This window comes from Danio rerio, chromosome 24 (genome assembly GCF_052040795.2).
Source record: "Danio rerio strain M-AB ecotype USA chromosome 24, GRCz13ab, whole genome shotgun sequence".
NCBI classification, from domain to species: domain Eukaryota; kingdom Metazoa; phylum Chordata; class Actinopteri; order Cypriniformes; family Danionidae; genus Danio; species Danio rerio.
The window spans coordinates 29,947,040-30,075,000 of NC_141044.1; the positions used below are offsets into that span (position 1 = coordinate 29,947,040).

Genomic DNA, 127,961 nt, shown 5'->3' on the forward strand with positions numbered 1-127,961 from the left:
TATATATTACGGTCTATAGTGATGTGCATATGTTTAACAGCAAATCAACACTGATGGAGTCTAGGACACTGAGGTAAAGTTGGTTTTATATTCACACATTCATAAAATGACAATATGTGACATGCCCTCTATATCGTTTACCACGGTACTGTGAAAACTCGTTCTGAAATCACATGTAAACATGACTTCATAACAACATTAGCACTATTTATTTGACTACGAACAATGTTGTCCTTTTGATAGTCATTGGCTGCTAATATGATTTCAATGTTTAGAATTTGCAAAGAATACCTTTCAGAAATTATATTATTAAGGAGAAAGTCTGAATGCGTGAATATAAAACCAATTTTACCTCAGTCTATAGGGCTGTATGCAGGCAGGACAGTTGTGTTTCTTTACAAAGTGACATTGCTAACTCCTGGCCAGTCATGTATACCAGAACCTTAGTAATTGCACAAATCCATGTGAATGGGAGCAATTCAGTTTAGTTTTTGCTTGTAATCTGTATGCGAAACTTTAAACCTGTACTTTATTTCACCTCATAGACATTTTTCACATATACCACTGCCAAATGACGTACAAGTTCAATAACTAAAAACAATTCGCACAACTGTCAGTTTCAAGTGATGGTTAACAAGTTCCCTACTTAGATTTCACTCATTTTTTAAGTCAGTCAGTCATTTAAATTCGCAAAAATATAAATTTTTTTCTATCACTTTTTAATCTATCTATCTATCCATCTATCTATCCATCTATCTATCCATCCATCCATCCATCTATCCATCCATCCATCTATCTATCTATCTATCTATCTATCTATCTATCTATCTATCTATCTATCTATCTATCTATCTATCTATCTATAATTTACATATATGTTAACATATTTATCACATTTAACATTTTTATAATTATATTCATATATTTTGTTTTATTTAAATATTAGTAACTATCTATCCATCTATCTGTCTATCTGTCTGTATGTCACTAAATTTACATATTATATTCACATATTAGTTGATATTCTTGTTTATTTTATTTACATATGAGTAATTATATCTATTTATCACTTAATTTACATATTTATCACTTTATTTACATATTCATAATTTATTATTTGTTTCATTTACATATGTAACTATCTATCTATCTATCGATCATCTGTCTGTCTATCTATCTATCGCTTAACTTACAAATTATATTTACATATTTATCACTTTATTAACAAATTTAGATTGTTTTATTTACATATGCTATCTATCTATCTATCTATCTATCTATCACTTGATTTACATTTTATATTCGCATATTTATAACTTTATTTACATATAAGATTATATTTTTGTTTATTTAATTTACATATAAGTAATTCTATCCATCTATATATCCATCTATCACTTAATTGGCATACTATTATATCACATATTTATCACTATTTACATATCATTTATATTTTGTTTCATTTACATGATTAACTATCCATCCATTTATCCATCTATTAGTTATTTTACATATTAAAGTAACATATTTCCATATTTCATTTACATGAGTTATTCCACCTAACTAACTATCTATCTATCTATCTATCTATCACTTAATTTACATATTATATGAACATATTTATCACTTTATTTACACATTCATGATTTATATTTAGTTGCATTTACACTTGCAATATACAGGCTGATAGGTGGGACATTTTATACACTAATATGGTCATTAACAATAGTCACTAAAACTGCATCTATCTATCCTTCCATCATTTAATTAACATATTATATTCACATATTTACATATTAGTTCATATTTCATTTCCATAGGAGAAATTCTATCCACCTATCTATCTATCCATCAGCCAGTCATATGAATTGCAGAAATATCAAGATCTTGAAAAGTAACTTTGGTGTGAGCCATGTTTCCCACACTACCTCACTACACTACTGAAAAATGTAGACATTTTTACATAATAATGTTTTACATTGTGTCAAATTAAGAAAACTGACCTTTGTGTCGTACCTCACACTTGTACACAAGCTTTCTAGTTTGATTCCAGCAGGTTTTAAGCACCAGTGATTTTTCCGCTTGATGGAAAATGGGAACTAAAATATCCATCAATGGGAGCAACCCAAAAACAAGAAATTCAGCATCCAGATCAGTTAAAGCGCCTATCCAGAGCAGCACACACACACACAAACCCCTCAGTCCAGCCAGCTAGAGAATGTATGTCACAGAGAAATGATCTCAAACAGAGCGAACAAAAGACAGACACACAAGCAGCAAACTCAACACAATATCTGCACATGTGTGCCACTCAAGCATCTTGATATATTACATTCATTATCATATAATGGCGGGGAAGAGAAGTGAACTTGTCTGCAATGCACACAGGCCTCATCCAGCATAGGGCATTTCAGTCGGATGAATAGCAGACACATTCAGTGTAAAACATTCAGCTATTATTCACACACAATGCGGAAAAAGCTGCTTATGCTACACGGTTTGAGATTTGACAAAATTAGCTAAATCAATACAACCGTGCTGGTCACACACAAATAAAAATTAACGACTAATAATGATTAATGTTTACCGACTAGTCAGTTTTATTGGCTAGCCTATTATTATTCACACATCCATGCCGCATAACCAGGAAATCCACACGAATTGTGCATTATTATTTAATAACAGCAGCTTTTCTTTCTCTAGTAGATCATCAAATGCTTAAATGAACCCATAAGTGCAGCTTTCGGTCACATTATTTCACACAATTGTGTTTGTAATAGTAAAACACGTATACTAGTTTCTAAAATAAACACATATCACTCAAAAAAGTGGCATTATTACTAATAATACCACCGTTCGTGCTTGAACGAGGTGTTTTTTTCTCGGTCAGGTGCATGAATATCAGCTCCCATATTTCCCCTCCATCATTAATGGCGAGATGCTGAACATATTTCACCCATTGTAAGTCACTACACTGTTTCTCTCCACTCACCCGCAGAGCAGACAGGTCGATCTCATCCAGACTCCTCGCGGGAGAGTCGCTCGCCATGATTATCGCTGATATTCAACAATAAAATGTCCGAAATCTCATGAATCCAGACGCTGATTCGAGCGATACAGCGAGCGGGCTTGGGCAGACTTCAATCGCGCCAGATGAAGCTCCCGGATGGTGCGAAGTCGCCTTTCTTCGCGATTCCCGGGCTGTAAAACCGAATTCGCCGCTATATGGACGCGTGTGAGGGAGACATCTCGTGCTGGTACCGATGATCTGCTGGCCGACCGTGCACGAGTCCGAAGCACCAGCGCGCAAGTGAACGAACGTGTGTGAATCAGGGCTCGGCGCGGTGAAGGCGTGTCAATCACCGGGGTTTCTAGGGCGTGGTCAGGGTGACGGGGGTGGGGCCAATCCTCACTAGATTACAGACACTTTCAATGTATACAGTCTAACAGGGACATTTTATACGTTTTTTACACTAATGTAGTCATCAATAGTAGGCACTCATAAAAGTTCATCTATATATCTATCTGTCTGTCTGTCTATATATCTATCTATCGTTAATTTACATATTAGATTGACATATTTATGACTTTATATATTTATGATTTATATTTTGTTTTATTTACATATCTATCTATCTATCTATCTATCTATCTATCTATCTATCTATCTATCTATCTATCTATCTATCTATCTATCTATCTATCTATCTATCTATCTGTCTGTCTGTCTGTCTGTCTGTCTGTCTGTCTGTCTGTCTGTCTGTCTGTCTGTCTGTCTGTCTGACTGTCTGTCTGACTGTCTGTCTATCACTTAATTTACAGCAGCTTTTTTTTCTCTATAAGATCATCAAATGCTTAAATTAACCCATAAGTGCAGCTAACATTATTTCACACAATTATATTTTAATAATAAAACACGTATACTGGTTTCTAAAATAAAAACATCACTCAAAAAAGCAGCATTATTACTAATAATACAACCGTTCGTGCTTGAAAGAGGTGTTTTTCACTTAATTTACACATTATATTCACAAATTTATCACTTTATTTACATATAAGTTTATATTTTTGTTTATTTCATTTACATATGAGTAATTCATTCCATCTATATATCTATCCATCACTTAATTGTCATATTGTTATGTCACATAGATCACTATTTACATATCATTTATATTTTGTTTCATTTGCATATTAGTAACTATCCATCCATTTGTTAATTTACATATTAAATTCACATATTTACATATTTATTTCATTGTCATGAGTTATTCCACCTATCTATCTATCTATCTATCTATCTATCTATCTATCTATCTATCTATCTATCTATCTATCTATCTATCTATCTATCTATCTATCTATCTATCTATCTATCTATCTATCTATCTATCCACCTATAAATAAGGACAACTAGGCAAATAACCCTTTTGATTATCCTATCCTGTTTCTTTTATAGTGTTTAAAAAATATTTTTTTCTAACTAACACACCCAGTTAACACCACTATGTAATTTACAGTGTCATTTAAGTAACTGCAAGTTTAATAATAAATCATAACTTGCTAATGACTAAAATAAAAACAAACTCTATCTAATACAGAAACAGATTAACCACCAAGCATCAAAATGTGAAGCCACTTAATACACCACATGTCTGGAAATGTGACTCTGACTTCTGTACTACTTTCATCACAGTTTGTTGCTATTACTGTTGTTGTTGTGACTGTGTGCATGTGCTGAGCTGCTTATTAATGTGAAAAGGCATTCAGAAACAGGAAGCCACATTTCAGACAGGAGAGCCACAAAGAGCACTCTTCCTCTCACCTTCCCTTTATGTAAGCAGAGCGAATTATAAAACACCTCCTCCACCAAAACACCTTCCTCTCGCAGTCGCCTTGGTGGAAAACATCCTCTCACCCCCATTCAGTTTCATTACCTCAGCTCTATCACATAACTACAGTTGGTTTGGAAGTGATTAAAGGGATAGTTTACCCAAAAAATTACTCCAATTTACTTACCCTTAACTGGTTAAACCTTTGTGAGTCAGAACAGAACAGAAAATAAGTTTTTTTTTTAAAAAAGCTAAAAATCTGTAACCATTGACATCAATAGGAAACAAAAGACCTATGGAAGTCACTGGTAAATCATAAAGGTTTAAAACCTATATTTTACAGTCTATGTTTGAAACAAGTAAAGGGTGAACTATCTATTTTTCATCACTGAGAGACTACATCTATCTATCTATCTATCTATCTATCTATCTATCTATCTATCTATCTATCTATCTATCTATCTATCTATCTATCTATCTATCTATCTATCTATCTATCTATCTATCTATCTATCTATCTATCTATCTATCTATCTATCTATCTATCTATCTATCTCCGTCTGTCTGTCTGTCTGTCCTAATGAATGGCATCATGTACTAGAGTGAATAGTTCGCCATCTAGTGGTGGGTGTCTGGAATCATTTAGTCATATCCAAAATGCTAAATTCATTCATTCAAGTCCTTTTCAGCTTAGCCCCTTTATTAATTCGGGGTCGCCACAAAGGAATGAACCACCAACTAATCCAGCAGCGGATGCCCTTCCAGCCACAACTCATCACTGGGAAACATCTCTACACAGTCATTCACACACATACATTACACACACTGTAGCTTCCCTAATTCACCTGTACCGCATGTCTTTGGACAGTGGGGAAAACCAAAGCACCTTGAGGAATCCCAAACGAACACAGGGAGAACAAATGCAAATTCCACACAGAAATCCCAACTGACACAGCCAAGGCTCAAACCAGCGACCTTCTTGCAGTAAGGTGATTGTGCTACCCACTGCACCACCTTGCTGCCGTATACACTATACATCCTAATAAAATAGATACAACATAGAAACACTTTCACAATTTAGACAGTTGTACACAAAACATATTTAACATACAAATATACAACATATATAAAATGCTTTGGATGTCTACCCATTCTATTGAGATTGAATAATGTTTTTTTCTGATTTTTTTCTTGATACATATATTTTGTTATATCTAGGTTGAAATACATTTAAATTTTCAACATCACATTTTATGCAAAGTTACAAAACATGTTTAGTCTATATTTAAAATGTAACCAGCATTTTTCTTAAAAACATACTGTAAAATATAAAGCTACATGATCGATAAGACAATGTTTTTCAAAGTTAATTAAGCCTTGTTTCAATCTAACGTTATTAACTCAAGCTGTTTTAAACTTAACTTAATTGAACTTAAATGACTTGAAGGCAGGCGAACTACAGGGGGGTTGAGGGAGATTGACCTCCTAAATTAAAGGTTGATCCCCCCTGAAGGACATCAAAACAACATGTATAGGGGGGTCAGCTCTTTAATGCTAAGCAATAATTTGCTTTGCTTTATATTTTAAATAATAATAGTAATAATTAAACTAAATAAAAAAAATTACTTATAATATAAATATACATTTGATCACCCCTATAATGGTACATTCCACTGTGAATACATAATCGCACCAATCAGTCTGCATGAAAAAAACTCCAACAGTCTAAAATCAGCAGATATAGAGCAGTGGTCCTCAAAGTAGGGGTCGGGACCCCCCCAGGGGATGCATGGTGATTTCCAAAAATCTGTTTATTTTTATTAAACCATAAGAATTGCCATATTTTATCCATAACCTTCTGAGAAGAAAAAATTGTGGTTTATAGTCACTTTATACTATATAGTCCCTATAGCTTATAGTTACTAGTTCTGTTGGATTGCGACCCCTCGGGTAATTATTAAAGATACAGCAATAACGTCAGATGCAGCAGATTCATTTTAAAACACCAGGTTAAACTTTCTGGCCCATCTACAGCACTGACATACATTTAAAAAATTAAACAATGCATGCAAGGTTTCTGTATCTATAACCACCTTAGAGGATATTGGGGGATGCGAGTCACTGGCATTGTCATTTTGGGGGTTGCGGGCTAAAAAATTAGGGACCCCCTGATCTAGAGCACCAATAGAAAACGTAACTGTTCACAAAACACAAGACTATATAGTACTATAAGACTACTGTACTACATACAGCTTAAAAGTAAAGTCAAATTATATGTATAGTTTGACTTAAAGTAACCTCAGAAGTAGCTAATCGGATACTATAGGTCAGAATACACAAAATATTCAACAAAATACTGAAAACGTAAATACATTTTTATACATTATTAATAAATTAGATGAAATTTAAATAAATACAGGTGGTTCATTCCACTGTGGCGACCCCAGATTATTAAAGGGACTAAGCAGAAAAGAAAATGAAAGAATGAATGAATCAATCAATCAATCAATGAAATACATACATTTGGTTCACTGATGGATGTTTTACAAAATTTAACATTACGGAAAAAGTTGACCCTTGCGGTCGTCAATGTATAATTTGTACCCTGCTTGTAGGTTAATTTGACTCAACTTAAAAATTTCAGCCAAACACTTATTTTTAACGGTGCAATGTGTCTTGTAAGAATATATAAGCATCAAAATCTCACTCCGTGGCCTTTTAAAGCTTTTCCCACAACATCTTGTTTGTAAAGATCCATGTTTCCCTAGAGTGAGTCTCTGTCAAGCGCTGAGCCGGTGTGAAGCTTCCCTTGCGTAATCATTCATCTTATCAGCACAGACTGTGCTACATTTCTCTCATTCCTCTTTGCCAGAAGACCGCTTTGTTCCTCAGTGACTTTTGCTTGTAAAAACAGGCCATCTTTGTGTACTTGAAAACCTGATTGGGTTCTTTCTGGGATTCTGCTAGCATTAGCATAGCCTGTGAAAGTGTTTTGTGCTGACAGTGCGGTGAACACTATTGCAGCAGTTAGTGCAACAGCCTGTCTTTATGATAAAATCCTTTGTATGTGTGGCTTTAGCCTGATCACATTTCATGCCTTCAGAGCAGATTTACTGCCACTATTGTTTAGATTGTCTCTGAAGATTTGAGGAAAAGGGTGATCCTTCTTTCCTCCTGTCTAATGGACAATGAGATGGCTAATAGCGTTAGCTGAAAAAAAAATCCTTCACATTAGTGCATGTCATTGAAGAGTTTACTAGAAGGACAGCATCTGACAGGCATATATCCTGAGGTGTTTATTAAGAGTGAAACACATAGTCAAAGGGATAGTTCCAATACATTTTTTTGTTCTGAGTTGTTTTAATGTTGGAAGCCTGTAACTGTTGACTTTTATATATTTCTTTTTCCTGCTATGAAAGTCAATAGTTACATCCCCCCCCCCCCAATTTCTGCAAAATAACTTTTGTGTTCAACAGAACAAAAAAACTCAAACAGTTTTGGAACGAGCCTAGTGCTTCTGGACACTGTTAACATAGGGGTTCCATTTGCCACAGTACAATTTTAAGTGGCATTGGTGTAAAGATGTAACTATGTATTGTGGTATTTGACAAAGCTTTGCCTAAGTAGTTCTGAGCCCATGTGGATATATCGCTTATAGATGAATGACAATTCATGCAGTGCCGCCTAACAATAAAAAACTGAAACAGGTTTGGAACAAGCCCAGAGAAGTTGACAGTGTTTCTGGACATTGTTAACATAGGGCTGTCATTTGGCACAGTACAGTTTTAAGTGGGATTTGTGGAGGTAACTATATATTGTGGTACTTGGCAAGGCTTTGCCAAAGTAGTCCTGAGCCCATGTGGTGATACGCTTAAGCCTAGTTCACACTACAGGATTTTAAACATCAGCAGATCGCTGTGCCGTTCACACTACATGACTTGACTTTGTGTCTTTTAATCTCTGTGGTGTTCACATTACGCAACACTCTGTGAATGATCCACAAGAGGGGGTTCACACACTACATGATCTGACAACAACTCATCCCCCATCAGCTCATTCAAGCTACCAAACCACAGCCAATGAAATTTTGAGGGAGGAGTCGTCAGAAAAAGCTGAACACTATTGGCTGCTTGTGTGCTGATTACATCACTGACAGCGTTTCAAGCTTTGGAGAAAGCATTTAAAAACATTGTCAAATCAGCTGATGCATCAGCGGATTAATCACTCATCTGCAAGGTTCGAGTGGATAGATACACAGAGAGTTTTACATTTTTGTAATTGTATAACTCACCCTGCAGTTTTCTAACTATCAGTGTATTTCTTTCTGACATTGTTATTTTTTTTATTACAAAACAGTAAAGAACTGAGCATTTCTGCCTTAAATTACCATATTGGTCAAAATGACTGCATGCATGTCTGATACTTTTCGCTGTGACTTTAAATATGTGTGCATTTTTTTGCCTAGCAACTTCCTGCTAACATAAACAAAACTTTCTGATGGCAAAAACATCAGTTTACTTCAGATATCTTTCAAAACAGCATATTCTGTGCCATGAAATAGCTCCTGTTTGAAAGTGAAAATGAAAGCCAAGACCTTTGCATGTTCTAGTATCTTAACTACATATTTATAGGCTGTATTACCAAAAAAGATTATATTTTTAGGGTAATGATGTCATTAAATATGATGCCAGACATTCAAAGCTTAATTTTAATATCTCAATAATAGCTATGAATGTAAATATGTTGTGACAATATGGCGTTTTATATGAGAACGGTCAGAATGAGCAGAATGGTAATTCTAATAGCTACAGAATTCTAGTTCCACTGTTAATATAGCCTACTCTTATGTCTGTGTTAACACAGAATGAAGCAAATGCGTTGATGCCCATTCTGACCAATCACAGATGTTTCTGCTGAGCTCCAGAGCACACAGGCATTCAGCTGGGGTTGAGTCGGCCGACTGCTCTGGAATATTTAGCATGCTAAATGTTGGATTTCTGTCTGCGAGGTGTCGGCGACGCGTCAGCGAGCCTCGTTGATGCGTTGTTCAGTAGTTCACACATAAAGAGCGGCGAGCGCCGTGCACCCGCAGATTTCTTCCCGATCACAGCCCGATCTGTTGGCGAGCTCGTTAACTTCCAAATCGGGCTCAAATCAGGCTTAAAATCCTCTAGTGTGAACTAGGCATTATAGATGAATGACAATCCTTAATGTAGTTCCGCCTCACAAAAAAAACTCAAACAGGTTTGGAACGAGCCCAGAGAAGTCAATGGTGTTTCTGGACACTGTTAACATAGGGCTGTTATTTGGCACAGTACAGTTTTAAGTGGCATTTGTGGATGTAACTATGTATTGTGGTAATTGACAAAGCTTTGCAAAAGTAGTCCTGAGCCCATGTGGTGATATCACTTGTATATGAATGATGATCCTTGATATAGTGCTGCCTCACAACAAAAAACTCAAACAGGTTTGGGACGAGCCCAGAAAAGTCGACAGTGCTTCTGAACACTGTTAACATAGGGCTTCCATTTGGCACACTAGTTTTAACTGGCATTTGTGGATGTAACTAAGTAGTGTGTTACTTCACAAAGCTTTGCCAAAGGAGTCCTGAGCCCATGTGGTGATAACGCTTATACAGAAGATGAATGATAATTTCTGATGCAGTTCCACCTCACAACAAATAAACTTAAACAGGATTGGATTAAGCCCAGAGAAGTCCATGATGCTTCAGGACCTTGTTAACGTAGGGCTTCCATTTGGCACAGTACAGATTTAAGTGGCATTTGTGGATGTAACTACGTATTGTAGAACTTCACAAAGCTTTGCCAAAGTAGCTCTGAGCCCATGTGGTTATATTGCTTATGAATAAATTGCGATTCTTGATGTAGTGCCGCCTCACAACAAAAAACTCAAACAGGTTTGGAACGAGCCCAGAAAAGTCAACAGCGCTTTTGGACACTGTGAACATAGGGCTTCCATTTGGCACAGTACAGTTTTAAGTGGCATTTGTGGATGTAACTACGTATTGTGTAACTTCACAAAGCTTTGCCAAAGTTGTCCTGACCCCATGTGGCGATATAGCTTATACAGTAGATGAATGACGATCCTTGATGCAGTGCCGCCTTACAACAAAAAGCTCAAATAGGTTTGGAACGAGCCCAGAAAAGTCGACAGCGCTTCTGGACATTGTTAACATAGGGCTTCCTTTTGACACAGTACAGTTTTAAGTGGCATTTGTGGATGTAACTACCTATTGTGGTACTTGACAAGGCTTTGCCAAAGTAGTCCTGAGCCCATGTGGTGATGTCGCTTATAGATTGTTGATTCTTGATGCAGTGCCGCCTCTGGAACAAGTAACGGATCAGTAAATGATGACATAACTTTCATTTTTGGACTGTTCCTTTATGCATCATTTTCCAGTCGCATTCTTTTGAAAAAGTAACTTTACAATATTGAGGGAATAAATTAATGTCAGATGTTTTATCAGTTAAACTATTATTATTAAACTAAAACCATTTTAAACCATTAAAAAAATAAAAACTTACTAAAAATGCTTTAAAATACTGAAATATTTTTAATTCTGATAAAATTGGATTGAATTTTTCCATAAAATTGAATTTATTTTCAACACCAACAGTAGTTGTATTTTAAACTTTGAATGACCCCAGTGAGAACCTAAATCATACTGGGAAAAATGTTGCACCTGGGAAAATATATTCTTCCAGGGGTTTACATAAGTATTAAATCACTATTTTTAAACAGAATAATCTCACTGCACAATACATCCCTCTGGCCACATTTAACCAATAACTCAATTCTAAAATAGCACTAAACATTACTTTGGTAATGAACTACAATATTCCTAATCTGTACAAAGAGACATCAAAATTCACTGGTCAGGTTTTATAGTTTTATAATTGATGAGTGTGTGTCATGTGAAGCCTCAATGGTGTGATGTTAAAGGCAAGTCAAAGGTCAGGAGATAGTATGAGCGACTGTTGCTCAGCTGTAACTCACAGACCACAGTCTGTAGGGAACATGACAGCTGTGCATATACCAAGAAAACACATGTACACACACACACACACACACACACACACACACACACACACACACACACACACACACACACTTCAGACTGGCAAGTGGTGGTTTTTCAGGCAATTCAAAAAAGCTATTTATCCGCTAAAGAATAGAAAAAAAAAAACGTTTTAGCTGCACTGTAAAAAATGTAATGACAAAAAGTCAAGACAACAAATATTTTGATGTTACTTTAACATCTTTTAATATAATAACATTTTTAAAGTTGTACCAAGTTTAACTAAATATTTGTAATCTATTATGTATATACCATTAAAGAAAAAAAATCTTATTGACCATAAACCTTAAAAAATAGGGAACATTTCATATAATAACACTGATAAAACGTTTTTTTTCACTGATAAAACTATTTATTTATGTTTTAGGTATCTGTAGTAATCAGGCTAAGATTATATTGAAATTGTTGTATTTTGTCAAATATACACATTATTTACTAATCCAATCAATCAGAACACTACATAGTGTAAACAACAACAACACTGGGTTGTACAAAACTGTGTGTCAATTATACAGGGCTGCAAAATTATGAGAAAAAAATCATTGAATATCTTGAATGGTTTAATAAAGATTATTTATTTTTTATAGCCAACATTTGTGTTTGGGGAAATGGATCATTATATTCTGGCTACAGAGGCAAAATATGTTTTTTCCATCACATTAGCTGAGAATAAACTGAGCAAAAACTGCACATTTTTCTCACTGAAGCTGCTAAATTAATCTCCTTTATTTCTGTGCCTTGTAATTTATGGCAAGAAAACTTTACTGTTTTCAGCGATAACAAATCTTAGGTACTCTGTATTTACATTATATATGTTATAAACTACAAAAGAAATCAAAATGTGTAAATAATTGTCCAGAAAATTTACTTTTTTTACAGTAAAGCTAATTTCAAATTGAAAAAAATAATTAATTAATTTCACTACCAGCCAACCTCTAAAAACAAACAAGTAAGGGTTTATTACGCTAGTAAGTGTCTAGTAAAAGCAGTAGGACATGAAAGTTTTATGAAAGACTTATTTTATGAAGAGCTTTTAAAAGCACAAAATTAATATAGACTTGTATGTTCTCCTTAAATTAAATTTAAAAATATATGATTTGGTGTTTAAGAAATATTCCTTAAGATTGCCATTTTGGAAAAAAGTGCAACGATTTTCTAAAATCATTAAGCAAAAAAACAAAATCCTACTGACCACAAACATTTACAAAATAGGGAAAATTACATAACAATAATAACAGATCTAAGGTACCCTGTGATTACATTAAATACGTTATAAACAGGGCTTGACATTAACACTCGCCAAATGCGGGTAGATTTCAGCTGTCGCGGGTTAGACAGCCACTCTCACTAGCCACTTTGGCTGTGATACATGTATTTACAGTATATGAGAATATTGTTTTTAAGTATCAACTGTGAATAAAAAGTGTATGCATATAGCTTTATTTTGTTTGCTTTACACATTTTTTAAAATGTGTTTCAAAGAAATAATTAGTTCGGTGCAGCCAGAGAAAAACTTAGCAAATCCTTAGTGTCGAGCCCTAAAAACTCATGTGAAATAAACTATTAATAAAAATAAAATAAAATGAATTACATTGCGACACTATAAAAATTACATCCCATGTACTCATGCTCATTGAGCAAGCTAGGTCATAAACAACACACAAAAATTTTAAATGAACAAGGAGGCATGTGGACACAAAGTTTAAATCAATAAAGTTAGCATGTCAAATTCAAATTTATGAATATAAAATATATTTTTCCAACATTAAAATTGTGGCTAGTGAAAATGGCGAGTGGCTAGTAATGTTGGAAAACTCCTAGCCACTGTGGCTGGTGATCAAAAAAGCTAATGTCAAACCCAGGTTATAAACTCCAAACTACAAAAGAAATCTCATCATGTGTGTAATAAATTGTCCTGAAAATTAGCTTTTTTTTTTTTTTTACAGTAAAGTTAATTTCAAATTGACAAAAATACATGTTACCAGCTAAAAACAAACAAGTAAGGATATTTTAAGAGACTAAGAGTCGAACTTAAAAAAAAACTCAAATCAAATCTTTACTTTTCTCAGTCCCACCTGCTACTCAGAAAGGCACAGATGAGGTCTTTGGCATCCTTTGACATTTCAATATCATCTGGGAAAGTTAAGCTGTTCTTGTGATCCATGATCTTTCCATATGTGCCCACCAGAGACTCGGAATAAAATGGAGTGTCGCCTGCTCAGAGTGACAGACGAATAAATAAATTTAATGATCAGAACACTGAACTAAAATGACAAGAGATGCATATGAAGCTGACACTACTCACCCACTAGAAGCTCATAAATAAAAACACCAACAGACCACCAGTCTCACTCGCGACCGTAATAACCAGTCCATCCTTGAGACATTAAAACCTCTGGAGAAATGTAATCAGGTGTCCCAACAGCAGCGTCACAGCTTACCATACCAGTCTAAACACACATGTAGACACATGGATATAAACATTACTGGATGAGTTAATGTAGCTGAAATACAAGTATGTTTAAAATTTAAATTATTTACACAATTCATTTTCATTCAATTCAAGGACTGCACTGTACAATCTAGCCACAAGATGGCAGCACTGACATCTATCATCACCGAATGGAGGACTTCTGTAACGTACGTTAATGATTGTTTAAACAAATCTGCTGCAATGTGTGAGGTGATAATTGTAAATCTCCACACTACAAAATCTAAAAGAAACTCTCTCATTCTCGGTCATGTACAGTACATGTAAACACACCAACTACTGGTGTATGATATTTATCGTTTTCAATAAAAATGTACTTGTATTGTGAGCTGGCATTGCAGAGAGCTTCATTCAATTGAGAAAAACAAACAAAATTTAAAATGTGTAGGATTTTGTGAAATAATACAAGCTAGTTAGCACAAGCAGGCTTTCCTGAACATCCATTAAAACACAATAAAGCGAGTTCTGTTCAACAGATCAACAGAAAATACCCCAAAAAGCTGAAGCAGAAAATGTGCATCTTAGAGCAAGAGTTTGTGTGTGTGCGTGTGTGTGTTGAACTTCAATATGTTTTAAATAAATCATCAACAAAGACAGTCACTAATTGGTTCGTTTCTAAATGAGTCAGCCATTTTGAATCAATTGTTTGAATAAATGTTCATTGAATCACTTATCAAAACAGAATAAATTCAAAATCCCACACTTCCCTTGTATACAGTTTATGAAAAACAGCATGTGACCTTGTACATCCGAATTAGTAGTAGAAATTAAGATGCAATGGGCAACACTGAGGCTCAGTGGTTAGCACTGTCACCTCACAGTAACAAGGTCGCTGGTCGGCTGTGCCAGTTGGAATTTTTCTGTGGAGTTTGCTTGTTCTCCCCATGTCCAAACACATGCATTACAGGTGAATTGAATAAATCAAATTGGCCATAGTGGCCATAGTCCCTGCTAAAAAATCCAGCTTAAACCAGCCTAGGCTGGTTGGCTGGTTTTAGCTGGTCAACCAGGCTGGTTTTAGAGGGGTTTTGGCCACTTCCAGGCTGGTTTCCAGCCATTTCCAGCCTGGTCTTAGCTGGTCAGGCTGAAAAATGACCAGCTAAATCCAGCTAAAACCAGCTTGACCAGCCTGGTTTAAGCTGGACATAGCTGGTTTTGGCTGGGCTCCCAGCCTGCTAGGCTGGTCAAGCTGGTTTTAGCTGGTCATCTCCAGCTGGATTTTTCAGCAGGGGTGTATGTTTGAAGGAGTGTGTAATAAGTTTTTCCCAGTAGTGGGTTGCAGTTGGAAGGGCATCCGCTGTGTAAAACATATGCTGGATAAGTTGGCAGTTCAATCCGCTGTGGCGACCCCTGACTAATAAAGGGACTAAGCCAAAGGAAAACGATTGAATGAATCAGGAGGCAAAAAGTACCAGAATTATCAATTACTGAAGTGTGGAATTAATTCATTTACTATCCTATGAGGCCTGATGACGACAGGTCAACATGACAGTGACAACAACGTCAATGCAGTAGCCTGAATTTCATTCTCACTTCCTCTATTCTATTTTAATATTGTCAAGACACAACTTAGAACTAAAATGAAGTACCGATTTAGATAGCAGCCTACTATTTTTGACAAGGAGAAAGAGACTTGCTGTCACCTACAGTAGTGGTGTCACCTAGTGGTCATATCTATCAATCCATGTCAGGCCTAAACTAGCCAAGGTATCAGCACAAAAGCACACTAAGCAAAATATTGTTCAATTAGATTATTAAAAAAAAAGGAGAGAAACATTTTCGTTAGAATCAAACCCCCTTAAAAGACACTTCAAATGCACTTATCACACACCGAGTCCATCTTCGTACATGTGCCAAAGTCTGCGAGTTTGAGGTGTCCATTGCGGTCCAGCAGCATGTTGTCTGGTTTGATGTCTCTGTGGATGAAGCCCAGAGAATGGATGGCGTCGAGTGCCAGCACCACTTCTGCCGTACAGAATTGAGCCCATTCCTCTGAAATGTCATTGCTGGTCAGAGTCACCAGTTCTCCACCTGGCATGAACTCCATCACCAAATAAAGGTACTTTTCATCTTGGAATGCACAGCACAGCTATGTGGACAGAGAGATAGAGTGGTGAACAGAGAAGTCACAATATATTTCAGTAATCAATACCAGTGAAATTTAACAATAATTAATTTTAGTTGCAGCAACCCAGCTAAATTAAATAATAAGCAATGTGATATTGAACACAGACTTTATTTAATCATTTAAATATTTATTTCATAATTTGAATACTGTTATTAAAGAACTTTTAATGCTATCAATTACAGAATGTAAATAATCAAGTTAAAATATTAAAAAAATTATAAATGGAATATTAAATGACATTTTAAGTATGAACATATACATACACAAAAACAGTTGTGTCAAGCAATTAATCAAACCCAAAATTAAAATTTGCATCTTCATAACATGTACATCATTATTTATATTTATTTATAATTTGAGGTAGAAATAAATATTTCATATAAAGATATAAATGAACATTTTCTCAAATATATACATTTCTTTGTGTACGTATATACTGTACGCTAAATGAATATATACACTCCACAAAAATATATTATGTAAATACAAACTTAATTTTTTTATGTGATTATGCATTTGACAGCACTAATAAAATACAACTAGCAACAAGTTATGGCCATTTAAATGATGTTATACTTAAAATCAAGTTTAACTTTCTTTATTTTGGTTAGTTAACATCAACATTACAGCAGCAGAAATATTAGGCTTCAAGGTCTAATGAACAGGTCTGTATTTTTTGTCATCCTTATTTACACGAGTACATAACTAACTGACTACAACATGGGCTGGTGCATCCTGTGAAATACAAGTGTTGAAAAACAGCCAGTCAAGAATATTTTCTCAGTCAGGTTTACATTTTACTATTTATACTATTTTATACTATTTACGTGAAGTACTAGTAGTTTTAGTCATTTAACATTATTAGTTTTTTATCTTTTACCGGCCCATGCCTAATCCCAAACCAGGGCTTTTTTTAAAGTACAAATTATTGTTCCAAGGCTGCGTTTAATGGGTAGTACTGTGTATATTTTGCCAAATTAAATGTGAAAAGAGAATTTCACATTAAGCTCTATTTTAGGATCACAGTGCAACCCCAAAAATAAATTAATTTTGTTCAAAAATAGGTCATAGGTTTAAAATAATCCAATTTTTCAACAGGGTGTGTCTTTACAGTAAATGACATTGACCAGAGTTTAGAGTCCTCTGCTGACCAAAATCAGACATTCTTTAAATTTATTTTCATTTACAACGTTAATACTGTCACCATCCTCCAAACTTGATTTGATCACTTATTTCACATTTAATGACCTAAACTAGCATTTTATAATACTATAGCTTATACAATACCCATAATGAGTACAACCTGACAGATTTCTCAGAAAATACATTGCTTTAAATGATTAAGTTTCCTATAGAATGCAATATTTGTGGAAATCTGGCTTACTCCAATAACGCAGAGATCAGTACAACATGCTAATTGAAACTATTCCAACAAAATGATTTAGCTGAATTTGTTATAAATATAAACAATAAATGTTTTCTCTAATTTGAATTTAAATTATATAATTCTAATATTTTTTCTCATTTTTTATTTACATGTTTAATCTTTTTTAACTTGCTATATTGTAGAAACTGATCTAATATTTGCCCCAGGTTTCACTAACAAAGCTTTAGCCTTGTCCAAGACTAAAGTGCATGTTTAAGTTGTCTAAATTAAAACTTGCTGAGAGGTATCTTAAAATAGCCTACATCAGTTTTATATATTTCTCTCAAGATGCACAACGATAATGTTTTTTTTTTTTCTAAATAATGTCTAAAAATCTGCTTAAATAATTAAACAAGGCCTAGACCTGGGCTGCCCTTTGTGAAACCACTAATAATCATTATTCCTTTATAGACTAGTGTTCTCCTTGATCCCAAGCTCTGTGGCAGCAATTTCAGAAATGCTTCTGCCCTTCATGTGTTCAGATGTTTGACAAGTAAATTTATCATCATGAAAAATTCTCTTCAGTGCAAACGCAGCCAATGCCACAGATACGCCAAAGCAGAGTCACAGTGCCATGGATTACCAGACAATAACGCATACAAACAACCACAGAACATAGGCTACCTGAGGGCAAATTCAGCAGAGTGTTGTTTCTAAGGTTGAGGAAAACAAGCTCTTTCTGTTAAAGGAAGAGTCCAGCAGGAAGACTTTCCAGACGGTTCCCGCTCATAAACACCTGCTGAAGGTTTGGGTTACCGATGAAAACTAACGGGTCCAGGGATTTGAGTCTATTGTTTTCTAGGTAAAGGGCCTCGAGTTTTGACAGAGACACCAGAGCTCCAGGAGTCAGTTCCTCCAGCTGGTTATTTTTGAAGTCTAAACTCTGGAGATTGCCGACAAACCCAGGTGTACCGACAAATTATTGTTGATAAGCGCGACGCATAATATTATAAATAAACAAGGTTATTAAAGAATCTTTTTTCGGCTAACTATTGCCATTTACAGTTTTTCCTTAAAAAAAAAGCAATAGACACAGACAGACAGACAGACAGACAGACAGACAGACAGACAGACAGACAGACAGACAGACAGACAGACAGACAGACAGACAGACAGATAGATAGATAGATAGATAGATAGATAGATAGATAGATAGATAGATAGATAGATAGATAGATAGATAGATAGATAGATAGATAGATAGATAGATAGATAGATAGATAGATAGATAGATGCCAATTTTATTAAGTACAAAAATAAGATTGTACTTAAAATGTACTTTATTTTATTTAAGTTTATATTTTTTGCAGTCAATTATACTTTTTCCCCTTCCTTGCATTGCTGTTACATAAAGGGACAGTTCACAAAAAAAGGAAAATTAACTCACCCCTAAATGCTTTCAAATCTTTAAAAGTAAAGAAGATATTTTGAACAAAGGTGAAAACCTGTAACATTGTCTTCCATAGTAGAGAATAAAAATACTGTGGAAGTCAATTGGGTCAGGTTTCCAGCTTTCTTCAAAATATCTTCATTTGTTTTTAGAAGAAGACAAAACAGGTTAGGAACGTGATGGGTGATTAAATGACGATTCACTTTTTTGTGAACTGTCCCTTTGATTAAACATTTAGGAATGTTCAAATGGTGTGACTAGCATTTAATCAGTAAAACGTGTTTGTGTCTTATGCTAGTAGTTATCTTTTGCATGAATTAGTGTTTATTCCTTAGGTAGGCTGGTACCTTTTTAATATTTACTAGCACTTATTTGTTAGATAACTGGTTCTTTTTCTAAATAATATTAGACACTTGTTGACATTTATTTCAAGAGTGACTGTTACTAGTAAACAATTTTAAGTATTTGCCAGACTAATATGAGTTGGGTCTAAAAGATGATTTTTATATATTAATAGGCCTTGCTGATCATAATATACTATAACATCCCTTATTCTACTAAATGTGTAGTGAGTAACCATAGTTTTGTAAGACACATATTACCTGTAATTACCTGTAAGGTCAAGCACATAAAGATTAGACAGGCCCACGAGCAGATCCGCAGGTGTTGTTTGCAGTTGGTTTCTGGTCAGACTGAGATGCCTCAGATGGGAGAAAATCTTCAGGTCATCAGATGATATGGAGCTCAAATTGCTTAAACGAACACGAAGGTCTGTGGTGTTTCCTGGAAAAACTTTACTGGGTAGCTGTTAAAAGTCAACATGAAGACAAATGACTCTGACCTCATCATTTTCAAGGACTTGTCTGCATTTTCCTTGATGTAAAACGCCACTCTGTATCTGAGAAAAAAGCCTGAGCAGAACTGTAAGAGTAAGAAAATAATATCTGCTCATATCTATGAGCAAGTTGCAACAGAAGTAAAAATGTAAGGATTCTAGTTAAAACCACAATCACCTAATGCCTCAGCCTTACTGTACATTAAGCATGCGTAACTGATCCTGCTTTTATAAATCACATTGAATACATTTGTCAATATGCAAACAAGGGTTTTCCAGGTCCACATGTGCATCAAAGTTTTGTGTAACACTGGACTTTTATCAATCAATTCTTGTAAATCATTCACAACAAATCACAAGATGTTTTTTTAACCATGACAAATGAAAATAATATCAGCATACGTTACATTTTAGATTTAGAATTGCATTTTTATTGCCCCCTCTAAAAACATCACAATAAAAAAAGCTTCATTTTATTAAGTAATCACAATTATACAGAGACCTAGAAGGGACATGATGGTGGGGAAAAATGGGTGGGTAAAAAAAAAGGACAGTGATAGGAAAATATTTTTTGAAAAGTTTTTCCCTCACAAAGGTATTGTGCGTTCCCTCGCAAAACTGTTGTTCCACTAACACTTTCTGTTATTGATTAAAGTTGCCATAGTTATTAAGTAAAGAGAAAATTAATCTCTCATTTTGTTTTGTTTTATAACAGTGGTGTCACTGTAAGAATGCACAAATCTATAATGAAAGCATTCCATTACATTTAACTGTTTGAGCTCATTTCAGAGAAAATTAGTTGTGTTTACAATAAAACACGCAGGACAGACATGTTTACATATTATTAAGTGTATTTATCTGTTTAAACACACACCAAAGTCTTAAAATGTCCGGCAGTTTAGCTCCTCTTTAAATGGCGTATACAGAAGCTGAGCTGGGATCAGTTTACCATACAGAGTCCGTCAGTCAGAGCTTATACATGAACTTAATATATATATATTTTTCTATCACTCAGTTTTTTTTTCTCCCACCCATTTTTCCTCCAACACCACGTTTCTTCCTGGTCTCAATATGATTATGCTAAATGAATTCAGCCTTACTCCTCAACTTTTCACATTTCACATGCGCAGCAATAGACAGTTTTGTATGCTAGAATATTAAACATTCTTGCATTTCTATTTAAATATTTAAGGTGTGTTTGGATCATCACAGAGTCAGAAGTGTTCCATCAAATAAAGCTTTTTTTATTAACAATTTCACAAAATAATAAAATAAAGAAAATGTTTGGACCGTAGGTCTTCATGTTCCACTATGCATACAAATTTGTCACAGCATTTAATAAAATGTGCATCTTTGCATCATGATATCAGTCTTCAATAATACATAGAGCAGACGTAATGCTTATTGAAGGTGTTCTTCAAAATAACAGACAACAAAAATATAATCTGTGCCACTAAATATTTGTTTTTCTGAACAAAAATAGATATAATACTTGAGTATATAAATCCTGATGATCACGTAATTATCATTCATTTGCTCTTGGAAACACACTTAAACATCCAGTCACACTTACTAACAACCCTATAAGGAGTCTGAAAATAACCTCTGATATTTTTAAAAGCTTAGAAGACACTTTTTGACAAACTGTATAGTATAGGAAGACACAAACACTCTACTCTTAAAATGACTTAAAATTAAAACTAGATACTTTAGGTGATTTATGGCTTGTCCTGTATTTAAATATCATATACCGTCCCCTTCCCCAGTCATTTATATTGTGGTGTTTGGCACTTGGAAATCCTGCCATTAGCCCAAATGAACACTATGACATTTTCCGCTTTCATAGACCCCAGATGCATGATCACCTATCTGGCCTTCACCAAGGTTAGCTGAAATTAAGAGAGAGGAGATGGAGGTCATTCAGTACCATAAAAAATTACATAAATAAAATGCTGGCAGACATGTCAAATCCCATTCTCTATACAGCCAAACCAGCTGAACCAAACCATTCTCCCTTTTATACACACATACAAACATGCCCACTCGTATACTGTAAGTGTATCAAACCAGCTGGCAAATTCAAAACGTGTTGTATAGTCCCTCACAGTGGGAAATTTTAATATCATTCCAAAAAAAGCAAAACCGATTTTAAGCCACAGCTTAACACACACAGATGTAAATGCATCCTCAAGCCACACACTGGTTACCCCTCAAAAAAACTCAAGTCTTCAGAAGTCTAAAACATCGTCATCATTCAATTCAACTCCAAGAGCCAAACCCCAGTCCTTCAGGCCCATTTCAAGCAATCTGCAACAAAGAGGAGTCTTTTGGCCTCATGTACAAATGCCATTGACAAAGTCTAAAATAAAGGTTATGAAGTTTAGTTTAAAAGTACACTGGTATATATATATATATACAGTATATATATACAGTATATATATATATATATATATATATATATATATATATATATATATATATATATATATATATATATATATATATATACATACAGTGCTCAGCATAAATAAGTACACGGATAAGCTCCAGATTTGGCTTCAGTACTGACTAAACTAATGTATATGCACAAATATAATATTGAAAAGCATCCTATAGAAATTATTAATTTAAATGAGAGTTTTGTGAGGGGTGTACTCATGTATATATATTGAGCACTGTATATTTAAAACTACACTTAGAAGATACGTGATGAAGACAAATTACACCAATAAGCTCCAGATTTGGCTTCAGTACTGACTAAACTAATGTATATGCACAAATATAATATTGGAAAGCATCCTATAGAAAATATTAATTTAAATGAGAGATTTGTGAGGGGTGTACTCATGTATATATATTGAGCACTGTATATTTAAAACTACACTTACACAAGATACGTGATGAGGACAAATGCTATCCTTAATTTACAGATAACTTTCTTTTTTATTTGATTTTATACCAGTAGATATTTGCTAGAGAAGCCCTCATGATGATATTATTGCTTTTTCATTATTGGAACATTTCATTTTTGGAAAACTGCTGTTTATTTTTTTAAGCTCTACATGATGTGATGGAGACACCCACTGCTCTTTATTTACAAAGATTTCAATTAAAATGTCACAAAAATGACCATGGCAGAGATGCCATGAAAAAAAAAACTTGGGGAAAAAACACAAAAGATACATTTTTTTTTTTTTGGCCACAAAATAAAAAAAGATTGGTAATGTTATCACTTTTTCAGCCTTTAAAAATATATAGAGAGATATTTTGTGTTTTCTTGAACACTAAAAGATTCATACAGAGTTTAAGTTAAATTTTAGACATTAAGACCACTATGAGTAACCCATTTACTGGGTTGAAAATAGTCTAAAATAAAATAAAATATTCACAGCTTAGATAGGATTAGATGGCAATATTATGGAATTAAAAGAGAGAGCCTGCATTGTTAGTGGAGTGTTTTTTAGTACTGAGGATTCAGATGCAAACAGAGAAGAGAACAAGCAGCCAAACATGTTGAAGATGAGCAGAAAAGAGATGCAGTGCACGGTACTTACTGTCCACACATTTACACGAGTAGGGAAGGTGAAAGGTCAGTGAAGAATGATACGGCGCATTGGGCCAGGGCTACAAAAGGTTAGCGGTATCATTGTAAGCTATTGAGATCTTCACAGCCAAGTCTACATACATGACACTACACTATGTTTACCTCAATTAAAAGCAGTAGTTCACCCAAAAATGAAAATGCCAAATTGATTTGCTGACTTTCTTTATGTTTAGTGAGGTATTTGTTTTTCAAAGTGACCACAACTCCTTGCACAACATTACAGTGAGCAGTCTATACAAGTCCATTTTTGGATGAATTTTTCTTTTATTTTGAGATATGTATCTATATATGAGCAATTAGTCAGAACAACAACAATAGCAGTGCAGTGATACACTTTTTAGTTTAAAGCTGAGCAGAACAGTTCAGACAGAAGTGTATGCAGGAAAGTAAAAAAGATTTATTTTTCAGAAAGTGACTTTACATGAATTGGCATGAATTAGGCATTTAATTTTTCATGGAAGAGCTTTGTCTAATAAAATAAAAAATAAAAAAATAAAGTGTTTTAACTATTAGCACAAATGTATTATTACAGAATTAAGAAAATTAAACATGATTTTATTTACATTTGCTTGTAGTTTTTTTTTTAGCATTAACAAAAATAGAATGTTATCAATTAATGATAATTATTTTTATATTTAACAAAACTAATGCTTATTTCAGTGGTTAATCAGAAGGTTTTTTGCATCATTTTTGCAATTGGTTAAAATGCTGAGTTATGCAAATTCTAACTAATAAAGCACGATAAACATTCAAATGTTTTGAACCGTTAAATTATAATTGTTTTTCATTACTATTGTAGAACTACAAATAAACATGTTTTGGAATGAAAATGATAATATTTGGCACACAAAATGAGGTAATGGCAAAGAGCTGAATGGGAAATGATGAATAAATCAAGCTATTTCTCTTTTTTTATCCAATAAAACATCAAGTGTTAGTAATAGAAGATTTCAAACATTGCTTTAGATGAAGTCTTGTAACTATATCCTACAATTATACTATATTTCAATATAACCTAAAGGCCCTAGTATACATCAACAGAAATTGATGTTGTCATTTTGAGCAAAAGTGTGCATCCGCTGGTAAACACCTTTAAACGGTCATTGCCTGGTCCCATTTTACATAGGTGTGGCTTTAGAGCTTCGCCTTTTTTAACAGGTTAATCTTCTCCAGCGCATTTGTTCTGCTAAGTCTATTGAGGCCAATACAATCCAACACATTCAAAATAAAGGTTCTAAAAAGTTTTGCACTAAAAAGTAACCATTGTTGGTAAAGAGCTGCTTTACAGTGGAAGAGTAATTTATTAAGAAAAGATTTGATCATGTTTGATACTTAAAAAGCTTAATACTTAGTGTATTTGATTAAACTGCTATAAACATGATGAGACTCCACATGCCTGGATTGCTGAAAACTGCTGTTTTGTCACCACAGCCATTTTTGTTAACATTTATTTAGTTGTTTCTGTAAGAAAAAATTGCACAGCACATATTTACATATTCATCTAAACATCACTGAGGCGTGTTGATGATGTCAAGATGTTCACAAACACTAAACCACCACTCTGGAATTTCAAACTTGTTTTTTCTTCCTAACGAGGAACAAAACATTCTTCATATCTGGGCATTAAAGGTATAGTTTCTTCAAAAATATAAATTCAGTCAATATCAGTTTTTAATCTCCATCAGTATCTTTCTTCTAATGAACACAAAAGAAGGTATTTTGAAGAATGTACCCAAAGTATTTGTTTTTCCCTACTGTGTCTGCCAATGGCTACCAATTTACAGCATTCTTCAAAATATCTTCTTTTGTGTTGAACAGAAGAGAGACACATGTTTGGAATAAGTTGAGGGTGAGTGAAAGCGTCTCCTCCTCACCTGTTCTTGCTGGAGGGCTGCTGTCGTGTAGAGTGCACTTTGACGGCTGCTCGGTGTGAAAGTCTGGGTGAAGACTGAGCGAGTCGAGGCGAAGGCTGAGGGGAAAGGGCAGTGGGTGTTGCCTCTGAGGGCGCAGCGGATATGGCTATGCTGGACGAGTGGGCGATGGAGGGTTTACGCGGAACCCTCTTGAGCAGCCGACTGACACACTTCTTCTGCTCCTCTGTGGAGTTTGCCAGCAGCAGCATCTCTTTCGCTGTGGACATCTCGTAGTTCACTGGAGGACAAAAACCAAAAAACAGATTCTTTTCAGAGTTCAAAACTCCATGTGTTAAAATGCATTTTCAAAAGCTTCGGTTTATATCAACAATTTTATAACAAGCAATTTTTAGCAAGCAATTAAACTGGTCTAAAATGAAAGTACAGTAAATACATTAAAATGTTACAAAAATCTTAATCCAGTGAAATTCAGCTCTATTTAATGTCTTTTAAAAAGCTTCTAACAGTTTCCACTGGAATATTTAGCAGCACAACTGTTTTCAGCATTGATAATAAGATATTTCATGAACATCATAGTAGTATATTAATTTATGAAGTATAAAATGTAAATATATAATAAAGGATCGAGCAACATTGAAAAAACAAATGCTGACAATTCAGCTTTGACATCACAGGAGTAAATTAACATTAACACAAATAAAAAAAACATTCAAATATTTTAAAATATCATTGGCTGAAATATGTCACAATTTTTTTGATGTTAATACATTTTGGATCAAATACTTGCAGTCTTGTTTAACATGAACACCTTTTTTTCCATGTAGTAATAAAATATATCAATACAAATATATGATTTATTATTTTATATGCGGTTCTGATACGTTTTATATTTGAAAGCAAACTACCAATTTGTAAAAAAAGAAGCAATTCACATTATTATGTGTATAAATATAATTTGATAATATACATGCAGCCTTGCTAACGTCAAAAGAACTTAAAACAACAGTAGAATAAAAGTAGAATATTTCAGTTATGACTAATATCCATAAATACACGCTTACAGTGCTCAGCATATACGAGTACACCCCCCCCCCTCCCTCTTTCCTATGGGATGCTTTACAATATTATATTTGTGCATATACATTAGTTTAATCAGCACTGAAGCCAAATCTGGAGCTTTTCTAACAAAATAAAACAAAATTCTATGTTAGGGAAAAATATAAAAATACTAATTTTCAAAAATAGCAAACATCAAGACAAACAAAAAATATATGCAATCCTGTTGAAATGTCGTAGTTTGTAATTGTCGTAAAATGTTGTAGATTTTTTTTGCAGTATTTTGCATGAATTTAATATTATCTTTTCATTTCTAAAGATGTTCTGTGACTAAAATATTATTTTATTAAATATATCTTTCTAATAAATCTGTTTTGGTCCAATCTAACTTTTGGTCTTTCAAACCACCTGACCCCCCTTGGCTACGCGCATGATTAATTTAACTTAATAAATTGTAAGAAGAGAGGATTACTTAATAATACATTTTAATAGCAGTTAAATAATAAATAGCAATATTTAAAAAATATATATATATTTAAAAAAAAAAAAAAAAATATATATATATATATATATATATATATATATATATATATATATATATATATATATATATATATATATATATATATATATAAAACAATATTCATTCTTGGCGGGGGAGACTCGTCCCCAGTCCCCACCAATGTCAAGCGCAAACCTACGCCCTTGCCTAATGATATGTACAACGAAGGATTTAAAAAAAAAAAAGATGTTACATTTATTTAGTGTCACTTACAGCCTGCATGTCGTTGATTTCTCTCTGGTATTTGATAATGGAGTGGTTAAGCTTTTCTTTCGTGCGGAGCTGCAGCTGGAGTTGTCTGATCTCCTTCTCCTTCCTGCGGATGTCTGTGTTGTTGATTTGGTGTGGCCTGCCGTCCGTCTTCTTCATGACCTCCGCCAACTTGTTTATAGCCTACAATACAGATATCTGACTTTGGAATTCAGGCGAGACATGCAAAAAAACAGCTATTTTAAGCTATGATGTAATCAACAGTTACAAAGCTGTGATAAAAAAAATTCAAAATGCACCTGAATCTTGAGTGTTTTCTCCACCTGTATCTGCTTCTCATACGACACTGTGAGAGATTTCATCTGTTTCTCTTCTTCTTTGATCTTCTCCAGCTCTGTTTATTAAATGTTAAAGCATGGTAAATGAACATTGTACCATCACTCTATTTATATTATTATAGAAGTCAGCTCACTTTGCTGTATGTGCTTCGGTTTATTGTTGAGCTCCTCTTTCTCACCGGCAAGGTTGGCAACATCCACAGTCAGCGTACGGTTTGACTCCTACAGCTTGTGTAGAATAGAAGAATAATAATGAATTAATATTCATCTGGAGAAGATATTTTTTATGTTCTAAAAGAAATCTCTTCTAGTCTGCAGCTGTTTTCTACAGTTGAAGTAAAGGGTATTAGCCTGTGAAATTTTTACAGAGCTAATAATTTTGTCTTCAATTGTATGTGAACATTTTGTAACATTTTTTATTTATTCCTGTAGTTCAAAGCTGAATTTTCGGAAATATTACTCAAGAAATCATTCTAATAGGATAATTTGCTTTGTTTAGAACAATTATTGGTGTTAAAGAGTTCATATTTTATCGATGAAAACATGTTGATTCGCTTGGTGCTTAACATTTTTGTGCATATATCACATCACATCACATCACATCACATCACATCACATCACATCACATCACATCACATCACATCATATCATATCATATCATATCATATCATATCATATCATATATACACAAACCGTTAGGAGACATATTTTATAGATATGATTTTATAGTTTACAAAGTTAAAATTCAAAGAAATAAACAGCAATTTAATGTCCTGCTACATTTATTATTCATAATTTCATATAAACATGACGACAATTTGTTATATAATTAAAGATAATCATGCTTATATATACACTATAAATGAGGAGGATTTCTCTCCTCCTTAATCCCTGGGTCTGAACGCAAACACAGTGGATAGAGGTGCAGCAGGTCTCTTGCCCTATCCATTTCAACCATTATCCCTACTGGTAATCCGGAAGATTTTAAACATAGGTGGATATAGGCGATATGTCTGAAAGGGAACGAACTCAACTGAAAAAAGTCTGCCATTCTACAAATATCATAAAGCTCTCCCGACAAAAATGCTTGCTGCAAACTCTAGTTTGCATCTGATCCAGTTATTATGACCATTTATGTGAAGCTGCTTTGACACAATCTACATTGTAAAAGCGCTATGCAAATAAAGCTGAATTGAATTGAATAGTTGTGTAGATTTTTTTCAACATGCCTCTTTTTTAATTACAAGTTTAACATTGTTAAAAGTATATTATGAAGAAAACAACACAAAAAAATGCAAAAATATATATTGTTTGCATTTGGTCCAAATTGATTGAGTATAACTCTTATTCTAACGCGCTTCTGTTATAAACCCTTAAGTTTCATGCCTATTTATAAACTTTATGTTGTCCACTCACACTTTCTTATGTAAATAATTTGATTGTAAATGGAAGATTATGTAAAAGGATATAAAAATGATCAATTATTACAATAATACCCTATTCCTAAAAGTTTAGCATGTTTAGTATTATTTGCAGATTAAAAAAACATTCTGGCTATATTTTAGTAAATGAAGTTATTTTTTATTTCATTTTTTGATCACTCAGTGTTACCAACTCAACTATTTTTGATTCACATTTTGAATATATGTTGCCTGCGCTTTTGCACACATTTGTTCTGCCTCTTATGGCCTGATTCTGAATTATTTTCTTGATTTTCATTTGTTAAACTATATTTTCTGTTCAAAGGTAATTATTTACATTTAGTTTTGATTTTTGTTTTCCTGCGAGTTGATGTTGCACTCCTACACTAATGACTATATTTTTTATTTCTTATGGAAATGGCATGTATATTTGCAGCATGTCTTGCTGGATGGATCACATTGAAGCGGAATACTTCAAATTAATTTATTAGATATTATTTCAGTCTATATATGTCAGTTTTGTGGTTTGAGTATCACAAAAACCTCTCAGGTTTCATTTGTTGTGCTTCTTTGTCTACAGTTACAGCAATTTCTAACTGATTATCTATTTAAGACAGCTTTTGTCCCTTAGATCAATTTATATAGCTATTTTTTTCATTTATTTTATGTCATTTGCACATTTGCAGTCATTTGAGTTTAAAAGAAAACATTTCTTAGTCCTATGTCTTGTTACCATAGTGACATGTTCTGAGAATAGAACGCATTCCAAAAGTGTACTTGAAGCCCTGCATCATCAGAGAATATCTTGTGGGTTTGTTGAAGTGGAGTAGTACAGGTGTGCTTTTGGCTGTTAAGTGTTAAAAAACTTGCGTTCCGAGTGTTTTAAGACTGTCTCAGCGATTGAACATCTTCCGTTTGAGTGATTCACGGTGCAAGACCGAAATCCTCATCCTATTCCAGCTAGCAAACCCCAAGTTTTTGAGTGGTTACAGGTGAAAGACTGAAACCCTGTACCGAATTATATGATGGTTGAACAGATTTCTGATCTCCCCACAACATCAGCTGCTAAAATGGAGGAAGACGAAGTTCCCAAACCCTGCAAGATCTCCAAGAGCCAGAAAAAAGTGAAGCAGCTCAAAGAAAGGCCAAGAAATGGCACTAATAGTGAGTCATATTTACATTGTGCTATCCAATATCCAGTGTTTTCCTGACATAATAATATACTATTAAAAATAATGTTTGTACAGGATAATAGACAGCTGGTTAAACTGCTGGCTATCATTGCATTCATGTGCATCTTAACGCAACATTTTGGGTAAAATGATAATGTATTTCATTTTCAGCTTTTCTGATACAGCTTTAGTCTAAAATCCTTTAGTAAAATGAGATATGCACACAGACTTTTCATTTTCAACCGAAAGCCCCGATGGCTTCCATTACAAAATCACCACATTTAAGATCTGTTTTCTTTAAAAATATGTGATCATCACTGACAAATATATATTTGATATAAAGTGGGTTTCAGCCCGGACAAGAATCACTGCATTAAATGACATTTAAATTAAACATGAAAATTTATTTTAGCTCAGTATTTTAAATGGAGTTTCTGCGCTAGCCTGCTGGTACTGACGATGCTAGCGGTTCCATACAATAGACTATTGTCTCGTTTTATGCTTAAACAACTAAATGAATGGTTGGGTTAATTTAACTGATTGTAATTTAATTACATCACGATGTTTATGTTGTAAAAGCAACCCTATAAAATGTTAAATAATCACAGAAACCTTTCATCGGAAATTTACTGTTGGCTGAAAAACTTTAGCTGTGCAATATAACCCAGTATTCAGTTTTCTATTTTAAAAAAGTGCACTGAACATGTAGTTTTTATATCATTTGGTGCATTGATCATTTGTGTAAGCAGTTTTATATAACATGAAATTAATAAAGTATTATAGTCAATTACAATAAATAATAATAAAATACAAAAGTGTAGCAAATCCATGGTAAACTTGTGGTAACCTTGGTTTAGCTACAATAACTTTTTAAAATGGTTATATATTGGGGTTTTTGTTTTTGGTGAATGTTGAATGTCTCAAATAACTGTAGACAAGTGTGTAAAGATGTGCAATCATTTCTCTTTTAACAGATGAGAAGGAGAAAGTGAAAGAAAAGAGAAAGAAGAGAAAGAAGAGCAAGGTTGCTTCTTTCATTAGAGCTGCTCTACGATGGTTCTGCTTCTGTCCTCGTAATGAGCCGTTCACACTTTCCTCATCTGATGGTAAATTATGGTTTTTGCATCTCAATATTTTCTAGTGTATAATGTCATTAATAAATTGTATTTTTACTCCCCTTTATCTGGAGTTTAACGTCTCCTTGAAAATGACTTTGTACTATGTGCAAACTGCAATCATTTGTCTTAACAGATTCTGAACATGAGATCTATGAAAAGATGATTGTGGAAGAGGAAGAAGTGAAGGAGATAATGCAGGAGGAGGTGGTGGAGAAGAAAGAGGAGGTGATGGAAGAGGAGGAGGTGGTGGACAAAGAGAAAGATAACACAAAGCAAGAAAAGACAAATGAGGAGGAGGAGGAGAAAAGTGGGGAGGAGAAGGTGGTGGAGAAAAAGGAAGAAGGGAAGGAGATAATGCAGAATGAGATTGTGGTGGAGAAGAAGGAGCAGATGATGAAAAAGAAGAAGGTGGTGGTGATGGTGGTGGAAGTGGTGATGGTGGAGAAAAATAAACAAATAAAGAAAGATACCAGCACCCAACTAACAGAGGAGGAGAAGGTGGTGGAGAAAAAGGAAGAAGAGAAAGAGATAATGCAGATGGAAGAGGTGGAGAAGGAAGAGGAGGTGATGAAAGAGGAGAAGGTGGTGGAGAAAAAGGAAGAAGAGAAAGAGATAATGCAGAAGGAAGAGGTGGAGAAGGAGGAGGAGGCGATGAAAGAGGAGAAGGTGGTGGAGAAAAAGGAAGAAGAGAAAGAGATAATGCAGAAGGAAGAGGTGGAGAAGGAGGAGGAGGCGATGAAAGAGGAGAAGGTGGTGGTGGCGAAAAAGAAAAGAAAGAAAGATACCAGCACCCGACTGTCAGAGGAGGAGTTCTGGAGAAGGAAAATGGAGGAGGAGAAGGTGGTGGAGAAAAAGGAAGAAGAGAAAGAGATAATGCAGAAGGAAGAGGTGGTGGAGAAGGAGGAGGAGGTGATGAAAGAGGAGGAGGGGGTGATGAAAGAGGAGAAGGTGGTGGTGGAGAAAAAGAAAAGAAAAGATACCAGCACCCGAGAGAAGGAGTTCTGGAGAAGGAAAATTATCGCCAGAAGGCTATCTGCGGCAAAGTTTCTGTTTGAGCAAATAAAGGAGGAGGAGGACAAGATGAAAGCTCAGGAGGAGAACAATGAGGAGAAAATAAAATACATTGAAAAGGAGGAGGAGGAGGAGGAGGAGGAGAAGCTGAAGAAAAGGAGAAGGAGGAGGCGGCCAAGAAAAAACTGCATGTTGGAAAAAGTGGAGGAGATGGAAGGAAAGGAAAGTGAGGAAGTAGAGAATCACATTGAGGAGAAAGAGCAAATGAATGACATTGAAAAGAAGGAGGAGGAGGAGGAGGAGGTGAAGAAAAAGAGAAGGAGGAGGCGGCCAAGAAAAAACTGCAAGGTGGAAGAAGTGGAGGAGATGGAAGGAAAGGAAAGTGAGGAGGTGGAGAATCACATTGAGGAGAAAGAGCAAATGAATGACATTGAAAAGGAGGAGGAGGTGAAGAAAAAGAGAAGGAGGAGGAGGCCAAGAAAAAACTGCAAGGTGGAAGAAGTGGAGGAGATGGAAGGAAAGGAAAGTGAGGAGGTGGAGAATCACATTGAGGAGAAAGAGCAAATGAATGACATTGAAAAGGAGGAGGAGGAGGAGGAGGAGGTGGTGAAGAAAAGGAGAAGGAGGAGGAGGCCAAGAAAAAGTAACAGTATGAACGAGGAAGACAAAGAACAAAGTAGAGGAGTAGAGACATACTGTATGTGAAGGAGGAGGGTGAACAACATTGTACAACATCAATAAAAATGTGTTTTGTACAATACTGTATGTGCTGTGTGTTGTGTTCATCTGGTTAATTCTGTTTCAAAAGTATTGAATTTTGTTTGTTTAAAGAAAATGTTGATTTATATTTAGATTAAACATAAATGTAAACATATATATGCAACAAAATTGTTTTGTATAGTTTAGTTTCTATATATGTGCGTATCACATATACAAAACAAATATATATAATACACACACATATATAATGTCAGACTTATATTTTGCATGTGATTAATCTGCCCAGCACTAATACAGTAAACCTACAGATCCTGGAGTCTGACCTTTAAGATTTATATTGCTTCCATAGAAACCACTTACAAATCCATGAAAAATCTCATCACATCTTCAAACGATAAAAATCCATTAATAATCTATTCAATTAGACTTCTATCTAATTCTAACTAAATGAACTCTTAGTTTACTTTACCATCAAGACTAAAGACTTTTAGTGCAGGTCTCTAGTCGCTCCGTTTCTATTACCCTACAGTTGCACAAACTGACATTATGAATTGAAAATATGTCCATTGGAAGTGTTTAATTAGCAAAAACTGCCACTCTCACACAAACATACACACACACACACGCACGCACGCACGCACACACACACACACACACACACACACACACACACACACAGAGAGAGAGAGAGAGAGAGAGAGAAAGATATAGTAAGAGAGAGGAGAAAAACATTATCTGTCAATCTGTCTGTCTGTCCTTATAAATGGCATCCTGTAGAACTAGAGTGAATAGTTCGCCATCTAGTGGTGGGTGTCTGGAATCATTTAGTCATATCCCAAATGCTAAATTCATTCATTTTCTTTTCAGCTTAGCCCCTTTATTAATTTGGAATGAACCAACAACTTATCCAGCAGCGGATGCCCTTCCAGCAGCAACCCATCACTGGGAAAGATCCATACACACTCATTCACACACATACATTACGCACACTGTAGCTTGCCCAATTCATCTACAGTACACACCGCATGTCTTTGGACTGTGGGGAAAACCGGAGCACCCGGAGGAATCCCACGCGAACACGGGGAGAACATGCAAATTCCACACAGAAATGCCAACTGACCCAGACGAGGCTCAAACAAGCTACATTAATGCTGTTAGAGCTATATTCACCTGTGTAAAATAGTGATGAATATGTAATATATAAATGTGTAAATAATATTTGTAAATTAAGCAATAGACAGACGGGAGGGACACAGACAGACAGACAGACAGACAGACAGACAGACAGACAGACAGACAGACAGACAGACAGATAGATAGATAGATAGATAGATAGATAGATAGATAGATAGATAGATAGATAGATAGATAGATAGATAGATAGATAGATAGATAGATAGATAGAATGGTTAATGGATGGATGGAAAGATAGACACAGTAGATAGATATAGACAGACATTGTAAAAAAGTATACAGATAAACAAATAAATCCATCTACAGACCGATTCAGTAGTGTGAAAATCATGGTTTAATCATCTGTATAACATCGATTCACATATTTCACAAGCATCCCAACACAGCTCACATGTGTTTTTGACGATACATACCTTGTGCAAAAAACGCAATTAATGACGAATTGGGTACAAAGACACGAGGGCAAAGAACATCGGAGAAGAACTGTTCTGGAACTACTGTAAAAGTGCAGACACACAGTCAACAGTGCAGACGTTTGAAGGCTTGGCTCACAACTGTTTCAAAATGACTAGTTGCATATTCATAATGCCAGACACACATGCTGCAATCATGACATGTACAATCCCCAACAGTGTTTTAGCTCATTCAGCATATCTACATGGAATGTGTGATGATGGACAGGTTCTTTTCCTCAAGAAAGATTAGTAAACTTTATTAGAGCTCCAGGCATAGCGTGTTTCTACAGTATACTGTACAATATAGACAAATAATCAGAATAAATCAGAATACTATTTTGAATTCTCATATAATAAAAGGTAATTTGTTTTTAAGAGACAAATGCTTTGGTGGATTTCTGTTCATACCCAGCATTAAGTGCACAGTAAACAAATAAGGCCACCAAAACATGGCAATTTGTACCATAAGATAACAACAATTAATGGACCACGTCGTCCACCATCACAGACCCATAAATTAGCTTAAAATAATGCACACGAGAAATGTTTGTACTTCACAGAGAGGAAAGATCAATGATACGCAGACAAAATTGGCACTTAAACACAGAGAATAATACATATCCAGTGCGCAAAACCGTCCAATAATACCGAAAAAGAAATCAATGTAGAAGATCCTTTTCCTGAAGCAGCCAATCAAGGGACCAAAGAGTCACAGAAGCATCAGCATTTTCAAGGACTTATGAGGATAGTTCATAAACATAATATTAGTTGAAGTTGCATAGTGTTAGAACATACAAACAATCAAGTGTAGAACAGAGGCAAAACAAACCAGTCTGCTGTCACGAATTTTAGGTGGGTAAACAACTGATGGCTGAAGTCTCTCCCTCTTCGGTCTCAAGATGTTTGTTATAAATAAACAGTATTTCTTGGTGCATTTGCAGTTTGTTTGAAGCCTGGTGATATGGGCTGGTTCTCTCACACCCACACCTCCATGGGCACCATGGCTTCTTTCGATCCGATGGGGGGCAGGAGGTTCTGCTCGCTGAGGAACTGAAGAGGAAACTGGACCAGGAAGCCTCTGATCTTCTTGAGCTCTTCTTGAGCGCGGGCAGGGTCCTCCTTGTCCAAACCAGGCTTTGAAAGGAAGCTATCTAACTCTAGGATAGTCCGAACATCACTGGACGGCAGACAGCGGAATACCTGAAGGAAATTGAGAAATTTACATGCTAGTGAGAAAGACAACTTATTAGTCGTTCAAGTCAATGACAGACAGATCTATATATAGTATAGATCACAGGTGTCAAACTCAGTTCCTGAAGGACCAGAGCTCTGCACAGTTCAGTTCCAACCCTTATCAAACACACTTGATTAAACTAATTGAGTTCTTCAGGCTTGTTTGAAACCTGCAGGTAAGTGTGTTGAAACAGGGTTGGAACTAAACTGTGCAGGGCTGTGGCCCTCCAGGATCTGAGTTTGACACCCCTGGTATAGACTGACAGATACTGTATTTAGATGGACAGACAGTTGGACACTGTATATAGACACACAGACAGATAGATACAGTATATGGACAGACAGACAGACAGACAGACAGATTAGACAGACAGACAGACAGACAGACAGACAGACAGACAGACAGACAGACAGACAGACAGACAGACAGACAGACAGACAGACAGACAGACAGACAGATAGATAGATAGATAGATAGATAGATAGATAGATAGATAGATAGATAGATAGACAGACAGACAGACAGACAGACAGACAGACAGATAGATAGATAGATAGATAGATAGATAGACAGATAGATAGATACTACACATAGACAAACAGAAAGTGTATATAGACACACAGACAGACATATATTCTATAGACAGACAGATGTTTAGACAGACAGACATACATTGTACGTAGACAGACTGACAGATACTGTATATACAGGGTTCTTACACATTTTCCAACTACAAATTCCAGCACTTTTCAAGCACTTTCAAGGTACATTTGTATGCTTTTCCTGCAACTAATAACCACGGTTAATTATGTTGGATTTATTGGGAAAGTTTACCCAAAAATGAATAAAAAATAAATAAAAAATGCTTTTAAGTTTGGTCTCTTTCTACGTAAAGTTGATATCTCAAGAAATGAGCTTACAGTCAGATTTTGTTTGGGTGTCGTACATGATATTTCATGTGCATTGCTATTTTTTCTTTACAGTCATTGGATTGTCGTTTTAGGTTTAAAAATTGGTCTATAAAAATCTGACTTTAAAAATTTAGTTGTCTTAAATTTCAGATAATCAAGTTAAGAAATACAAATTCAAGACATTTCTAATAGGATATAATCAGTATTATTAACTTACAATTGTTAATAATTCAATTTAACACAATTCGAATTCAAATTGTTTTGGCATTTATTACCTCCATAAATGCGCGCATGCGGTGAACATTTTGCAATGAAAACTGGTCGTACGACAACAATTTATCCACTCGCACAAATGCTCGCAAATATATTTGGGATCACATATTATATATGTAGGTCACATAGACAAAATTAAAACATATATATTGAGGTCACATAGACAAAATTGTGCACATATGCAACCAAAACAGTCACAATTTCAATCCTGCTAATTCAAGCAGGTTCAAGCACTTCGTCTAAAATCCAAGCACTTTTCTAACCTTGAAAACACTAAAATAAAAATCAAGCATTTTCCAGGATTTCCAGCACCCGTAAGAACCCTGTATATAGACAGACAGTTGGACAATGTATATACACACACAGACAGATATATACAGTATATGGACAGACATATAGATGATAGATAGATAGATAGATAGATAGATAGATAGATAGATAGATAGATAGATAGATAGATAGATAGATAGATAGATAGATAGATAGATAGATAGATAGATAGATAGATAGATAGATAGATGGATAGATAGATGGATGGATGGATGGATGGATGGATGGATGGATGGATGGATGGATGGATGGATGGATAGACGGACGGACGGACGGACGGACGGACAGATTTATACTGCACATAGACAAACAGTGTATATAGACACACACACAGACAGACATATATTCTATAGAGAGACAGATATTTAGACAGACAGACATACACTGTATTTAGACAGATTGACAGATACTGTAAATAGACAGACATACAGATAATGTATATAGACAGACATTACATATAGACAAATAGTCAGACAGATAGCCAGCCAGACAGACAGACAGAGAGACATACATACAGATATTGTATTAAGACAGACAATCAGACATACAGACAGATATTTACATTTTATATATAGACAGATACTGTATATAGACAGACAGACATACAGTATAGACAGATACTGTAAATAGACAGACAGAGATATGGTCAGACAGAAACTGTATAGAGACAGACAGACAGACAGAAACTTTATATAGACAGATAGTCAGACAGACAGATACTGTACGTGGACAGACAGATATATCGAAAGAAAGACAATTCAACTAGCAGACCTACAGATGATAGCCATATATATATATATATAGACAGATGAACAGAATGACTGACCCTCTGGTAGATGGTGGCGTTGCGTGCAGCAGTGCTCATCCACACCTCCTTGTAAAACTGGTCACTGATGGGATCCGTCACATCAATGCTGGGGTCAGTGTTGGCGCCTAGAATCATCCTAATGATTTTAAAGAGGAAAATGTGTTTAAACCTAAATTGCTTGTGTCTGAAAATACTGAAGCAAAAAAACAGACTTATAGACTCATGAACCTGAAACACTCCAGCCGCAAACTCAATCCAAAAGGACCAGCCTGATACTCCTGACCATCCATGACTGACTTCACAGTGTGAATATCCTCATAAATGACGGCCACCTCGCTGTCTCTCTTACCCAGCATGCTCCGGTCATTAATATTTGCAGAACCTGATGAATAAAATAAAGATAATAACATGATAAATGTGTACATAGAATTTGTCAATTAAGTGTTAGACATAAATAGTTAAAAATAGACAAAGATATTTTCATTACTATGAAACACATTAGTTAATTAAACACCGCTGATAAAACTAATTGAGTCCTTCAGGCTTGTTTGAAACCTACAGGTGGAGCTGAGGTCATACTGCACTTTTCTCCCCATAGACTTCCATTCATATGCACGTCGCAGTTCGCTGTGATGCAAAGTTCAAGCTTGGTGAACTCTGGCCTGTGTGACTGCGTCAGACCAATCGAAGAATAAAACATGACCTCTCTGTACAGAAATTTGAAGTTTGAATCAATCGCTCACTTTTTTAAATGTCTAATTATCTTGTTTAATCCCGCCCCTTTTCGCAATGATGAACTAAAGAATTTAGCATGCTCAAACTCTAGTGTGACCGCGGCATAAGTGTACAGTAGACAAGAAGTGCTGTTCTTACAGTCCAAGTAATCAGTCTGAGCAGCTTCAGCTGTGTGAGTGTTTAATCAATGGTGACTTGGAGCAGGTAAGTGTGTGTGTTGCATGACTGGGATCTGTACTCCATAAAATGGTGGATTTGTAGTTCATGTGATTGTTTACAAGCGATCTCTGGAAGTTAGATAGCTGGGGATCGTGTCACATAGCAAACATAAGGAAACAAGCCTTAATAATAAATAATAGAGCGAGAGTGATTATTATATTTTTGGACACTTATCTTCATATAAAGCTATTATATATATATATATATATATATATATATATATATATATATATATATATATATATATATATATATATTCTTTTTTATTTATTTATAAGAGCTTTAATTTGTTGAATTATGCCCTACATTGTAACAACACAGCAGTTTATAACAATAGCTCTATGGAAAATGCATAACCATTTATTGATGATGATGACAATGCTAACTATACTCATTTTTGCCACATTTTTACCCACTAAAGGGCACCTATTTTACCTTTTACATTGTGTCTGAGTATACTGTAGCTGTTTTTGTAGCTTGGAAAAATAGCCTAAATGAAAATGAGCTGCTTTTCCCTTTCCACCTTTCCAAGTGCGTGTCTGCTTCTCACCATGCTTTAAGTCAGATAAATAGCACAGAGACAGACTCGGATGAAATGATGAGTCTCACACAAATGCCATTTGCAGTACACACATACAGTATGTGCGCGCTTACTGACACCATGCAGCCGTGATGTTTATAGCGGTTTAGAATTGCATAGCGAATTGCATTGCGTGTTTACTGTCTTTAATACAAACATGTAAAACATTTTACATTTATAAAAATATAACAGATAGTTGGAACAAATATTTTAATCCCACAGTTTATTTGCAAAAAAAATTTTCTGTGGACATGTGTATGCATGTTATCATAGAAACATGACGCCTGTCAATCAATTCGGGGGAGACTTGTGGACACACTGTACCTACTGTACACACAGTTCTGTCCTAACAGCTTACAAAAGTTGATTTTCATCATTGGTGCCCTTTAACATTTAAACTGCATTACTACAACTCAACACAAGAGGGAGCCACTTCATGTCATTTCCTCTGATACGTTTCAAAAACGTATATTATTTTACCTCATATTACCCTCAAAACACGACAGCAGCGTTTTCATGTCTGCTGCATTACTCCTATTAGCACGTGCCCAAATGATACTCAGTCCCCGTGTTTTTCTGTCTATTTTTACTCACCGATGATGACGGTGTTGTCGTCTGCAATGAGCATCTTGCTGTGCACATATATGAGTTCAGTCACCAGTCTTCCCTCCAGCTCAGCGTGGGTCCGCAGACCCCCAAACGAGATGTAATTTATCCACTGATCACCCACTGCAGACACACGGAGAGAGCAAATGAGTTTGGGGTTTTATGAATTCATCTTCCCCTTTCATTTGATGTTTACGCAGTTGAAAAGGATGAAATGTCTTATTATTCACAGAACCATGTGTCATTCCAGTCCTCTATGAGTTTTTTTTTCATTTTTACAACATGAAAAAGACGTTTTGAGAAATGTCTCTTTTTTTCTGGTCTTTTCCATATAACTAATGGCAAATGAAGTCTAAATGAACACCACTTTCATCAGAGAGAATTGAATCATATATTTCAAAGGATATTACATTGTTATATTAAATTATATCATTCATTCATTTTCCTTCGGCTTAGTGCCTTATTCAGGGCTGATAGTGGAAAAAATTCCTGAGCCTGAACTTTTTTTCCTTGCCCCTGAGGTGAGTAGGGGTGGGGGTACTATGTATGCAACGCACTTTTAACACATAACTTGTGGGCCCCTGGGCCCAAATATATTAACAGCCGATGTGTAACCCTGATCATCATTATTGTCAAGTGGCTCTTTTTAGACACATGCCAGTAATGTCAGTGACACATGCCAGTGTCAGTGATCTTGTGACATGTGCCAGTAGGTGTCAGTATAAGCACGTTATAAGCACATTAATCTTATAAGTCTCTTTGCTTTAATATTTAGAAATCATTAGGCAAATGACACCTGTTATCTTACATGCATATGTTATGAGTTTTCAACATGCATTTTATTATAACTTTTTAAAGGATATTATTTAAAATACCTTTAAATGAAAATAAGTTAAATAATAAAATAAATGAATGAATTAAAAACATAGAGAAGTCCATATTGTAGGGAACAAAGGAACTGCCAGGATGCAATAATATACAGTACAACAGATAAGTGTAACCCCTCCCATACATAAGCATGCCACAATAAATTTGACTGACATGTGCTGTCAAATGACTATATTACGTACAGTAGTATGACTACGAATACATAAAATAAATGCGTTTAAATTAAAACATCGTGGAGCAGCTCAGCAAATAAACTAACTTGCGACGCGATAAATTAGGTTAAAAGTCGCGTAATGATTAAATATGGTTTTGCTCGTGTTAATTAATGTCATAAGCTTCAGTGGAAAACCGGACGTTAGGCTTGCCATGATAGACGGTGTTGACGGTGATACCGGTGTTAAGACGCAACACCGGTGACATCACTTTTTCACCGTGACACAGTCCCCACATTTTTTTTTTTTTAAGTATTGTTTTTTTTTAAATTATTTAAATATTTATTTGAATTAAATGGGAAACATAATTCTAAATAATTTACCTAAGATGAGAGCATGCACTATAATTATCATCTGATCATAGCTACAATGCGTCATATTTCATTTATCACATCAAGAGAACAAGAGGAGTCGAATTTACAGAAAGAGAATGGCGGACGGATAAGTGTCAAAACGCAATGCAAAAGCGCCTGTTTGGCTATATTTTGCAAAAAGAGAACCTGAAGACGTAGGTAAATGAGGCAATCTGCAAACTTTGCCTGACAATGGTGGCAGCAGTTGGAGGAAACACAACTAGTTTATACACTCATTTTCAACACTTGATGTTCAACTATGTGTGGGTCCCGGGTAGATAAGATCAATAGCCATAAATGCGCAACGCATACTCTGATTTTTAAAATCACGCGACCATCATCTCACAGTTTAATAATAAATTATCTTTTTTTTGCAATTGATTATTATGCGTTTAATGTAAAAAAAAATCAATGAAGAATAGGCCGACAAAAGAGTGGGCTAACCAGTGTGTGCGCGCGTCTTTTATCACTGAGGACGCTCTCTTCAAAAACCGAAAGTTGCTTCGTCTGTCTGGCAATATTTCGGCTTTTAATAAATGAAAAGTTAATTTAGATGAGTCAATATTAAAAATTGCAATAAAGTAACTGAGACGTGCGGCCACACATCAAATCTGAGGTCTGATCTCATCTCTCTCTCTCGCTGTCATCCAGACACAGACGCCTAACGAGTCAAGTCGCAAAACTGAGGCTGGTACCAGCTGACAGGTAGAATTGCTGAACCCTTGCGAAATCTGTCAGAATACAGCAATGAAATAAACATGCATAAATGTCTTTGAGCCAGAAAGTCTATCTAGGATATCTCAAAACGCAATTGGAGCCGTGGAGGAGTTGTGTATTTCTGTCGATTTGTTTTATTTCGTTAAGTAATAATTTAAAGCTTTCTATAAATATATTTATTATGTCTGTGAGGCATATACATTTTGCTTCATTTTGTTAAGCGCTCCTGTTCAAAAACCAGACGACAGAAAGCGCATCATTTTGGTTTTCTTTATTTTATAAAAACGCTGTAACGTTTTTTGATGTATTACTCGTACTTTGTGAGCAAAAATGACGGATAACTTTAAATTGCTCCCACTGAAAAAATGCAAGTGATTGCTCTGGCGCCTCGATGTCCTGCAAGCTTTTTATAAGCAAACTATGCGCCTAATAGCACACATTCTTTAACGTTTAAGCTACCATTGTTTTATACTTTAACTGTTTTATATCTTTTATTTTAGGCAAGTCGTGATGATCTGAGAAGGCAAACTGATCAAACAGACAATGATGGTCTTCCGCTGGGCGCTGTTCGTTAAAAAAAAATATTTTTAACGAATATAAAATGCTCCAAACGTTTTTCTAAATAAGCTGAATAAAAAACGAAACTAAATATAAACACTTTGCCATTAGGCTACATACAAAACTGAACTATTTCATAGCTGAAACACTAAGTTGTTTAAGGAGAAGGGGGAAATATATTTTTGTCCCGTCTATTGCTTCACCGTTATTTCGAGAATAAACCCAGCGTAAATATGCAGATGTCATTCCCAAAACATATCAGCGTATATGTGCCGAAAACGAAAGTTTCATACAAATTCTGAATGGATTATAGCCTGGAAAGTGCAAAGCACGCTCCTCTTATTATCACTAAAAAGCGTCACTAATCTTAGTTCATAGAGATCTCACAAAGATCCGTTTTATTTATAAAGCTCTCTAAATTACACAATTAATCTTTTATTTACATGGCGTCTACACTCAAAAGATGATTCACGAGCACACAAAATGGCACTTAATAAAAACCAATCCGGCGCTTTCAGCAGTGAGTGAATTCTGTGAATCTAGAGAAATGACAGATCAATATCCGTGAACCTGATTTTTTTTTTCCCCGCAGCCACAGTACGCCGGAAATCCGGCGTGGTGCCGGAACGCTATCACCCCTGCTTATTTATGAGGGGTCACCACAGCAAAATGAACCGCCAACTATTCCAGCATGTTTCACAGCGGATCTCCTTCCAGCCGCAACTCAGTACTGGGAGCCACTATGCCACCCACATTATATTATATGTTATTATATTAATAATATATTATAGAATGCTTTAGTTCACTTAGTTAAACTTGATTTACTAAAATTATTAGAACTAAAAAACTATAAATAACATTAAATAAAAAAATACTATATAGGGCAGCCCCCACAAGTCCAAAGACATGCACTATAAGTGAATTGGGTAAGCTAAATTGTTTGGGTGTTTCCCAGTGATGAGTTGGAGCTGGAAGGCCATCCGCTGCGTAAAACATATGCTGGATAAGATGGCGGTTCATTCCGCTGTGGCGACCTCTAATTGATAAAGAAATTAAGCCGAAAAAATGAATGAATAATATAATATACACATATTTGAGAAAACGAATAAGACTTTGCCATTCTAATTCTGTTTGACTATGTACTAAAAAACAAAAATGTAATTAATAAAAACTATTAATAATCATAAAATAATTAGATAAAAGCACAATACAGAAATTTAAGGAAAAACATTTGAAAAGTGATAAAAATAAAAAAGTTTTGGAACAATTTTAAAATGAGCAACATTTATCATTTTTTAGATTAAAAGCATATGCAAAACCATTCACACTTTAACAAATCAACAGCATGAATACTAACATGTTGGTAACTCTTTTCAATAAGGTCGTATTAGTATTAATAGTTAATGCATTTAATAACAAAAACAATTAATGAATAATACACTTATTACAGTATTTGTTCATGGTAAGTTCATATTAACTTGTGGTGCATTCATCTGAACAAGCAGGAATTTGGATGTTAATATTGCATTAGTAAATGTTGAACTGTGATTAATAAATGCTGTACAGATATCGTTCACAGGCCCGTAGCCAGTGGGGGTTTGGGTGGTTCGACAGACCCACCCCCTTCTGATGAAGTCCAGAATTTGGCTCCTATATGAGCTAATTTGTCCCATTTTGGACATTATACCCTCATAAATTGTGAAGGTAACCAATAGAAGAAGAATTTAAGAAGAATAACCAATAAAATAACCAATAAAAAAGCATTTTATTATTTAAATCGACAAATTCTGACGAAGGGAAATGAGCTGGCCAGTTTGTTATTATACCTTATAGGCTACAGTTTGACACTTTTTAAACAGATTACCAATTATTTTGCTTGTTTGTTTGCTTGTTTTTATGTTTTTTTAATGATGTATGATAATAAATTAGCATTTAAAAACATATTTTTTCATATTTCTAAAATTCTAATCTCATTACATTATAAATAAAACTGTAATAACTTTTAGTTTAATTGCACATTTTTAAATAAACTTATATTTTTGTTAACAAGAAATAGAAATAGCACTTTGACAAAAATGTAGGAAGTATTTACAAGCTAATCCAGCAAAAATTAGTGCTTAAAACGTCACTAACATTATTTGAATTTTATCGTTTGAGGCATATAACTTTAAAAAGGTCCACTTTTTGAGAAAAAAATAGGCCTTTTAATAGGCTGGCAATGGGTCTGATTCATAACTAGTTAGTAAATACATTAGCTAATATTAACTAATGAAACCCTATAGTAAAGTGTGACCAAACTATTATATGAACTGAAAAATAACTGAAAAATAATTATATTGGTTAGAATAACTGCAAATAATTTCCTGCGCCTTTTAAAATGCACTTTACACTGTTTTTGAAGCAACAGTTAAAGCAATGATAAGCGTTGCAACAATGATAGCGTCAATTAACTGAATTTAGGTTCAGCTTTAACATAACTGAGCTCAATCTGAAAATCTCAACATATTTAAAGCCACATGGTGTACATTTTGACTTGAATACTACTATCTCTGAGTGACTTAGTTGTTTGCTCTGTAACAAGTGTCCATTTGCAGCAGTTCAATCCATTTGCTTTTGTCTTTCATGCTACTTTAGGAGATCAATGGAGGGAGAGGAAACGCTTCCTTCCTCTAAAACTTTATCCACTGATGTTTTTGTTGTAAAGTGTCACTTTAGAATAACAGATGACACATGCACACACACTCTAAAAAAAATCTGCAAAATGTACAGTAAAAAAACAGCAGCTGCACTGTTTATGATTTTTTGTAAAAGACACAGTATTTAACTGTAATATGAACAGTATTTGAGTTATGCGGTATGTTACTGTATTTTAAAGTTCCATTGTGAAAATTACTGTATATCTAACAGTAAAGATATACTATTAATGCATATACAGCAAGATAAATGGTGTTGTAAATGCAAATACAGTATTTTTGCTGTAATTGATTACAGTAAGCTACTGGCAAACTGCTGCTAATAAGTTAATCTACAGGAAATTAACAATGTGTGCCAGTATTTTACCATAAACAATATAAGCTACAAACCATAAAACAAAAGTACAATTTTACAGTAAACTATAATATTTCATTAATTTATGGGGCTCTATTTTGACAGTCCATGCGCAAACGCTTTCAGGGCGTGTCAGAATGCATTTTCGCTAATTTAAGGACGGGAAAATCCGCTTTGCGCCATGGCGCATGGTCTAAAAGGGTTGAGTTTATTTTCTTAATGAGTTATAAGTGTGTTTTGAGAATAAACCAATCAGAGTCTCATCTCCCATTCCCTTTAAGAGCCAGCTGCGTCGCGCCATAAGCGAATTTGCTATTTACAGGACGCAAAGTAAGTGGAAGTGGAAAAACTGAGCATTTCACAAGCAAGCAGTTAACAGTTTTTTAACAGAAAACTATTAAACAGAGCATCTACCGCGTGAGAATGAGAGATAATCGATCTACTTTCACTTTCGCTCTTGGATAGGGAAACCTTTACGCACAGACATCAATTAGCCTATAAATAATTAATTTCGTTTGTTAAGCGCAAGGATTTGTTTCAAAACTATTTCTAAATTTATTTCTAATTTCCAGCAAACGAATAAATGAACAATAATAACGAGGTGTGCTCAAAAAAGTTATATCCTAAAACACATGCTGTGCCCCATATGGTTTTAAACCTACAGGTAGGAAAATCTAAGCTTGTTTTTATTAAAACAAAAATAAATATGGATATAACAAATAATACTGATAATAATAATAACATTATACAAAAGCAAATAGTTATAAATGAACTGAAAAAGCCTCCCGAGATGAAGAAGACATAAAAGCAGTGGTTTTTCATATTTATGTAGGCTAGAAAATAATATGTTTTGTAATATTTTAATCCGTTATATTCATATCCTATATATATTCTTATTATATCCTATATATAGGTCTATCCTAAATATTTTAATTTTTTCATATGTAAAGATATTTGCATATTGGTCTACATCTTGTGTGTAGGCTATAAAGCAGTGTGTAAGCAAGGCGCAACTCTGCGCTGGAGTTTAGACTGGGTTTGTTTTGGTCAAATGAAAAATCTATAATAGTTTCTCAAAATAGCAACGCGCCAGCAGTGCGCCTCAGAACGCCTTCCTATTTAGACCAGAACGCCTATGAGCGCACATATGAGCGCAAATGCATTTGCTATTTAAAGAGTGTGGCGCAACACCTCAAAACGACTCTTGCGCCAAGCTGAAACTAGCAAACAAGTATTGCGCCGCGCCTTTAAACCACCAATAAGCTTAAACAACAACTGTCTCATAAGTTTCATTTCTAAACGTTTGAATCAAACAAAATTGGCATATTTTCAGGTAGCCCAAGCTAATGCGCATGCACACTCGAAAGAAACAAGATCTTGACACCAACCTCACCAATTTATATATTCTACTTGTTATCATCCTCTGAATAAAGCTTTGTCTGATTGCACTGGTCTTCTGAAGTAATTCACAACTTGGTCTTGATGGCGAATCTCCTCCAGAAATGAAAGTGACTCTTTGTTTACGAGTTTGCGGGCGTTTGAGTATTTTCTGTCATGTTATGTGCGTTTGACAGGAAGGAATGTACCTCACGTTAATTTCATACTGATTACAAAACCAAAAAAATAGTTTTCAAGTGATCTTGATTTATGTAAAAGTACAGATTTTAAGCTTTATGTGGATGTATTTCTGACGTCTGGGAAGCAAATATTTGCTTCTATTTCAGTGTGCATGTTGACCAACAAACTGTTGTAAAAACACACATCTGGTTCAAGTTTCTCCCCCGGAGATTTATCAGTCTATAACAATCAATGATTGGATCCTGTACTAGTAGGCGGGGCTTTATTTACATATTGACTGTTACACTTTTCCCCATTCAAATACGAGGGACACGACTTGTGTATTCTATAGTCTTTGTCATAGTGCAGATATTCTGTGCCCGTCACTGTGAGCTGCTTTCTATGACAAAAGGAACTGCAACACTAACAAGACATAGAAGTGAAATATCCTGATTTACATGAAAAATGGTGAAAATGGGCTGGTAAAGGACTTACAAAGCAGACATATGATTTCAGTTATTTCACAGCCTACAAGTCAAAAATCAAACCAAATCAAAACCGAAGAAATTGGTGAAAATATCAATAGCTGTGACTAATTTCAGAGGCTGTATCCTCCAAAGAATGCATTTGAAGGGCGCTGCGAACACTGTCTCAAAAAATATTTTTTAAAAATTAAATGCAACCTCAAAATGTGTCCTTCATTTCCAGGTAATGAAGGATCCAACCGGTGGACCCTTGCCCTCGAACATCTCGAGATTTATTGCGCGCTGATAACAGCAAGATGTTTTTAAAAGAAAACTTCAAACGTTTTGTAAGTTTTACTTGATTTGCATATCTAAACATGTTAACAGAAAGAATATGAAATGTCTTTCTAAAAAAGTTATTTTACAGACATTTTTATGTGTACATGTATGGACCAAAGGAAATATTTCCAGCTTTTTCTTTTTTGCCTTCAGATCACTTAATAAAGTTTTAAAATCACTTTGATAAAAAGTAATTACAAATTTTATTACCGCTTATTATGTGCAACTGTTATGATTGCTGCAAGACAAGATCTGTCCTCTGTAGGCTAGATCGTCTCATTTTAAAACACTTGGTTCGGTCTGTGTGGACCTCGGCAAAGACTATAGCTGTGTATTTAAATTCAAATGCAGTACCTACTGAGTAGTAAGGGATTTTGGACGCAGCCTATAGAGTACACAAGACGTGTCACTCGAATATTTTTGAATGAAAAAAAAAAATATTCATATATATGTGACCAAAAACGTCTGCGAGCACAACCCTTCTGCACAACCTAAAACAAACAAAGCTAATCAAAATCATGAGTTGGCTCACTATTGATAGATTGTATGGCTTGTTCAATATGCAAATAAGTATCTGCATCTGAAGAGGTGTGAACCAAATGGCCTACAGGTATTCAAGAGTTGTGACCCAACAAAACCATTTGGATGATCTCCGGGGGAGGTCATATCCTTTATTATAAAGTAGTGTCTCACAGACAGTACTTTGGGTTAAGTTACTTGAAGACCAACGGGTTAATATACAGATGAAGTCAGAATTATTAGCCGCCTGAATATTTTTTTTCCCCTGTTTTCTGTTTCACAGAACAGAACAGAACAGAACAGAGCAGATTTTTTTCAAAACATTTCTAAACATAATAGTTTTAATAACTCATGTCTAATAACTGATTTATTGTATCTTTGCATAATGATAGTTACTAATATTTGACTAGATATTTTTCAAGACAAGTATAGAAGTGTCTTGAAAAATATCTAGTCAAATATTATTTACTGTCATCATGGCAAAGATAAAAATAAAAGAGTTATTAATAATGAGTAATTAAATCAACTAGATTATTAACTATTTTATATTAACTAGGTTAATTAGATTAACTAGGCAGGTTAGGATAATTAGGCAAGTTGTTGTACGACAATGGTTTGTTCTGTAGACTATCAAAAAAAATAGCCTAAAAGGGCTAAAAATTTTGTCCTTAAAATGGTGCTTAAAAAATTAATAACCGCTTTTATTCTAGTCGAAATAAAACAAATAAAACTTTCTTCAGAAGAAAAAAATATTATCAGACATACTGTGAAAATTTCCTTGCTTTGTTAAACATCATTTGGTAAATATCAAAAAAAAAAGAGAGAAATTCAAAGGGGGCTAATAATTTTGACTTCAACTGAAGATGCTGAGGAACTGCACTATTCATTGCCTTCAATTAAGTCATCTAATCATAATAACATTAGTCAGATTACTTATTTTATGAACAAAAATAATTGATTTTATTTTTTACATTTTTGTATTTATAAGGGGCGAGGCAGTGGCGCAGTAGGTAGTGCTGTCGCCTCACAGCAAGAAGGTTGCTGGGTCGCTGGTTCGAACCTCAGCTCAGTTGGCATTTCTGTGTGGAGTTTGCATGTTCTCCCTGCCTTCGCGTGGGTTTTCTCCGGGTGCTCCGGTTTCCCCCACAGGCCAAAGACATGCGGTACAGGTGTATTGGGTAGGCTAAATTGTCCGTAGTGTGTGAATGTGTGTGTGGATGTTTCCCAGAGATGGGTTGTGGCTGGAAGGGCATCCGCTGCATAAAAACTTGCTGGATAAGTTGGCGGTTATACCGCTGTGGCGACCCCGGATTAATAAAGGGACTACGCTGACAAGAAAATGAATGAATGAATGAATGAATGTATTTATAAGGAAAAAGCTCCGTTATAGACGAGACAGATGTACATTTGTTACCTGTGTAACGTGGTAAATCAAATATAATTGTTTCAAAATTTTCTCATTTTTTTAAAAACTATTAGGAGTATTTTTGAAGTGTTGCTTAAACAAAAATGTTTCGCTATTTTGGTGAAAATAATTGTTTTCATGGAAAGGTTTACATTTGCATGGAATTGCTCATATTCAGTGTTTATATTAATTTCAGTAATATTACTGAATAATATGAAAAATACATGAATAAAATAATTTAATAAATTATGCAAAATACAATTTGAAAAGTAATATTTTCTGTCTTTAAGTGGGTGTATTACATGGGAGAACTGCTGTAGATGTAGTTTTTTATTTACAAAAAATCTGTGTAGAAATCAACATGATAACACTGCAATTTGTAACTTTATGATTTAATTTGTACGATGTCAGTCATATACAATTTAGTAAAATTTACTTATCCTTCACTGACATCATTGTTTAGAACGGGAGCTTGGTGCCAAGCCTCCTTTTTAAAATTGTACATGTTTGTATGACTCGTATGAACTGTTAACCACTTAACTGTTGCGACATGGTTGCTCAGTGGGTCAGTGGCATTTCTGTGAGGAGTTTGCATGTTTTCCCCATGTTCGAGTGGGTTTCCTCCAGGTGCTCTGGTTTTTCCCACAGTCCAAAGCCATGCGCTAAAGATGAATTGAATAAGCTAAATGGGCCGACTAAACTGAAGGGAAATTAATGAATTAGCCATTAAACTGACAAAAAGTAAAATAGTTACGTTTCCTCATGAGATCACACTGGCAGAAGTAAGAAAAAAAACGCCCACAGATTCTATCTGGCCCTACTCTTAACTAAATAAAGATTTAGGAGCATTAACACATCACATTTTTATTTTTGTATGCCAGATTTTTTTTTCAAAATTGGGGTAATGATATACAGCGGCAAATGAAAGTTTCAAAACTCCTTGGAGAAACAGTGAAAATGTGAATCATTTGAGCACAATAAGAGAGAGCAAAATGTGAGTACTATCCACAGTAAAATATTTTTTGTGCAAAAGATAACTGTTAGGTCCCATGTGAGACCTGTTTGTTGTTTGAGTCTTTGTGATTTGCAGAGCCTGCATGATTGCAGATTGGTCGGTGGGTCATCTCACCTGAGACCCATTGTGTGGTGCCTACAGAGTAAATAGTCCGGCATTCTTTCTGAGAGGGAGCTCGATTAGCCGGACGTCCCTGCATGGCGTTTTTGATTTATTTTAGTTTTTTTTTGGATCATGAGCTCAGTTCACTACCATACACATGCTATTCACTTCTGACTTCCATCTATACTGACTTTGATTGCTTTAAATATTTTTGTTAGTTATGTTTTTGATAATAAATCATTTCTCTTTTAAATTTACCTGGTCCGTATTGTCTCTCTAATGTTGCACTTTTGAGCCGGTTGTAACAATAACACAGCTGGAGCATCAGGGAGTGTGTGAACCTTTTTAATTGCTGTTTTTGAGTCCCTGAATTGTCCTCAGTTTAAAAAGACGGATCTTCCGATAATATAATCAAATAAGATGCTGGAAAACTGAAGAATGTATAGGAGTCATTGAGTAATTTTTTGAAGAACAGCAGTTAGCTGTTTAGAACAAACAAGAAACTCATAAACAACCAACACAAAGAACAAAAACAAATGGTTGTAAACCATCTAGGTAACCAAACACAAACTTTTCCAGCAGGTTACTTCAACAATTTCAGCTTTTGTCTTGCGATCTATATGTGAACACATTTAATGTAAAACATCTTACTCAGGATTAAATTAAAGTAAAATTATCACAAATTTGGTAAGATCTCATTTTTTTTCTTTAAAATACTCACATTTTCACAGATTCTGAAAATGATCCTCAAGCTTTCATTTGGCACTGCATATTAAATACATATTTCTGCATTGATATTTCACATCCATGTGCTTGTGTTGTTGCACAGTACATAAACTGCAGCTGCATTAATAACCTCGCCAAACCAACAACAACACACCATTATCCGAGCTTCTGCATTTCCAGTGGACAGCGATATGTATCTGTATCTGCATTCGTGACACAGCGGGATCCAGTGAAGCTGCAACTGAACACCAACAACATGCTGGATAATTCAGACACCAAGAGAAACTTCACTCTTTCCTCTGTCACAGCAGGTCAATGAGTGCAAAGTGACGGTTCTCCTTCACCACACACTCACACTGCAGCAGCGCGTCTGTCTGATGAAACGCACATCTTCACGAGGTTTTTCACAACAAACCTCTGACAAACTGGAGTTTTTTTTATGAATCAACAACCACAAGAGGGCGCTGTTGTGTTTTACTGCTCCAAAACGGGTGACGTTTCAGCTGGTTTGTGGATTTGTTACCCTTCTGCGGGTATAACTGACTGAAAATAATAATAACAATAATAATAATAATAATAATAATAATTATTATTATTATCTAAAAACTACTTCTACTATTACTACTAATAAATACCCTGCTGAAAAGTCCAGCTTAAACCAGCCTAGGCTGGTTTGCTGGTTTTAGCTGGTTGACCAGCCTGGTTTTAGAGGGGTTTTGGCCATTTCCAGGCTGGTTTCCAGCCATTTCCAGCCTGGTCTTAGCTGGTCAGGCTGGAAAATGACCAGCTAAATCCAGCTAAAACCAGCTTGACCAGCTTGGTTAAAGCTGGACATAGCTGGTTTTGGCTGGACTTCCAGCCTGGCTAGACTGGTCAAGCTGGTTTTAGCTGGTCATCTCTCAGCCTGACCAGCTAAGACCAAAATGGCCAAAAACCCTCTAAAACTAGGCTGGTCGACCAGCTAAAACCAGCCAACCATCCTTGGCTGGTTTAAGCTGGATTTTTTTGTAGGGTAATAATTATAATATTATCAATTTTTGTCCTCTTACTTCTGCTGACTGTTTTAAAGCTTCATATAAGCTCTATGCTAAAGGATCCTCTCTTTAAAGGGTCACAAAACACCAAAACACAATTCTGAGATGTTAAAAGTCATATATATGTCCCACATTGCTAAAAACACATATACTGTACTTCTCAAAAAAATTAATTGAAATTGGTTGTTTTTGTGTTGTTAAGAGCAAATTTGTTCTTCGGGTTTGAAAAGAAATTTTGAAGCTGTGATGAGATCATTGTGTAAATTCCAGCGATTGGCTGTCTGTACCGGCCGGTACAAAGTGACATCATTGAGTTTTGGCTCGATCCAATCAGCACGCTCTATAGTGAACGAGATGCAACTTCTTTAATATACATGATATAGCTTTGAAGACTCCTTATACCTGTTACAGTTTTCAGGGAGACGCTACGTTGTGTTGCCAACCGTAATTCAAACAAGTAGTAGAAGAATTGTTCGGAGACATGGGTCGTCAGTTTTAAATGTGCCGCAACAAAGGTTTTGTTTTCATTTCCCCATGATGAGATTGGGGGATTTATGGCCTTTTAACAGGTTTAGATCCATCCAGGCTCTTAAAATACTTAATTGTTTCATAATAAAAAATTGTAGCTTGGACTGGGTCATATTAAATGTTTGTATCTGTAGTTCATATTCATAATTACCACAATAAATCTGTTTAAAGGTAGATTTTTTTGCTTTGTAAAAGTTTTAGAAATCAAACTATTATAAACTACTCTTTTTCACGTGTTTACCATGGATTTACTGTAGCGTCAGTAACTGCACCATGGTTCTGTAGTAGGATTGGAGTATATACACATATCAGTTCTATTATGTTATTAATTTAAATCAGTTATGGAATATAATAACTGTAACTGATGAGAGGCTTATAGGATTTGTGCAACAAAGACTTCATAATTTCATATCATTACCTGTTGGAACATGCATGAGCTACAATGTATGCCTATGTTAAGGTTTTTAAGGGTAAAAGTCTCCCAAACGATTGTACTCAATACAACGTTCATAAATATTTATTATTATAAACACTGCACCTGTGATATGTGAAATACTCAACTGGTTGACGTGTTTGTCATATTTTATTTTTACAATAAAAGATTATTTTAATAAACAATAGTTTGATTTCTAAAACCTTAACTCAGGAGCAAAAATATGCCATTTAACTTAAAAGAAATAAAGATTTAAGATATATTCCATAATAAAAATTTATATTGACTAATAAATATATATATATTTAATTATCATATTATTACCATATCAGCCAGTCATACAAAAAGCATAACAGACAGATGTAGTGATCTATTATTTTACAGACTGAAAATCTGAAATCTATATGGGTAAAAGGTTAGCGCTTCAGGAAATACACGTTTTCTTGCTCTTGCCAGTTTGAGCCTCTCCTTTAAGACAGAAATCCGTCAAATAACTCAACAAAGCCACTTTTCTTAAACCACATGGTTTTTGATAGTAACTGCATAGTTGACCACAAAAACAACACAGAAACCTCAGAAAAGATCATTTGGTTTGTGTGTATATACCAGATCTTCAATCAGAACTACAGATGGCATATTGTCGGGATATTATCTGGATATTTAAAGGTGTCTGTACTCACTCTCTTTCTTCAGCTGTGAGATTATAGAGCAGTCTCCTCTGATCATGGTCCTGCACAAAGACGACAGTAGTAAATATGACATACAAATATAAGGGGAACAATAAAAAGAAAATTTCCTCCAAATCAGCATTTTATTTAAATGATAATAATGTAAACGTTTGTTTTGGAATAAGGAATATGCTGTTCTCTGTATTACCAATGCACCAGCCATCACCTTTGTGTTATTCTATGGTCAATTACAACAAAATACAGCAAATGTTTCCATAAACATAATAAGATTCAGTATGTAAAACATATTATGGTAACACTTTACTTTGAGGTGACGTAGTTAAACACGTGCCATGAACTTACTATAGTAATTACAATGGATTATGCATAATTACATGTAACTAACTCCAAGCCTTACCCACATTCTAACCCAAAACCACATAGCAAGGACATGTGATTAATATTATTATTTAAATTAACAATTACACTGTAACTTTGTCTCTTTAAAATAAAGAGTAACCCATATTATTATTTAACACTGATGAGAAACAGAAAGCTAACAAATTTGTAGCAAATTGAATAAATTGAATACATCCTTTGCTTGAATGTTTTATTATATTTCTTTAAACTTCTGAGGCAGTTTATGCTTCAAATATAAAAGGGGTTTTCAAGCATCAAAATAAAAATTTTATATAAGCTAAAAGTTTATATCAAGCTTTATAGTTTGTACTGTACATGAAATATTTTTAGCCTGATTTAGAGAAGACAAACATTAAACTCATGTAACAATAGTTTTTATTCATTTACAAAATTATATAATTATTGAAATATTTGCATGAGTACAGATCAGAATAAGTTGATTGGAACTTGAGGGAACCTTGAGGGAACTTGAGGGAATCAAACAACAGAGTGCATGTTAATTTTGTGACAAACTATCCCCTATTTTACATTACCTGTAATTGAAGTGCATGACAGCCTGTATGGCGCTGCCTCCTCCAGTGTTAATGTCACCCTCAAACCCAGGCAGCAGCGGCGTCACCACATACACACGGTACTTTTTACCATCCCTGCCAACCACACACACACACAGAACACAAGATTATACATTAATATGATAGACATTTGTGCAAATATGACCTTACACAATCCATCTATTCATACATTAATGTTTAGCTACTCCTATTTGTCTTTAAACAAACTCTTGTCTCTATCTCCTATTGATTTACAAATGCTAGATTAAAGAATCTGTATATCAGAGGTGTGTGGATTTTACAAAAGATAATTATTAAGAGGCAGAAAGTCACCGGTAGGCTTTTATGATCCTCTTGGCAATGGCGTCTCCAATTCTATTGTGAACGACTTTGCTGTCTGCGCAGCTTATGAAGAACTGATTCTGAAAGAGAAATCAAATATTAATCCACTGAAAGGCTGCTATACAACATATTTATAGTTACATTTACCTCCTTTCTAGGAGAAAATGTAACACAACAAAAAAATAAGTTAAATATTAAATTTTATTTGTTCAAATGAATAATAATAATAATAATAATAATAATAATAATAAATCAATGTTTAATAACGTGCAGACTGTCTTTTTTCTCTATCCCAGCATACTTTCACTTAAGATATAATGGAAAAGATTTCAAAAGAAAAATTGTCTTTTATTCACTGTTTAACAGAGTCAGTCTTTTAAAAAAAAAATTTTTACATTTCCAACGGAAAAAAAAAGAAATACTTCAATGAAAACTTGCTTAGCCAAAATCATCAGGAGAGGGTACTGCCAAAATAGGAAACAAAACAAAAGCTTCCTACATAGATAATAAGTCCTATGACAAAAAAAATAAATAAATAAACTCAAATCATTGACAATGGTCTTACCTCACTCTCTGACTAAACCCAAAACAGGAGAAAACTTAAAAGGGGGTAAACCCAAAATAAATTGGCACCTGTCTCCCTACATGGCTTACGTTAACTCTTTCACAAAGTTATTTGTCTCTAATATGCAGTTGAAGGCAAACTTCATTTCTTCGAAAAACTTCAAATTTTTATTTATTTTTCAAATATTTCCCCCAATTATGTTTAACAGAGCAAGGAATTTTCCACAGTATTTACTATAATATTTTTTCTTCTAGAGAAAGTCTTATTTGTTTTATTTCGGCTAGAATAAAAGCAGTTTTTAATATATTTTCAGTTTTATAATATTTTCAATATTATTACCTCCTTTAAGCAATATTTTTATACGTTTGTTGTTATATTATTGTTTATCGTTATATAATGGTTTGCCTAATTACACTAACTTTGACTAAATTAATTAAGCCTTTAAATTTAAGCTGAATACTAGTATCCTGAAAAATACCTAGTAAAATTGTATGTACTGACATCATGGCAAAGATGAAAGAAATCAGTTATTAGAAATGAGATATTAAAATAAATACATTTAAAATGTGTTGAAAAAAACTCTTCGTTAAACAGAAATTGGAGAAACATAATACTGGGAGCTAATCAACTGTATATACTAATAATTTTTTTATACTACAGTGCTATTGAATCCTTGATTCTGTTGTCTGATGAACATTTTAATGTGTGCAAATCTAAAAAAAAATAGCTAAAGAAGACCCAGGTTTTGAGTTGTATTTCACAGCCTGCAAATGTCAGAAACCTAATTAAAACAAAACAGTCTTTGGAGGAAATTTAAGAAACTAGTATGACACACGAGAGGGCAAAAACTTGACAAATTAGTCTTAAAATTTAACATCTGAGCAATCTTTCGGTGTGGTATTCAAGGTATAAGAAGAATAACTGACAGCTGTCCACTGAATTACTAGAAAGTATTGCATATCGGAGGAGCATCATCCCCTTTGGTGTGCATTATTTGGTGGTTATCAAGGTTATTTTAGTAAACAAAGACTAAAATATTGGTAAAAAAACATTTTGTTAACTTTTAAAAATTCACAAAATTAAAACTGAAACGAAATGAAACTAGCAACAGTCACTGAAAACTAAAATTATTAAAAAAAACTATTTTAATAGCATATATACATTCAAATATATTAAATTACAATTGTCAGTAATTCAAATTAACACAATTCAAATTCAGATTGTTTGGCATATTATTAGCTCCATAAATATATATATATATATATATATATATATATATATATATATATATATATATATATATATATATATATATATATATATATATATATATATATATATAAATGAAAGTGGAAATGTGTTCACAAAATAAAGACATTAATGAAACACACTAAAACTACTCTGAAATGTACAGCAAATATAAAGAGTATCAAAAATACAAAAACTAATTAAAAAAATTATACATATAACCTAGAAGTAATCCATAAATATATAGAAATTAAAGAAAATGTGTTCAAAAAATAGAGACTAAACTAAAAAAAAACCAAAATCCCTAATGAAACAAACTAAAACTACAGTGAAATGTAAAGCAAATGTAAAAAAAGAATAAAAAACTAATTTAAAAATGCTACATATTTAATGCTACATACATTTAATCGTAAGCAGTGGTTTGAGGTAATTTGAGAAATTCATGTAATAGAAAAACTGACATTTATGTTGAGGATGAAAACGGATATTTTCAGGAAGGATTGGGGAAATGGTTGATAGTGATTATAAAGACATCCTCATTTAAATGAATAGTAATTGGAAGAGATATAGCAATCTTATGCGTTTGGCTTTTTTCTTTTTTTTTTTTACTCTACTTTTTTTTACTAAGTTTATGTGGTGTATATATATAGGTAATTATGTATGTGCATATTGATATGTGTATGTATGTAATAATCAATGTTAGCATGTTTTTCTGTAAAATTATTGTTCTGTGTTGTAAAGAAATGAACTAAATAAAAATAAAAGTAAAAAATGGTAAATAACTAAAACCAATAAATATATAAATGAAAGTGGAAATGTATTCACAACAACAACAAAAAAAAAAACTAAACTAAAACAAACAAAAACATTAATAAAACTAAGTAAATCTACACTGAAATTCATGGCACAATTTAAAATAGTATTAAGTTAAAAACAAATTTAAAAATGCTGTATTTAACCCAAAACTACAGTGGTCAACATTTGAAGTGGATCAAAACCTTTCAACAAAGTTTTCCTAAATCTATTGAACAACATCCATTCTTCTCTTAGGACAATTATGAACTAATGTATAATAACTTTGCCGGTCATCAATTATTCCTTACATATTTTTAATTACACTGCAGATACAAAAACCTCAGTCTCTGTATTTAGTAACCAACACAACAACAGTATGTTAGTCTATTATACTGTATAACAGTCTATTAGATGAAAGCAATATACACAAACATATAAGAGGGAAAATTAGAGACCTCTATGTAGATATAGTGTTGGCTGTGTTCAATTGCATTGACGTAAGCAGTGTGAATCGACTCCTCGTGGTATTTTATACCCGCTGACCAGTCTGAGGCGGATCGCAAAACCTGAGCAAAGAGAGAACTGATATTTTGAAAGCTGAATGTGATATTTGCTTGATCCTATGAGAGTATATTGATGTTTTGATGTGTTTGTACCTGGACATTGGTCTGTGTGCAGCCAGGGACTTGATACTTGATCTCATTCGCTGTAGTGTGAGATTTAGGAAGGAGGTATGGGTACGACAGAGACCTGTATTTAGGCTTCATGATCTGAAACATGACAGAAATGTAAATATGAACATATTGTACATTTAAAGTAAGATTTATGATTTTTGTCAACAGCACAGGGGTTGACATAAAATGTTTTATTGGTTATAATTGATCTGAAACAAATTACAATTTAATTAAGTAAGTGACTCTGATTACATATTAATACTCATAACACATTTGTGATCTGGAAAATACATTAAAATGATGATTAAAAATGCACAGGTTTTAGTAAGGGAATAAAACTTGAAAATGTGTTCAAAATACAACTAGCAAACTACTGGCGGCATCAACAACTGAACTAGTACTATTTACATAGAAAAAAATAGTTTTATAAAGTCATCTCTAATTTTATCTCTTCATAAATGACACTTTCATATAGAATTCTTTCAAAATATTCCCTCAAAAAAATCTCTCAAAATATTCTCTCAAAATATTCTTAAAATATTCTCAAAATATTCTCTCAAAAAATTTTCTAAAAAAAATATTCTCTCTTTTGTGTAATTCATCCAAAATGTTCAAATAATTTCTCAATTATGTAAATACATGAAAAAAACATTATAATATTTAATACTGATGAGATTTTTTATAATAACAATCGACATCACAATAACAAATTAAAGCCAGATCTGAACACTAAAAAAAGAACTAAAGATTTTGAATATATAATGAGGATTAAAAGACTAAGTGCAATATCTGTACTTTTAAAATGGATGTCAGTGTATAAAAGTGTAAAAATAATGCACAATTTTGTTTAACATTCATAGATTAAAAATTTTTGAGAAACAAGATATTGTTCAATATTAAGTGAATACTGACCTTTGTGAAATTCCAGCGCTGAATGAAGTGGCGTGCAACATCTCTGGCTGCTTGCCCATGAACCACAGAAGCAATGTCATGCCAAGGCATTCTGGGAGTAATGTGTCGATCAATAAAATCTACAAAAAAATCATATTATAGAAAACAAAATCACTCATTGAACCAACATAAATGTAAAAATGTATTTAAATGGGCTTTTTTAAATGCTAAAAGTCTGAAATCATATTTTTTGCAAACTGCATTTATACTTTTATTAATTAATGAAAAGTAATAATTTAATAAAATTTATTTCTATCTATTATATTCTATTCATTTGTATTATATGTATATTAATAAAATATAATAAAAACAAAACATTAAATGCTTTAATAATAACAGCAAAAAGGCTTAATTTTACTTTAAATATAATGACTCACCATCAAAAGGTTTATCCAGCTGGATCCAGTCTTTATGCACAAAGTTGCAGTAGTCTTTGCCATGCCAGAACCGCGTGTTTCCCATCAGGCCAATCACATCTGCTTGCAAATCCTGTGTTGCTTCGGACTCTGTAGAGGGGGGAACACAGACAATAATGATAATAATAAAAAAAACAACAAAAGGCACAAAATCAGTACAAAAAAAAAAAAAAAAAAATCACACATCAAACCAACAAAACACAACCAAACCACGTTTCATGGAACATTTCTTTAGCAAAACGTCCATGTTTTCATGCCATTTTGTTACTGCTGAATCATTCTAAACTACAAATCACATGCCTGAGCGCTGAATATTCAATGTCTTACTCATCTTGAGGAGTCTGCAAGAATACAATACGATTGTTGAATCACAGCAAACCACATAGTGTTTTGACAGTTTGAAAGGTTGCCTCTTCAACAGGAATGATAATTGCACTCTCATAAATGTGTTAATCACAACAAAACCGTTCAGAAGCAGAACTAGGGCAACCTCTCAGAGTCCACACCTAAAACTCAGCCAGGCCTGATTTGTACTCACCACTAGGGCACAAGCAGGAGGGCATGGAGACCCTCAGCTCAATCCATTTAAGAGGGATCAAGTTTTGGTGGCTGCAAATACTGTTTGAATAACCTGAAGAAAAGGGTAATTTTTAAAACCTGGGCAACACTCTAAAAAACTTGGCAGGGATAATTATGGATATATAAAAATAATATGGATTCCGGACTAAATTACTAATGAGCAAGACGTCATTGGATAGTTAAGATGTATAGAAACAAAATAAGGACAGGGAGAATAAGAGCAACTGCAACAATTAGGAATTAAAAACATTTTACAACACCAAAATGCTTTGCTGGGATGGTCGAAAGATCAAATTAGGTAGGTTAAATAAGTTTAAAATTAAATATTATTTAATAATAATAATTATATATTTAAAATAATCAATTGATGTGCCGTTTTATTGGTGTTCTCTAAGTGGTCGAAGAAATCATTCTCATGATAATAGGCAAAAGCATACTGAATTTTTTAACAATACAACAGCGTTTTTTAAAAAATATAGCATTTTACTGCATCATTAAAAATGGGCAATAACAAAATAAGCCAACATGGGAAAAATCGGACATCAGTTGACTTTGATGCTTTGAATTCAAAGCCTGGGACACACCAAGCCGACGTCAAAAATCTAGCAGTGACGAGAACTGACTGTGTTGTGGCCTCACATCATCTGTATCGGGACCAAAAAGCTGTGCATGAACACATCAAACAGATAACGGCAGACTGAAACAAGAACATTTGTTTTGCGCCTGTGTGAGGGGATGTGTTTTTCCATACCTGGTCCACAAAAGAAAACCAGACCTAGTGTTGCAAACATATATTTTCATAGTACTTCACTTACTAAAGAGACATTCACTCATGCAAATATGTCTGATAGTCTGATAATACATAATGTTTACAAATATTTAAGAAAGGCAATGACATGACAGCAAGCTTCATTCTGTTTCTTCTTGATTCGCGTTATTTTCTTTGCTTCATCGCTACAGTTTTTGTTCCATTCTGCTTTGTAGCAAAACAGCCAATCAGAGTACGCTCTTTCACGAATGGCCAATATCAGTTCTACAAACTGAATTGGGCAAACCCAATGTGACCAAGAAGAGAGGTGCACCATACAAACTAGTCTGACAGATGCTCACCGATGGCCCAATGTTGCCTGACCAACCACTTAGTGTGTGTGTTTGGCCAATTTGATAAAATCTTGATGCAAACTCGAAAAAAACTCAAAGCAAACTTGATACAAATTCAATACAAGCTCGATACAAACTTGATTCAAACTCGAAGCAAACTCGAAACAAACTCGATGCAAACTCAAAGCAAACTCAATACAAACTCGATGCAAACTCGAAGCAAACTCGAAATAAACTCAATGCAAACTCGATACAAACTTAAAACAAACTCAATACAAGCTTGATACAAACTTGATACAAACTTGAAGGAAACTCGAAACAAACCCGATACAAACTCAAAACAAACTCAATACAAACTCAAAGCAAATTCAATACAAACTCAAAACAAACTGGAAACAAACTCGAAACAAACTCGAAACAAACTCGAAACAAACTCGAAACAAACTCGAAGAAAACCCAATACAAACTCAAAACAAACTCAAAGCAAACTCGATACAAACTCAAAACAAGCTCGAAACATAGTCGAAACAAACTCACAGCAAAGTCGTAGCAAACTCAAAAAAAACTCGAAGCAAACTCAATACAAACTCAATGCAAGCTCGATACCAACTGGATACAAATTTGAAAGAAACTCAATACAAACCTGAAGCAAATTCAATACAAAACTCAAAACAAACTCGATTCAACCTCAAAACAAACTCAATACAAACTCAAAGCAAACTCGATACAAACTCAAAACAAACTCGATACAAACAAAAGTCATTTTGGCGTATTTTGTTCGTTTTTAGTTAGAATTTTAGTTTGTTCTCTGATTCAGTTTGAAGTACACTGCGGCCTTAAGTGTTTTGAAGATAAACCCTTGCTTAGCCATTTTGCTAAAATCCACATAGAATATGTTTTTGAGTAATTCAAAAACATTCGGACTAAAGTTAAATTCCATCTTTTTAGCGGTATTATCCGTCCAAACTGTTTAAAATGTCATTAACATAAACGTAGGTGCAAATTCTGAACACTTGGTGGCGGTAGAGAGGTTAAGTTAGAAACTTAAAAAAAGCTGAGATTGCATTCTATATTTGTAGCAAGAATTTCACAACTTTCTACCATATGGTTCTCTGTAATGCCAAAAACTTGATAGCGGAAGAACAACAACAACAACACTAGCAATTACAATATGTGCCAACACACCTTTGGTATTTGGCAGCTCTCGTTTATAACAACACATCCTAAATGTCACCTCGAATCCAGTCAGAGATAAAATCACAGCCCTTCCCTAAAATCCTAATGATTCATATTTTCCAGCACTGATGTTAAACCGTAAATGATTGCATAAGACGGTCAGTCATGTGAAAGCGCTATCAGTGGGCATTATAAAAGCAGTCGTGTTGTGTGATAACAGCTGAATGTGGGAGTGTGGGTCAGTATTGGGGATGGTTCCAGAGACGGAGGCGTACAGTACTCACTTTCTTCAGAGCTCTCCACGCTGCTCACACTATCTCCAGAAGTCGGCCTGTGTTTCTGCAGGTGCCTGCGGATGCTGAAGCGGGTCTTTTTGGGCTTCCCATGTCCTTTTAATTTTGGCTGGTCTGCAGTGTCTGCCGGCACATTTTTGCCATTAGCCAGTGCCGCGCTGGGCCCATTTGATGGAGCGGCCATAGCAGGAGAGGCTTCAGACGCATTCTGTGACAGAGAAGATTAAAGAGATTACTCTGTTATTGTTTAAAGCCAAACTGTTGAGACATACTGTTTGAACATAAAATATTTTATTATGTAAATTTATATTAATTTAAAGGCTTAGCTAGGGTAATTACTGTAGGTAGAGATACAGTGATTAGGGAATTTAGAGACAACATGGGGTTCGTTTTGTAGACAAAAAATGTTCTTAAAAATGCAAATAATATTGACCCAGGCTGTTTTTACATTTTTTTAAATAACATTTTTTTTACAACCAAAATAAAAGAAATAACATTCTCCGCAGAAGAAACATTTAATAGGACATACAGAGAAAACTTTCCGTGCCCTGTTAAACATCACTTATATTGTTATATATAAAAAAAATATATATATAATATATATAATATTATATAACATATTAGCCCCTAATCAAAAAGTTACAATTTGCCGTGAGATCGCATTGTCCTCAGGCTCCAGCTTCATGTTTTATGTTGACCGTATTGAAACAAAGAAAACAATCTGAAGTTGTTGTTTTTATAAATACCATGATTTTACCAGTCCGGCCCACTTGGGAATAGATTTTCCTCCATGTGGCCCCTGAGCTAAAATGAGTTTGAAACCCCTGCTCTAAAGTGACGTATTCTTAAGCAATGGTTTCTGCTGTTCTGACCGTCAGCAACGAATGTGAATGAATGGCGGAAGTAATTTTTGAGACTCTCCGTGTTACATTTTCTTTTTTATATACATGATTATACCTTCAAACTGTTGTACAAACGCAATATCACACTAGTAATGTCATATGGCTGTATATTGTCACTGGTGGGACACTAAGGCCGTACTCACACTAGGTACAGTTGCCTCGAACCGGGCCAAAGCACATCTCCCCCGACGGCCCGCGCTCACACCACAAAGGGGCCTCGGCACGCTTACGTCATCGCTGCTGCGCTGCTCAGTGAGAAGCGCCCTCTCACTTAGCAGCACAGTGGAGATTTCTCTAGTTATATCGTTTAAGTCGTCTGATATGCAGTAACATGCAGTCAAATATTTTGCCAAGCAGTCCTTAGGGATGCGGTGACATGCAGTCAGATATTTCGCCGAACAGATCCGCCATATTTGGCGCTCATAAACAATCATAATGCTCTCGTGCTGCAGGAATGAGGAAGTCTGCTGAAGGCGCGCAGCTGTCGTGCTGTGAGGAGTTCTCGTCTTTAATAAACTACGGCAGTTTGCGTTCACTGAACAGTAAAAATGATTAATAACTCCATATGAAACAGCCCCTTAAAAGTCACGTCTCGCCTTCAGTTACGGGCTTTGGCGCGTTTTGCACTCACACACAAGCCTACCGCGCCAAAGCCCAAGTGAACTGCGCTCAGGCACACCTCTTCCAAGCGGGCCAGGGCCGGCCAAGTAAACAATGCTTGAGCCTGATTCAGCGCACTCACACTTCTCAAACGATCCGGGAAATGGGCCTGGGCACGGTACGGATGGCATAGTGTGAGTAGGCCCTAACACACGCCTCCCACCAGTGACATTATACAGCCATATTGCACTGCTATGAGTTTGATATGGCTCATATAATACTAATAATACTACATTTATTATATTTTATAAAACCTTCTTTTGTCAAATCTAGTAGCTTAAAGAATAGCAAAGTATGAAGATTTAAAATAAATCTGTAATTAGTATTTTTGTACTGCACTGTGATTTTAATGTCATTAAATTACTGACAAGATATAATCTACTTTTACACTTAGCAACATTTTATTAGGTGTCTTTTGGAAATGATAGTAAAAATGTACAACAGTTTTTATTTTGAGCTCAGAAAAAGCACACTCTTGAAGTATGAAAAACATAAATTTAAAGCTGTATTTTATTTTTCTGATGCTTAAAACCCCATTTGAATTTTTAATTCTTGTGTACAGTTTTGCTGAAAGTACAGCAATATTAATATAATAGTATCAATATGTCACATAAAACAAAGGAATAAAAGCTCTTCCAAACCTCTGCAGACACAGGAAGAGTCCTGGTGACACTTCCTATATCAGTCAACCGATGCTCTCTATCATCCCAGCGCCCGTAGGCCAAATCAATGCCTCCCACAAACGCCACCGACTGATCAATGACCACAATCTTCTCATGGTGAGCCCACAGGTACACAGAAGACGACACGTGATCTGGATGCCTCATTACCTGAGATTAAAAAGTAAAAAAAAAGAGAAAGTGTTCAAGTTTCCTTTTTTAAAGATTTAAAGATCACCAAATCAATTCTTTTGTGACAAAACTCCAATTAAACAACAATGACCGTAAATATTGTTGCCGCTAGTGACAATAACTGTATTGGTAAAGTAATGATGACCACATGATTCATAACAGTGACATTTAGGAAACGATGACTCACTCAGAGCTGAAGGTGAGTAATGTACAGTAAGTCTCACATTATGTTAAATATAATGGGAAATCCCACCATGTTGATCATTTTTGTATGATCATATGAGAATGTGTAATTAAGGACACATTTAGAATAGAGATTTGTTTTCAGAAACTATTAAATGTATTCTAAAAAAAAACACTTTAATATTATATATAAATTGGTTATAAGGGAAACTTTAAGTGAATTTGAAAACATAATCAACATATATACGTTTTACTCTTCTTCTACTCTTCATCAAACAGGTAGAAATATTCTCAAGACATTGTTTTTGTCATGTATGTTAATCATACAGCATCAAACTGGAACCAAATTATATGAAATACAACATTTTGTTTTACATTTTGCTTTGTTTTCTGAAATATGATTAATTTCAATGACTCTTCCATGCTAAGAAATTATGATTTTAAAATACAGTTTTCTTTTTTGTCCCCTTGCTACAGCTTTTCCCCCAATACATAATACATTTTAAAAACTGTGGGGCACAAGTATTTTACCCATCAGATATGCATGGATTATAAGTTATGGTGTTGTTGAGGGTCAACAATTATTTTCTGTTTGGACAAAACAGTAAAAAGTACCTTTACTTTATATTTCAAAGCATAATATTTGACTTTTTAATTCACATTTCATAAAAACATGCAATTTTTCAGTATTCTGAACTGTTCAAATTATATTAAGTGAGAGCCACTATCAAGGTAAGAGTATTAAGGTAAGAGCCAGTCTACGGTTTTCTGAATTCACTGATTCAATTGATGTGGTCAGAGAAAGACTCCAGTCAACAATTTGCTGATTCAAATGATTCAGATGCAGCAAATATTCAGTAAATGATTCATTATGATAAATTTAAGCGTCTGACTCAAACTCAGCAACAAAAGAAAATGCTATTCTTGAGGGCCTGTGGCTGATGGCAAAAAATATAACTCATGAAGGATTTTTGCATTAACTGAGTGGATCGTTTTGAATGATTTATTATATCATAGTTTATTGGGTTTTATTTTTTATGTTTACATATAATGTCTCCCTAACCTTTCTGATTCTGATTGTAATGCAATAATGTGCAAACTTTGAAACAATAAATATTTTGAAAAGCGCTATACAAATAAATATTTGAATTATTTATTGAGTCATATTTTCAGTTCTTCGTTCACCAATGGTATGGGTGTTTCCCAGTACTGGGTTGCAGCTGAAAGGGCATCCACTGCGTTAAACCGGTTGGTGGTTCAATAGTTAGCGGTTCATTCTGCTGTGGCAATCCCTGATAAATAAGGGACTAAGCTGAAGGAAGATGAATAAATGAATGTTCACCAATGTTGTTGGTATGTTCAGCATAGCCTGTTCTTGTTTTCGGTTTTCCAGCATTTATCAATAAGGTACTGATAGAACCATTAATAGCCATGGAATATTTTCATTTTGGCGGCACGGTGGTTTAGTGGTTAGCACTGCCACCTCACAGCAAGAAGGTTGCTGGTTCGAGTCCTGGCTGGGTCAGCTGTGTGGAGTTTGCATATTCTCCCCGTGTTTGCGTGGGTTTCCTCCAGGTTCTCCAGTTTCCCCCACGATCCAAGACATGCACTATAGGTGAAAGATGAATTGGATGAACTAAATTGGCCATAGGGGTGTTTCCCAGCACTGGGTTGTGGCTGTAAGGGCATCCACTGTGTAATACATATGCTGCAATAGTTGGCAGTTCATTCCGCTGTGGTGACCTCTGATAAATAAGGGACTAAGCTGAAGAAAAATGAATGAATATTTTAATTCCAGAAAACATTCTATTTAGAGGGAAAATGTACTAAAGCCTATGCAAAAAAAAAGTTCTCTGAGGAACATTTCAGTAAAAAAGGTACTTGTACTAGGGCATCAATGTGAAAAACCCTTTTTTATCTTGCTTCTTTCTGACATCTGCTTTTTTTAAAGATTTAACATAAGCCATTGGCTCCCAGTTGGCATAAGGGTTAACTGATTAGTTTTATTTCGTCCTCACCTTGATGTTGGGGTGAAGCTGAAGTAGTGTTCGCTTGCTGTATTCGCTGTTTATCCCGAGAGCCAGTTCCACCTCCTTATACAACATCACGAAGATCCGCACCCCTTTTTGCTGCAAGAACAAACAGTTCTTCATAATCCACTAGTCAATATTAATATGTTATCAAGAACACCCTCCCCCTCCGGAGTGTAAATTATCACTGGAGATCAGTGAACAGGACGGTTTTATTGTCAGTGCAGATGGATTGCTGTCTGACCACAGCTCTGGATTACTAGAACTCACCGCTTGGCGTTTGAGGATAGAGTCAAGTCTCCAGCGATTGCCTTCTACAACAGGCCTCTTGAGGAAGATTTCCGGACTCAGCCTGCAATAACACACACACACACACAGAGCGACCTCATCAGCAGGGGAAGCATTTGTAACATCAAATATACATAAACGTCTAGTCTAACATCTCAGCTGTCACCTACTTGAACTCAAAAGCATAGAGCGAAAAAGAAACACACACACACACACACACACACGTTGGTTTTGGTGGTTTATGATGACTCTCCATAGGCGCAATGTATTTTATACTTTAAAAATCTCCTTATTACATTTGGAATCAAAATTATTAGCATTCCTGTAATTTTTTTTTTCTTTTTCAAATATTTCTCAGATGTGTGTAACAGTAATTTTTCACAGTATTTCCCACAATATTTTTTCTTCTGGAGAGAGTTCATTCATTCATTCATTCATTTTCTTGTCGGCTTAGTCCCTTTAATAATCTGTGGTCGCCACAGCAGAATGAACCGCCAACTGATCCAGCACATTTTTACGCAGCGGATGCCCTTCCAGCCGCAATCCATCTCTGGGAAACATCCACACACACACATACACTGCGGACAATTTAGCCAACCCAATTCACCTGTACTGCAAGACTTTGAACTGTGGGGGAAACCGGAACACCCGGAGGAAACCCACGCAAACGCAGGGAGAACAAGCAAACTCCACACAGAAACGCCAACTGAGCCGAGGATTGAACCAGTGACCCAGCGACCTTCTTGCGACCTTACCTACTGCGTCGCCATTGGAAAAAGTATTATTTGTTTTATTTTGGCAAGAATAAAATCAGTTTTAGTTTGTTTAAGACCAATTTAAGGTCAAAATTATTAGCCCCTTTAAGCAATTCTTTTTTTATTGTCTACAGAACAAACCGTTGTTACACAATGACTTGCATAATTACCCTAACTGGCCTAATTTGTCTAGTTAAGTCTTTAAATGTCACTTTAAGCTGAATACTTGAAAAATGTATAGTAAAATATTATGTACAGTCATCATGCCAAGGATAACAGAAAATCAGTTATTGGAAATGAGTTATTAAAACTATTACGTTTAGAAATGTGTTGAAAAAAATATTTTAGTTAAACAGAAAATGGGGAAAATATTATACAGGAGGGCTACAAAATTCTGACTTTAACTGTAAATGGCCTTACTCTAACCCCACCCTTAACCCTAACCCTCACAGGAAACCTGTAGCCAATTTGAACGTATAAACACCATTAATTATGCTTTTTAAGCATTTTGAATAACAAGGACATGCGTAAAGTCCTCATAAACCACCTTCACATTGCAATACCTAGGTCATACCCATGTTATTACACAAATTTGTGCCCACGTAAACCCCCAACACCAGTACACTATATATACACACACACATACACAGAGGAATGTCACAGTCGCAGGATGACTGAGTGATGCTGTAACACTGCACCGGGACTCAGTCTGATGAAGGTAACAGATCCGTTTGGCCATCGCTCCCAGCTGGAGGTGCCCTCTGAGAGGCCGAGTACAAAGTATACAAATGTCTTTCTTTCCCTCTCTTGCTTTCTTCCACTTTCTTTGGGGGTTTCTCTTAGTTCATGGGCTAACGATGACTGAACAAATTACTGCATCTCTTGAGTTGTTGCAAATGTGAAAAGCAACAACACTTTTATAATATATATACATTTTTAAGTTTTGGTGCTGTCATACTAATTTAATTGAGTTAATTGGTATGATGAAGTTATCGCAAAGCACCGCAGATATTTTACCTGCATCGCTGATTTTAAAATCAATCACTTTTATTGGCCCTTGTTTAGTTTCGATTATGAATCTTTCACTTGGGCTAGGTTAGGTTCCAAAGTGTTTTAAATATGATATTATTCAGCCACTCTTGAAAAAAAGAGTCATCTTGATCCAGCTTCACTTAATAACTACAGGCCCATATCTAAAGTGCCTTTTTTTTCAAAGGTTTTAGAAAGGATTGTTACCATGCAGCTGAATTCTGTTTTGGAGACTCATAATATCTTTGACAAGTGAAGTTTACTTATAAACTAATTTAGAGAGGATCACATGCTTATGATTGCTTGCAGTTGGCCGTGCATTATTCAATTCATGATTTACCAATCAGACGATTCCAAAGCCACTATACCCTAAGTTCCATATAACAGCCATCTTCATTTTGAAGAATCCCCCCTTCCACCCTTCTCCTCCTCCTTTCCTAGATGGCCCAGTGGTTAGCACTGTTGCCTCACAGCAAGAACATCACAGGTTCTAGTCCTTACCAAGCCAGCCAACGTTTCTGTGCAGACTTTACACGTTCTCCCTGTGCTCACGTGGGTTTCCCGCGGGTTCTCCGCTTTCTCCCACCGTCCAAAACATGCAACTTAAGTTAATTGACTAATAAAATCGGCATCATAAACATGCTCCTAGTAAGTAGTTATCTCTTAAGACCAGTCACTATCTGTTTATTAGCTACTACAGCAGGGGAGTTCTCGAGATCTACCCGAGCTCAAACTCCCCTCTCGCCTTGCAAACGGGAGGGAGCCTCAGGCTCAAGGAACCGCGACAGCATGCCAAACAAGCTTCATATTCAATCATCAGATAAGTGTGAACTCTAGAAATTTCAGTCTGGTTACCGTAAACATCACTCTACAGAAATTGCCCACCTCAGGGTCTCAAATGACATTTTAATGGCTGCAGGTTAATGTTCTTTGCTGGTTTTGCTGGATCTTAGTGCAGGTTTTGATACTGTCGATCACTGCACTTTAATTAAGAGGCTGCATTCTCTTGTGGGTATTACTGGGTCAGCAGTGAATTGGTTAACCTCCTATCTTGCTGACAGGAGTTTCTCTGTGTCTATAGGTACTCATATATCAGACTCAGTTCCTCTGTCCTGTAGTGTGCCTCAAGGTTCTGTCCTAGGCCCTCTTCTTTTTAATTTATATAAGCTCCCTCTCAGCAAGATTATTAGTAGTTTTAAAGTTATATCTTGTCATTGTTATGTGCAGATGATGAAATGGGTTTTTTTTCTTTTAGCCCCGACAGGCTGGACAAACTGTCCTCTCTTGCAGGTTTGTTTAGTCTCCGTTAACAAATGGATGGCAGACAATTTTCTGCAATTGAACCCTGATAAAACTGAAATGTTGATTTTTGCTGCAGATATCATCACCCCAATGATCAGGCAACATTTTGGCGGTTTGTCATCTTCAAATTTGAGTGACATTAGAAATCTGGGTGTCATTTTTGATCGAGCTCTGTGTTTTAATAATGTTAAGTCTGTTGTTCATACATGCTTTTTACATGTGAGGAACATCGCAACAATCAGAAATATTGTTTTAAATGAAGAGATGGAGATGCTTGTCCATGCCTTTATCTCTTCTTTTTAGCCATCCCCAGAACTCGTCTTAGGACTAATTAGTTTTTTTTTTTTATTGATTCTTTTATTGTTCTTTTACCTGTTTTCTGGTTTTCTCTTATTGTAATGCACTTTGTGACACAATGTCTGTGAAAGGTGCTATATAAATAAGCCTTTACTTCCTTCCTTCCTTCCTTCCTTACTGTATGTGATTAGTGGGAATATAGGATTATAAATATGATAAAAGAATACAATTTTTAAAAAATCACAATAAATTAATTCAGTTCAAGTGAAGTTCTACAATGATTTTTACAAAAATGTTATTAAATAATATTATAATAACAAAAATGATATAATCAATAAATAATAGATATAATATAAAAATTAATAATAATAAATATATTGTATTTTTTAAGTAAAAAGTTCTTGATTTGTAATGTACTCAAGTATTAAATCAAAAAATCAATTAACAAATAAAAACAAATGATCATTTCTCATATTTTATATTTTCATTCAGATTTTTTTGATGTTCTAAAAAAAAACACATATACAAATATATAACAACAACACTAATACTAATGACCGAAACATACACTAAACATAATTCTAAAAATTAAATACAAAGTATAACAATACAAAAATATCATTTATCCTTATTCTTTATATTCACTAACATTTTTAGATTTTTATGGGTGCTGATAATCACCCCATAAACACTGAAATTTCACTGATGTAAAACAATAGATATGCTTGGATAAACTGCAGTTCTTGTAGTGGGATGCCAGGTTGGGACCTGTACAGTATGATCTCTGTGGTTTTTTGTTTCCAAGAAACCCTCCAGAATACAAACACACAGCATTAACCAGAACTGGAAAGTCTATTGATTATTTTAGAATTTAGAAGATGTTTTAAAGTCAAAACATTAACCAATGGAGTCATGTGATCTGTTTAATAATTCTACCCTGAATCAATAGTACCAAAAGAAGGTTTTATCAGAACATACCACCAGTCGGTGATGAAGATCTCCTCCTCTGCCTCCTCCAGCGCATTAGCCACGTCCTCCATGTACTGCTTCCCATTCACATACCTAAAACACACACATGCATTTACACACACAGCCAAACAAGCTTAATACTCAAATCTTGCACTCTAAAAGGGGTCATGACATGGATTTTATTTGTTATTTTAACCTGTTTGATCCCAATTTGTTCCTTGCTATCTGAGCACATGCATTTTATGGCTCAGACCAGTCTAAGACTCCTTTGAAATGATCTTGGTTAAATTAAGCAATATATTTTGGTCACAATAGCGAAAGGTGAGAAACAGCAAGAACTGCACTGCAATTAAAATGTGAAACGGTCAGATTTTAAGCACTGGGTCCTTTAAAGCTTGTCAACAAATGTCCAATGTTTTGATTGGCTGATGTCATTGCAAAAAAAAAACACCATCGATGCCCACTCACAACTGCACAGTGCTGTACTGATGGATTTTCACAGCATTATCTATTTAAAACCTGTCATCTACAGACAAAACATTGTGAAATCATTAACATGCATATTCATATTCAATCTTTAACAAATAAAATAATATTTGTGATCTGTCACTTACAAATACGCTTTGTTTACAAAACACTGTGCAGTCAAACACTTGCATCAAAGGACGTCATCCTTCACTAAATGCCAGTGCGTAGGGTTCAAGCTCTGGAGTTGGCATTTATGCAAATGAATGCCCGACTGTGACATCACACGTCATCTCGTTGTCATTTTTTACATCTTTATAAAATAAAATGCACTCCTTGTTGTAAACAAATCGTTTAAGACTTTAAACTTGCCAGAAGATTTAATAGAAAAAAGACCTCTTATATGTCAGAAGATTAATGCAACTTGGATTTTACATGTCATGACCCCTTTAATTACATGATTTGTATTATTCAAGGAACAACATGCACACTAATAGGGCTTAATGCTGCAACAATGAGCAGCAAATCATCCCTCAGAGCAGTAGTGAAGGCTCTGCTCTTGATTTGATCTCGCTCCTCCAGTGGGTCAAAAGAGGATTGAGTCTATGGTTACACTTTCCCTCTCATTCTCTCAGGTTACTCCTGTGAAACAGGCTTCACCTGAAGACCCGGTGGCGGACAAATTAAGCTCTTGCATGTTCATCAGCTCGGGGAAACTTCAGAGACCTGCTTCTGCTTTGGGCTGTATTGTTGATTTTTAGGGACTGTTTTGAAATCACCTAAACATTGTGTTAATTAAGAAACAAATCACAATATAAATCACTAATACAATATAATAGATAATATCATTTAACATAAGAAAAGCTTACAATTTTCCTATTAAATCTAAAATGTTTTAAAAATCATTACATGTATTATATTACAATAATTGAGTGCGTGCAACGAACAACCGTATAAGTCCACAAATAAATAAGTAAATAAGATAACTATGTGACATTAATTGTTTGTGTGAACTTTGTATACACTTTGGGAATATTTCCAGCGGGCCAGGGGCCTCATGTATCAACGCTGCGTACACACAAAAACTTTGCGTACGCCAGGTTTCACGCTCAGAATTGCTCACGTTTGGATTTACTAACAATGCACTGAACGTGGGAATGTGCGCAGCTTCACGGCAGCTTTCTGGCTGGCGTACGCACATTTTTTGTGCCTGTCTGTTTTATTTTCATTGGCGACCCCTAGAGGCAGTTGTGTTAAATCCCTCTCTACAAAGTGTCTGAGCCTTGCAATGGCAGCTGTATGAGACGGGTTCATCTAGTAGGTATGTAAGGTTTCCATACCATACAGTTGACCAGCTAAACATTAAAGCACAATTTGCAGCGGTCGCCTGTTTTCCCAATGTAATCTGAGCTATCTACAGCACGCACATTGCTATAAAGACACTATCTGAAGATGAATTTGCATGCGTGAATCAGAAACATTTCCATTCAATAAATGTGCAAATAAAATATGATGCACAAACTTATTGATGATTCCTACTTGTCTTTCTCGTGATAAATAGTTGGCAAAATCTGATATGTAGCGGGGAAAAAAAGGAGAAAGAGATCATCAGACGCTGGATTTGAGCCGAGTTTATGCTCGAACGTGTCAATACATGATCACATGCGTATTACAAGGTGCGCCACTGAGACTGCTAAGGGTACTGCAACATTTTACAGATATAAACCACACTATTTCTTTTTTTAATGCACTCAGTGCGATGTTCAGACCCAACTGTGTTAACCGCATCAGCTAAACTCTCCCACTCTATTTTTTTCTTTTGTTGTTAATTCCGGAGAGCAAACTTGCAAATAACACCGCTTTTCTCCGGTCTACCTCTGAAAGCAGCACCTCCAATTCACATTCTGTTCAAAGTTTCTCTTTTTGCTTGATTTTGCCATTGCTTTTTCGTTGGGTTTTGCCATTAGCATAGTCATTAGCATATTCATACGGGGGAGGAGGCAGGAAGGGGTTTTGTGCTCGTGCATGTTGCGCTCAGTTTCACGTTCATTCGGATGTACAAAAGAATATGCATGAGATTCGGCGTACGCAGTGTTTCATACATCTGAAATTTTTTCTGCGTACGCACATTTACAGCTTTGTGCGTACGCAATGTTTTAGTAAGATTTCCACGCAAGTCTTCGTACATGAGGCCCCAGGAGTCTGCATTTTAAACAATAAAATAGCATCACACGGAAAAAATGTTTATGTTCACAAAGAAAAATGAAGAAGGCGCTTGCTGTCATGTCCGCTTTGCACATTAAAAGGCAAATCCTCGGCACAAAAAGGAGAGCCGAGATGAACAAGTGGAAAATCAAAGAAAGGAAGGCTTTAAGGGATGCTGGGAAACCATATTGGAATCAAAGAGGAGAACAAAACCATGGGAAAAATCTACCAAAAGTAGTGAGTGGAAAAATCATATATGTGATGTGATCTCTCTTTCTAAACATGCTGAGGAGCGCTAAACACCACAAAACAGTTAATCAATCAAAATAAACCATATACTATATATAATAAAGCTGTAGCAATGCATATTTCCTGCCAGTCCTGTGTTAATAACAGCAAGCAAAGTTTATGTGTTTACATCTTTATTTATATTGTGAGATGGCAGAGCACAACAACAGTTTGAAGTAGTGTATACACAGATACACCAGCTTTTCTAAATAAACGACAATATTTAGCTGTGATGCATGTCTGCATTGTATTTATTTATTGTTTAATTTACTTATTTATTTATTGTTTATTGTTAATAATTGATTGTTATTGCCTGTACTGTAAGAAGGTCTATGTATTGTTCATACTGTATTTTCTGTTTTCAAATAATAACAATAATAATAATAATACACTTGAAAGAAATGCTTAATATTAACCTGAAGTTTCTGTTACTGTATTAAAACTAAGATAAAGGAATCACAATAACTTTTGATTTTTAATAATGACACTGAAAAATGATATTTTTCTAGAATTGAGAAGCTTTTGTTGTTTATCTTCAAGTAAAATAAAACTATATACTATAATGTTCGCAATTCAAATGAAAAAAATCTTTTTACTCCAAATTTTAGTATATGGACTTATATGGTTCATCATCTTAAGGCCTCAAATAAGCATTGATATTAATATTCTGGGCCAAAAACCTAAAATTCTGGATGCACTTGACCAAAAACAGAAACTGCTTTGTAATAATTATTTAATATTTTATTGAATAATATAACATAATTTTGTAAGACAGTTGGATTTTAACTAGGTAACAAATTTTACTGAATAAAAAAACAAACCAATAAATAAACATATATACATTAATATATGTATATTATAATATATATTTATCCATTTATGTATATGAAACTTAAGATTACAGTTTTTTTTATAATATATTATATAATTCGTTCATTCATTTTCTTTTCGGTTTAGTCCCTTTATGAATCTGGGGTCGCCACAGCGGAATGAACCGACAAACTTTTTCGTTAAGTTTTAAGCAGCGGATGCCCTTCCAGCTGCAGCCCATCACTAGGAAACATCCATACACACATTCACACACATACACTATGGACAATTTAGACTACCCAATTCACTAACACCGCATCTTTGGACTTGTGGGGGAAACCGGAGCACTCAGAGGAAACCTGCGCGAATACAGGGAGAACATGCAAACTCCACACAGAAACACCAACTGACCCAGCCGGGGCTCGAACCAGCGACCTTCTTGCTGTGAGGCGATTGTGCTGCCCATTGCTCCACCGTGCTGCCCATATTATATTATATTATATTATATTATATTATATTATTTTATATTATATTATATTATATCATATTATATTATATTATATTATATTATATTATATTATATTATATTATATTATATTATATTATATTATATTATATTATATTATATACTGTATATTTTATTTATATTATAATTATTGCTATTGTGTTCTGAAATAACAAGTGGCCACCCTTATGGTTTGATCATTTTAGTCTGGGAATGCATGTAAAAAGTGATATTTACCATTTAGACAGGATGTTCTTCTGTTCATTGGCAAAGGACCCGAAACGATGATCTTTAAGGAAGTTGCTGCCGTATTTGCGCACAAAATCATCAACGGCTTGTCCCCACCAGCGGGCATGACGGTAACTCGTAAACTTCAGCACCAGAGTCCTTTAAGAAGCATAAAGCTCTTTCACTTTACCCTACAATGAATGTGCAAGTAAACAGCATATTACATGGTATCTTAAATGACCAATGTCCACACACCTTGATAGACTGTCAATGCGAACGCCATGCTTCGTTTCAGTGTCTTTAGTGTCCATTTTAATGTCAAACTCTTTATCCACCAGCAGGACGAATGAGATGGCACCAGAATCTGGCTTCATGAGGAGCAGGCAAGAGTCCTTCGCCACCATCCACCTATAAAAAGCAACAGTAATATATTAATTAATAGAATAATAATTTCTTACATTTATATAGCGCTTTTCTGGACACTTAAAGTGCTTTACATATTTTTTGGGGGGATCACCTCATCCACCACCAGTGTGCAGCATCCACCTGGATGACACGATGCCAGACCACACACAAGCTGATTGGTCGGGAGGAGACAGAGTGATTAAGCCAATTATCATATGGGGATGGTTAGAAAGCCATGATGGACAGAGGCCAGTGGGCAATTTTGGCCAGGATTTTTAACGACCACAGACAGTTAGGACCTAGGTTTTTTAGCGTCTCATCCGAAAGATGGGCACTCACTAAGAATTACAGATTACCCATTGATATACTGGGGCATTAGGACCCACACAGACCACAGGTTGAACGCCCCTTGCTGGCCTCACTAACATAACCTCCAGCAGCAACCTAGCTTTCTCATGTGGTTTCCCATATAGGTACTGACCGGGCGCAGCCCTGCTTATCTTCAGAGGGCAACCATGTGAGAGTTGCAGAGAGCTAGCTGAATTACAAACACGTTTATTGAAAAATAAGTTGCATATATCTATAAGTCGCACTGTTCTGCTTGCTTTATCCTTCAAAGGAAGTTTGATGAACAGGCATTTTGACAATTACTGCACTGTTATTAGTTATCCACTTATAGGACGCTGTTTTTCTTTTGTTTATTGAACTTCATAACTTTCAATGATAACAAGCTGGATGCACATTATCCTTTGCGTGGACTATTAGTCACAGCAGGTTTCAGATGATAAAAAAATTTCTTCTATTTTGGAAAATATAGTACAAGGTGAGAGGTTTTGTTCATAATCAGCTCTAGTCGTTTTAACCATAGTGAGTCAAACACAATTATTTTTGTTCTTTTAGAAAATAAAACTGACCGTTTGGACCAGCGGTAGCACATTTTGCTGTGGCCACAGCAGTTCAGTCCAGGAATACGGTGACCACCGGACCTTTTGTGGACCATGCCCTCCCTGAAATGGAAACAGGAAAACATTGATTACAAAAGAAATACAAGAATATACCTATAACTACATTCAGGTCATTCTATGTAAAACCCTGATTCAAATTTTTGATTGTAAAACAAAATATTAAATATCATGGATGTATATTAACAAAGTAATCCATTATTTTGTAGAATTTTGTAAAACATAATGATGCAGCCATATTCCACAAGTCATTTTTATCCCGCTTAAATCTGAGTCAAATCTTAGATATTGCCATCTTCAGCAGTTTTTACAAAATAGTGGATTCCTCTTTAAACAGACATGCATGAATAATAATTCATATTTTAACTGAGCACAGATTTTTTTCTTGAGGAAAAAATATAAAAAAAATTGTAGCCAGATGCTTTTATTCAAAAAAAAATAAATAAATAAATTCATTAAATGCAGTCTAGACCAAGGGTGGCAGCTCATTTCACCAGAGAGAAACAGAAATTGTGAAGGTTTTGAAGAGTGATTTATCTCATTGTAAAGTAACTATTATGTCTAATGTAACTGTTTTGACAAAGTAACTGAGGTTTCTACACAGTGTTGAGATCCCGAAAGATAAGTGTTTCAAAACACTTTATCAAAGCATTATCCAAAACACCTAGGTTACGCGACTAAAGCGTTTTAAAACACTCAGGTCATGTGACTAAAGCGATTCAAAACATCAGACATTTCAGAAGCATTTCGAGACCTGTCGAATCCGCATTTGATTGACAGGGTCGGAAAGTAAAGAGTAACTGTGCTGCAAATGTCCAGAGTTCGAAACCCGACTTGTACAAATACTCAGAAATTGTAACTTGATGTATTTCAATAATGTTCATTTTTTTTAAGGTGTTTATAAGTGTTTTTCTGGATGTCAGACCAATGTTAAAACAAAACACGTTAAAAGAACAGAACTTTTAAAAACTAATATCTATAACTGCATAACCTCAAATTTAAACCCATTACCTCCGCATGCAAGTCAGGAAGTCTCACTGCTTCACTATATCACTTGAAACCTCAATTCTACGATGTGGGGTATAATTCCTCAATTTGCATAACTATTTCTTTGCTGAAGCTGTTCCAGAGCAATACATAAAAAATTACTACTAGGTGTCACTGTAGTGACGGGTTTCGAACCATTTCGAAGGTTTGACACATTTGCTTGATCTGTTTTAGTGTTTCAAGAAGCCTCGCTCTGCCCACCACTAGTTCCAAATGCAGCTTTATTAAACAAAGGGATGTCACGCAGGCAAGGGTCAACAGGAGTAAACAGTACAGCAAATGATCATCCAAGTAATACACTAAGACAGGCGATGGTCAGGGCAGGCAGCAAACAAACAAATATGCAAAAACACACAAGGCCGGAACTGGGAAAATGCTTTGAAATGCACTCTACAGAAATACAAATCAGAGCAATGGTTGAGTGTGTGAACAGAACATTTATAGTCCAGGACATCAGTGATAATGCCTTACTCCTGTGTCAGTGTAATCAGAGGGTGAACTGAAACAGGTGTGTGGGTGCAAGAGATAACGGGATTTGTAGTCCAAGATCACTTTCCAAAACATTTATTCTCTCCATGACTCTCTGGAGGGATGAGCTTTCAAACCTCTCAAATTGCTTAAAGCTTAACATTTATTCAAATGTCATTCTGACTAGAACATTTTAGCTATTAAAAAGAAAGAGCTCTTACAAGCCTTTCGGTCCCAAATCATGAATGAAGGATAGCTGGCTCACATCGATGAACTCCATCTACAGCAAAACCAAGAACAAAACCGTTAACACACAGGATACCAGAAAATTAACCTAAATATTGCACATAATTCAAATATGGACATACTGTTGCGTGGTAGTTTCTGTACATTGGCATTTTTAGCAGCTTATTCAAGTAGTCTTCAAGTTGTCTCTGCAAAAAAACATGACACAAGTCAGCATATTAATACAAAAATCATATTCAGATGAAAGCTGATGTAAACTGACTTTTCGACTGGAGACTTGCTCTTCTCTGGCCAGCTCTTCTCCTCCTCCTCGAGGTAAAGTTGGCATGTGCCGTTCGAGGTTCCTGTTTATAGTTTGCCTTCGCTCTGTGTGACTGTTGACCAGAAGATGCCAAGGACAGGATGAGATGTTAAGATTAACAAGAAGACAAACACGCATAACATCAACAGAGGCTATGATGGTTGAGATCATACACTAGCACAGCAATATCAATCCTGAAGGAGATCAGAGAATACTGAAGAAAATATATTATAGTCTCCACAAAAAAATTAACTAGCAACCGTTTTCTAAATTAATAATATGATGAAATGTTTCTTTAGAACCAAATCAGCATATCAGAACGATTAGTGGTAATTCACTATGACAGAAATATTTCTTACATGTTTTTTTGAACAGTAAAATTATAGTAATCATGGTTAAAATAACTACAATTATCATTCTGAAACTATAACTTTTATTTTTTTAAATCTAACAAATTTGTGGCTACCATGGCCAACTATGGGTAACCCTAAATTACCCATGATTTTGCAACACTAACCATAGTCTTACCATAGTATATGTCATAAAACTGTGGTTATACAAATGAAGGTCAATGTGAAAAAACAATCTAGGTTACTACAATTTTACTATAAAAAAACATGTTTAACTTATGTAAGTGTCATAATTACCAGCGATCTAGCTCCAGAGATCATTCACATGAACTACACACACCACATGAACTACCACAACCAGAATGCATTGCACCAATCAACAACTGCTCCAGCTGACCGTCATCCAGACACTCCCTCTCACACACACACACAAACACATTCACAGCTGTGGCTCATTCCCACTCATCACCAGGACTATATATTTTAGTTTGTGTGCCCCTCTCACTAGCTATGTTTCCATTCACCTATTTTTATGCGCACTTTGCATATGCACATAAAAAACAGTTGATCGAAACTGCCAAGATGCGCATACATTTTGAAAATGCACATAAAAACTTATGCGCATAACTGAGTACGTTAAACTTTTTATTCGATAAGAAAAGATGCGCATAAACTAGGATGGAAACCGCACAAATTGCAGTGTGTGCATTAAAAAAGGTCATGTGATTCTGTTATAAAAGATCATTTGATGATCAAAATGTGTGTAAATAGACCAACCAGCAGGCTGAGCACACTGTGACCCATCTGAACTGTAGTTTTGGTCATTCTAAAACGCCTTACCGTTTAAGTATTAGTGTTATTTTTATTATTATTAATGACCTCCAGAATCAAAAGAGTCATTGCTCCGCGTCTGACGCCTTCAAACGCCACCGCGCGTTTACTTCGTGTCAGGATTGCCTTCTGAGGCGCAAGTCATTTAATAGATGAAAAAAAATAGACACAGCTTCTCCGACCACAGTAAATTTCATTTTTACTGTGGATATTTGGCGTCAGTTAAACAGAGAGTGATGATTTTGTTCGCTTTGACTCGTTGGATGGAAACACTGCTTTATTTGCACGTCTTTTATGCAATAATCTAGTTTGGCGCATAAAGTTAATTTGCATTTTTGGATGGAAACATAGCTTCTGTTGTTTGCATTGCTTCCATGATGTCTGTGTGTTCCTGGTTTGTTTTGCTTTGTTTTAGTTTGTCTTGTTTTGTCATAGTTTTTTAATTAAATGTTTAAATGCTGCGTTTGGATCCACTCTTTGATTTTTCCTCCTCTAAACTTTACACCGGATGGTAACAGTAAAAAATATTATAGAAAACATTTAATTTAAATAATTATAATATTAATATTAATATTAATAATAATAATAATAATAATAATAATAATAATAAGTATAATAATAATAATAATGTTTCACCGTTTTTTTTTTCAGTAATTTATATGCAAGTATTATTTTTATAGTGTGCAATATGTAAACATTATATAAACATACAAATAATCTAATGTATCATAATCCAGTTATGCTGTAAACATATTACTATAACACATTTTTAAATACATTTGTCTAAATAGTTATAATTATTCTTCTATCAGGTCACCTGCGGGAGGGCAGTGGGATTCGGAGAAAGGTCTTGTAGGCTCTGAGTTCCCTGTGAAGCTCCATAAAATGCTTTTCCTTCCTCTTTACCATCCAGGTGAAGTTTCCATGCTTCATTTCTATCTTAAACACCGCTGGAAGCACCTGGATGCAGAGAACATAAGCAAAGAGGTGGTTTAAGCAAAAATGAAACTTCTGTAAACATATATTCATTTTTGTATTGAAAGGTTTAGAGTTAAAGATGGATTCAAAAGACTTGGAACATATCTTAGTTCATACTAAGATGTACAGCATTAATTAATTAATTTATTAATTAATTACAGAAGCAATTTACTAGAACTTCTATGTTCAGCTGCTTTGACACAATTTACATTGTAAAAGTGCTATTTAAATAAAGATTAAATGAATTGAATACTGTATTAATTATTTTAATGTTTCATTTACATATATATTTTTTATATTTACAGACAAATTGCTTAAAAATTCTGAATTTGTTTGGATTTACTGGATTTATTATGTAGTAGTTAGTAAGTACGGTTTGATTAAAATCTTAATATTTATTTCATTATATAAAAAGTCTTCAAATAACATTTGTTATAAATTTCAATTTTAAAACATTTGCAATTTAAATGTTACTATAAACTTATAATTGAGTTTTAAATTTTATGCGAAAAACAATGTAAATCATCAGGACTTTACAAAACAAAAATAAATAAATAAAAACAAAACAAAAACAAAAAACAAAACAAAAAATAATGAAAAAAAACACAACAAAAACAAAGCAACAAAAAACAAAGCATAAATGGGGAAAAAATAAAAACAAAACAAATAAATTATGAAAAAAAGAAACAATTAAAAAAACACAAAAAACACAAAAAAAACAAAAAAGAAAAAAAACGAAACAAAACAAAACGAAACAAAAAACAAAACAAAACAAAACAAAACTTTTTACTTTTTTTACTTTTTTATTTTACTTTTTACACTTTTAGACAACACCAAAATTAAAGTTTTAACATCAAAAGAATTAAATAAGCAATATTTGAAAAAAAGGTATATATATATATATATATATATATATATATATATATATATACACACACTCACACACACACACACAGTTGAAGTCAGAATTATTAGCCCCCTTATGATTTTTTTTTTAAATATTTCCCAAATGATGTTTAACAGAGCAAGGAAATTTTCACAGTGTGTCTGATAATATTTTTTCATCTGGAGAAAGTCTTATTTGTTTTATTTCAGCTAGAATAAAAGCAATTTTAAATTTTTTTAAAAACAATTTTGGGACAAAATTATTAGCCCCTTTAAGCTATTTTTTTTTCGATAGTCTACAGAACAAACCATCAATATACAATAACTTGTCTAATTACCCTAACCTACCTAGTTCACCTTATTAACCTAGTTAAGCCTTTAAATATCACTTTAAGCTGTATAGAAATGTCTTGAAAAATATCAAGTAAAATATTATGTACTGTCATCATGGCAAAGATAAAATACATCAGTTATTAGAAATAGGTTTCTAAAACTATTATGCTTAGAAATGTGCTGAAACAATCTTCCCTCCATTAAACAGAAATTGGGGAAAAAAATAAACAGGGGCGCTAATAATTCTGACTTTAACTGTATACACACACACACACACACACACACACACACACACACACACACACACACACATTTATTTATTTATTGCGACATTTATCATTTTCTTAACAAAACAAAAACTTGGAACAACATGAAAGTAAAACACACAATTTAAGTTTTCATTTCATAGATTTCATCTATAGAAATCTGCAATAAACGACACCCAAAACACAATCAGCGAATGCTCGTCAGATTCAATAACAGCGCCTTTTGTCATTATTCTTCTGAAAAACTATTTTGCATGTGCTAAATATTTTCATATATAGTGTCCAAATCTCCAGGGCAACATGTAAATTGCCTTGGCAACCTCGAAATCTCCCGGGCAACAAATAAAAGGCGTTCAGCCCACAACTCTCACTTGTTGAAGGCAGCGGCAGTGGGATTTCTCACCTTCGAGACGCTCCTCTGGGCCGTGATGTTGAAGCGGTCCTGCGCTGACGTGAATCGCTCCACCTCCAGGATTTTGGCGGTGATGGGGAGCGCGGTGAGAAACACTCGCGCACCGGGCTCTTTAAAGCCTTTGGTTTTATATACAGCTGAGAAGGGGATGCGGGAGTCTGCGGACCAAATGCTTCATGTTAGTGACTGACAAGTTCAATGTAGAGCTACGGAAAAAATCCACTAAGAGATCAGGTCTTCTAAGTTTATTGGACTTCTTAGATATAGGTTTGAGTAAAAGGTTAATATCAGTTTTATAGTATAAAGGTCCGATAACATTTCTTCCAAATTCAAATTTAAATGTAGTTTCAACAGTTCACACTTAGCTGATGATTGATAATAAAGCTAGTTTGGCGTGCTGTCCCGGGAGAGAGCCCTGAGCTTGTAAGATCCTCAAGCCCTGGCGCCCTCCCGTTGCAAGGCAAGAGGGGAGTTTGAGCTCAGGTAGATCTCCATGACTCCCCTTCCTGCTTATTGTAGCAAAGTGTCAGATATGGATGCTGAGAAGGTGTACTCAAAGCTTGCCTAAAATATTTTGGATTAATTGTTTAGGGTGCTTGTTTTGAACTGTGGGAGAAAACCAGAGGACCCGGGGAAAACCCACGTGACCACGGAGAGAACAAGTAAAACTCCAAACAGAAACGCTGCCTGGTTAGGAAAAGAATTAAACCAGGGGCATTCTTGCTGTGAGGCAACAGCGCCAATCGCTGGCCACCGTGACGCCCGTTTGAAAGGAGGGAAAGTAGGGTTGGGTGGGGGGGTTTCTTCAAGACAAAGATATCGAGATGAGAAAAGTCTGGTTATTTATAGTGAGTTACGGATCATCTGATAGGATAATCAGTCATTAGCTAAAGTTGGAACCGCTTTGAACAATCAAAAGCATGCGATCCACTCGAAATATGTTTATAAATAAACTCCACAAAATGTAATGATATTTAATTTTAATCAAATAAATATCTTAACTCTAGACTCTCACAGTGTAGTGAAGAGGTAATGCACTACAACTAACCCTAAAACAAATAATCGGAAGATACCAAAACCATTTGGTGTTACTTGAAATAAGCTAAATGTTACTCAATCAAAAACAAAAAAGGGTTAGTTCACGCAAAAATGAAAATTATCCCATGATTTACTCACCCTCATATGTAATGTAATGTATATTTATATAGCGCATTTATTGTGTATGGCCATACACCCAAAGCTCTTCACAATCATGAGGGTGAGTCTCTCCAAACCACCACCAGTGTGCAGCATCCACTTGGATGATGTGACAGCAGCCACTAGACAACAGATCCAGGGGAGAGACAGTGCAAGAGTCAATTCAGTGGATGGGGATGATTGGGAGGCCATGATGGTAAGGGCCGATGGAGGGAATTTGGCCAGGACAGTGGGGTTGCATCCCTACTCTTTACGAGTAGTGCCATGGGATTTTTGATGACCACAGAGAGTAGCCTCAGTTTAACACCTCATCCAAAGGACAGCATTCACTGACAGTATGGTGTCCCCTTCACTACACTCGGGCATTAGGACCCACACAAACCGCAGGTTGAGTGCCCCCTACTGGCCCCATTAACACCAGTTTCAACAGCAACCTAGTGTTCTCATGTGGTCTCCCATCCAGGTACCGACCAGGCTTAGCCCTGCTTAACTTCAGTGAGTAACTGGTCTTGGGCTGCAGGGTGATATGGCTGTGGCAATCTGAACATTATACATCGTTCTTGCTGTCGGCGCTCGGCAGAGGAACATTTTTCGCCATTAACTCGCTTTTCAGTTCCACTTCAGTGAGCAGGGCCGGATCCTCGTGAAATTGCACCATGCTCGATCTTCACCAAAGTGTTCTTAAAAAAAGGCTTTACATTAAAAATGAAGTGTGATTACTTCCTTGTGGGTCTTTAGAATTGAACCATAGCCTTTTGGTTGAGCCTGATTTTTATAAAAATAAAAGTGCACGACTGTTGACATGCATCAGACTGACTCGCGCCTTCCGTTTGAATATTCTCGCAGGATTTCACAACATTCAATGCAATCCATTTCAGCCAGAAAATGACTTTTTGGGACATCGAACATCAAAGCTTGGGTGTGAATAAAAAACAACGCTGCTAAAGTGTATGGTTAAACGGCTTTGTGAAGGTGGATAATAGTTGAAATAGCCTTGGAACGGGCACAGTAAAAACAAAGCTGAACACTCATTGGGTGAAGCTGCCGAGTTAGGCGTTCTCCTATTGGTCGAAATGGTATACGAGTATATATGACTTTTCTTTTTTCAGTCAAATCCAATTAGGATTTGGGGTGACCACAGCAGAATGAACCGCCAACTATTCTGCAAATGTTTTACGCAGCGGATGCCCTTACAGCCACAACCCAGTATTGGCAAAAAACCAAACATGTATATTATAAAAACTTATATCAATAAAATAAATTACCTGCTTGTTTTAACAGTGAAATAATAATAAATAAACTTGTAAAATCCACTTTTGATGAACTAAGCGTACTCTTGCTGAATCAACCCCTCACCCTCACTCCAAAAAAAAGCAAAAAAAAAAAAAAACATATATCCTATAAGTTCCTCACTAATCTCTTCTCCTTCATTAGTATACAGTAATTGCTCTGTTCTGCATTTCTTTGACCTGTGCTGTTGGGATCCTGGCCGTCAAACTCATCTTCCCCATCGCCGATGTCCAGCTCTCTCGTGTCCAGGTTCTCCATGATATCAGTCATATCATTGGCCACCAGATGCAGGGTGCTGACTGTGGGATCTTGCGGTCGCAGCATGGCTAACAATCAGCCAGCCGGCCAGAGCGCACCTAAAACACACACACACACGGCACACATACACAACACTTTATTTAACAAGTAAAAGAGGAAGTATTAAAACTGTTTGCTCTTAGTCGTAAAACCTTCAAATATCGATGGAACGGAGTGAGAAATGATAACTGAAGTATTGTACACACATTAGTGAAAATCAAACACACATGTTCAAGTTAGCTCGTGTTTGCAGGAAAAACAATGAGGATTTGGAGAAACTCATGTAAGACTGCTGACTGTATAAATCAGGGTCAGCAGACTGCAACATCTGTCCTGTTCCTCTTCCCTCCGAATGGCTTACAAATAGATTCGGGAAGCATAAAAACATCACTTACAAAACCGAAAATCCTCCCTTTTGTTCAGACACACTGCCTGTAGCTCAGTAACACAACAACAAACCTCACCTTTGGCCTCGGCACTTTTCCCTTCACCATAAAGGAAAAAAAAAACAAGACCAGCATAGCCCATACAGTCCCTGACAAAAGTCTTGTCACTTATCTATTTTGTAGAAACACCTGCTATTAACCTGCTCTTGCATGCCTCAATATGAGTAATGAGTTCATCAATATTCTTTGGTTTTGTCTTCCATGCTTCCTATTTCATCCCACCCCACATACTGTATGCTCAATGATGTTCATTTCTGGTGACTGGGCTGGCCAATCCTAGAGCATCTTGATCTTCGCCTTGAAGAACTTTGGCAAAAATATCAAATCACAATTCTTTTCAAAGAAAAATCACATATTATCACCATTCTTTAAAATGATTTGTTGTTTTATTAATATCAAAAACACAGTAATAAATTAATCCAGATAAGGGATATTATCAAAGGTAGCAAATATTGACAAAAAAAATTTGGGGGTAAATTATTCCTTAAGTATGTTCAGTCTATTATTAGTCTGCTGGCCCTTTAAGACCTACCTCACACATTCATTTCCTTTCAGTTTAGACACAGTAACCAAATGTGTTGTGTGTGTGGCTAAATCTTGTGTGGTTTTGGCGCGGTCAGACTTTTAAAATAGCTTAATCTTAATTTGGTGCTGTTTCACAGGGTAACGTCTAGATATGATACAGCTGCAGATACGCACATCAATACGGCATCATTTTTGTAACAATGTATAACAATAACTGGTATCACTTTATTTTGATAATCCATTTAACACATTTTGTTCAATTTATGTTACATTGCATCTAAATGCCAACTAATTCTCATTAAATTATAAGTAGACTGTTAGGTTAGGGTTCGTTTTTTTAAAATCAGTTAAATGTCTGTTGAAGGAGAAGTATCAGCAGATATTTAGCAGACAGAGTAATAATATTCAAATGAGAAGTAATTGGCAAAGATGCAATGCAACTTTTAGTCAACAAAAAGTGCAATTAGGACCATCAAAATAAAGTGTTACTCAATAATTAATATTTTAACAGTACGGTGACAGTTGGGGTGGGGTAGGCGTTAATAAAATACAATTTATTGGCTAATTTATTAAATAACATAAATAACACTCTTTACAATTTCTGTTTTTATTTTACTGTGACGGTTGGGTTTCGGGTTTGGGTAGGGGTAAACATATATAAAACACAATAAATGGGAATTTATTAAATATTATATATATATATATATATATATATATATATATATGTATGTGTGTGTGTGTGTGTGTGTGTGTGTGTGTGTGTGTGTGTGTATATATATATATATATATATATATATATATATATATATATATATATATATATTATCTTTAAGAAGATATATTTATCAAAACCAGATCATGAGCCATTTTAATCCTCCACAATGAAAAGTCATCATATACCACACATCTACATAGTATGCTGATCACAATAAATTATTTATGTTGTGATATGTATATATATATATATATATATATATATATATATATATATATATATATATATATATATATATATATATATATATATATACTTTCACACAAATTATTGCATTGAGTAAAAATATTAGTAGTATTAGTAAGACCATTTGATTAATATTACACAACAGCATAATTAAAGTATAGGCATAAACACGTTCAAGGGACAAAAACTTTTCATTCCTAAAGGTATTTAGATTCTCGTAATCTGATGTTAAAATAAAAATCTAAATAAACTTTAAAACATTAAAAAATGTAAGGCTTTAATGTCATTTCACTTTTATATCCGTCAAATATTGGTGACATTCATTTTACAGTATGTTAACATGTTGGGCGATATCATCAAAACCATTAATATAGAGAATTTGAAGAGCACAGGGCTTACAGTCAGCGTGCTGGAAACATCAAGCGAGCATGCATCAGTTTATTAAAAACTCTCTGGTAGTATTCTTGAGGATATGATGACTAATATTTCCCAGAGATGGGTTGCGGCTGGAAGGCCATCCGCTGTGTAAAATTGTGCTGGATATGTTGGCGGTTCATTCCGCTGTGGTGACCCCGGATTAATAAAGCTACTAAGCCGACAAGTAAAATTAATGAATGAATGAATGAATGAATGAATGAATAATTGAATGATGACTAATAACTAATGAGAATTAATTTCACCTAAAATCAACTGCTTTATTTAGTTCAAGAATGTATAAACTTTTTCCATGTGAGAAATGTGAAGTCTCGAAACAGTTTAGGAACTAAATATATCAATAAATGTTAACTTTTACACTTCACACTATACACATTTTCTTTAATATACACAACAACTTGAGCACATTTAATGCACATTAAATAATTTTTTTTTTTTTTTAAAAAGTCAAAATCAAAATATTTTATAAAAATGATTAAAAAAATCTTATGTAATAAACTTATAATTCAATTTATCACTCACATCCCTTCGGCTTATTAATACACATTTAATTATAGGAAAAAGTGATAATATATACATATGATAAAAATATACGTTTATTATATTATTATTATAATATATTATATTATAATATATTATATATATAATTAATAAATATATAATTATTATATTATTATCACAATTCCCTTTGGCTTATTAAGGCAAACTTTACAATTCCTTAATATTAAATAGATATTATAATAATATTATATTATATTAGTAAAATTTATTTAATTACTTTAATTTGCTTATAAAATCTACCCTTTTCAATTTTCACACTCTCATATACAGTTTCATTCATAAGAAATTCAACATGATACTACTGTGGTTGAGATGTCACATTTTTCTTTCTAGGAAACAGCTTTGCACAATAAATGATTGCATCAGTGTCGTATTTAAATCCTTCACTTTTCATATCAGTGACCGCAGAACCACTAAACTGGAGAATTAATGATCAGATACTCTTCTGTTTAATCTAGTCCTCAAATGTCATATAACATAATAATAGCTAGAATTAGACATTATGTACAGTGATTGTGAGAGTGGTAATAGTGTTCAAGTGATTGTTTGGCTGATTTATGATGAAAAGAGAATATCAGAGTGAAGCATAGATCTTGTTTCCATGGATGTGACCTGCAAGTCCATTATAATCAGCAGATCTTCAGTAAAACTTCAAACACTTCTCTGATGAATGAGCCGTTTACTGGCCGAGTGTGTGATTATGAATAAGATGACAAAAGCAGGATTAAAATAGATCTGATTTGACTTCTGCGAAGATGCCTGGCTCTTGCAGAGATCTCAGATTAAGGAACATCGTATTGCAAAATTGTGGTTTAAAATGAGCCAGATATAAGAGGATCAGTTTGACACACAAATAAACTCTACCTCCATGCCAACCAAACAATGCATGCCTGCCAGTTTTACCAAACCCCTGCCTGGAAGTTTCATGAGTACCTAATCAAATCCTGATTAACTTGTTCAAGTGTGTTTGATTGGAGTTGAAGCTAAAGTGAAAGTGCCAAACTGTAGTTAAAGTTGACAAATCGAAAATGAAACACCCGAAATTACATGAAACTCCGGAGGAAATGTGGAAAACGTGTTGACGCAATGATGTTAATCGAATTATGTGCTATAACATGCAAAATGTGATCATAAAAGGAACATTCAAAAAGCAACTCATGTAAACGCCTTAATCATATTATTGTCTTATTCAGATTAAGCCAAATAATTTGATTACTGATGTCCATGTAAATGTAGTCACTGTTATGTAAGTGCCCCCTAATATGATCTGAAATTATGGCTGATACAGTATACTGCACATCCACTAAAGTGCAAAGTGTGGACTAACTGTGTTTCGAGCAGGATGCGAAGAGGAAAGATCAGCGACTTATGTCTTTTTGTGAGCTCCTCTTTCAACAAATATATCTCTGAGTTGGCTCTTGTCCACTAGTTCATCATTCTGTTATGCAAAAATAAAAAAGCTCAACATGATAAATGTCAACTCATATTACTGTGATGAATGGAAACCTGCTATAAACAGGTTGCTGTGGGTAACAGAGCTGATCCGTTAAAAATGCACATTCGCCAAGGTAACAAATCCCTATAAATAATAGCAAGAGCTATAAGAGAACCGTGCTTTTTCTACAAATCCTTGTAAAAGCCAAAGACGCATGCTGATTACAGACTTTATTCAAATATTCCTCGTGTAAATGTAAATCAGACAGTCAAATAACCTGGTCCAGTTACGCACTTACATCTCTCACACGAGAAGTCAGCTGTGTGGTTTTTGCATTTCACTGTTTCGTAGTCTGCAAAACAAATTCACACTTGGTTCACCCATTGACTTTTGCTGAGAAAGTTTCAACCCTGATAAGGGTGAGATGAGGAATGCATGCATGTGTTTTCGCAGTTCTAGAAAACGTATGTATTGTGAGGGTTAGAGATGTAATGGTATGCAAATGTAAAAGGATGATTATAGTGACCAAAGTTATCACTAAGTTATCAATATTATGATAAAAATAGCAAATAGTATTTGAAAATGAGCAAACAATAAATCAAATTTACAGCTTTATGCAAATTTGTGGCGAACAACAAACATTGACCAGTGCATTTTAGATGTTTACTTATTCTTTCAATATCAAAATTGCATTAAGCTGCTTTACACTGCAAAAAATGCTTTTATTACTTAATAATGACAAAAATAAGTGAGTTTTTTCTTTAAAACAAGCTAAATAATCTGCTAAAATATAATCTTGTTTTCACGTTGAAATAAGTTTATTTTGCTTGCCCCATTGGCAGATTATTTAGCTTGTTTTAAGGAAATACTGAATTCATTTTGACATCTTGAGCCCTATCATATCCTGGCGCAATAAGGCGCAAGACGTGTTTGCCGTGATTTGCTGGTATTTTCAGACCATAACTTTCCCTAATTTTCACGTTTTGTACCACGTTGTTCAAATAGCAAATCCATTTGTGCCACTTTGTTGACTCATGGGTGTTCCAGTCTAAAAACGAAGGTGTGTTAAGGCGCATTGTTGGCGTGTTGCTATTTTGATAAACTGAAATAGACTGTGCCATTGACCAGCTAAAAGTTAGTTATGCACCTATGGTCCAAACGCTTACACATTAACTAATACAGACAAGATGTACAGCAATACACAAATATTTTTACATATGAAAAAAATAAAGAAATAAAATGAAAAAAAAAATAAAATAAATACTACATAAATATGAAAACCACGACCTCCATGCCTTCATGTAGGGGGCTTTTTTAAAGGTTATTCATGACAATTTGCATTTGTATATGTTATTATTATTAGCAGTATTATTTATTATATGTATACCGTATTTATATTTGTTTATTGACTAGTTTCACAGTTTTTTTATTAAATGAACTGTGTTGGTTTGGCCCTCTAAAACTGCCCCAGAGTCTAAGGTGCCCCCTTGAAAAATTGTATTGCCCACCACTGGTATAAAGCCTAAAAGAGATGTGCGATTTGAGGAAAATGTCTAGGGACCTTTATTTAGGAATAAGAATTTCACCTAATTGCATTAAACACCCTAACAACCACATAGAGATGCTCTAACAACCATTCAGAATCCAATAGCAACTGAATTCCTGTTAAGAAATTTTTGAGAATTGTTATGGCAACCACTTAAAGTCCTAGCAACCATTCTGAACCCAGCTGCATCCCATTCATATGTTCATATGTTTACAGTATACCACTGTGGATGCAAGTAGAGATGCTGCAGGCAAAGATGCTGTTTTTCATGATCCAGCCGATTTAAAGATTTTGTGTTGAGCCATAAATCTTCACTTTTGCAGCACTTACACAAGCCAAACTTTATAATGACAATAACAGTTTATTTATATAGCACAATAAAAATGAAAAACCCTGAATTGACTGGTGTGCTTCACAAAAACTAAAACCACAAACAACAAGAGTAAGTCATATACAAAATCAAGTTTTTTAAATATAGTTAACTATAATATAGTTTTATAATATAATTTAACTTAATATTTATATTCAGAAGGGTTTTACAGAGGAATATTATGATCATACATAATTTGCCTGATTATAAACAACATTTTATTCAACTAAAATAATGATTTTTAATACATTTTCTGAATTATGTAGCGATAAAAAGAGATTCCTCAAAACCCTTCATTAAACACATTTGACTCTAAAATGTAAAAGTTTAAAAATTTTAAAACAATTTCATCCAATGCTGAGATTTTGTTCTATAAATCCATGCAAAATTGTGAATATTTAATATAATAAATGTATTTTATTTAAACAACATAAGCATCCAAATTCTTAACGTAAATCAATAAACCGGAGAGTTTTTTAACCCTATTCACACGCAGTGTTTTGACTTATAATACGATTTAATGTTGTTGTTTGACATCCTGCCCAAAGTTGTTCAAAGAATAGGATAGTTCACCGAAATAAAAACATTTCCTTACAATTTCCTCACAACGTTCTAAATTTTCTTTTTTCTGTTGGACACAAAACTACACATTCTGAAGAATGTAGGAGGAACAACTGGACGTCAACAGCAGTATTTTTTCCCAAATGTTCTCTAGTCTATCTTCTTTTGTGTTCAACAGAAGAAAGAAACCCAAACTGGTTTGGAACAAATACAGAATAAGTGAATAATGATAGAAGTTCTACCAGTCTGGCTTTAGTCAAATAAACTGCATGCTGCACAGGTGATTCAGAAACTGGCGAGTTACTGACCCATGCACTGCTCCAATGGGACTGTCCCTGTAATTAATGCACAGCCAATAGTGTTCATTGAAAGGTATCGTTTAACTGGCAGGAGACCAAGTCTTTTCAAACACAGAAGCAGGAAAAAAGGCAGCTGTATCCTTGTGTGTGTGTGTGTGTGTGTGTGGATCAACCTGATGAAGCAAGTCCTTCATTGAACAGCACAGTCTGTCAAACCGGTATAACAACGTCAGATCCCTGCATATATCCAAACCCAAACCATAACAGAAATACAGCTCAACCCGATACAAAACAACGTCCATAAAGGTTCAAATAACATAAAGAGAGATAAAATGATGACTGTATTTGAGAAAAAAGGAATCTGCACTGTAAAAAATGATATACAAAAAGTCATGACAACAAATGTTTTTATGGTACTTTAAGTGTAAATATTTAATCAGGTTTCAACTAAATATTTTAGTTATACAATGTTTAACTTAATACTTTTAGTCATTTGGACAGATGTTGATTCAACTAAAAAAACTTTTAGGGATCAATAATGTTTTTTACAGTGTGACTTATATTATAGGTTCAGGTCAGCATAAGAAAATGTTTTAATTTAATGCTCTGTTTAAGGGGTGGGCGATTAATCAAAAAGAAATGGAAATCGCCATTCAGAACCTATAATTGATCTAATTTTTCCAGCTCAATTTTTTCAATTACTTTCCCTACCGCATGTGGAGTCATGTGAACCTGTTCAGGCTACTTTATACTTCTGCATGGGTATGGTCCAGTTCATCCTTCGTGCAATTGTATATGGCATATTTTTAGTACAAAACTTATAAGTGAACTATGTAAATAAATAAATAAAATAATTGTTCATAAATCATAGTCGAGTTAAAATCTTCAATAAATCGAGATTTAGACTTTAGACCAAATCATCCAGCCCTACACTGTTTAAAGTACTAATTAAAATATATAATTTTTTTTCTTATGGCCTATGGCTATAGTAATAAAAATGTAAAAAATCCTAAATATCTTTTTCTTGTTTTAAGTGATTTAACCTTTCAACCCTTTAACTATGTGGAATATTTTCAGTATATATGTAACCTTCTTTTGTCTAAACCTGAACTAATCTTGACAGCCAATATAAAATACTCATGTATAACCTACTGTATACTTTTTGAGTGCTAACACAAAAAATGTTAATAAATTGTAAATAAAATAATAATAAAACAATTAAAAAAAATAATAATAAATAAATAAATAAAATAAAAAATAGAAAATGTAATTAAATTTAAAAAAAGTATTAAACAAATTATTATTTTTTTTAAGTAAAAAAATACAAACAAACAATCAAATAAAATAAAAGTCAGCCTTCGATCAGGGGTGTCCAAAACCAGTCCTGGAGGGCCGGTGTCCTGTTGAGTTAAGCTCTAACTTGCTTCCACACACCTGCCAGGAAGTTTCTAGTACTGTATACTGAGACCGAGTTTGGACATCACTGCTTTAGATCAACTTTATGATGAAAAAGAAACTATTTTAAATATATACTATGTCCAAACACATGCCTTACATTAACATTTATAACACCAATCTTTTCTCCACAGAGAAAAATTCTCTCACAAGCCACATTGTTATTAGTGAGAACCAAATGCAAATACAACACAATGTTTTCTGTGTGGATGTAAAGAGCTGGTAGGAAGCACAGTATGCTAGCAAACAGAAATCAGGAAGGTGGACGGTGATCAGTCTGCTTACCACAGGGTGAATACTTGCAGAAATATGAAAGAGATTCCCAAAATCCCCTCAGTAAAGAAACATTGACTCCAATATATCAAAAAGAGCAAGATTGTCTAGTGTTCAGATTTTTTTTTGTGCTAGAAATGTTTGAAAATGAGCACAAATTTAATTAAAATGCATTGCTTGCATATTTAAACATAACATTTGATCAAACTTGTAATAAAAATGTTTGCAATGCATAATGTAATCAATCAAAAGGAGAAGTATGGGGATTAGCATTGTGCACTGTTTTACCCTGTACTCCCCTGAATTCATTCATTCATTCATTCATTTATTTTCCTTCAGCTTAGTCCCTGATTTATCAGGGGTCACCACATTGGAATGAACCGCCAACTACTCTGGAATATGTTTTACGCAGCGGATGCCCTTCCAGCTGCAACCCAGTACTGGGAAACACCCGTACACTTTTGAATTCACACACACACACAGCGAATTTAGTTCATGCAATTTGGTCTTATATCAACAATCTTAAAAAAAGTTTCCAAAATTTAATTCTTTGGTTCCACAAAGAGCTGTTTAATATTTTTACCATTATAAAAAACCTGTTGTGCAAATAATAAAAAAAAAATTAAAATAATAAAAAAATAAAAATGTAAAAAAATAAGAAACAAAGTGTCAATTAAAAAGCTTTATTTAGACATTTATTAAATCAGCAATTCTGCTTATATTCATCAATGATTAATACAAACGTCTTTTATTAAATGAAATGCCGGTGACTCACGATAACCCACATACAGCTGAAGACAAAATGATTAGCCCTCATAAATTGTAGCTATTATTCATATATTTCCTGAGTGCTGTTTAACAGAGTTTTTTCAACACATTTTAGGCATAACAGTTTTCAATAACTCATTTCTTTTGTCTTAGCCATGATGACAGACCATAATATTTTGCTAACATTCATCTTCAAGTGCAAATTAAAGACTTAAGTAGGTTTATTATCTTAAGACAAGTCATCGGAGAACACTGCTTTGTTCTTTAGCCAATTGGGGAAAATTAAGGCTAATAATATTGACCTTAAAAGTAGGCATGGGCTGGTAAAAGTTTCTGACAGTATGATAACCTTGGACAAAATATCCCAGTATTGTGATTACTGCTCTAGAATAAGATCTTTTAAAATGTCCAAGTAAAAAACAACAACTTTTTTCCCCTTGAATGCAATATATCTTATTTTATAAAACATTTATAATATTTTGAAAACAGTAAACATGTCAGGTTAAATAATAAAAATAAATCATTGACCTCTGCTAACTTCATTAGTTTCAAAAACACAACATATACCTTAGGAACGATAAAACAGAAAATTTCCAAATATAAAGCTACAAAATATTCTAATATAAAGAATATTTCCATTCTAGCCCCATGCATACTTGCAAATTTATTTACAAATAAATTAATTACAGACAAACTAAAATACTAGAAGAAAACTCTTTCTAGAAGAAAAAACATAATAGAAAATTAAAAATCACTTAGGAAACATTTAAAAAAAAGAATTAAGCAAATAATTTAGATATAACAAGCTAATAATCACACCCTCAATGCAAACACACATATTTCTCATTGCTCCGTCTGCATGCATGGAATTTTATGGTCTCACACACCAAAAAAAAAAAAGCCCCATGAATGAGCATGTTTTAGACTCATTTAAAAGACAAGCGCATCTAAAAGCATTTCAACTATTTAAAAAGAGGTTAATACATCCATGACAGAAAACTTAACTGATTCTAAAACAAAACAAAAAAAATGTTCACTAACCTGCCTGCGCACAGGCAGAGACGCCCCCATCATTTCTGTTATCCTCCCTTTCTTCTGCTTCAGAAAAGTCCAAACTAACCTCAAGCACTGTGCAACACAGTAAATACAGCCCTCGCAGATGAACAGCAGTGTATATGGGGGGCTGAAACTGAGTGGTCACATGACAAAAGGGGGCGGAGCTTAACAGAGATGCCATATGCTTTGTGTGGGATGAGCTCCTTTTTTTACAGTATGTGTCTTTACACACACACACACACTCAGAAAAGTTAATATTTGCCAGATGATTCCTCTTATATAACACTTATCTCCTTGTCTTATCTCTGAGGAGATGCACAAGCACGTACTTTATCAGAGACTTCAATTGCTTTCATGGTGTTTTGTTTTTTAATGCACATCAGAATGGCGGTTGAAGGAAAAGGCGTACTGAAGGAGAAAGCTGTTATTACGCTCAACTCCTGGCAGATGACATGACAGTCCACACACACACCCACATCAAGAGAAAAAGAGAGAGCGCTGCACGTGTTTGAAATGTAACACTTGTGGGTCTTTTAGTGCCACAATGGAAAGCGGAGATACTGCTGAAGAAAGTCATAAAAAAACGACCTCTGCCGATGGTTAAAGGTGATAAAGGAACAAACTTGTGATGATTCTTTACACAAATATAGGCAGTTACTGTTGAGCGGCTCATGTTACATCATGGAGATTTTATCATTTTTATTTTTTACATATCTATAAGTACAGTAGATGTTGTATTTGGTGTGGTGGTGTGTATAGTACACCATTATATTTTAGGATTGAACTACACTACCTGACAATAGTTGCCTTGTCAACTATCCAAGTTTTAGGAACAACAAGTAATAACTTGACTTCTAGTTGATCATTTGGTATAAAAAGTGGCTATTATGAACGGTAAAGCCCTTTAAATCAGTGATTCTCAACTGGTTTGGCCACGGGACCCACATTTTTACATGTATCAAGCCGCAACCCAAATTTTTAGGAACTATAATATAATTTTAGGAATTATAATTAATTTGTATTTATTTGTTAATATTGTAACGAGCACACACATGCCACGTCGCCCTGGTCGCTAATCCAACCCAGCTGGACCATCATCAGCACAGGATCGCTCACAGCTGGACGTCATCAAGCGGAGAGGCATATAAGCCAAGCCCACGCCAGAAGAAGACGAGCTTTATTCCTCTAATGACTCCCTGCGCTAATGCTTGTCTCTCTGTCTCTCCACAGCAGACTCCAGCTCGTGACGATCCCACACCCGACTACTCACTGTCCTTCACTTACTTCCCGGAGCACCAGAGCACCTCACCTTGTAGAAGAGCACCGTTTGCACACCATTCACTTTGTAAATAAAGCACCCTCCGGGGACTTGTCTGTAAACTTATCCAACTGTGTCGCTGTTTTCCCTCTGCCTCGCTACAATATACACAAGTAGTGACAGATAAATCACAAGAAAATCACGACTTACAAATAAACAACATTTTTATTGCTGTCATTTAACAAAATGTATTAAATTATAAAAATATTACAAAGTAAAAACGTCAAATACTGTCAACGGTGGTTAGCGTGAGGAAAAGTTTATGTACCATTAACTAAACCGAACTGTTAATAAAACATCAACAGTGATCCTGCTGAACAGAACAAACAAGCAAATTAAAGTAAAATGATTAAAACAATCATGACCATTTTTATAATAATCACCAGTTATTTGCTCTTCTGCTATTGTGTGGGCTTTCTTGGTCTTTGCTACACGGTGAGCACAGTAAGATGCGCAGAGTGCCTATACTTGTTTTCAACATCAAGATGCTATTGGAGTCGTCTTTGAAAATAGTCCACAGGTTTGTCCTTGCAACTGGGATGTTTGGTTTTTAAATGTCGTTTTAGTTTTAGAAGATTCTTTAGGTTTATCTTCAAAGCCTCCTCTTCCATCTTACCCGAGACATGCTCAATAATGTTCATGTCTGGTGACTGGGATGGCCAATCCTGGAGCGCCTTGACCTTCTTTGCTTTCAGGAACTTTGATGTGGAGGCTGAAGTATGAGGAGGAGCGCTATCCTGCTGAAGAATTTGCATTCTCCTGTGACTTGTAATGTAATGGGCAGCACAAATGTCTTGATACCTCAGACTGTTGATGTTGTCATCCACTCTGCAGATCTCTCACATGCCCCCATACTGAATGTAACCCCAAACCATGATTTTTCCTTCACCAAACTTGACTGTTTTCTGTGAGAATCTTGGGTCCATGCTGGTTCCAATAGGTTTTTTGCAGTATTTGTGATGATTGGGATGCAGGTCAACAGATGATTCATCTGAAAAATCTACCTTCTGCAACTTTTCCAAATGATCAACTAGAAGTCAAGTTATTATTTCTTGCTCTTACAACTGGGATCAATGACAAGACTTTTGTAACGTAGTGTAACAGTACAATGATGCATAAAATCTTACTATATTTACATGCTTCTTTACATTGCAAAAATACCATATGATTGGTATAATAGTATTTTTGCAATGTAAAAAAGTATGTAAATTTAATATGGTGCTGGAAGCATATAACATTTGCATTTGCATATACAGTGCTATATTATATTTTACGTTACAAAAAGTATATAAATTAATGAAATTCTATTAATTAGGATGATTTCTGCATAAAAACAATACTCCAATCACAAGCATTGATAGATACAGTAGAGCAACGACACAAATAAAATAAATTCTATTTGATTGTTTTCTTGGAGTCCAGCATACATACAGGCACAAATCATCATATTAATGTTAATTATTAGTGAAATGTTAATGCATCATATTAATATTTCTTTTAAAGTTATAAACACAATTTCTTGTGCATAAAATCAAATAAATAGGCTTGAAATGTTCAGACAGTCACAGGTCTTAAAACACATGCAAATGACAAACTAATTGATAAATGTATTGTTAAACTTTGCATTGACTCACAAATCATGTATATTTAGAACTGTGGATAGTGTTCAATATCATATTGAATATCATCTCGGCATGGCTGACATCCAGCGGTGTGACTATTGCAGGTTTGCACATTGTGATATCAATGTGCAAGTCATTTCAAGTTAAACAAAATAAGCCTCAAAAATAAGTCATTAAGTAAGTATTGCGATACCAATGCTGAAGCTTTACATTGTGCAGTGCTAGCATCTAGAACTGTAGTATACATAAACAATAAACACCTAGCACCATATTATTTACCTTTCGAAAATAATATGCATCTGTTTACATGAATTTATTTGTTGGTAAAAATGCACTGTATAGCACCAGGTTATTTGATTTTGATTTGATTATGATTTATTTTCAAACAAAAATATCATACATAAAATATCATTAACAAAAGATACATTTCAACATGGTCGTCAATGGAGTGGGATGAAGCACAAGCTTATTATTTTTCCACCCCATTACCACATACATCATTCGTCAATTGCCTAAATTTTTTAAAATTTCTTTTACTTATCTCTTCTTTTTTTACATGAAACATATTTTATCCTTTTGGCAATATTTATATTTACATTACAAAAATAATATGTACTTATAATCATATTATAATTACATCCTTCTTTACATTGCAAAAAGAAACTAAAAATTATAATAATTGTTATTTTAACATTATTAAATCTACAATACAATTAAAATAGCTTTGATTTTAGTTAACGTTTTGATTTTGCATGATGTTATTTTCAACAATTACTAATATTAAATAAAAATCTAAAGTTGTATGCATGAATTGATATTATAAATATTTCAAATAACTAACGTGTAATTATCAATGTGATTTTATAATAAACAAAATAAGCCTCAAAACTGAGCCAGTAAGTAAATAAATAAATAAATAAATAAAAACCTTTAAAAGTATTTAGTATTTAGTAAGATTTTTATGACAGTAAATATTTTTTATTTGTTTCATTCATTGATTTAGTCAATGTAAAAATATATTAATTATTAAAATAATCTGTATTAATTTAAATGAAAAACACTGACCTTGAACTATTCAACATCAAAATAAAGCCTTTAGTGACAAAAATTAAGCAATTTGCTGTGCACCTCTCGGCCAAACACAACAATGTAAAGCACAATAAATCATTGACAGAGCAACGATCGGGTATAAATCTTGTATTCAGAATCTAAAACAAGCATTGTTCGGTCCTCATTCCCACCCTTTACCAACATTAACAAGTGTCTAACCACACAAAACAGCCTTTATCCAGGCATTCATGAACTGCGAGCTGGTGATATATTAACTGCATTTCCAATAGCATGAATCCAGCCTACTGCTTTTCTAATGGGCTTATACAAAGAATCACAGAGGAGGGCCACCACAACCATTGCCAGGAATCCTTATTTATTTATTTACTGAACATCGATGCACAATGAAGCCATGTTAATAGCTAATGCTCCTACAGCAGATTAAATGTAGCATTGCAAACAATCCCCATATCCAAAACCATTCCATCTAAAACATAAATTATTAATCAAGCCTCTCTAGATTGCGTGGACCATTTGGCATTCATTGGTTTCCTATGCATGCTTTGAGACAGCAGAACTAATTTATTGTCTCACTGATCATTCAAAATCCATATCAATGTCACGTGGGTAATGCTTTTAATGCGTTTCGCCTATATTAAACACTGCAGGCTTGAATGTTAAATCTTGGAAGTAAAGCGCCCTCTAGTTGTGAATGACACCCATTACTTGTTATCCTCACAAACGAGGGACTTTAATTTAGTTAAATTCACTGGGATTTGATTAAAAAGAACTTGTGATTTAATTTAACACCAGCTCCGTTAATTGCAATTCTGTCATCCTTAATAAATGTTGTTATTCTTGCAAAACACTACCTTAAGCGCGTCAAATGTAGACTACAAAACCAGTTATAATAGGCAGTTTTGGGAAACTGAGATTTATATATCAACTAAGGGTTCAAAAATATATATATTCTAAAGAAAAGCTGACCTTATACACTGTAAAAAAAAACTGCAGGGTTCCACACAATTCATTCATTCATAACACAAACCTATTAGGTTAACATAACTCGTTTTAATAGATTTTAACAATAAAACAATGATGTTGTTCCCAGAAAACTCTCAAGAATTGTGTTGTTTCAGCTACAAAAATTATTTTTTTGAATGTAGTTGTTAAAATTAAGTTCTTAGCCATGCATAATACTATCAAAAATAAGTTTTCATATATTTATTATAAGAAACTCACAGAGTAGTTTAACAACATGAGTTTTACTTAATATTCTAATGATTTTCGACATACAAGAGAAATCTTTAATTTTCACCCATTTAATGTATTGTCGGCTATTCCTGCAAACCTTCATACTTTCTGTGGTCCGGGGTCACAAATGACATTTAAATTGAATCTTTGAAAAATGTATGGTTTAGCACATATATCAATACAGAATCAGAAGTGCTATATCATGTGCAAAAGCTTCAGTCTATTGTGCTGAAGTAAAGACAGAGCGACTGTGTGTCTGGTCACAGGACATTCATAATAGGAATAATTCATCCAAAAATGTACATTTGCTGACTCCAATTTACTCGAGCTCAGGCCCTTCAAGATGTAGGTGACGTTTCCTCTCTCAGTTCAGCATTAAAGGAAATTTTTGGCAGAAACTCAGTGTCAAAATACACAATAAATACATGGCTGCAACAGAGCCTCATTGAAAATATGTGCCTTGAGCTACATTTTTGTCAATCTGCAAACACATCTATAAACATATAATTGACTACAGTTTCTTGTGGATGTGCATGAGCAGGACGTGTATTACAAACATAAAACAAAACCTGCCCTAAATAACTTCATTCATTCATTTTCTTTTCAGCATAGTCCGTTTATTTATCAGGGGTTGCCACAGCATAATGAACCGCCAACTTATTAGCATATGTTTTTCACAGCGGATGCCCTTCCAGCCGCAACCCAATACTGGGAAACTTAAATAACTTATTTCAAACATATAACAAAACCTGCCCCGAATAACTTATTTCAATTTTACAAAAATGTCGACAGCAAAAATAGTGCATTTGTCATCTGGATTGTAACAAACCCTGAGCAATGTATTTTACATTTCACTAAATGAAGGCTAAAAGCATCTTTACACTACAGATTTTAGGTTGACCTAAAACTAGTCTGTGTCTGTATATCGTGCTTCGGAATTCAGTCTCAATGTTGCCTTAAATGTATTTATTGTTTGAACACGTTTATGTAAATAAAATTTTTTGATAATTTATGGCACTTCAGGTGTGGTTTCTGCACCAACTTTGCTGTATAAACGTGCTTTAAAACTATTTAAAACATCCTTAAATGTTTAGTTCAGTTTTGAAAAAACATAGACAGCGCACTCTAGGCTATTTGTCATCTGAAATGTGTAATGAAACGCAATTTGAGTAATGTACGATTCACTAAAATGTCGAAGACCTTGTTCACACCAAACACGCTTGTTGCATTGATAGGTATCTTTTTTTATGGTTTACTAATGGCCAAAAGCATTTTGCATGCATGTAGTTGAAAAAGTAGACTCTGAGCAGAAAATCATGCTATGTCAGTTGCGTCTTTTTCATTCTCCAATCAAATGAAAGCAGAGGCAGAGTTAGCACTGAGGTGACATCAGTCTTTGTGTTGTTAAAACAACTATAGACTTTTAAAGATGGACGAGAGACAAGTGGCCGCTGTTTCGAGTTCTCTGGAGTTACTGTATATGACTTCACTAATCGTGAATATTACACTATTATTAAATAGTACAATTATTACAAGATTAACAGCAATGCACATGCACAATACGCAGCTGATTCAGTCGAGGCCTGGCAACATAAAAAGCGCACCACACATCTTTTTTTCTTGTCAACAAAAAAGGCAGTGCAGTGCACCTCGCATTTTCAGAACAGGAAAATTGCATTTAGTGTAATCGGCCCCTAAGGCATCTATGATTTTAGCTAATAATGATAATTGATGATATGGAACCAGATAAACGATTTGTAAGAGCAACAAATAATAACTTGACTTCAAGTTAATCATTTGGAAAAGTGGCAGAAGGTTAATTTTCCTGCTGAATTATCTGTTGAACTGCATCCCAATCATCACAAATACTGCAGAAGAACCCGCATGGACCCAAGATTCTCACACAAATCAGTCAAGTTTGGTGAAGAAAAAATCATGGTTTGGGGTTACATTCAGTATGGCGGCATGTTAGAGATCTGCAGAGTGGATGGCAACATCAACAGCCTGAGGTATCAAGACATTTGTGCTGCCCATTACATTACAAACCACAGGAGAGGGCAAATTCTTTAACAGGATAGCGCTCCTCCTCATACTTCAGCCTCCATATCAAAGTTCCTAAAAGCAAAGAAGGTCAAGGTGATCCAGGATTGGCCAGCCTAGTCACCAGACATGAACATTATTGAGTATGTCTGGGGTAAGATGGAGGAGGCATTGAAGATGAATCCAAAGAATCATGATGAACTCTGGGAGTCCTGCAAGAACGCTTTCTTTGCCCTTCTAGATGACTTAATTAATAAGTTATTTGAGTCACTACAGAGATGTATGGATGCAGTCCTCCAAGCTCATAGGAGTCATACACAGTATTAATTCTTTTTCCACTTTATCATGACTTTATATTCTATACTGTTGTACATTATTTCTGTTAAGTGACAATACTTTTGTCTTAGCAAAATCAGACCTTACTGTCCTAAATAAATAATTCAAAATCAAGGCATGATCATATTTTATCTTAATACAAGTATTTTTTTTTAACAATTATGACACTTGTACATAATACTGTATAATAATGATGCCAATACTGATATGGCCGATAATATTCTGTGGACCATTATTTTTTCACAGCTTCCGCAAATGTTCACAACAATTTCAGTCTTCTGCACAGACAGTATTAACTTTGTTTATCCAGTACATGTTGTTTTAACTCTCAAAGTGCCTCGGATGGCTTGAGGTTAAGTAAATAAACAGAAAACGTCATGTTCAGACGAACAATCCCTTTTAGCTTGCAATCATTCACATGTTAATAAAAGCAACTCACAACTGTGTCACTGCAAAACATCTCAAACCACCAACAAAACCACTGGTTTCAACTTTGCATTGCAACACCCCATTCTCATCTACTGTATGCCTATTTTGTACCATGTGTTGCAATAAAGATGATCACATGAGGAGGGTCTGATTCTACTAAACCATTCCAGAACACACACAACATCAAAAATAAATACAGTGGTGAATTCAACTTCCTGTCCCTCAACAACAAACTGAATAAAAGAAAATTACACATCAACCACAAGCTCTGTTTCCTCTTTCAAGACCAATGCAAATCCATAATGATATTAAAAAACTAATTTCACAAAGGATTGACCATGTAGTGCTCAAAAACACTATAGCAGAGCACAAGCCACCACCACTGCCAAACAAAAAAAGCAACTTGTGCTTAGGTTAACACCACGCAGAAGTGCTCACACATCTTGCTGGGCCCCCTGTGTTTAATAAAGGAGGAGGAAGAGTGATGTCGCTACAGGGGAAGAGGAGGTTTAGCAACTCTTACAAGACTTTTATCATTGTAACGTACAGCTGATATATCACATAGATTAACCACTGCGCTCAGTATAATATGAGTATTATCATATGACAGACCTGTCATATCTGAGAAACCACACCCATAAGATCACAAGTATGGTCTGTGTTTTGTACGTGTACACACACACACACACACACACACACATACACATACATGCAAACTAAATGTATGCTGTTGTCATATGTGGGAGTTAGTGTCATTAGGGTACAAAGGGTAAAGTTGCAACTCCATAAGACAATAGTATGATATGTGTACCAAGCACACATATAATCACACACCTCCCACTAAGTCAACCAGACACTCCCAGTGTGTCCCAAGATCCTTAAGGGGATCGGATTGATGACAGACAACAAAATGACCAATTTTGCAGGGCTATATTGTACAGTTTGATCAAGATAATCAATAAATAAATGTATAGTCTCCTCTGCTAAAGCTAATCAAGCAGCCAATGGGCTATATGCACAGCTAGTGTTTTTCAGCCAACGATTAACGCTTAAGATGACTGTTTTTTAAAACTTATAAGGTTCCTTTTTACAGCATTGATGTTGTAATGTCATTAAAAATATACAGTTAAATAGAGTTAAGCATTCATTTAGTTGTTCAAGCATAAATGCAGATGAAAGACTGTGTAACTGCTAGCACCCTCAGGATCAGCAGGTGAGTGCAGAAACTCCACTGAAAATAATGGGCTAAAATTAATAGTCATATTTTAAAAACATTGCCGGGGCCCGGGGGGAAATGGATTTTAATGCAGTACTTCTTGTCCGGTCTGAGACCCAGTTCATATCGTGTAACTATCAGGCACTGAAGATCGCAGATTTTTAAAGAAATCAAACCTTTAACATGGCAATTTTATAATGGAAAGACAGTTCACCGGAATCGGAAAGACTGGCTGGCTGAAAATTAAAAGTCTGTGTGCATATACCCCATTGTAAACTAAACTTAATTAAGTATATCAGCCATTAATGTTTTGATGAACCTCACAAAATGACTGTTTAGGACAAGTTTAATACAAAATCTAAACAAACAAATTTACAGTTTGACTATGAAAGTACAAAAAAAAGAAAAAATATATCAAAAGAGAGAATTTCTTTGTGTAATCTGGCATGTAATTTATAGGTTTAGTGAGATTTATCCAAAAATGCTCGAATAGTATGCTTAATTGACCAGATTTTTGGAAAACTTGCTTTAAAATCTAGAAAAAGAAATCTGCAAAATCTAGAAAATGAAGCCGAATTTTTAAAAAATCACAGAAAATCCTTAATTGTCACTCTTGTTTGACATTCTGTAAGGAATCTCACTAAACCTGTCACAAATTGTCCAGAACACACATATTCAATTTTTTTTACTATATATCACAAGAAACAGAAATGTATTTAAGTCTAAACATACATATTTGATTTAAAGGCAGTACAAATATATTTGAATTCACGCACACTATGTCAGAAAAGGATGCTACATAGGTCCATTTGTCATATTCTGAAATTCCAATCAAAATATTAGCATAAACACAGCTCAAATCTGTTTGTTAGTATTTGTCACTAAGGTTTAGTATTGTTTGTAACAACAATAAGAATCAGCTCAGTTATTCGAAGTTGCCCTGCAGGTACAGCTGGTTGTTTGCCTTACAAAATCAGTGGGTGTGGACAGTGAAAACATAAATGTATTATTTTAAAGCCATCACACTCGGTTTTTACTCTAGTTAATACAAACAATCCCGTGGTGTAGCATCGTCAGTTGTAATGCAGTCCAGATGCTTGTATGGCTGCCAGCTTCTGCTGCCATGTGTGTCAGATATGTCACTACAACTGCATTAGGACACCACAGGACTGTCACCAGCTGTCATTACTTTCCCGCGTTTGAAAACTTACCCGTCTCACTTTCACCCACAGAAAAAGAGCGTCTGTTAGTCATATAAAGTCACGTAAACATACCTGACGAAGAACTGAAGGCACAGTCGCGCGCGGCGCTGTGAATCCGCTTGTTAACTATAAAGTGAGCACGAGAGCAAATGATCGCGGATCAGCAGCGGGCTCTCGCTTCCTCTTCTGCACTGTTCGACCCGCCCATTTAAATAATGCATGCAACGTCCACACCCGGTGATATGTACAGTGTTAAAAATAACATTTACCGTGTTCATACGAGGAAATCTGCTTGTTTTTCGCTTGGCTTTAAAATGTCAAACTATGTATGCCGTAATTTGGTGTTGTTTATGAAATGTTTTTAAAGACACAGACACTAAAAAATCAGACAAAGCTACTTTACTAACCTTCCAATTGTTCTGTTTGCATTTCTTTCCACTAAACGCTGAAGAAACTATAAATAATGTTGCAAATGGACGTCACTGGCTAAATTTCAAGTATATTTTGACAATACCTTCATCTGTGTCTTAATCAGTGATTCAGTTGAGGTAAGTAGGCCTGGGTAAACTATCCCTTTTTAAGGTGTTTAGTTGCTAAGTGGTGTTGACTATAGTCACTCCCAAATTAACCTAGCCATTAGCATTCCAGTTACTATCCCTTAAGTTTGTTAATTGTGGTTCATTGATGTAGTAGTTAAAGTTGCATTCCATCACTTTTTAAAAAGTAAAATTACCCAAAATCAATGTGAAAACACATTCATGACGTTAAGCTAATTGTTCCAGTGTGGTTGGTAAGTATTTGAATTAGATTTTACGTCACGATTGGTAAAACTTTACTTGTGTATACAATTGTTTAAAAAAGTCTTATAATGTAAATTAAGATAGTATGAACCACCCAGTACCCCCACAGTCCAAAAACATACGGTAATGCGTGGGCCCTTAGAAAAGTCCTAACTTTTGCCCCCCTAGCGGCTCCCCTTATTACAGTCCTCAGAATACTATGAATCCAGACAAACTACTCCGATAACATGCAGGGTTTTTGTTCATGTACTGTAGGAAAACATGCGAGAACAATTCTTATAGTAGAATCATTATTATATACTGCACATTGTCATAAAATACAAGTCATATACTTTTTTAAACAAACAAAAAAAAAAGCAATGACAATGATTCAAAAGCAGTGACTCAAATAACTTATTAATAAAGTCATCTGGAATGGCAAAAAAAAAGTGTTCTTGCAGGACTTATTAAGGTTCTTTGGATTAATCTTCAATGGTTTCTCCTTCATCTTACCCTAGACATGCTCAATAATGTTCATGTCTGGTGACTGGGCTGGCTAATCTTGTAGCACCTTGACCTTTTTTGCTTTCAGGAACTTTGATGTGGAGGCTGAAGTAAGAGAAGGAGCGCTACAGTATCCTGCTGAAGAAATTGCCTCTCCTGTGGTTTGTAATGTAATGGGCAGCACAAATGTCTTGATACCTCAGGCTGTTGATGATGCCATCCACTCTGCAGATCTTTTGCACACCCTCATACTGAATGTAATCCCAAACCATGATTTTTCCTTCACCAAACTTGACTGATTTCTATGAGAATCTTGGCTCCATGCGGGTTCCAATAGGTCTTCTGCAGTATTTGTGATGATTGGGATGCAGTTCAACAGATGATTCAGCAGGAAAATCTACCTTCTGCCACTTTTCCAAATGGTCAACTAGAAGTCAAGTTATTATTTGTTGCTCTTACATGGGATCCACAACAAGACTTCTGTCAGGTAGTGTACATTTCTAATTTAAATTAGTACAAAGAGAAATTTTTACAAATTTTCATTGCTCATGATAACTTCTGAAAGAAAAATCACAGACAGGATGAATTCTTTCTTGTACACATGTTGATGGAGTATATAGACTTCAATTCACGGTATGCCAATCAGGACAAAAATGCAATAAGCTAAATCTGTGCTTCCACGTCAGCCAATAAAATTGCTGTATTTGAGGTCATTTTTGCATACGAGATCCAATGGTGCAGTAGGCTATGCTTGAACATATATAAACATCAAAGTGTTTGTTTATGAAGTACATTGCAATGGTATACTGTCATGTAGGTCACACTTTACATCCACTTCTATAAAAATTGCTGTCTCACTGAACTGTGCATGATGACGTAATCAGTATTCAGCTTTTTGTTTTGTTTTGTTGAAATACTTTTGGTTCTTATCTTCCCTATGAAATATGCTTTAGGCTAGTTACTCATTCATTAACCTGTTCTTTTAATTTTGTAAGTCAAACATCCAAGAGACAGTAAAACAAAGCTTTTCATGCTGTAAGTTCTAGTGTGTGGCAAACCACATAAATGTAACCGCAGTCCTTATCTACAGATCAACTGCAGACACAGCGGAAACTGCTGCATTTGAGCTGTATTTTGAATTATGATCAACATTTTAGCTCATTTATTTGGTTATTTCACACAACTTTTTCCGATTTTTAGATCTCCTGATCCAGTTTCAGCAGTTTTGTGGGCTTTAATTCTTGGTTTTGAGGCTTTATCACTAATCTGGTTTTACTCAGGCACAAAATATTATCTTGCATCATTTACAGGTTTCTTATTTCAAGCTTTAAACTGCATTACTGCCCATTCATGCATGAGAAGACAAGTGTGTTTAGGGTTACCACAAGTTTAATGATACATAAAAGAAGGCATTTTATCTTTAAAGATAATAGCTACTGGAAAATTAAGGCATCTGATAGACGGGGAAAAAACTCCTTACACATAGCTTGAATATTTTTATGAATGTGACTGTCACAGTTGATGTTACAAGATCTGATAAAGTCTGCCTCAAACCACTTCTCAAACAATGAATAATTGGCTATTGTAAAAGGGAGTGGTTGTGACAAAAATAAAACAATTTCCTCAAACATATTTCAGTCCATTTACTGGCTCTTACTGTACTTTTGGCCATTGTGTTTAATTTCACTAAATGTTTGTCTCTAATGATGATAATGCCAAGCATGTCAAGTTTTAAACAGTATGTGTGTAAATTGTATATAGAAATACCAGTACATTTGATCTTTTTTTGTTTGTTCCCATGAGGAAAACGTCTTTTGAATTACATTAAATTACGTATTTTGACAATGTAAAAATGCAATTTGTGTTGCAGGGGTCCGTTTAGGCTGATATAATATTGTGGGTACAGTATAAAATCATTACGTCTGTGAAGTCCTCATAAGGATAGCTATTCAAGTGTGTGTGTAAATGGAGCCTTTATCGACTACCAAACCCAAAGTAACTTGCTGTTTACAATACTTAGGCTACCTTGAAACTAAATTAACTGGAAAAGCAGGAAGGAGCTGTAAAAAGGAAATATTTAGAGGCACGTCTTTGTTCTCTAAAATGACAATGAATTCATTAATTTATTAAATCTCTCTTCCCTGTTTTTGTAATATTACTTACGTTATCAGCTTTCCTCAAAATACTGTGTGTTAATCTGAGAAAATGGCACACTTTGCAAATGCAGAAGTCTAAAACTGGTGTCTGTTAAGTGACGATGCTGCCACCGTGTGGGAAGAATTGAACAATTCATGATCTACACACAACGTACTATTAAAAGTCATGTCATTATTATATGAATACTTATTATAGGTAAATAATGCACTACATTATAATACATATATTATATATTTAAATGAATATTGTTGGTTAAGGTAGCTACTCTTTGTCCTCTTGGCCTGCATAGTTCCCTGAAACACACACCGATGACGTGATCAAGAATATTGTGTAGATATGCAAAAACATGCAGGGTAAAGTCTGGAGATAATCAAACGGATAGGATTTTATTTAATTTTATTTGGAAAAAAAGGTATTTATTATATTTTTAAAAATCAGTAATTATGAATAGCTTTGAGAATGGTGGTCTTAATATGCTGGATTTTTGTAAATTTAATGTCAAAACTAAATAGGGGAAACATTTTCTCAGAAATCCAAACTCAATCTGGAACTTTATTCCAAATTATATATTTTCTAAATTTGTGAGGCTTCATTTTTTTATTACTTTGTAATTATAATGTTGAGAATATACCAGCTAAATGATCTCAATTTTTATAAGATTTTTTTTCTTGTCTGGTCACTATATAACTTCTCTCCTCACAAATATTTTGCTTTGGAATAACAAAAATATTGTATACAAAAACACATCTCTTTTTTCAAAGCTGGTTTGAAGCAAATATTCTGCGTGTTAGTCGATTATTTAAAATGGCCATTTAATAAATTGTAAAGATTTAATATTCACATCCCCCCTAAAGAATTTGCTGTTTTATTTGATGCCATATACCATCTGGAGTTATTATGTTATTCCATGGCATCCCCTATCCTTCTGTTTTTCCTTCTTTAGACCCTTCTACTACAATGATAGAAAAACAATGTTTTTTGCCAACTTATTTAAACAAATCAACATGCTCTTTATTTCTTAATAGAATTGTATCAGGTCCAGATGTAATTTATTTACTGGAACTCTTTTGTTCATGATATTGTTAGGAAAACAAAATATGGCTCATCCCCAAATAGCAACTTATTTACAAATAAGATAACAGAAGTTTCGTTTAGAATTATTCATCATATACATTGAAAACGAAAAAGATATTGACACTAATTGTTCTTTTTGTAATAACAGTGCCCCTCCAGGAACCGGTTGGGGTAAGGTTGATATACAGAGTGTCACAATAATCATTTTAGCCCAGTCTAAAATGTACTCCTGATATACTTAAACAAATCTTTTCCGAGAGCACCTGAACCCCTGTGAATAAAACCAAGACTCTTCTTCTCTCCCCATTTCACCACACACAAACCCCAAAATACAAAAAAATCTAAAAACTAAGAACTCACTCAGGTGAGTGGACTTAATTGTTTTGCTATCACAAAAATATTATTAACCAAATGTGGGAAAACAAAAAGCAGCTGCCAAACAGCTTTTAGCACTCTGGACAACAGCAGCTTGTTTACTCAAGCAAAGCATGAAGATTTATTATTTTTAAGTGACATATTTTCCATCAGATGGGTGTGTTCACACCACCAGATGGCATAAAGCCAACAAATACGACCCATCAGCTTTTAACCCAGCTGCTGAAAGTAACCAGTCTCCCAAGATTTACAAAAGAATTGCAGTAAAAACTAAAGGTTGCAGTCTCACAAAATGCATAACTAAACGACAAAATGTGCATTTCACAATCAGCACAATTAATGAATGACTGTTGTGCGCATGCGCGTTGCAGATTATTGTACCCCCTGCGCGCAGCTCGAGGCGCATCATTGACAGGTTACACGCGTGCACTTCTCGTACTGTGCCCTGAACACCTGTAAGATGTGCATGGAAACCACAGCCTGGTGGAAACCAAGAGGTGCCATTAAGCCCCTTTAAAAAATCTCATCATAATGACTAATTGGACAAACGTGTCCATCTGCCCGCTCAGCATCACTTTATGCGCTGAGAACATTATGGACAGTAATGCAACCTCCGAGGACGAGTACCCGGTGCATCTTTTCCCGGTGCCCATCCTGACCGGCATCACGGTGACCTGCTCTTTTCTGTTCCTCGTCGGGATTGCTGGCAACCTGTTGACCATTTTAGTGGTCACTAAATACAAAGACATGCGAACCACCACGAATCTGTACCTCTGCAGCATGGCACTTTCAGACCTGCTGATTTTCCTGTGCATGCCGCTGGACTTGTACCGGGTTTGGCGCTACCGGCCGTGGAACTTTGGCGATGAGCTGTGCAAACTATTTCAGTTCGTAAGCGAGAGCTGCACTTACTCCACCATCCTCAACATCACCGCCCTAAGCGTGGAGAGATACTTCGCCATCTGCTTCCCACTCAGGGCGAAAGTGATCGTGACGAGGGGTCGAGTTAAAGGGGTGATTTTACTCCTCTGGACTGTGGCTCTGTGCAGCGCGGGACCCATCTTCATTCTGGTCGGGGTCGAGCACGAGAACGGCACCAACGCGTGGGAAACCAATGAATGTAAAGCCACCGAATACGCCATCCGCTCCGGACTGCTTACTATGATGGTTTGGGTGTCCAGTGTGTTTTTCTTTCTCCCCGTCCTGTGTTTGACGGTGCTCTACAGCCTCATAGGCAGAAGACTGTGGAGAAGGAAGGAAAACCCAGTTGGACCCATTTCCAGTCGAGACAAGAGCAATAAACAAACGGTCAAAATGCTTGGTGAGCGCGATGATTTTACACTGAATTCTGACAAGAAAAAACAACAACATTTGGAATTTATCTTGAATAAATTGATAATTATTACAGATAAACAAGTATATTGAATTAAATGTAAAAAAAAAATCGAAATACAATGATTAGAATAGCCTACTTTATCGAAAACATCTCAATATTTGCTTCAGAATTTAATATTGTTTATTTTGTAGAGTCCACTAATAAAATCTTTACAGCAGGTTTGATTCAGAAAATGAATATAAAACATGTTTTTACTTTAAAATATGCATTCGTTTTATCTAATTACTATGGTCTTATTAACTCTTCAACTGCCCCACCAAGAAAAAAAATTGGATTGCATTTCTTAACTCCTAATGTCACTAGTTAACACACAATGCAATTTTTCCAACACATCCCACTTCTAAAATGTCAACCTTCACTAAAATGGTTGATATGTCGATTTATGGTAAAGGTACCAGAATTATTACATATATGAAGTCTAAAACCAAATTATTAAAAAAAAACTATCTAAATAAAAATTTTGATTATTAAATAATCTTTATTTTTGAAGTATGCCATAAATATTTCAGATTCTACTTTAACATGATTTTGTTTTTGTTGTAAAAAAAATAACAACAACAAAAAAACAAGTGTAGTAGTGCAACATGATTATGTTTGTTCAATGTTTTTGTAAACCAACAATGCTGTGTGTGCACCATTATTTAAAACAGTCGATCTTTAAATGAATTTAACAGTCATTATTTAAAACAGTCAAAATTTGGTAACTATTTGGTAAAGCAAGCAGTTAGAGTTAACAGTTTATCAATTAATTAGTAAATGTTAAAATAAAATTACATATATTTTCTTAAATTTGTCGTTCCTTCTATTTGTAATTTCTGTAATCTGTATCTTTATAGTTCAATGATGCACTGGCATTTTGTTAGAAATGTTACAAATACAAATATTTAAATGCAAAACTGTTTACGTTTGTTTATTATTATATTAAAGTTAATCATAATCTGAATAAAATAATGTCCATTAGCAGTATGTATCAAACAACTTTATTAAAAATGGGATTTTATTAAAAAACAGGATTTTGTCTTAAATTTCCTTATTTTGGTGGTGTAAATTTGTAAATAATAAATAAATAAAATATATATATATATATATATATATATATATATATATATATATATATATATATATATATGTGTGTGTGTGTGTGTGTGTGTGTGTGTGTGTATGTGTGTGTGTATATATGTATGTATATATATATATATAAAAAGAAAAATATTAAGATTATAATTGTATGAAACACTGATTTAAAAAAAATAATTTTAATAATATTATCAAATTATGCACACAGACTTTTAATTTCAGTCAGCCAGCCCCAGGGCTTCCGGTTTATTGTCATCTCATACATAATCGCTATGTTTAAGTCTGATTTCATATTCACTGACTGGCTGAGATGCGATATAAAGTGCGTATGAGACCAAACAAAAGCATTGCATTAAATTATATTTTTCCGCGCCATGTTTTTAAAATATGGAAATGAATGTTACTGTACCCCAGTAATTTCAATGGAATTTCTGCACTAGCAAACGGTTAATGACGGTGTCTGCGTTTAAACTGTCTTGTGTTTCTTTTTCCGCTAAGTCTGTTTACTTATTATATTTGATTTACATTACAATACCGATGCTGTAAAAGGAGCCTTATAAAATTGAAAAAAGTCACATAAAGCTTTCACTGGAAGTTCATCATTGGCTGAAAAACACTAGCTGCGCATATAGCCCACTTATACAGGGACTAAAGATTTAAGAACTAATGACTAGGCCTACATGGAATCTGCATGCGCAGTATTCCGCTGATTTTTAGCCCATCATTGATTCTGTTTATTTACTTGAGTAAATGTGTGTACATTTATAGTTATTCATTTTTTAAATAAATTTTAGTAATGACTAATATGAAAATATTTATATAATTTATTTACAATACAGTTTGTAAAGTAATATTTTCTGTCTTTAGTAGATATAGCCTATTATGAGAGACTTGCTTTGTTTACCCAAATATAGTGGATCTAATAAAATACATTTAATAAAAAAATTAAAAAGGCATTATTTTTTATTTCATATATTAAGGTTTGATCCTCCCAAAATCATTCTGCTTAATCCACAGATTTTTAACAAAATTCTGGGCAGAAATAGCAAAAAAAAAAAAAAAAAAAATAATTGTATGCAGATTCTGTCTGGCCTTACTAATGACTCATACTTCCAATTGTGACTCATAAATCATTCGCATTTTCAAAACGAGTCATTTTTAGGAACTAGATTGATTCTTTAAATGGATAGAAATCAGTATTGCTACCAGTACCTATTTTCCAATTTCCCATTGTTAACCATTTAACGTCGATAATAGTTAACGAATCGATTAACTGCCGAACGAGTCATTCTTCGAGAATCACTCACTTCTTTCGAGGGATTCATAAACAGGTACCACTGTAACCTTTATCCGATTCCTCAACATTACTCTATTATTCAGCTTGTAACTCTCTATAAATTCAAAACATGTCATCTTCTTCCGTTTAATTCATGGTTTAATTTCAGGCGATTTAAAATAAGTAAACTAGATGTTGTCCGATTCCCAAATGAATAGTTTTTTTCAGGAGAATCAGAAACACTTCTGTTCGATAAGCTTCGAAGTCATTATATTCAACGCCAAATAATTATTACTAATGATAAATAAAACTTTTACAATTACATCATGTCAAACGTATTTCTGACTTATATATTACTCTTTTTCTCCCTCTTTTCATCAGCTGTGGTGGTTTTGGCGTTTGTTCTTTGCTGGCTGCCATTTCATGTGGGTCGGTATCTTGTCTCCAAGTCTTCAGAGGCGAATTCTCCGGTCATTTCCCAAATCAGTGAATATTGCAACTTAGTGTCCTTCGTGCTGTTTTACCTGAGCGCCGCGATCAATCCAATCCTCTACAACATCATGTCGAAGAAGTTCAGGAGCGCAGCCTGCAAACTGTTCCGAGTGAAGCGCGCTCCTGGACGATCGCTCCAGAGTATAGTGAACGCGGAGAGCGTGTCAGTATGGAATGAGTACAGCTGGAGCACGTGACACTGGAAAATCACTACAGAACACAGACTGAACGCACTCAAAACAGACAATAACCCAGGGGTGCCCAAACTCGGTTCTGGAGTGCCGGTGTCCTCCATAGCTTATAGCTCCAACTTCGTTCAACACACCTGCCTGGAAATTTCTAGCATACCAGGAAAGAGCTAGTTAGCTAGAAAATTAGCTAGTTCATGTGCTTAATTGGGGTTGGAACTAAAATATGCCGGATACCTGCCCTCCAGGACCGAGTTTGGGCACCCCTGCTGAGTCACACAATGTCATAAATTGTAAGATATGTTAATAAGACTTTTAAGTTAATATAAAAATATATTTCAAATAAAAGTATCATATTTTTATATATTTTTCTAGACTTTGCATTAACTGACAGAGATGACCCTTTAAATTACAGTTCATTTAAATAGCACCTCTGCTGTTTTTTTATTTGGAAAAACATATTATTTTTCATATACTAAAGACTAAAGGTAGACTACGTTTGGATTTTTACAGTCCTAGATGTGCCATTGGTCATAACACGCCAGCATTGATGGATTATTATTTTTTGAGCCATGTTGAAAAATAGTACTAATTAAAAATCAAAAACTTGCCAACACATTGGTCAAAAAGATCATTGAGTATATTACATTTTCTAGTGTAAGATATAGTGTAAGGAAATGAGGGCAATTTATGCAGTTTACATCAACACAGCCAAACTGATTACAAAATTTATAGTGAGAAAAATGTCCCAACTAGGTTGACAGTTGCCTAAATTTCATGGTTTGTGGACTTTTCTCTTTGTTTACACTTTTTAATTGCATTATGGGACCATAATCTTAATAAACAATTTAACTGTACATCTAAAAGATACTTTTACCGACAATTTTAGAAGCTTAAAACAATGCAATTTCAATATTTTACAATAATAAAAATAATACACAGAGACACTCTCTTTCTCTAAAAAGGCTGATTTTAAACAAACAGATGGAACTGACCAAATTTTAACCACTTTTGTGTCGAAAAGCAGGTTTTAAAATGTAAAAAACACGTGGAAAATAACACTGGCAGCTCAATACCTTGTTTCTGAACTGTTTTACATGATCATCTAAGACAATATATGATTTCAAACTACTAAAAATACCAATGAAAGGTTTGTTTTCAATAAAAGGAACCTTTTAGAAGTTAAAAGTCCTCAGATAATGATCCCATAATGCAATTCAAAAGCGTAACTAAAAACACCAGCGAATCACTACTATTTTTTATTTCGCCTGTATATAGCAGACATTAACTAGATATTAAAGTTTGAGGACAAACTTTATGGTGGCTTGAAAAGCCGAATCTGAAAGTTTGAAGTGGTTTTAAAGTGTAAATAGAATGTTAGTATGATTTTAGCTTGAGTTAACATATTACTAGCATGAATTAGCATGTTAGTAGCATGATTCTTACATGAATTAGCATGTTGTTAGCATGATTCTAGCATGAATTAGCATGTTACTAGCATGATTCTAGCATGAATTAGCATGTTGTAAGCGTGATTCTAGCATGAATTAGCATGTTACTAGCATGATTCTAGCATGAATTAGCATGCTACTAGGATAATTCTAGCATGAATTAGCATGTTAGTAGCATGATTCTTACATGAATTAGCATGTTGTTAGCATGATTCTAGCATGAATTAGCATGTTACTAGCATGATTCTAGCATGAATTAGCATGTTGTTTGCATACATCTAGCATAAATTAGCATGTTACTAGCATGATTCTAGCATGAATTAGCATGTTGTTAGCATGATTCTAGCATGAATTAGCATTTTACTAGGCGGTTGCTAGGGTGTTTTAAGTGGTTGCTAGGTGGTTGCTAAGGTGGTGCAAGGCAGTTGCTAAGGTGGTCTGACTATTTGCTTGGTGGTTGCTAGGGTGTTGCTAGACGGTTGCTAGGGTGTTTTGAGGGGTTGCTAGGTGGTTGCTAAGGTGGTGCTAGGCAGTTGCTAAGGTGTTCTGACTAGTTGCTAAGTGGTTACTAAGGTGTTGCAAGGTGGTCGCTAGGGTATTCTGAGTGGTTGCTAGGTGGTTGCTAAGGTGTTGCTAGGCGGTTGCTAGGGTGTTCTGAGTGGTTGCTAAGGTGTTGCTAGGTGGTTGCTAAGGTGTCCTAAGTGGTTGCTAGGTGGTTGCTAGGGTATTCTGAGTGGTTGCTAAGGCGTTGCTAGGTGGTTGCTAGGGTGTTGCTAGGCGGTTGCTAGGGTGTTCTGAGTGGTTGCTAGGTGGTTGCTAAGGTGTTGCTAGGTGGTTGCTAAGGTGTCCTGAGTGGTTGCTAGGTGGTTGCTAAGGTGTTGCTAGGCGGTTGCTAGGGTGTTCTGAGTGGTTGCTAGGTGGTTGCTAAGGTGTTGCTAGGTGGTTGCTAAGGTGTCCTGAGTGGTTGCTAGGTGGTTGCTAAGGTGTTGCTAGGTGGTTGCTAAGGTGTTGCTAGGCGGTTGCTAGGGTGTCCTAAGTGGTTGCTAGGTGGTTGCTAAGGTGTTGCTAGGCGGTTGCTAGGGTGTTCTGAGTGGTTGCTAAGGTGTTGCTAGGTGGTTGCTAAGGTGTCCTAAGTGGTTGCTAGATGGTTGCTAGGGTGTTCTGAGTGGTTGCTAAGGCGTTGCTAGGTGGTTGCTAGGGTGTCCTGTGTGGTTGCTAGGTGGTTGCTAAGGTGTTGCTAGGTGGTTGCTAGGGTGTCCTGAGTGGTTGCTAGGTGGTTGCTAAGGAGTTGCTAGGCAGTTGCTAGGGTGTTCTGAGTGGTTGCTAGGTGGTTGCTAAGGTGTTGCTAGGTGGTTGCTAAGGTGTCCCAAGTGGTTGCTAGGTGGTTGCTAAGGTGTTGCTAGGTGGTTGCTAAGGTATTCTGAGTGGTTGCTAAGCGGTTGCTAGGGTGTCCTGAGTGGTCGCTAGGCCCTTACTAAGGCATTACTAGGCCGTTGCTAGGTGGTTGCTAGGCGGTTGCTAGGGTAATTTGGGTGGTTGCTAGGCAGTTGCTAGGGTACCCTGGTTGGTTACTAGGCAAGCCTCACATACATGCTTGATAAAACATTTATACTTAGTAAGCATTTCTAGCAAGTTACAGTACTTGGCTAGTCAATATTAGCATGTAGCTAGTCACTGCTAGCATGTGTAGCATATAGGAAGTTTCGTTTGCTAGCATGAGTCAAACGAGCCAATCTCCAAGTCTCTACGATGTTCTGATGCTGAGATATAGCTGTTGATGAATGGTTGCTAGGGTACTCTGTTTTGTTGCTATGGGCGAGGTTACAGAGTTAACTTGAATGTGGTTGGTTGTCTTAGTCTAATGAACCAACCCCCGTGTCTCTATGACACTGCTATGCAAAGATATGCATCTTGGCCTATTTTAATGGAAGTCTATGGAATCAATTTGGGGGCGTGGCTTGTGAGCTTTATTATCATATTGAGATGCTCATTGGTTGTCTGAGTCAGATGAGCCATCCCCCAAGTCAATAGGACACTGCTATGCAAAGATATGCATGTAAGCATTTGATAGCACAGCTAATTACATTCTATAGGACAGTTGCTAGGGTGCAGTATGTGGTAGTTAGGGGTGTGGCTAGAAAGTTAAAAGGCCATCAGTGATTGGCTGCTGGCTAGACTGAGTTAATTGAGCTCAGCCATTAGTCTCTATGACAGTCTGATGCAGAGTTATGAGCTCACAAAGTTTGATCCCATGTTAAGTCAATGAGAGTCTTTTGAATGGAAGTCTACGGGACAGTTGCTAGGGTGCCATAAGTGGTTGCTAGGGAGTGGCTAGTAAGTCTAAAGGTCATCAGTGATTGGCTGCTGACTAGACTGAGTTGAATGAGGCCTGACTCTAGTCTGTAGGACAGTCTGATGCAGAGTTATGAGCTCACAAAGGTTGACTCAATGTTAAGTCAATGGCAGTCTTTTACAATGGAAGTCTATGGGACAGTTGCTAGGGTGCCAAAAGTGGTTGCTAGGGAGTGGCTAGTAAGTTTAAAGGTCATCAGTTATTGGCTGCTGGCAAGACTGAGTTAAATGAGCCCAGTTAGAAGTCTGTAGGACAGTCTGATGCAGAGTTATGAGGTCACAAAGTTTGACCCAATGTTAAGTCAATGGGAATTTTGGGAATTTTCCGGGTCGTTTTTCGGAAAACCGAAAGTCGGATCAGTCGGAAAAGATATAGCAACCCGAGTCAGACCAGTTTGAAGGTTTGACGAAAGTTTGAGGTATGAAGCTTGAAAGGGTTAGGAGGAGATAGACTTTAAAATTAGTCTCAGAAGAAAGAAGAAGAAGAATAATAATAAGTTTAAGTGAGATAACAGTATGTTGGCTTTTCAAGCCACCATAATTAAATGAAATATTATTCTAACTTTGATTTTGTTATGGATTCATTTCAGATGCATACACCAAATATTAAAGTATTTTCTGAGAACGTATGCACAAGTATTAAATCATCAGCGGACACCAGCAGTGATGATTCCCTCCATGCAAACTGTAAATACTGTATACGCACACTACCCAAAAATGCCTTAAACTGTGTGAAGTACTGGATGACAGAGCACTGTAGATGTAAGCACTCTAACATTGTACCCTGTGAGGGAGAAATACAATGGTGCTGAATGATTCAATCCCATGCCATTAACACCCAAGCTTCTGCTGTCAGTATATGTTGCATAAATGTGTTATGGGGCATAAAAAGTGCACTTATTGCATGTTTGTAAAAACTGCTTTGTGTTTTATTTCAGCTAATGACATTCTGGTAATTCAGATGCAAACCATTTTCTCAAGACGCCTGTAAATCACAGAGGATCTCGTTTTTGTTAGTGGAAATCATTCTGGATTATATTTGATATATTGTGTCGATTTAATGCACACTGTGATGCATTTGCTGCCATGTGTTTTGTGTAACATGCATAAAGCGTATGATGTCATGCAGTATTACTTAATTTAAAAATTAAAATGTTTTTTGTGTTATTAATGTTTTTATCTGTACTTGAAAATACATTTCAAAAGTATTTTTAAAATCGTTTTTATTTGTATTTGAGCAAGCGATGAAATAAAAATGTAACAATGGAAGTCCGCGTAAAACATTTTATATACTGTACACTCACTGGCCACTTTAATAGGTACACCTTTTGCCTTTAGAACTGCCTTAATTCTTCGTGGCATAGATTTAACAAGGTACTGGAAATATTCCTCTGAAATTTTGGTCCATATTAACATGATAGCATCACACAGTTGCTGCAAATTTGTCGGCTGCACATCCATGATGTGACCCGTTCCACCACATCCCAAACGTGCTCTGTTGCATTGAGCTCTGGTGACTGTGGAGGCCATTTGAGTACAGTGAACTCATTGTCATGTTCATAAAACCAGTCTGAGATGATTCACACTTTATGACATGATCAGTAGATGGGTACACTGTGGTCATAAAGGGATGGACATGGTCAGCAACTATATTCAGGTAGGCTGTGGCATTGACACAATGCTTAATTGGTGCTAATGAGCCAAAGTGTGCCAAGTAAATATCCCCCACACCATTACACCACCACCACCAGCCTGAACCGTTAATACAAGGCAGGATGGATCCATGCTTTCATGTTGCTGACGCCGAATTCTGACCCTACCATCTGAATGTCGCAGCAGAAATCCAGACTCATCAGACCAGGCAATGTTTTTCCAATCTTCTATTGTCCAATTTTGGTGACCCTGTGTGAATTGTAGCCTCAGTTTCCTGTTCTTAGCTGACAGATGTGGCACCTAGTGTGGTCTTGTGCTGCTGTAGCCCATGCGCTTTAAGGTTCGATGTGTTGTGCATTCAGACATGCTCTTCTGCATACCTCTGTGGAAAAGAGTGGTTATTTGAGTTGCTGTTGCCTTACTATCAGCTGGAACCAGTCTGGCCATACTCCTATGATATCAGCAAGGAATTTGTGGCCACAGAACTGCCGCTCACTAGATATTCTCTCTTTTCATTCCCTGTAAACCCTAGAGATGGTTGTGTATGATTCCACTAGATCAGCAGTTTCTCAATTACTCAGACCAGCCCGTCTGGCACCAACAACCATGCCATGTTCAAAGTCACTTAAATCACTTTTCTTCCCCATTCTGATGCTCTGTTCGAACTCCAGCAGATCGTCTTGACCATGTGATTGGCTGATAAGAAATTTGCGCTAACAAGCAGTTGGACAGGTGTACCTAATAAAGTGTCCGGTTTGTCTATATATACAGTTTTTAGCATAATTGAGTATACCCCATTTCGTAAATGAATATCTTTATCAATTTCTCAGTGAATATAGGTAACATATTTTGGTGCATTTGAACAAAACAGATTCAATAAACAGTCATATTCATTAAAATAATAGATAGGTCAATGAAAATCTTTAAAATTAGAAATATAATACATTTAAACTCCAATAGAAATATTGCAAAAAAAAAAAAAAACTAAAACTAAATTTGATATATTTTTTGCTTCTCTTCTTCTTAAAATTTAATTTAATATTTTCCCCTAACATATGAATTTTGGTGTAATAACATTTAAACCTATCGTAAGGTATTTTGTAAGGTTAACTCCAGATTTGGCTTCAGTAATGACTAAACTAATAGCTCTCTGCAACTCTCACATGGTCGCCCACTGAAGCTAAGCAGGGCTGCACCTGGTCAGTACCTAGATGGGAAATCACATGGGAAAGCTAGGTTGCTGCCAGAAGTGGCGTTAGTGAGACCAGCAGGGGTCGGTCAACCTGCGGTCTGTATGAGTCCTAAGGCCCCAGTATATTGATGAGGACTCTATACTGCTCTGTGAGCGATGTCTTTCGGATGGGATGTTAAATCGAGGTTCTGACTCTGTGGTCATTAAAAATCCCAGGATGTCCTTGGACAAAGAGTATGTGTTTTTTGGATGCTGCACACTGGTGGTGGATGAGGAGATTTGAGTGTCCAGAAAATCGCTATATAAATGTAAGGAATTATTATTATATAGAAAATATTAATTATTAGTTAAATAATAATTATAGAGAGAAAGAGACCGACATCAAGATCTTCATAAATGAAACACAAACATTCAATTATTTCAGAAATTTGAAAAACATTTATTGCGTATAAATATATTACATATTTGCTACAGATACATAATCATCTTAAATACAAAAGGGTAGTATTTTCAATATCTATACATTTAAATTGATATGGTAGTTTGTTTGTTTTTTAAATATAATGTCTACGATTATAATTTACATCAATAAATGTGACAATTATGTTTAAAAAGATGGTAATATGGAATGATTTTCATGGACATTATGCAAATATGGAAAACGTGTTTAGGCCACGTAATACCTGATAGAATTACAGCAAAAAGATCTGTTTTTCCATTTAAAAATTGCCGGGTTTTGAGTTAAAAAAAAAAAAAGATAAAATTAAATAAAATAAAAAAGCTCTTCAAGTGTTTCCACTTCAAGTTTTCTAGTGTCAAGTCATTTCAACTTCTTTTAATCATGGAATGTTTATCTAAAAAGTTCAGCAATACACATGTATACTAGATGAAGTGTAGATAAAGATTAAAAGAAGTAAAAATGTTTTTAAAAAAAGGCCAAGACCTTGCTGTTTGTGCAGGTGAAATCCCAAGGTTGATCAGATTTTCACAATTAAAAAAAAACAATACAATCAATACAAATATATCTGAAACAAGACAGGTTAATGCTGTTAAAATGCGGTGTTATACTTGTAAAAATAATAGCGATTTTGTCACAACCCCTCCCTCCCTTTATAAAAAAAAAGACATGCTACATGAGGAAAACAATATTGAATATGACAGCTCTGAAGATTCTTGTAATAAATAAATGAAGATTGCACTGTGATTTGCATTATAAAGTAGGAGAATATAGCATAAATAAACCTAACCAAACTGTTACTGCATATCCGCTCGCTAACTTTGGTTAAGGGCTGATCGAGCTAGTAAACACGATCGTGTACGGTATAACGTGGCGTAAAGGGTTAACTCAACACTGGAAGCAGCAGATCTGAAATGATATTTGTGGTGACCGTTTGGATTTGTGGATTTAAAGGCACAGATTTACCTCTAAAGACCCTGAGGTACAAAACTCTCCAGACTTCACAACTCTGGACCATGGAGACGACTGTCATGTGACGCTCTTTGGACTGACAGTTGCTTTTTGACTTCTTGTTGTACAGACACTCCAAGGACACCTATTTTAGGAGAAATGAAAGAAGCTTTTAAGAAGCTTTCAGACAGATTTTAGAGAGGCACAGATGAGGGAAACAGAACATTGATGGCGTTTAGCGGTCTAGACGACGATTTAAAGATCTAAAATGACTTCAAAACTGACCATTAAAAAGCTCTACTGAAATTCATCTAAGACTCGATAGCTCGGGTGAACGGTAGAAGCGCCATTTTTGATCAATGACCCAAAAAAATAAAGGTAAAATAAAATAAAAATGACAGTACTTGTATTTAAGGGTTAGTTCACCTCAAAATGAAACTGGTTTTTGTATTTATTTACACAACCTCATGTCTTTCGGCAATGAAACATACAGTATATGATGCTTATAAGCCATTTTTCCCTCGATTGAATGTCTGATAGTTTAAAATGTTCATTAATTATTCATAGTCAAGCTGAAGTGATCACTTTTAAAGATGAACAGATTTAAATGAGGCTTTTATTCACCTAATTGGAATGGATGGAAATTTTAGCCTAAGCTCCTTATGTTTCCAAGTCATAAATGATGAATATATTTTCTGATCAATATAAATCTCGATAAATCTCATGTATTTTGTGGAGCCTGACTCCTCACGGATATTTGGATGTCAATAAATGATATCCTGGGCCATAAACTTAAATCTTGATGATATTTTTACTGCGTCTGATTACATCCTGAATTTTCCCATTATGATAACCGATAACCCTTTAGATTTGATGGTCAGTAACCGAAATATATGCTCAAAATATAAATATTGATATGTGATTGATCTTTCTGTAAAACATTAACAACTGGAAACATCCAGATCTTTATTTTCCCCAAATAATTAAAAGGATAGTTCACCCAAAAATCATTTACAACATCCAGCACCTTTATAAGCTTTTCTCCCGTTAAAAAAACTAAAGAAGATTTGAAGAGTTCAGATGTA

General features: G+C 34.9%; 6 protein-coding genes, 2 long non-coding RNA genes and 1 pseudogene across 47 annotated transcripts in view; 4 read left to right on the forward strand and 5 right to left on the reverse strand.

Annotated features, from left to right (window-relative positions):
- Positions 1–1,079, forward strand: part of LOC147831076 (uncharacterized) — a 5,536-nt gene extending 4,457 nt beyond the window's left edge. Inside the window, exons 2-3 of the long non-coding RNA XR_015525091.1 lie at positions 1–116; positions 322–1,079. The exon at positions 1–116 is cut by the window's left edge and continues 2,344 nt beyond it. This is a non-coding gene — a long non-coding RNA (uncharacterized LOC147831076). The remainder of the gene's footprint in view (positions 117–321) is intronic.
- tnikb (TRAF2 and NCK interacting kinase b) overlaps positions 1–3,331 on the reverse strand; it is a 145,263-nt gene extending 141,932 nt beyond the window's left edge. For 16 of the 17 annotated variants that reach the window (XM_087308710.1, XM_087308706.1, XM_087308708.1 and 13 more), the window contains exon 1: positions 2,993–3,331. In XM_087308710.1, coding sequence (XP_087164836.1) covers positions 2,993–3,049 — 57 coding nt within the window. In that variant the 5' untranslated portion in view covers positions 3,050–3,331. The remainder of the gene's footprint in view (positions 1–2,992) is intronic. The other variant, NM_001037676.3, reaches the window with a different exon arrangement.
- A 9,156-nt stretch (positions 3,332–12,487) lies between these two features.
- LOC101886619 (rho-associated protein kinase 2) lies at positions 12,488–20,720 on the reverse strand. 12 transcript variants are annotated; one of them, XR_015525058.1, is made up of 5 exons: positions 20,380–20,495; positions 19,979–20,277; positions 16,271–16,511; positions 14,237–14,381; positions 12,488–14,145 (listed from the first exon to the last, which is right to left on the reverse strand). XR_015525058.1 is itself a non-coding variant. In XM_087309754.1 (5 exons), exons 2-4 carry the CDS (start codon positions 19,994–19,996, stop codon positions 14,280–14,282), a joined length of 378 nt encoding a protein of 125 aa, XP_087165880.1. In that variant the 5' UTR covers positions 19,997–20,277; positions 20,380–20,453; the 3' UTR covers positions 12,488–14,145; positions 14,237–14,279. The 12 variants fall into 12 exon arrangements, 4 of the variants coding, with proteins under 4 accessions (XP_087165880.1, XP_087165882.1, XP_087165883.1 ...); XR_015525052.1 differs by having other exon boundaries at positions 14,237–14,435; positions 16,243–16,511; positions 20,380–20,443; XM_087309754.1 differs by having other exon boundaries at positions 16,254–16,511; positions 20,380–20,453.
- On the reverse strand, positions 17,133–18,895 carry LOC147831077 (uncharacterized; annotated as a pseudogene). The gene has a single exon (XR_015525072.1). The product of XR_015525072.1 is annotated as an uncharacterized LOC147831077 (transcript).
- A 621-nt stretch (positions 20,721–21,341) lies between the features above and the next one.
- Positions 21,342–24,860, forward strand: LOC147838062 (uncharacterized). The gene is made up of 3 exons (XR_015525089.1): positions 21,342–22,037; positions 22,126–22,632; positions 22,717–24,860. It is a non-coding gene; the product is annotated as an uncharacterized LOC147838062 (long non-coding RNA).
- Positions 21,425–30,005, reverse strand: LOC101887131 (rho-associated protein kinase 1). Of its 2 annotated transcripts, XM_087309766.1 has the most exons (6): positions 27,980–28,944; positions 27,807–27,901; positions 27,511–27,690; positions 25,847–25,956; positions 25,680–25,796; positions 21,425–22,090 (listed from the first exon to the last, which is right to left on the reverse strand). In XM_087309766.1, exons 2-4 carry the CDS (start codon positions 27,867–27,869, stop codon positions 25,954–25,956), a joined length of 246 nt encoding a protein of 81 aa, XP_087165892.1. In that variant the 5' UTR covers positions 27,870–27,901; positions 27,980–28,944; the 3' UTR covers positions 21,425–22,090; positions 25,680–25,796; positions 25,847–25,953. The 2 variants fall into 2 exon arrangements, with proteins under 2 accessions (XP_087165892.1, XP_087165891.1); XM_087309765.1 differs by having other exon boundaries at positions 25,680–25,956; positions 27,980–30,005.
- LOC103909759 (uncharacterized) lies at positions 28,425–33,332 on the forward strand. 10 transcript variants are annotated; one of them, XM_087309719.1, is made up of 5 exons: positions 29,998–30,430; positions 31,413–31,544; positions 31,690–31,799; positions 31,854–32,054; positions 32,394–33,332. In XM_087309719.1, the coding sequence occupies exons 1-5, from the start codon at positions 30,289–30,291 to the stop codon at positions 33,270–33,272; spliced, it is 1,464 nt and encodes a 487-aa protein (XP_087165845.1). In that variant the 5' UTR covers positions 29,998–30,288; the 3' UTR covers positions 33,273–33,332. The 10 variants fall into 10 exon arrangements, with proteins under 10 accessions (XP_087165840.1, XP_087165839.1, XP_087165844.1 ...); XM_087309714.1 differs by having other exon boundaries at positions 28,425–30,430; positions 31,690–32,306; positions 32,397–33,332; XM_087309713.1 differs by having other exon boundaries at positions 28,425–30,430; positions 31,690–32,054; positions 32,139–33,332.
- A 1,460-nt stretch (positions 33,333–34,792) lies between these two features.
- On the reverse strand, positions 34,793–109,692 carry pld1b (phospholipase D1b). 2 transcript variants are annotated; one of them, XM_087309650.1, is made up of 26 exons: positions 109,575–109,692; positions 88,227–88,403; positions 85,552–85,718; positions 83,504–83,646; positions 81,467–81,578; positions 81,327–81,392; positions 81,180–81,238; positions 79,396–79,488; positions 78,332–78,484; positions 78,086–78,235; positions 73,585–73,668; positions 69,206–69,287; positions 68,924–69,034; positions 66,513–66,701; positions 64,301–64,517; positions 61,122–61,250; positions 60,706–60,824; positions 59,776–59,889; positions 59,575–59,685; positions 56,503–56,591; positions 56,152–56,265; positions 55,211–55,260; positions 40,621–40,755; positions 38,721–38,874; positions 38,511–38,628; positions 34,793–36,136 (listed from the first exon to the last, which is right to left on the reverse strand). In XM_087309650.1, exons 2-26 carry the CDS (start codon positions 88,369–88,371, stop codon positions 35,912–35,914), a joined length of 3,129 nt encoding a protein of 1,042 aa, XP_087165776.1. In that variant the 5' UTR covers positions 88,372–88,403; positions 109,575–109,692; the 3' UTR covers positions 34,793–35,911. The 2 variants fall into 2 exon arrangements, with proteins under 2 accessions (XP_087165776.1, XP_087165777.1); XM_087309651.1 differs by lacking the exon at positions 109,575–109,692 and adding an exon at positions 99,021–99,127.
- A 5,230-nt stretch (positions 109,693–114,922) lies between these two features.
- ghsrb (growth hormone secretagogue receptor b) lies at positions 114,923–120,103 on the forward strand. Its single transcript, XM_087309735.1, has 2 exons — positions 114,923–115,712; positions 118,522–120,103. Exons 1-2 carry the CDS (start codon positions 114,923–114,925, stop codon positions 118,827–118,829), a joined length of 1,098 nt encoding a protein of 365 aa, XP_087165861.1. The 3' UTR covers positions 118,830–120,103.
- Positions 120,104–127,961: the final 7,858 nt, after the last annotated feature.

Excerpts from the sequence above, each read along its gene's own strand:
- LOC101887131 (XM_087309765.1), bottom strand. The coding sequence starts at position 25,945 with ATGTCCACAGCGAAAGAGATGCTGCTGCTGGCAAACTCCACAGAGGAG.
- LOC101886619 (XM_087309754.1), bottom strand. Across the intron at positions 14,382-16,253 it reads CATGTACGAAGATGGACTCG|ACTGGTATGGTAAGCTGTGA; the intron begins GTGTGTGATAAG and ends ATGTGTGTTTAG.
- pld1b (XM_087309650.1), bottom strand. The coding sequence starts at position 88,371 with ATGCTGCGACCGCAAGATCCCACAGTCAGCACCCTGCATCTGGTGGCC. Across the intron at positions 81,579-83,503 it reads ATCCCACTGCCCTCCCGCAG|TCACACAGAGCGAAGGCAAA; the intron begins GTGACCTGATAG and ends TCTGGTCAACAG. Across the intron at positions 81,239-81,326 it reads ACAGAAACTACCACGCAACA|ATGGAGTTCATCGATGTGAG; the intron begins GTATGTCCATAT and ends GTTTTGCTGTAG.
- LOC103909759 (XM_087309711.1), top strand. The coding sequence starts at position 30,289 with ATGATGGTTGAACAGATTTCTGATCTCCCCACAACATCAGCTGCTAAA. Across the intron at positions 30,431-31,412 it reads GCCAAGAAATGGCACTAATA|ATGAGAAGGAGAAAGTGAAA; the intron begins GTGAGTCATATT and ends CTCTTTTAACAG. Across the intron at positions 31,545-31,689 it reads CACACTTTCCTCATCTGATG|ATTCTGAACATGAGATCTAT; the intron begins GTAAATTATGGT and ends TTGTCTTAACAG.
- ghsrb (XM_087309735.1), top strand. The coding sequence starts at position 114,923 with ATGACTAATTGGACAAACGTGTCCATCTGCCCGCTCAGCATCACTTTA. Across the intron at positions 115,713-118,521 it reads ACAAACGGTCAAAATGCTTG|CTGTGGTGGTTTTGGCGTTT; the intron begins GTGAGCGCGATG and ends TCTTTTCATCAG.